This window comes from Lactuca sativa, chromosome 5 (genome assembly GCF_002870075.4).
Source record: "Lactuca sativa cultivar Salinas chromosome 5, Lsat_Salinas_v11, whole genome shotgun sequence".
NCBI classification, from domain to species: Eukaryota; Viridiplantae; Streptophyta; class Magnoliopsida; order Asterales; family Asteraceae; genus Lactuca; species Lactuca sativa.
The window spans coordinates 324,674,059-324,818,237 of NC_056627.2; the positions used below are offsets into that span (position 1 = coordinate 324,674,059).

The following is a 144,179-nucleotide window of genomic DNA, read 5'->3' on the forward strand; positions in this document are numbered from 1 at the left end:
CACTCGACTCCCCGAGCAACCATTACCCAAAATAACAATTAGTCAAAAACAATAATCCTCTTTAGGGTAAAATGGTCATTTTACCCCTAGTCTAACTTGGTCCATATCTAAGGCCCAAAACTATAATACAAAAAGGCCCAACACTAGGTAGGCTTCCCAAGCCCACTAATGGCCCAATTTGCTAAATTGGGCCCAATCCCTCTTATGAGCCTTACCCTAAGCCATACATATTCTTAGTCCGAATTATCTGACTTCTGATGGCCCACTAAGGCTCAAAGAACCAAAATCCAATTCATGGCCCAAAACACATCAAGCCCATGTCTGATGAGTATGCGTGGCGTACTCCTTTGTACACTAAGCGTACTAGCTGAATGGTGTGTACACTACGCATACCTACATGTACGCCCAACGTACTTCCCTGTTAAGCCACTTTTCCCATTAAGTGGTTAACACTCTAATTCGGAAGCTACAACCACAGATCTAAGTCCTTCTCAACGTCTTAATCCATAAAGTCGATTACTTGGTGGTTTTCAACCCACCAAATAAACCCACACTTGGAATATAGCAACAAACTTCCATGGAATTGGCTAGATCTCATGCATGAACTCATTAAGACACTCAAGGTGATAGCTTTCTGCATTAGGGACTCATTTAGCACTGAGAGTGGCAACTCCAAGCCTAGGAATCAGATTTGAACCATAAAGCTTCATCGTTTGGACCAAAATGGTCCAAAAACTCAACCTAAGAGATCTAAGGAAGTAACCACCAAGTTCAGATCTTTATACCTTGAAATGGTCAGAAATGAAGCAACAATCCCAAATCTACAACCTCTCCTTTGAACCACCACCTTGCTTGCTCTTCACTTGCTTGGAAAATGGGTCAACAACACCAAAATGATCTTTAATGGCCTTCTTAGCTCCAAGAATATTCAAAGAAGATTAGGGTTTCGTTAAAACTGTCTAAGGGTGAGAAGAGGCTGATCCTTGAGGGTATAATGTTCTTTATATAGTGACATATCCTAAAATTTAGGGTTAAGGGACTCTGGATGTACGCTAGGAGTACGCCTCTGTAACATCCCCCTCTAGCACGTATCACAATATTGTCTGCTTTGGGCCACTCGGCACGAGGACTTCCCAGGAGGTCACCCATGCTGGTACTACTCCCGCCCGAGCACGCTTAACTGCAGAGTTCTTATGGGATCTGCTGCCCTCACGGCTTTAAAACGCGTTGTGATAGGGAAGGTATCCACACCCCTTATAAGGAATGCTTAGTTCTCCTTCCCAGCCGATGTGGGATCAGATCTAACTCACTTTATAAAGTGGGTTAGATCTGATCCCACATCGGCTGGGAAGGAGAACTAAGCATTCCTTATAAGGGGTGTGGATACCTTCCCTATCACAACGCGTTTTAAAGACGTGAGGGCAGCAGATCCCATAAGAACTCTGCAGTTAAGCGTGCTCGGGCGGGAGTAGTACCAGCATGGGTGACCCCCTGGGAAGTCCTCGTGCCGAGTGGCCCAAAGCGAACAATATTGTGATACGTGCCAGAGGGGGATGTTACAGCCTCTCCGCACCCATGACCATATGCCCTTATATGTTGGGCGTAACCCAGCTTACGCTAGGCATACCCAGCTAGACAGACGCATGGATTTCATGCATGCATAGGACCACTTTGCCACAAATCTTCATTAAGGACTAAAATTGCCAATAACTTCCAAGTGCTATAACTTCTTCGTTCTTAGTCTGTTTCCGACAAACTTTATATCCACGAAAAGGTGGCGAGAAACCCTACGCTGCGAGCAACTCCTCATTACCTAAAACTTCCCGAACAAGAGCCCGGAATCTTCAAAAGACCGAGATGTCAATTTACGAGTATGCCCTCGGCCTCCGAAGCCACAATCAAATACTTAGATCTCGTATGCCCTAATACTCACATCCAAAATGGGTCAAAACCTTCCTTTCCCAAGGCCCTAACCTCATGACAACTGATGATTGGGCCACAGCCCTAGCAACGAAGCACTTTCAGAACCAGGCGCTACATAATCGTAGCGTTTGATAATTTCATGTTCATAAATAATGTTTTTTTTAATAAGAAGAGCTTCATAAATAATGTTACAATATATACATTACAAATGTTTGGCTGGCCAAATTAATTCCGATAATCAACATTATACATTTTAGAAATCTTGCAATATAACATTAATTAATAATTCAAATTCATTATATATATATATATATATATATATATATATATATATATATATATCCCTATTCTAATAAAAGAATAGGTTTAATGTCATATTGACAAGTGTCATGCAATTAGAACCCCTCACTAATATTATATATCATTTATCATGCCACTTGTCAACCTATTAATTATTCATTTTAAATTTCTCACGCTAATTTTATTAAATTAATAATTGATTCTTCATTTTAAATTTCAAAATTTAAAATTTCTTTCTTTAATTATATTAAATTAATAACATTAGATTAAAAAATAAAATAAAATTTATATAAATTATAAAATGATATAACTCCACGTATTTATTTAAATCAACGATTATAATTTTATATAACTAAAAAAAATATCTCTTAAGTAATAATTTATTTAAAATAATTGAATAATAATTTTGATTTTTTAATACGAAAGTTTAATTAATTTTATAACCGTGGTTATCACGGGTTATAAACTAGCATACCAATAAATATAAAGATAGATAGACTTATCTTAAAGGAAACATTTACCCTAAAGGCTCACATGCGTAGATATAACATGGATATATCCGTATATATGTCTACCCATTTTAAGAAAAAAATAATAAACATTATATGGCGTACGTATTCTTTTATGTAACAAGCTTTTTATAAGAATGTAAGTTCTTTTTTTTAAAACATGTAATTATACTAAACTATTTCAATCGTCATCTTATTTTGTATCATCTTACGTTCATTGTTTTTTCTTTAATATCATTCTACTGTTATCATACTGCATGATAAGTCTAAACAGAAGATAAAATTAAATAATTTATATCCGGATAATAGAAAAAACATTAATTTGTCTACAACATCGATTAATCAAAGTCCATCGACTACAAATGTTACTAACCTAATTTCTAAATATTTGAATAGTCATACACGATAGATTATGATTTAAAAACAACTATGCTTTTAAATTTCTTATTACTGATCAATCATTACCTTATGATTTATTTATAATTTTTTTTTCTTTTTCACCCGTGGTATCAACGGGTTATAACCTAGTATATCTAATAAAAGAATAGTTTTATTCTCCTTCTAACACGTGTCATCTTATTAGGCCTTCTAATTAATGCATATTTTATTCTCCTTTCGTCATGTGTCACCATAATATATCTCCTAATTAATGCATGTCATTTGTAAACCTATTGATTCTCCATTTTAAATTTCAAAATTTAAATTTCTCACTTTAATTACATTAAATTAATAACATTAGAATAAAAATTAAAATAAACTTAATACAAATTATAAAGTGATATAACTTTCACATATTTATTTAATTAAATTGATGATTAAAATTTATATAACTAAAAAAATCTCTTAATTAATAATTTATTTAAAATAATTGATTAATAATTTTTATTTTTTATTTTAAAGTTTTAATTAATTGTATAACCGTGGTTCCACGGGTTATAAACTAGTGTATATATATATATATATATATATATATATATATATATATATATATATATATATATATATATATATATATATTAAATTATGTTGGTATTATAAAAGGCATTAAGGTGAAATGTTTTCTAGTCTGGTCCAGGTTAACTACCATATTCCGGGTACAGTCCGGTCCAAATCCGAAACCCAATTATTGGTAAAAATAAAACCCAAAAACAAGGCTGCTAATATGATTATCCGGTCCAGTTCGGGTCTAGTCTCGGTTTTTTTTTTCCGATCCGGTACGGTCCAACCGGTCGTGTGCTCATCCCTATTTTTGATACTGTTTATTTTATTATGAAAATGATTTTTAAATCGTTTACTTCAAATTTTAAAATGAAAAACTTAGTTTGAAATTTGGGACGCTACACACTGACCCGCACCCCTAAGGGCGGCCTCTATTGACTCTTTAGACTCCGTTAAGGGAGCTACCCCTAGACCCTGCTAGAGACTATTCCCCTTGGAATCCCACGAAGGGCGCTGCCCTCAGATCCATCATGTTCTTGAGTCCTTATTAATTATCCAAGCGTGGACTCTGATACTACAACTTCGTAAAAATTGCTACAAGAAACTCATTTTGTTTCATTTATTCTGACTACGCTAAAACGTATTGATAACATTAAAATCACCAACAAACACCGTTCCACCATATGATTTTTTAATAATAGTTTTATTACTAATAAATTTAATAAAAACATTTTCATATGATTTTTTTTACAAAAATGTGATTTATATCTAAATCAAAATTTATTTTATTAAACATCTACCAATAAAAAAATTATTTAAAATTTTGATAACGGATTGTAATTTATTTTAGATTTTAGATTAATTTTCTTAACTTTTAAATTTATCTTTCTTTCTTTTTTCTTTATGGATGTTAACCGGATTGATTTATATTTTAATTACACAACTTTTTTATTATTAATTATTTTAATTAATTTTTCTTTATATATATATATATATATATATATATATATATATATATATATATATATATATATATATATATATATATATATATATATATATATATATATCATGAAAAAGATCCATAACCATACATTTCAAAGTTGTCAAATTCGCGATCTTAATAGAAAGATCGTACAATCCTATGATAATTAGATATGAAAAACGGGCCGTATCGTATACGAGTCGTACTTGGGGTAGGATCGTAGAATTGGAATCCGATCTGATCCTACCTTCCTTTGTTTTTTTTTTAAAGAAAAAAAATGAATTCACTTTATGTGGTTTACCCTTTACAAATTACCGTTTTTTTCATTTTTTGTTGTGAGTTGTGCCTAATGTTTTGAAGTTTTTATAGTTTTGAACGAAAAACTGAATGTTTAAGATATTTTTCATATTTTACAATTATAATTAAAATTATATTTTATTTTATGGGATCTAAGGTTCCCGATCTTATAAATTAAAAAACGATTATAATAGGATTCTAATATTGACAACCTTGATATAATTGTTAGAGGTAAATTTTATATAATTGTTAATATGTTTTATTTTTTTAATTTTTAATTTTACGATCATTTTTGTAAATAGGTTTGATTATGTACTCTTTATATATAATCGTAAAAAATATGAATAAGTTATTCTATTCTAATTTTGGATAACCAAATATTTTTGGTATACAATATTTATCGTGATGACACATATTTAGATTAGGTATAGTATTTTTAAGTTCATATCTAATACAATTTTACTTATGCATAACATGAACATACACATGGTGATCTCAATCACATGTTTGGATTTACACACAATATTATAAATTGTGGTTTTAAAATTATTTTATAAATTTATGTAAAATCCTCCCTAATAAATAAAAAAACTCTTTTTCACATGTCACACTCTCATTGATTTGACTACATGTCATTTTGTGGTTATTTTCAATTAATTTTTTCCACATAACATTTTATGATTTTTTTCATTTTATTAATTTCCACATAATATTTAAATTTAATAATTACAATAAATATAATAATAAATGCATATCAATTTCATTAATTGACTACTTTCTAATTTCAAATTTTCTAAATTAAAGTTTCATTAGTTTCCTTTGTTAATTTATCTAAATTATTTGTTTAATTTAAAAGAAAAAAATAATTTAATTTTAATAATTCAATATTTTCTATTTTTTTTCTTATAAATTCAAACATATCAAATATTTAGAATTTCATATTTTTTTTTATTTAAAATGACCCATGTAATACATGATCTTACGCCTAGTAATATTTAATATTTCATTATCTAACTTTCTAATAATTCTATTTGTTTGAATTTGGTATTCATATGGATTCATAATAGGACGGTCGTAGGGACATGTGCGGTGCCAAACTTATACTAAATTTGGGGACCTAAAAGGAGCAATACACTTAACACAAAACATGCTCGTAGTCATGTGAATATTGAATAAATAGCTATTTCTATGTAGTCATTATTACAACATTAGCGATTATAACAACTTTAAAAAAAAAAACAATTAATCATGGCATTGGGTTGGTCATTTATCCATCACACGAGTGTGCTGTTTCCGAGTTTTAATAAAGAAATTAAAAGAATGGGAAATACGATAAGGAGATATTGAATGGGAAAGAAAAAAAAATGTATTGCAAGTGGATAATCATTTTTTTTTTCTATCCAAATTGGAAGGAAAATTCGAAAGTAATGCTATCTTTCCACTTTCTTCCGATTATTTTCATTTTGGTTCCATCTATTTTTCTTCCCTTATTAAATCGAATTCGGAAACAAGGTATCAGTGTGAGATATCAAACTATGTATTATTGCTAACAATTTTTTTTTTTTTTTATTTACAGTTACACACTTCATAGTTCTTTATTTAATTACTTTCATAATACATGTAATGCCCGTAGATTCGGACTAGTTAATTTAAAGATAATAAACGTTAAAAATGATTTTTTAATAGATATTATTTAGGATAAATAATGTTAACCAAAGTTATAGTATATGTGACAAGGATTCCGTACATATAAAGAACGATGAAATCCGACTTCGTATGAAAAAGAATGTTTCTTCAAAGTTTCACGATTAAACTGACACCAATCTACGTATCGCAAGAAATAGTTTTTGATAAATCACTTTTTAGCCTTAGTGATCTAAACGAAATTTGTAGTAGTCATTAAACCGAGAGCGTGCATATAGAGAACGTCCAAATCAGACTTCATAAGAACAAATTATGATTTTTCGAAGTTTCAGCGCAACAATGCGGACACAAAAATCAAATTATGGAACGATAGGTTATTAGGCATAATAATCTAAACGATAATCGAAGATCCGGTCAATAGGATTCCGTCGATATAGAGAACATCAAAAACAGAGTCCGTATGTAGTAGTTATACTTTCTGTAACGATCTCTAACAGCCTAAGGCTATCAAAAATACAATTTTTTGATATAGTGAGAACTAGTTGTTGAGGTATAAACGGAAGTTGTATATCTTATCGAGAGCTTTCCGATGATATAAAGAACGTCAAAAACGGAGCTCGTATAAAGAAGTTACGTCATTTTGAAAATCTTGAAAATCGCAGGCGCAACGCGGGCGATGACGTGACACCACGAAAGGGCGCCACGTAGCATGGTCGGGAGCCGGCTTCCTCTGAGAGATATGTCGAAATGGCTCCATGAGATTTTGACACGTGGCACCATGGGAACATGACACATGGCACCTTCTAAAAATGTGTATATGGACCATCAATACCGCGATACGTGGCACGAGCCGGAGGAGCGACATCGCAGAAGCACATGAAGCACATCCCAGATGCATGACGCGCACTTGGAAAATGACCTATAAACAGTCCTAGGTGTATAAGCTCCTCACCCACTACCCTAGAGTCTCTCTCTCTGTCTATTGTTCTTCGATTTTAGCCATTTTCCTTTGTTTTTGGCCTGTGGCAAAGCCCTGCGACACCCCTGAGTGCTCAACTAGTTGTAATCTTCGAGTAGGAGTTCCTGAGTTAGTTGTAACATCCTGATGATAAGGTACTTCTAATTTTGACCCTATAATTTTATTATATTGCAATTTGGAACCTAAGTAAAAGAAAGTGTGCAATGAAGGCCTAGTGGTATTTTCGTAATATTGGGTGTTGAGGGAGTATGTCATGCGTACGTGTGTACGCTGAGCGTACTAGGGTGCGACCTAGTACGCTGGGCATACATATGTATGCATGGCGTACGTTCCAGGCATGCAAAACCTAATTTTTAGGGTTTAACTCATATTTAAACCCCATTATAGCCTCATTTCCCCTCACCTCCTCAGCCTCCATGCTCTTGATATGTTTTTGCAACCCTAATCCATCTTGTGAAGCATTTCTAAGCTTGAGAGTGTGTGTTTTATGCTTTTGAAGAAGAAGGAAGGAGGGAGAGACCACCTTGGAGGAGTGAAGCTCTTTAGATCCAGGATCATACCACCTTTTGGCACCATTTTATGGTATCAAGTTTTGAACTTGGTGAAGTTTCATTTAGGTCTTGTGTTGGAATGATTTTTGGTCCTTTTTGTCCCAAATATGGAGATTCATGAACATAGCATGTTCTTGACCCATTAAGGTGTCCTTTCAGACCTTTAGATGGGTCTTCAGTTATAAAAATGGGTTCAAAATGGTTGGTTTTGCTCCATGCATCATTTAGAAGGTCTTAATGGAATAAGAAGTTGAGTTAAGAATTTAATGGACATGCAAAGTCATAAAGTTGGAAACTTTATGACTCTTGAGGGTATTTTCACCATGGATCTGAAAGATGGACGTGAGAGCTTAAGGCATTAAGCTCTTATTGAGATTTTGGGCTTCTGGGAGTACGCCCCGCATACCTAGAGTACGCGTCGCATACGAGGTCAACCACCCTGATGGTGGTTAAAGCTCAAGTACGCCCAACGTACGTTTGGAGTACGCCCCGCGTACTCACTATGTGTTGACTCGGCTGGGTTAACTCAGTTGACTCAGTTGATTTGACTAGTTTGACTTTGACTTTGACCAAGTTTAACTTAAGGTTATTTTGGATTCTGATTAAGATTGGTCATTTGGTTGAATAAGTGACGGTTAGAGCTGAGATTCGGAGTCGGGACCTCATCAATTATTGTTCAGTCTATGAGGTGAGTTTTCCCTCACTGTACTTACAGGTCGTAGGTACCAATATTGGCCCATTAGATTAGATATCATGTTATATAATAATATGTTATCATGTCGTTGTGATCTGTTAGATCGGTATCCTAGTAGATAGGATGATGATATGCTTAGTGATCTGTAGATTTGTCTGATTGTCTGTTGACTGATTATATGTTTATATGTTATATGTGCATATATTTGGTTGGTGGTTGAGGCTTTTTACTTTGTGTATGAGCGAACAGACCGAGGGCATTCCAACCCGATGGTTGATTGGGCCCGAGGGTATTCCATCCCGATGATGACTGGACCCGTTGTATATTGGCATTCCAACCTAGGGTATTCCATCCTGAGGATGACTGGACTCAGAGGTTGATTGGGCCTGGGGTATTCCAACCATATGGTTGACTGGACCCATAGTATATTGGTATGCCAACCCGATGGTTGATTGGGCATGGGGTATTCCAACCCGATGGTTGATTAGACCCGACATGTTGTTGTATATGTTATTTGTTTATGTGTTGGTACTTTGGGGGAACTCACTAACCTTTGGCTTACGGTTTTTAGTTATGGTTTCAGGTACTTTGGATGTTCGCGGGAAGGTGAATGTGTTACTGTACACATCCTCTGTTTTATGTACTTTTGATCTATGTGATACTCTAATATGGAACAATACTTTAAAAACAGTGATTTTGTAAACATTCTATGATTCGGGTTGTTTTAAAAAGTTTAAATTTATCGTGATTTTTATGGATGTTACATCAGTACTTTTCCCGTTTAGATCTCGGTTTTCATCAAGAGTACTCGGTAAGTGAGCTACACTTACTCTTCTTCCGTATAATTTATGATTATAGTTATAAGTCGTTAGTATGAACTTATAATTAAGATTTATAAATGATTCCAAGTCGTTATACTGATTGATCTACTTACGAGAGAGGTGACTAGAATGGTCATGCCAACTTGGTTGTTGGATTTCAGAAAGGCTATATGCCGAAATGATCTTGCCTCCCGACCATCCTACATGGTTGGTCCTTACTTGATAGATCTTGATGTAGACTTTGGGATTGTTGAGGAATCTAGGTCCTTAGGATAATAAGTTCCATGTAATATGAAATTAGAATAAGACTTAGAGTTATGTATATCTAGGTATTTTGGAAATGGTGTAAGGCGAAGCTCTGCCCGATTCACCAATCACCAGACATTTTGTCAAGTGAGTGCATAGTTACTTTCATCTTACATATAGATAGCAAAGTATTTAGATAACTGAATGTTATATGTGCTTGTTGTTGGGTTTTGAGCAATCTAACACTCCTATGGTGTACATGCAACCCTAAATACCTTGGATCTATGTTTTCTCTATTATACATGCAAATATCAATTTTCCAAGGTATTGTTCTAACTAGCATAATATAAAGTACACATAATATAAATTCTAGTAGAATTACATACCTCTTGTTTGGTGCTTGATTCCATGGAGCTCAAGAGCCTAGTGCCCCAAATGTGACACCTCAAATGGTTCACACAACACCATGAACATTTGGAATAACTTGAGAGAAAGTAGAACACTTCTAAAATCGGTTTGCCCTCACTTGTTTTTCTAGTGGCCAATTTTTGCACAAAATAAGATGCTTATATAGTTGTTACAATTAGGGTAAACTCTAATTGTCATGGATTTCCATTTCCTTGGATCCATGGGTTCAAATACACCATGGAACATCCATGGAGCATCCTATAGGTTTTGGCCCAACTTGATAATCCATGGAGCAATCACCCACTATATAAGTATGGATGATTTACACAATCAACCCATATATTTAATTAGTCTTCTTTTGATCACTTAATTAATTCTAGATTAATTCTTGATCAATACTAATTAAATAATCTTATTAATATATTAGAACTTATAATATATTAATAAACCTTAAGTGTTATTTCTCTCATTTTAGACTATCCAAATGCATGATGCCATGCAACCCAAATGGACCATGTCGGGTCGGGTCAAGTATATACCAATTATAGTTATGGACTTAGACACTAATCCAACACTTATGTGCAAAGATATTATGTATTAGATGAAATATTACAAAGATAAATTAACGACTTATCAACTATTGTTCAGTATGTGAGGTGAGTTTTCCCTCACCGTACTTACAGGTCGAAGGTACAAAGGTTGGCCCATTAGATTAGATATCATGTTACGTAATATGTTATCATGCCATTGTGATCTGTTAGATCGGTATCCTGGTAGATAGGATGATGTTATGCTTAGTGATTTGTAGATCTGTCCGATTATCTGTTGACTAATTATATGTTTATATGTTATATGTGCATATATTTGGTTGGTGGTTGAGGCTTTATTACTTTGTGTATGAGTGAATAGACCGGGGGCATTCCAACTCGATGGTTGATTGGGCCCTAGGGTATTCCATCCCGAGGATAACTGGACCCATTCTATATTGGCATCCAACCTGGGGTATTCCATCATGAGGATGACTGGACCCGGAGGTTGATTGGGCCTGGGGTATTCCAACCAGATGGTTGACTGGACCCATAGTATATTGGTATTCAAACCCGATGGTTGATTGGACCCGACATGTTGTTGTATATGTTATTTGTGTATGTGTTGGTAATTTGGAGGAACTTACTAACCTTTGGCTTACGGTTTTTAGTTGTGGTTTCAGGTACTTTGGATGATCGCGGGAAGGCGAGTGCGTTACTGTACACATCCTCTGTTTTATGTACTTTTGATCTATGTGATACTCTAATATGGAACAATACTTTGAAAACAATGATTTTGTAAACATTCTATGATTCGGGGTTGTTTTAAAAAGTTTAAATTTATCGTGATTTTTATGGATGTTACATCAGTACTTTTCCCGTTTAGATCTCGGTTTTCATCAAGAGTACTCGGTAAGTGAGCTACACTTACTCTTCTTCCGTATAACTTATGATTATAGTTATAAGTCGTTAGTATGAACTTATAATTAAGTTTTATATATGATTCCAATTCGTTATACTGATTGATCTACTTACGGGAGAGGTGACTAGAATGGTCATGCCAGCTTGGTTGTTGGATTTCAGAAAGGCTATACGCCAAAATGATCTTGCCTCCCGACCGTCCTACATGGCTGGTCCTTACTTGATAGATCTTGATATAGACTTTGGGATTGTTGAGGAATCTAAGTCCTTAGGATAATAAGTTCCATGTAATATGAAATTAGAATACGACTTAGAGTTATGTATATCTAGGTATTTTGGAAAAGGTGTAAGGCGAAGCTCTGCCCGATTCACCAAACATTTTGTCAAGTGAGTGCATAGTTACTTTCATCTTACACATAGATAGCAAAGTATTTAGATAACTGAATGTTATATGTGCTTATGTGCAAAGATATTATATATTGGATGAAATATTACAAAGATAAATTATACGATTTATACTGTATATGTATTTTATAAATTTAATACATTAGGTAACGAAGGGTAGTAATAGATGTCATAGTATAACGTAAGATAAGATGCCTAGTACGATGATTAATGTAGAAATGGTATGAGAATACCAATGATGTAGGAAATGATATTAGCATACCAACGATGTAGAAATGGTATTAGAATACCAACGATGTAGAAATGGTATTAGAATACCAACGATGTAGAAATGGTACTAGCATACCAATGATGTAGGAAATGGTATTAGCATACCAACAATGTAGGAAATGGTACTAGCGTACCAACGATGTAGGAAATGGTACTAGCATGCCAACGGTGTAGTTACTTCGTAAAGTACAGGTGACAACCACCGAACTATTCATGAATGTCCCGTGGAACACAGTCAGGTTTATAACCTGTAGGTGATGGACTTCGTGCCCATTTGATGCACTCTACCCTACTGACACGTACTGCGGAGAAATCCATGTAACAGTATCGTCAGTAATAATGATTAAGATAATCCTTTAGGAATATGAAACCTACTGACACATATTGTGAAGAAATCCCCATAACAGTATCGTCAACAACGATGATTACGACAACCCTTAGGATAAATCCTTAGCGAAGAATAAATAAGAAAATTAGGGTGGGTAATCGGGTTAATTGTTTGATAATTAAACATATTAACTATATTATTGTAGGTTGAAAACCATATGTACTCACCAGGTTTTCCAACCCGACCCACTCAACTTCTTGTATCACAGATAGTGGTACAGAGTTACATGTATGATGAGAGATTCAAGGAGATGTAGACCGTTAGTATATTGAGACACTATAAGTCTCCGTTTATGCTTATGTTTCTATATTGACGATGACATCCAATGTTTTATAAATAAAACACATTTCTTCGGAAATAATTTGATAATACTATTATCATGTTTTTGGGACAAATTCCACATAATTAACCTTTTAAAAGATTACTCTGATTTAAATAAGCATAAATATCCGTAAATTTGGGGATGTTACAATACACTACTTCAAACAGAAGTTCACCATAACCAACATACTACATCCTTATAAAATTTTGGTTATATTTAACAAATTGATGACACTTAATCAATATATACCAAAAAGTCGCGGCAAGGGTGAGTCGGGCATTTCACCGCACCAAGAACACCACACCCTGAGTGTGAATCACTGCTCGATGATGAAGAACTACGATCTCTCTCATTTCTTTCTCCTCCCTTTTCTACTTCCAATGACTATTTTGTTTAACTTTTTTCTTTTAACCTTCAAACTCACACGTGTAACGCCCCGATTTTCAGGTATTGATAGTATGACTTTAAATTTCAAGTTTCAAGGTCTACTCGACAAGTGGATGTCCTGAGTCGTCAAGTAGGAGCAGGATTAGGCCCTGTATTTAAGCGACCAACTCGTCGAGTCGAAAGAGTGACTCGACGAGTTGGAGCTGGAGGGTGAAACCCTAAACATCGGGGTTTTGCACCCTATTTAAAGGATCCTTTGCCCCCTTATCCTTCCTTTGCAGCCCATGTGAGTCCAGAAACCCTAAATCTCCATTTTTCTCTCCATACTTGTATGTTTAAGCTTGAAAGGTGGATCTTGGTGAGGAAAGGCTTGAAGATCAAGAATCTTTGAGCGAGGAACAGTTGGGGATCTGAAGTCTACCTCAGTTTATCATCATTTGGAGGTATCAAGTCATCACCTTGAGCTTCTTCTAGCTAGATCCCTTTTATATTTGAGTTTTGGGGCCATTTTGGGCATTTGGTGTTGAATTTCGAGTGATGAACCAAGATCTGAAGTTGCAACTTCAGATCTAGGCTCATCTTGGCTCTTATCGTCATAAAGTCTCAGTCTTTAGCATGTTGGTGAAGCTCTTTTGCCTAGAACCTCTTCTTTAGCTTGATTTACGTGATTAACACCTTGCATGCACGTAAAGTTTGCAACTTTACGTGATAAACATGCCTTGGGGGACTGGATCTGCAATACAGAGCCTTAACATGGCTTAAAAAGCCTCTGTATGGATGAAGGACTGAATGGACTTGGCGAGTGTCAGGACAACTTGGCGAGTCCGACGAAGATTGCCATGGGCTCGGCGAGTCAGTTGAATGACTCGGTGAGTCGCCTAGGGTTTTCCCAACCTTTGGACACGTATGAACCCGACGAGTTGTAAAAGGAAACTCGATGAGTTAGCTAAGGAGTTTTCGGCCACTAACACTAGGAACTCGACGAGTCGCTTAAGTGACTCGGCGAGTTGGCGAGTCATGCCAGGAACTCGGCGACTAGCTGGGGGTACTCGACGAGTTGAGGTCAACATGCACTGTTGACCTTGATAGTTGACTTTGACTTTGACCAAGGGTTAACCAGTTGACTTCTGAGGGTATTTTGGTAAATTGAATCTTGATAGCAAAGGACATTGATGAATATAGGTGTTGGATTTGGAGTTACATCTGGAAGAGTTTACTCTACCTTCCGAGCTACTTGTGAGGTGAGTTATCCTCACTATATCTACAGGGTCTAAGGCACCAAGGCCGGCCCTTTATGATTTACATCTAGGGTTAGGATGGTTGCTATGTTATTGATATGTTAGATTTTATCCTGGTTTAGGATGGTTGCTATGCTAGTAATCTGTTAGCTCAGTATCCTGGTTATAGGATGGTTTTCATGAGTAGTGATCTGTTAGATTGATATGATTATCTCATATTGCATGCTAGCGTATGATGTTTATGTGCACATGTTTATTGGTTTGGGGAAAAGGGTTGAGGCAGGTCCTGCTGTGTGCAGCAGGCCAAGACACCCTGGGCGGACCGGGTAGACTGCAGGCCCGGGTCGGGCAAATCTAATCAGGCCGAAGGCCCAACGAGCGGTCCGGATAGGCTGAAGTCCCCGAGGAGGGCAGTCCAGACATGCCGAGGGCTCGGAGAGCAGTCCAGATAGACTAAGGACCGGGATTTGGTCTAGTCATACTGATGGCTCATTATGCATGTTGTTTTCTTATATGTTTATATGATATGGTTATAACTGTGTGGCGTTGGTATTTTGGGGGTAACTCACTAAGGCTTCGAGCTTACGTTTATCATTTATTGTTTCTAGTACTTCTAATGGTCGCGGAAAGGCGAAGGCATGATCGTACCGCTCCTCACATGTTATGATTTTGTGTTTTGATTCTGGGATACTCTGACTATATACTATTTGAAAACAAGTTTTGTAATAATCATGGGTTTTGAAATGTTTTAAAAGGCTAAAACTGGCATGATTTTTATGGATGTTACAACATGATCTTCCCTCTTTCATTCATTTTACAACAAAATAGATTCCAACAACCTCACCTCGAAGTTCAGTCGAAGAAAATATTGTGTTTTGAATTTAAGCACGCCAACTAGAAATACTTTCTTTTTTGATCCTTCAGTTTTGGTTTATTGTCCCCAAATTGATGCACATATTCATTTCCACCTACAATTTCAATATCAAAATGTTCAACAATTCTATCTCATGGCTGTGCTAAAAATAACATTATCAACAACTTCATGACTTTCCCCAACTCCATCTTGCGCCACCCCCCCCCATCCCCCAAATACACAAACCCAAACCCTCAATGAGTCGGATGACAACTTCATACACTCAAACCCCTCACCCGAAGTGGAAAGATTTCCTTTAAAAAATAGGCATAACTAGAAGCAAGGAAAAAAAACAAAAACGTCGTCGGTCAGTTACACAACTTCTTTAAATGCTTGTGTCAGATTGGATTTGAACAAAGATAACAAGCTTGAGTTAGAAGAAATTCTATGTCCGATGGGTAGGGACAAAACAAAAGGTAGGGAAGGGTTCTTCTTCATGCATTAGGATTTAGTGAACAAGAGACAATGTAGAAAATGGCAATGAACTTTTAACAATATAAATTGAATTTCACCAAACCTTTGGCATTTGAAAAACGAGGAAAAACTACACATGAAAGATATGAAATTTTTCTTGCGAACACCGACCATCTTTCGGGAGACGGGTTCCAAATGGTTTTGATGATGAAGGAGGAGATTAAGAAAAAATATTTTGGTTGGACTTGATCTGTTAGTTTGTTTTCTTTTAGTTTCGTTTATTTAATTCATGTTTGTTTCAATTATGTACTTTTTTATTTTCAGGTGATGAAATATTCTCCTTTTTATTATTTTTGTGCTTGTGAACATTTTTAATTTTTTTTAATTATTTATTAAATTATAGTTTTTCAAAACATATTATTTTTTATTTTTTAAAATGAGATGAAGTAAAATGTGATAATTTTTTGGATTTTGAAGTGTTTGGAAAATAAGATGACACATACAAAATAAGAAAAGAAATATGACCACATCATCCACTGTATATCGTTACATTATCTGTACATTATTTATCCTTTTGCATCATCAATATTAACTATTCATATCTTATTATTTAGTTAATCATTATCTATACATTATTTATCCTTTTGCATCATCAATCTTAACTATTCATCTCTTATTATTTAGTTAAGGAAATACATATCTTAAGTAGTTAAGTTGATGTATTTTTTTAAACCTTGGATTATCTGCAAACATAACAATTTATTATGTAAATAGATCAAAAAACACTAAACGGAAACAATGTTTAAAAATTGGTTCGAACTGGTAGATCGAACCGTGACCCAAGTAAATGAACGGTTCACCTATCACCGGTGTGATAGAACTGGTAAAAAAACTCTTTGAACAAGTTTATTGGACTTAGTTGGATTTCAATTAGCCCTTTAAAAACAACTGATTTCCAAAGTAAATTGAATGGCTTGATCGATATAAAACTTATGGTCATGTGTTTTTTTTAAGGTACTTGAATTGATCTACAACCTGTTGTGTATATTTTTATTGTTGAAATTTATCGATGTCAAATTCTTGATTATATATATATATATATATATATATATATATATATATATATATATATGCAAGAAAATAATCAATACATAAAAATTCTAGAAATGAGTTGAATCGAAAACTGATCACCAAACCGATTCAACAAAACCGGTTTTTAAAACATTCATTGAAAGTTTATCACTATGGTATTTATCAGTAAGTGACCTATAAGGTATTTTTGCCAAAAACATTAAAATGAAATATATCCATTTTTCTTGTTAAAATTAAATATGCGTCTCCATGAATTGGTAAGAGATTTAGAAGCAATATGGATTAACCATAACATATAGCGAAATTTCAAGTAATCTAACTCATATAAATGTCTTTTTTTGATAAAAATAATAACTTATATATTTTTTACTTTAAAAATGAGTACTTTTCGCAATTCGCTTGCGAAATGAGATGGCATAGGTCCTCAAAGACTTCCTAGCGAGCAATATCTCAAGGAACCAACATCAGAACACTCCACAATCCTCTTTACCGTCAGACTATTGTGGTGCATCTCTTCCTTTTACAAGGGTAATTTTGAAAGTCTCAAGGGGATTACATTAGTGGTTTGGTACCATAATAGTTCTTACCCTCTAGGAGTTTGTGGATATGGGTTCGCATAGCTATAAACCAAGATTTATCTTCTAAAAAATAGCCTTCCACTTAGTGACTATCGTATATAGTTATTGTGAATGTTTTGAAATCCAAAACTCCCAAAAACCAGTGGGCATGCAGTATATTTATAGGGATGTAAAGTTGCACAAAAGGTTTGAATTAAGTAATCATCCGCTAACATTTTCTTATAAGTAACTATTTGTAACATCTTGATTTTAGAATTTTTTTTTTCATTTTCAATATAGAATAAAAACCATTTCATAAATATATATTAAGGCAAAATCATTTATTCAAAAACCATAATTCAAAATCAGAGTTATAAAGAAAAACAACGCGGAATCTCAAATCATAAATTCGTTGATGTGTGTATAGTCATGCCTTCACCTTCCCACAAACCGATAAGCACCTGAAAAAAATTTAATCCAAACTATAAATACAAATCTTAGTTAGTTCCCCAAAATACACACACACATATGAAGAATTGAGAAGAAATTCAGTAAACCTAGACTAGAATAGTCCAAGTGTTGAAAATACTGAAACAGAGTTTCAGAATCGTCAAGTTGCAAATAGTGCGGAAAATAAAGAGTTGTGAATCACCAAGTTAATGATAAAAACATTTTTTAATGTTTAATATCAATGATTCAAATGTTTCTCATATTCATGAAGATTTAATAACAAGTGTTTGAATGTAAAATACACTAAAACTCTCAAATGACTCTCTGAAGATTAGTCTAAGCAACAATTGTGCATAATGAGCAGGAATGATCAGAAAAGAGCAACTTTATAACAGATCCTAAGGGGCCTATTTATAGGCTTTGGAAAAGCCCATGACATGGCTTGTCCAATCAGGTGTTGACACGTCATCATGACTTAGTCATCAGTTGACACCTTTGCCCTACTTAACGGAGAATGGATGAAATACTCCAATTCCGTTATGGTTCCATCCAAGTTATGAGTCTTCATAATTCTTGAACCTTCTTGATCAACATTGAAAATGTGATGAGCAAAATGACCATCATGTTGCTCAATTGTATTCTTAGATGTCATCAACTTCCAAAAGTGTTGTTGATCATGTTGAGTAGTTTCTTGAATGTTGGATTGTGTCTTGAACTTGAAGATGTACCACCACATGTTCATGATGGACCATGGACGAAATTCATGTTCCTTTGAGAATTTGGATGTGCCTGATGGGTTTTATACAAACAATCATATGTGTACATGCAACCCTAGCATTGGATCTATGTTTTCACTATTAGATACACAACATTATGAACACATAATAAAACCCTAATTCTAGCATATAAGTAATCATATTAACATAAGAATAGGTTTATAATCTTACCTTGATTGTTATGTAGCAATAACAATCCCAAATCTCCTTGTATTGACTTTGGAAGGCTTAGAGTCACAAGTGTCACTCCTCTAATGGTTCACAAACACCAAGAGCAAATGGAGATGGTATAAAGAGAGAGGAGAGGTATAAGAATTCGTCCCTAAGATGCCTTGGGAAGGTCTGGATGAATTATGAGCCAAAGGGGTGTTTATATATAGGTGTAGAGATAGGGTTTCAGTCCTTATCCTTATCTAGTTGCTTGCCCACCAAGCAACCCATAAGATAAGCCTTGAATCCTTATCATGGTCGAATTCTAAGGCCTTATCACCTCAAATTCGTCCAACCTATCCTTAGGATAATCCTTACCCTATTTTGTAACTATCACATAATTACAATTCAGCCCCTCTAGTTTAATTAATTACATTTGATCACAAAATTAATTCTTAATTAATTATTGACCAATATTAATTAAACAAATATGATTTCTCCTTTAATATATTATTCTTATAACATATTAATAAATCATAATAACCTCTCTCTCTCTCTATTTATTTCTCCAATCAAGTTGCTTTGGTGAAGGCAACCCAAAAGGACCATGCACCATCGGGTCAAGTACATACCAAAATAGTTATGGACTTAGACACTAATCCAACAGTCTCCCACTTGGATAAGTCTAACAACTATTCTGCGTATGACTTCAGATCCTGATCTGCAATCGTAGCTTTCCAAAGCCGCTGTCAACTCTGATCCTATCAGATACGCGTGTCCTTAGATAAGGGATCATATATTCCTCCATTCTAGATATCATATGAGATATGATTTCAAATCATTCTCTTTGTACTATATCTCGATTTCCGATTTATGACGACTGACTAATTGAACAAATCAAATTAGCCCTAGCCCGGCCGAGCATTTACGTTTGTCATCACTAAATCATCGAGGGGCCCAAAGATATCGTTTTTATCCTACTTTGAATAAAAGGAACGGATAAACTTTGATACAATGCTTGCTTTCACTCACTCACCGAATCACACACAATAATATGTTTTATAACACCAAGTTACTAGTGCGTTTACATATTATCAATGTGCAATAGATTCGCAAGATACAACTCACACATCTCGGTTTCAAGAATATAAGATGTTATCGTCTCACTAATCACTCGTGATACAATCCATGGAGTGATCCAAGTGAGCGTGGGTTTAATCCAATGCTCAAATCATATTCATAAGCACTCATGAACGTTACAGCAAACATTTGCTTATGTCTAATACTCTTTCAGACAATCCACACACCAATTCATGACAGTCTTCATTCATATCTACTTCCAACATATGAACGACTGTGGCCCGTTCGAATAATTCGATTATTCTTAATAAACTCAATTATTCTGGAAGTCAAAACATGCAAATGTGAAACACAAGAATAATACTAATCCCATATGGCGTCAATCCTTTGAGCATAAATAAAACACCTTTTATTTATCACCATATTGATTACTCATTATTTGTCGTTTCGGTTAATCAACTTCTTACTTGAATTACAACACTTGTCCCATGCTCCTGGCATGCACACAATGTTTACCTATGGTTCTTATTTTGTGAAATAGAACACATTTCCAATCATTCTCATTTCACAACTCCAAATCCTTTTTCCATAAGTTAAAGAATATCAAATTCTTGCTACTTATAGAATATGCTAGATTCTAACATTCTATGCAATTATCCTTTCGTAATGTCACTGCACCAAAGTCACAAAGACTATTGCCAATGATATTACAAAGTCCTCTATCGGAGATTGTTACAAGACAATTCATTAGATATTATGTCTCTCACTCAAAGTACATTCCTTTGAACATCCTTTTGCATAAAAAAAATTCTAATCTAGTCATAGATTTTTTTAATATTCAATTCTCAATATGGACACACTTCCATATGTTCCATATGACAACTTATTCTTAATAGAATCTTTTCTATTCATAATAGAGTCGATATGGTCCATCCAATGAAAACATTTCCATATTATCCATATGACCACTTATTCTAAATAGAATTTTTTCTATTCATAATAATGTCGATATGGTCCATTCAATACTATACTTCCAACTACTCACAAGCAACCAATCCTCGTCGAACTTTGGATTGTCCTTTGATAGTTGTTTAATTATTTTCGTCAAAACCGATTCTAGTCCTTTTTCCCTCTAAATGCGCTAGACATTTGGAAAATTTTAGAATGGTCAAACATTAAAGCATTTGCAATCGATCCTATACCCGAAGCGTATGGGACACGACACATAATGTTTTATTTGCTATGTTCTCAAAATTCAAATTGTGAAGAGGAATGTCGTAATCTTAATCGAAATTTTAAGAACACACTATGTACCCTTGACTAAATTTATTAACATTTCTCAACCTAATCCTTTAGATTTGAAATGAAACATAATATTCTCTCCCTTAATTATAGCAAAACAACTTTACAAACCTTACGACTTTGCAAGGTATAACTCTTGTTTTCTATAATTAATATTGCCAACTTGCAATACGTGCCTTAATAATCATACAATCATAACTTTTATGCTCCCACTATTATGATGATTACTATAAAACATAACACTTATGCTCCCACTAGCTTTGACATGTATTCAGAAACAGCTTAACTTTCAGAAAAACAATACCTATTGAATTTATTAAGTCCATGTTTCTAATACTTAATGCTTTGATAATCTTTTATCAAGGCTTCTTGAACTTATACACCTTTGCCTTAGATAGTTAATATGCATGTCTAAACAATTAAGACTAATTGCCAAACCTCACAATTCAAATTATGGAAAGGGATACCGTAACCATAATCGAATTCGAGAATGCAATTTTACAATCACTATTTTCCTAAAATCTTTCTTAGTGAAAGCATTTCCTCACAAACATTTTCATGAAGGAGGAAATCTTATGACACTTAGATTTAAATGGTGTATTTGTTCCTATCCATGTGAATTTATCAAAACCAAAGTTTACGACAATTTCAAACTCATATGGATCGAACTTTCTTAATCTCGATTTCTTGCCTCATGGTAGCACAACTGCCCACCATGTCTTCCAAGTAGTTAAGCAGCTCACCTTTTCCTATCAATGTACTTTCCATTGATCAAGGTCCTTGCCTTTTATGCATTCAAATGAGAACTCATAGAACTCACATGCATAATGAACTCGATTGGAACGGCATAGAAATAAAAAATGTCAACACGATAGGTTGTAAACCACAACTCGTGTGCTAGTGATGATTGGTAAGGTTTATTTGATTTGTTCTTGAAACTTTTCAAGACCATTAAGACTCCCACTGACTCCTTGACATATAAGATTCTCTTGTCAATAACCATTTCTTGACAAACAAATATTCAAGAGTTAGTGTAGCTTTTATCAAAACACTTCATAAATTGGTCCTAGTTGGTCTTTGTCTTATTCAAGACATCACAACTTTCCGCATTTAATGAATGTTATAAACCTTCTTTATACTTATCACTTAATGTCACAATCTTAACTTTTAAGACTTGTTTTGGAACGAAGTATGATTGACTTTTTGATTTAACCATTTCTTCAATTCTTGATTCCTCTTCTTAGACATACAATTGCACTAAGACTCACTTAGGGGATCAATTGAGATATGGTTCTTAATCATTAAGACCTATCATAAGGCATAAAAGCTACTCTCCCTTCTTCTTAGAATGGAGAAACTTTTATCTTTCTGCCTACTTTATTCTTCTTATTCGTTTTGCTATTGATTTAAACTTTTTTAATCAATTCATAATTACACTTAATCTTGTAAGTATAATCATATTTACTTAACCTTTAGTGAATCATGACGAATATCATTGTTACTCTTATGGTGGACTTGATCAACACGCAACTTTGTGTGCTCGATCTCCTAGTCCTTCACTTGACACTTTGTCAATGAATTAGTCTAATTTCCAAATATGAAATTTCTCATTCATTGTGCAACAAAGTTGCATGATTCCAAGTTTCTGTCCAATTGAAACTTGGGCGATGAGAAACTCTCCTTATTTGGTAAACTCTCGACTTTCCATAAATAACATAATAAGAACCAAATCCATTATTGTTAATAATAGAAACATTTTAACATCAATTTTTCATACACGCCATTGCAAGGATAAATAAATAAAATTTAAAATCAAAATTTATTTTATTGCGGAAAAAATTTGTCCTTACAATGCAATTCATTGAAAAACTATGCTAATACATCTTTCTTAGCAATCTAATTCTAACTCTAAGTAGTAGCTCAAGAATCTAATCTTCGAGAAATGCGATCGAAATCCATTCCTTCACGGTTAGACTCTGCTCACTTCTTCCCTTAAGCTTCCTTTCTTTTCTTCGATCCTACAAAACACCAATTGTAATCTTATCACATTATGTATTAAGGATCTAGAATAGAAGCTTAAAAGAGTTGGTTAATGGATTTTACCTATATTAGAGCCATACGTTTCGACTCTCCCATCTCTTAGATCTCTTAGGTAAATGGGGCAGCTTTGTCTCCAATGCCCTTTCTCTTGGCAATAAAAGCAGATTGACTCTCTTAGAACAGGACATGGAACTACTTCAGACATTGCCTTTCTCTTATGATCAAACTTTTCAATCATAGCATGTCCTTCGTTGCCATTGTCTATATCCATAGAGGTCTTGAAGACAGATTCACCAATCAACTTTGCTTTTCTATTGCGCCAAACCATTGTTGATTCAGCAGCAATAAGCATATAGGTGAGATCTATAAGGGTCATGTCGCGGTTCATCATATAGTACTCTCTTACGAACTCACTATATGAGTTAGGAAGTGACTGAAGAACCCAATCAACAGCCATTTCCTCACAGACAACGGATCCCAACATTCTTAACCTATCAATGTGTGACTTCATCCCTAGGATGTGTGCACACACCGACTTTCCTTCTTTATGTTTACTTGCCAAAAGGTCTTGAGTGATCTTGAACTTTTCAAGCCTTTGAACTTGTGGGTTAGGGAGAATAATTGGAGGAGGAGGAGGAAGTGAAGTATGATCTCTTGTTCCTCGATCGAATCGTGGAATATCATCTTCGTGTGGAATGGTTGTTCCACGGGATTTGGGAAGACCATAGTTGTCGAACTTTGACATCTACAAAACGGGAGAAAACAAATTCAAGTTAGTTGATTGATTGAATCCTTAGTAAATCACCCAAATGAGATACTAAGGCTAGGACCCAACACAATATTCTACAAATCGGGAGAGGGATGCCGTAACCCAAATTGCAGAACATTTGAAGGTAAGTAAATGACGATTCACTAATTTCCACCATGAAAAACGAAAAAGATATTTAAGTTTTAAATCTATGAAAACTCCTAGATCCTTTGAGATTCATTGAACATTTCAATGGCATGTTTAAATCTCGATATGCCCCTCTTATTTGTGACTGGGATGCCGAGGATCACAAAGCGGGTGTGAATAACCATGCAAACTTACATGGTGCCCCCACATGTTACAGTCATCTATTCGATGTGCCGGTAAACCACACACGCTCCACCAAACTATGACAAACATTGAGTCACCCTTTGCTACCTTCGCTTAGAACCATTTAGTATGCCGGTAAACCACACACGCTCCACTAACGTCTTCGCAAGGGTACAAAGTGTAATTTCATGGAATTGCATCAATTCACTTTTGCCTAAGTAACTAAGATTGGGAATTTGTGAAAACATTTAGTTACTTCTATACTTTATTATACTTATAATGGAAGGTTTCGTCCTATCCTATCCGTTCGGCTAACGACCCTCCACTGGTCAAGAGTGCGGTGGGTAAGAGTGGATACCCATTCAATCACCATTTTATAGGCAATTTCCTTAAACACCCCTTATAGACCAGCTTCGTGAATGAGGCCTACTAACGGTAAGACTGACTTTTACTTATACATATATATATATATATATATATATATATATATATATATATATATATATATATATAATGTTAGACTTTTAATGTTATATATAGTATAGGGTGTGTTTTACACTTTAAAATACTAGGTGGTCAAATATAACAATTATATTTTTAATTGTAAACCAAAACTTTTATGGATTTATTAAACTTCTTTTAATTATACACCTTAATTAATTAATAAAACCATAAGGGTGTAATTTGAACTTTTTCAAAACAATACTAGGGTTTTAGAATTTAACATCCTAATTAAACTTTTAATCAACTTTTAAATTCCAAAACTTGAGGGCAAGTTTTGAAACTTTTCAAAACAATTTAGTTTTAATTTCTCTTAAAATTTTCGAATTTATGACATTTAAATTAAAAAATTTTAAATATTAAAACTCTTGATTTAATAATTATCTTGAATTAGACTATTAATTTAATTATTAAATCATAAGGGATTATCTAAATCATGAGGATAATTACCATTTATACATTTAAGATATCCTAATCCCTTAATTATCTCTCTAGATTTCGAAATTATGGTTAGGATAATGCAAAACCTATAATTACCATATATAACAACTAGAGGATAATTACAAGATATGGGATAATCCAAATCCCTAAAATTTAGGATCTTATCTTGGGGAGGAGGCAAATTTCAAAAATCAAGGGATTAAAACAAACCCTAGATTTCGAAATTTAAGGGTTTAAGGAAAGGATTTGAAGATCTTATTCAAACTCTTGCAAATTAGGGTTTGCAAACCCTAATCTCGAAAAACCCTAGCCTCCTAGGGTTTATTGGTAATAAACCCTAATGTGTCAAGTTCATACAATTGAATAAACTACTTGAAAACAAGTTAACCAAAGGCTCTGATACAACTGATGGGTTTTATACAAACAATCCTATGTGTACATGCAACCCTAGCATTGGATCTATGTTTTCACTATTAGATACACAACATTATGAACACATAATAAAACCCTAATTCTAGCATATAAGTAATCGTATTAACATAAGAATAGGTTTATAATCTTACCTTGATTGTTATGTAGCAATAACAATCCCAAATCTCCTTGTATTGACTTTGGAAGGCTTAGAGTCACAAGTGTCACTCCTCTAATGGTTCACAAACACCAAGAGCAAATGGAGAAGGTATAAAGAGAGAGGAGAGGTATAAGAATTCGTCCCTAAGATGCCTTGGGAAGGTCTGGACGAATTATGAGCCAAAGGGGTGTTTATATATAGGTGTAGAGATAGGATTTCAGTCCTTATCCTTATCTAGTTGCTTGCCCACCAAGCAACCCATAAGATAAGCCTTGAATCCTTATCATGGTCGAATTCTAAGGCCTTATCACCTCAAATTCGTCCAACCTATCCTTAGGATAATCCTTACCCTATTTTGTAACTATCACATAATTACAATTCAGCCCCTCTAGTTTAATTAATTACATTTGATCACAAAATTAATTCTTAATTAATTATTGACCAATATTAATTAAACAAATATGATTTATCCTTTAATATATTATTCTTATAACATATTAATAAATCATAATAACCTCTCTCTCTCTCTATTTATTTCTCCAATCAAGTTGCTTTGGTGAAGGCAACCCAAAAGGACCATGCACCATCGGGTCAAGTACATACCAAAATAGTTATCGACTTAGACACTAATCCAACAGTGCCTTCATTGTACATGATGTGTCATGTGCAGTCTTGTTGAGCCATTAACTTGAGTTGAGCCACTAAGTATTCCTATTGAGCCATCAATATTCCAGATGATCCATCAATATCTTGATGCTCCACATATGATCTAGATGTGCCATCTGAGATCATGATGATCCAACTTGTTTTCTTCAAGTGCTCCATGTCAACAGCAAGTGCTCTATGCGTACTTCAAGTGCTCCAACATCTGATTCTTCAAATACTTGTTGAATCTTCATGATCTTTCCAACCTGAAACATTCTGATAATATTTGTTAGAGAGATATATAAAAGGACTCAACTTATTTCAAGTGACAATCACATACAAATATTTTCCAACAACATACACCAAAAAGATACAAAGGCTATCCAATACCACATGCAACTATCTATCTAGTCTACTTGCCTAACACATACTACAACATAAACACATCATATCCTACAGAGGATACATATTACAATATAGAGTACAGTAGAAAACTCACCTGGCCAAGGAGCTGAAATCCATTACTTGAAGCCTAATGAATCAGCTACACGAACTGCCGAACCAAACAGAGACTAAACCTTAGTCTATAACAAAAACCCCTCAATTCGACTGGAGTTCAAATTGGTCAAAAAGTCAACCCCAAGTCAACAGGCACGCCACCCCTCCTCTTAGACGCTCCGCGCCCATAACAGGACAAAACAATCAGACTTTTGGTTAAAAACAAACACGAATCATATTTTTACGAAAACACGTCACGCCCAAGCCAAACTTAGAATTCCAAAACGACTTAATCCATTAAGTCCAAGCTTCCAAGTCTCAGATCTAGACCTAAATGATGTCCTAATAGATAAAGTTACCAACTATATCCATTCAAACACTCCAAACTTACTAGATCTAAAGTCATAAGTCAAGAAATGTCCAATAATGAATCTTTATTCATGCATGGAGCAAAAGAGAGCATGCAAGCACTCAAAGCTCAACCCAGAAGATCATATCTATATCAAACATGACTCTAAGCTCATGGAGTTATCCAAAATCTATAGATCAAGCTATAAAGGGACCACAACTTCATCAAAATGGACAAAAACACCAAATATACAAAGATCTAAAGATGAAAACCAATAAAACTTGAATCTTTATGACTTACAAGAGTCAAAAAAATGGTAAGAAGGTTGAATAATTTAGATGCAAAGCTCCTTTGGTCAATCTTTCTTGTTTAGTTCACTCTAGAGCACTAAAGATAACCAAATGAGCACCAGAATTTAATTTTATGAGAGAAAATGAGCTAAAATCCTACAATGGAAGCTAGGGTTTCATAAGAATCATTCAAGAGGTTATGGATGCTGAGAAATAACAAACTATTGGAGTTAATGCACCTTCATAGCCTTAAAACCCTAAAAACATGTTCAACCAATTAGGCCGGAGGTGCTCCGCGCTCTCGGCGTAATTCAACAAAATTTCAGTTTTTTAATAAATGTGATTAATGGCTTCCTTCTTAGCCATATCCTTCCATTTTCTTTGTATTATAAAACCACCAATCAAAATATGAGAAAAAGCATAATCGAGAATCAATCATTCAAATTAAAAACCTCCCAAAACGTGTGAAATCTTCCAATAAACAATTTGGTAAGCGCACTTGCCAAATACTCAATTCAGGAACCGGGTGTTACACTATTTTACAATACTAATCCTATAATTAAACATCTAAAAGCGTATGAATGAAAAACTAACCTATAAAACTACTAAATCATCATAATAATATGTCATATCTTCTTTGTTTCTTTACTCCGAAATGTGTAGATCTCCAAAATGTGTAGATATTTCAAAACAAAATCTGCAATAAATGATAGGTACATTTTCCTCAGGAATATGTCAGAATGGGCCTTCTAGAATGAGTTGATTGGGTCGGGCTTGATCAATATAGCATGAAGTGGACTATGAAATAGCTCATTCCGAAAAAAAGATTATTTTGTAAAACGTATGTAATACTTGTTAATTTTAGAAAAATAGCAAAAAAATGGTTAGACTACATAATTTCCCAAACATATATCCAATTTTCAAGTTTAAATTAGTAACTTTCATTGTAATCGTTAATTTGCTTATAATAATGCATTTTATACATTTTATTTGTAAGTTGATACTTCTATTAGATTTTAGAAATATATTATCTTATAGAAAAAGTTTCGTTTAATGGTGAGAACTTTTAGATTTTAGGTAAAACAAAAAGCTTCAAATCTAAAAGCTATTACAAATAACATTTAATAAAAACTATTTTATAGTTTTGCAAATCAAGTTATATACCAATTTTAAAATTAATGATTTGTCTGAGGTAAGTGATTTTTTGTAATTTTACATGTTTTGCGGAACAACCATAATGTATTTAAATTATATAAATTAATTAATAATGAGAAATAGTTAAATAAATTAGTAAACTATAAAACATTAGTACATAAATTATTAAAAAAGAAAATATTATTTATAAATAAAAATTTAACCGGTGTCACGTTATTATATAACCTCATATTATGATTTTAAAATGTTCATTATATATATATCTTTAATTAGAAAAAGTGAAAAACTAGTTTAATTATATAACTTATAGAAAAATGACAAAATTAGCCAAATGCATTAATTATTTTATAAATTTAGCCAAAAAAAATAGAACTTAAAAATTTGGCCACGAAAATCGGAGATGGAAATGGTCCATCTGCGATTTTGACACCCCATCTGCGAATGTACAAGTAGCTAAAGCACAACTATGCTTTAGCCACTTAAACATTCGCAGGTGGTTTTTTTTTTTTTTTTTTTTTTTTTTTTTTTGTGTATATATAGGGTTTTACCAGGCTTAAATCGCAGATGGACACTATCCATCTACGATTTCATCTGCGAATTTGTTGTTGTTCTTTTTTTTTTTTTTATTTCGACTATGAAATCAATTGGTTTAACTACGAAATAACCTTACTATATATAAACTTTTGTAGAAAATTATCAGTTTAGTTGTTATTTTTTTAGGAAATTTCTTTAAAATCTCTCTAAAAAATGATTGAATATCTTGTTTGTTTTGTAACCGGTGGGAGATGACAACTTATTGAAACAAATCTGAAATATGTATGTCCACAGGGAGGTATTTCTGAATTCACGTTGATATTTTCTGAGTATATTAGTTATAGTGAATTTGTATTTTTGGTAAGAAGTACAATTGGTTTGTTAGACAAATATAGAATTAGTCTTCGTTTCCATCATCCTTGAAATATTATATAACTATAGTTGAGGATATGGATGTTAGAATGTTGATAAATGTAATTAAATGTAGCGGAGGAAGGGTTATGAAAGTGTTTGTTGTGGTTGATGAAGGAGATTCGGTTAATGAGGCTGGTGATAGTGGGAATCAGCCGGTTGGTAATGTATGCATCTATAAAAGGAGCAACAATCCGATATGTACTTTTAATACTCCCAGTGTACCTCAATTTCATAGTGTTGCTGAAAATGTTAATGTTAGTTATTCACATATTAACTATGTGGATCCTGAGAATTACATATATGTTGGTGATGATGATGTTGGTACATATCTTAATGACGTGGGTGGTCGTTGTGTTGATGTTCCCGAACAAGAAGTTAAAGTTATGAATAAGCGTGTAGTAGATAAAAGTAAAAAGAAAAAATGTATGCGTCAAAAAGATGAAAAAAAACATGTTTTCGGGGATTATGTTGATGTTGATGATGTATGTTTTGATATAACCGACTTAAAAAACAATTCAGATGGAGATGAGTTGGGTGATGAGGTCAAAGCTAAGTTTCCCGATAACCTTTTTACGGTATGCCCCCTCTACCAGAATGTCCAGTTGATATTAATGAAAAAATCCCAACACAGATGGTAGACATCAATCTTCAAAAGATTGAATGTGAGAGTATATTTAAGAACAAAGAACTTTTAAAGCGGTGTATTGGTAAAAAATATCTCTGAGAAGGTTTTCAGACGAGGACAAGTAGATCCACCAAATCAAGGTATGAGGATGTGTGTGTTTCGAAAAATTGTTCTTGGTTACTAAGAGCAAAAGTTATTAAAAATTTTGATGGACTTTTCCAAGTGAATAAATTTGTTGATGTACAAACTTGTTCTTCAACAATTTTGCATCCTAATCATCGACAAGCAAACAAATATGTTTTGGGTGGATATCTTGCTGATGTTTTGGCTGAAGATTATAGTAGAGTTTATAGGGGAAAAGATATTGTTAATGATATGAATGCTCAATTGAATATCAATATTTCATACCATCAGGCATGGCGTGCGAAGCAATATACATTGTTGTCGTTAAGGGGTACGAAAGAGGATTCTTTTACCAAACTTCCGGCTTATTTCCACAACTTGGTCAAACATAATCTGGGTACGGTGACACATATTAAAATATATAGTCATGATCGCTGTGAGTTTTTGTACGTCACACTTGGTTGTTCGGTTAGTATTTTAATATTTTATTATTTTTCCCATTTTTTATTGTATTTGAATAGATATACAATGTATTGTAGGTACGCGCTTTTTTCAATTTCTGTAAACCGACCCTTGTAGTAGATGGAGCCCACCTAAAGGGTGAGTTCAAAGGAACCATGTTACTTGCAGTTACTAAGGACAGACAAAACCAAATATTACCGGTTGCATATGGTATCTGCAAAAATGAGTGTACAGATTCTTGGACATGGTTTTTTCAAAAACTACGTGATTGCATAGGCAATATGCAGGAGCTTACAATTATATCTGATAGGTCTCCATCTATAGCAACATCCGTTTCCAACATTTTTCCTCACGCTCATCACGGAGTATGTGGTGTCCATTTGTATTTCAACATAGTATCTAGATTCGGGAAGAGTAACAAAGTTAAAGGAATTTTTTGGGAGGCTTGTAGGAGGTACACAGTTGATGCTTTTGACGCTGCCATGGAAGTTATGAGAAAGACAAAAAACTAGTATGGGTGTACTTAAGAAGTATAAATCCAGAAAGTTGGTCTAGGGCATATTTTAAAGGGAACCGATACAATCTTATGTCGTCCAACAGTGCAGAGTCTATAAATGCATTATCTAGACACGCACGTAAGGTGCCGATACTTATGTTGATCGATTTTTTTCGTGCAACAATGCAACAGTGGTGGTTTCAAAGACGTAACTTTGCAGGTATTAAGTTAATTTTTAATTTTTAATATTAATGTTTTAATAAATATTATTGATCATAACCTCTTTATTTTGTGTCTTTTTTTAAGCGGAAGCAACAATAACACTTACCCCTTGGGCCGATGAAACTGTTAAAGAAAACAAAAAAACATTTAGATGATCTCAAATACAAAATGCGAGGTCAAAAAGGGGGCACAAAACGTGATAGTTGATTTCCAACAAATGACATGTACATTTAGGCATTGTCAACTTGATGGGATACCTTGTAGTCATGTCATAAGATGTTTAAGGTGTATCATCTGCTCGTCCTTCTCAGCAAACCATTTTTCGGTCGTTTTGATTGTCTTCTTAGTTTTTTTTATCCATTCTTCATGCTCTTTGATTTCGTTTTTTAGGTCTATCCATTCTTGAGCTTGTTTGCATTCCCATGCAATTTCATTACCACGTTGAGTGAGAATTCGGGATGACTCTTTGTCCTATTCTTGTTGTTCTTCAGCCTTTTTCAATTCTTCAAAATTTTCATCAGACATATATGGGCCTGCTGAAGAGGGTGTAAAAAAAGGGTCGACTGAATCATAGTAGTAACAATCTACTTCGTTGCATGAGCAAATTTCAAAATTTTTTGAGGAACGCATAATAAAGTCGCGATTATAATAAACTGGTGCTATAAGTGGTATTTGTACATACTACTCCATCTGCAAAATCATAGTCTAAATTCAACCATTTCGTAGTCAGATTTCTAATTCATACTCAAACTTTGAAATGACTACACATTAATGACAAGTCAATGTAGTAACCTGCAAATCGTAGTCAAACACTTAAGTGACAAGACATAAATGACTGTTTGACATGATAAGTCACTGTAGTAACCTGCAAATCATAGTCCTGTATTTATTATTGTAAATAGATGTTTAAGCTCTACTAACCAAACACCCATATCATCTAAGTGAAATCAACTCCCATATTTAGAAATGTCGTCGAATGCAACAACTTCTTCGAATGAAGTACCTGGTTCCAACTCTGAACGACCATGGATGACAAATGAGGTGTTGGTTCTAACACGATGCTGGCTAAGTGTTAAGGAGGGTGTACCATTACTTGCTCCACCGCATTGCCTAGTAGGTGATGAATGGACCCGCATAACAACTTTGTTCAACCATGAGATAGGAGAAGGACAACAACGACTACAATCAGATGTTGTTAGTAAATGGATGGATGTAAAGGAAGAAGTCACATGGTTTAATCGAGCGTGTAATTATGCGAAAAGTACCAAAGTTCGTTGTCGAGACGAGGAAGAGTTCTTGGAAGTTGTCAATGATTTTTACATATTGGAGTGTGAAGGCAGAGACTTTGAATATGAAGACGTTTGGAAGGTTGTTAAAAATAATCAGTATTTCATGTAGTCCGCTCTATTTTCCGTTCTAAATAACCCATGGACCTGTTTTTTATTTAAATGCTTTGTTTGTAGTAATGTTTTAAGTTTAATGTTTCATCTAATGGTTGTTAGTTTAATGTTTTAAGTTTAAGGCGCAGAGTTGGAATATTTGTAATGTTGTAAGTTTAATGGTTCATGGAAATGTTGTTTGTAACATCCCAAATTTCGAGGCCAAAAATTTCATTTTTAGAATTTAGCATGTAATAAAGTGTGTTACTAAAACATTGTCAAAGTTACATTAATTATAAACCATAAGGTTATGTCTCAAAACAATATCATCGGAAACAAGAAAATCAGAGTACGATCCCAGGAAATCTAGTGCGGAAATCATGTGTGTGATGCGTCGTTACGCCGCCGGCTCTTTCTCCTTTGACGAAGAGGTACCTAAAACCACAACTAAAACTGTAAGCACGAAGCTTAGTGAGTCCCCCCATCATACCACATACCATACAATACCATCGGTATCTTTCAACCGGTAATCATCATCGGTATCTTTCAACCGGTATTCATCATCGGTATCTTTCAACTGGTAATCATCATCGGTATCTTTCAACCGATAACTGGGGTCTATTCCACCCCTACTACTAGCAAACAACAACAAGGTATAAGCATACAATCAGACATATCCGAGTGCTGACCTACCCTTCGGTCCTAAAGACCACTGTCAGGGAAAAACTATCCCTATCATACACGTAACATATCATACAGATATATCTCATAACCAAACACGTATCCATACCAAGATAATTATCACAAAGACAATCATCTTCTAAAATACTCCTACTTGATGGGCCGGCATTGTGGCCTTAGACCCACCCTTACTGGAAGGTAACTCACCTCAAAAGGCTGACTGCTGAAAAGCTGATCTGCAAATGTCTGACAGTTGCTCTGGTGATCCCTCGGCTATATTCTCATAAAACACTTAATTAGACATTGATACTATTCCCAGGGTAAAATGACTATTTTACCCTCGACCGATTCCAAACCAAAGTCAAGTCAAAGTCAACTTCCAGTTGACCCGACTCGACGAGTTGGCTTGCCAACTCGTCGAGTCCATATCCACTCGATTGTCCTTACTCCCGTCTCTACTCATCGAGTTAGGCATTGACTCGACGAGTTCACTTCCTAACTGAATACCCAATGGTCCTTCATCCAACTCGCTGAGTTAATCTTCATCCGATGAACACGTTCTGTCCTCGACTCGCCGAGTTGATGAACAACTCGCGGAGTTCTATGAAGATTGCCTTGGACCCGCCGAGTCAGGGCATTGACTCGCCGAGTCCCTCCATTGTTTGAGTCTGGCTTCCGACTCACTGAGTCCACCTATGACTCACTGCTCTACTCGCCTACTCGAAAAGGGGAAAAATTGGGGACTCGCGACTCGACTCGCCGAGTCCGAAGAACAACTCGTCGAGTCACATACATGCAATCTCTCTACACTCAATTATGCTTGAATCCAGTGCATTCCATTCATAGATCTGGGTTCCTAGGACTCGGTTAACATGTAAAGTTTCCAACTTTACGTGTATATAATCATCAATGGGGATTCTAAGGCTCAAAACACACTAAAAGGGGTAGATCTAGGGCTTTCATACAATATGGCCCTATAAAGGTATTAGATCTAGGCTTCTGGAACTCGAACATGACCAGATCTAGCAGCTATTCAACCCGTTATGATCCTTATACTACTAAAAAGCTTGGAAATGGTTCAAAGATAGCTTTATGGTGTTCTAATGGGGATTTGAGCATAAAACAAAATAGATCTGAATTGTACCTCAAAGAATTCTAGATTAAGTCCTAGATCCTTGCTCTTCACCTTCTCTTTTGGTCTTTCCTTCCTTCTCTTCTTCAATCTTCAAGGAACAAGCACAAGAACACTTCAAATCACAAGGAGAGGGTTAGGGTTCAGTATATGATGCTCTGAGGGTGAAGGAGGCTAACTTGGGGCGCATAAGGGGGGGGGGGTGTTTAAATAGGGTGCAAACCCCTGAAATTAGGGTTTCTTCCAGACTGGTGGACTCGCCGAGTCCAGAATATGGACTCGCCGAGTCGCCAACATAAACGTGCTCCAAATCCCGTCCCTACTCAGCGAGTCTAACCTATGACTCGCCGAGTCCAAGGCTAAAAATGTAAAATACTCAGATAAATCATACATACCAGGAACCAGGTGCTACATTGTTAGTAATGTATTGTATAGTGTCGTTAACACTAATGCAACCAACATTTATTTATTCAAATTAAACAGAGGAGGTGCATGCAATACAGACGTAATACACGAAAATAACCTAGTACCCACCTATTAAATAGAAATAGATATTAAATAAACGGGACATATTTAAAAATATTCCAAGGGGCTTCAAACTGAAATTCATATCCGTCACTTAATGACTTGTACTCCTCCTTAGCAGCTTCCAAGATGACGTCCTCAGTAGCATTTAAACAGGCATCGTCAATTTTGGTATAAAGATCGTTGAATAATAGAACTTCAATTTTCATTTCATACCATCTTGCTAAGATGTCCAGTTCGTCACGATCGTTTGCTGTAGTCATTCGGTTTTCAACATTGAAGCTATTGGTTAAACGAGTCCAAAACATTGGATCGTTCAACTTGCTGGTCTCGTACACATGAATATATGCATGTGTAAGAACCAAGAACTCCTCATTGCTCCATGGTAATGAACTCATATTTAGTGAAATGTTTTTTTTAAATGTTTTTTTTAACTAAAATTCTATTTATAGTAGTTTATACACAATATCATAGTCCAATCTTCTAATTATGTCTGCAATTCATAGTCCAACTTAACTGAAGAACGCAGTGTACTAACTAATAACACAAGAGATCACTGTTCAAGTTGACAAGCCATTGCACCAGGATGACAACACAATACATTGCTACTTGAGTTGACAAGCCATTGCACTGAGAAAATAACGAGTCACTATAAATAGTTGTTCATACCCTTTTTAATTGTATCGCATTAATTTTTCCCCTTGCAACTATGGACTCACCTTTACCATTTAGATGGAGCAACGAAGAGGAGGTCACTTTGGTTCAAGCTTGGATTGTAACTGTAGAGGACGATTTTCCACCAGGTCCGCCAGAAGTTCGCGCTGGATCATTTTGGTCTCGTGTCTGTCATTTGTTTCACCATCAAATGGGGCGTACTCAATATCAAAGAAGAAGAGATGTCAAAGCAAAGTTTATGGATTTGAAAAAAAAGGTCAAGCATTTTCAACGTATTTATAACGAGTTGGATAATGAACATGCAGATATGGATGAAGACATTCTCATACAGGTGGCTTTGGAACTATACCGTTTCGAATCCGATGGTAGAGCGTTTACCCATGGAGATGAATGGAATCTTTTAAAGAATATCCCTCACTTTTAATATGCATGTTGGTTAAGTTGTGTGTTTTTCGTTAGTTTCGTTGCTTGTTTTTGTATGTGTGTTTTGTCAGTACTTAATAAATCTCCCTTACTTTTAATGTATGTTGTTTCCTCAATGACAATTAAAAATGAATTAAGATAACACGTCTATAATCAATTCATTAAAACCTTAACCCATAACTAGTACATAACATAACATAAAATGCAACGTTGTACATAAATAACTAATACATAATATAACATAAAATGCAAACGAGGTACATGAATAACTACTTCTTTTAGGGAGGTAACAGGACCACCCTTTCATTTGGAATTTCCCAGTGCACATGTGATGGTACAAAATTCACCGACTCAGATCCAAATGCAACACGGTACATGGCAGCAGAAAACTTATAATTCAGGTAACAGGACCACCCTTTCATTTGAACCATTTCCTGAATGGCTTCAGACGTACAAGTTCTTAGAGATGCTATAGCGTGGCCACATGGTATACCGCTTTTTTGCCATTTCCCACAACTACATACCCTACGTTCAAATTGTACTTTGTTGGTGGCAAAATTGTTATCGACTTCAAATGTATCCGCATACAAACGTTTTGCCACCCAATTATAAGACTTGTTTACACGCTTTTCAACCTTAATCTCAACATAAGGGGTCACCCCACCAGACAACCTCCCTGCAATATTTGTTAATTTTAAAATAATAATACAAGAAAAAACCAAATATAAGTATAAAGTTACCTGCCACTTCAGCCCGTTCACCATACGTTGTTTGTATCGACGTATTGATTAACTCAATTATCGTTGTTATAGGAAACTCACGTGTGGACGTGGATATAATTTTCAACATTTCAGGGACATCAATCGATTTAACATTGTAACGTACTTTTGGGAAAAATGCTCGTGTCCATTTTAGAAATTGCTATATCGTCAAGCCAGAAAATTGGACTCCTAAGCAAGGTGCAGAAAGTTGGTTTCCTACATGCATTTTGCAACCTTTCCAGACACAAATAAAATCATGAACACTATATGCATTGCATGACTTCCAAAACAACGTTTCGACTTCCGTATCATTATGTCTGACAAAATCTCGTATTTTTCTGGCTATATCTTTAGGACAATATTCATGATACGAATCTGGGTAGACACTCTGAACAGCAAAGTCTATTTTATCACATAGATTGCTTATGAAACCAACCTCTGTATCCTCACCTAAACACTCTTTTAACTTCATCATGAACCATCTCCATGATTCTTCACACTCTAAGGTTCCCAAACCAATTGCTAAGAGTAGGGGTTCATGGTTTCCATCCAAAGCCACTACGAGGTACATTGTTGTCAGATAGTTGCCAATTAAGGGTAAATAACCCACATATATTAACGGTATCATGCACCTAAGGAAGGTACGAATCTGTATAAAAAAACAAACATATATTAGTGATAAGTAAAGATAAACGAGATACATTACCAAGAAATATTATATAACTCAATAAAACAATTATGTTATACCACGCAACCTAAAGCCACAAAACAGAATTGAATGCGGTTGGTATCCGTTTTCTTAATGGATGTGAAGGTATTAGGATTTGTTCTTTGAAGATTATGCAAGAATATTGGTAGCTCAAAAAAGCTTCTTTCGGTGTAAGTACTCATTTTCACACCTAATGAAAGTGTTTTACAATCATCACACAAATCCAATTATAATTATATTGAAATTAGTGTTTCTCTACAGTTCATACTTCATAGTTCAACTTTTTAAATTCATAGTCAAACCAGTTTATTTCATAGTCAAAAATCACTGACCGACAAGACAAGACAAGCCAATGTACTTGTCTGCAGTTCATAGTTCAACTTTTTGAATTCATAGTCAAACAAATTCATTTCATAGTCAAACATCATTGATCGACAAGACAAGACAATGTACTTGTCTGCAGTTCATAGTTCAACTTTTTGAATTCATAGTCAAACCAATTCATTTCATAGTCAAACATCATTGATCGACAAGACAAGACAAGAAGAGACAATGTACTTGTCTGCAGTTCATAGTTCAACTTTTTGAATTCATAGTCAAACAAGTTCATTTCATAGTCAAACATAATTGTTTGTAATAAAATTTCTTCTATAAATGGGTGTAAAGTCATTCCATGAAATTTATCTGAGAAAGTAACTCCTATTTAATAGAAAAAATAAGGCGAATGGCATACTGTAATTGCGGAGGTGAACGTATCGTTAGGATTTCGGGTACATCTAAAAACCCAGGAAGATTGTTTTACGCTTGCCCATATTTAGTATTATGTTCTTAACGCCATTCATATTTACACCCTCATGTTTACATGCCAACAATTCTTATTGTCAATGTTTAAATTTACAGGGACCAAAATGCGGGTTTATCAGTTGGGTTGATGAAGAGAAGGATCAATCATCTATGGTGATAGCTAAAGTAGCTAACTCTAATAAGCTCTTTCAATAAGAAAATAAGAAGTTAAAGATAGCGTTGGTTTGTAGTTGGGTGTTGTTTATGGCAGTTCTTGTTTACAAGTTGTAAGCTTTTTAATATTGTTTTGATAGTTTTGGAGTTGTGAGGTCAATAAATTGTTGTATTTGTTGTTATGTTTAGAACATTGTACTTATAACGTTAAAACAAATGTTGGTGTCAATATAATGTTGTAAGTATTGAGAAGTTATTAGTAGGTCATTAAATTGTTGTAATTGTTGTTATGTTTAAACTTTTGTATTTGTAACGTTAAAACTAAAAATAGACTAATGGTGTACTCGTTTGTAGTTGTAATGTTAAAGCTAAAAATAACCTAATAATCAAATCCAACATTAATTTACATATACAAAAATATAATCCAACTACATAGGACCAAGACTCGACCCCCAATAAATTTTTGTCATCCGTTGGCGAAACTTTAAAGCTGCGTTCCTTGGGTCAATAAGTTCACGTATTGGTTGACCTGAAACTAATTGTTCCATAAACATACAAACAAAAACACCACAATCTCCCAAATGACTACTTTGTTGCGGAACATTTTTTTCATAAATGAATTGCATATTCAATGGAATCTTTGGGATGTTCCTCCGGGCCTAATAGTTAATCTTGTCTAAATAATTTGCCACCCGAGATTCAAATTTGGTAAAGGTTCCATCAGATTTGAATTTTTCATAAGCCACTCTACCGAGACTGTCATAAATATGGACGTCCATTGACGTTAATCGTAGTTCCCCAAATAACGAGTGATTAGGGGATGAATGAATCGGCAATATGACCTGTATAATGATCAGAAAATAAAATTATGTTTTTTATATCACAATCAAAAACATAACGACAATAACGATAATATTTTTTAATATAAACAATTCAGTTTACCATATCGATATCCCACCAAGCAACCATGAAGTTGGGGTACGTAGCAATACTAGCCATAAACGCCCTCCAATCATGCCCTTCTTCCAAAGCATGGCAAACAAAAAAATTTGAAGGCATTATTGTATGTCGGTCGTCATCAAAACATCTCTCCATCAATAGTCTATACCAAATGGTTATATGCTGCACAAAATTATGATACTTTTGTTATTGGCTAAAAAACAAATTACTTTTAAAATAATAAGTTAACAATTATTTTACCGATGACTCCAACCATCCGTCGTGTGTATGCCCAAACAAGGCGCTCCAAAAATCTCTAACTAACACGAAATGAAACAAACGATACTGGACATCATATGAATGAAATAAATAATTGTGGATGAGAACCTCACCGCCTGCTACACAAGGTTGCAGGCGCAACACGAAGAAGTCGTGAACAACAGCAAAAGCTGGAGGAGGAACGGGGCTTGTTGATTTGATATCAACCTTCTTTTTTGCTCTTCTTTTTTGCTTCGATGTCGTGTGCAACTAAAAACAATATTCAGATGTTTAAATATCTATCTTTCAAATAATTCACATAAACATAAAATTCTATTATTACGATATAAGTTTATAAATTAAACGAATACCTCGGTGTAAGGAGGGCACAAATACTGTGATGGTTTTCGAGTCCTCGGTTTATCGGGTGTAACTTCTTTACCATCAAAACCATAAGCATCATAATAATCTACATTTCTCGTAATTATTACTTCATCTTCCTATGACACCTAATTTAATAAACAATAATCTCTAATTAAAAAAATGTTTCAATCTACTAAAAACAAAATTAAAGTAAATGTAAGTATAAGAACCTCTTTAGCTTCATTATAATCATTTACATCAAACACATCATCATCAAATTTGTTCCCCGCATTGTCATTCCTCTCCTCCAACTCTTACATTAAAAATAACACATTATACTTATTAACGAAAGACACATAAAAAATTAATTATTAAAATCGTAAATATAATATCTATAACAACATTATCATCTTCAATATCACCAAAAATATTTTCAGTTGTATTATTTTTATTCATCACTTCATCTTGTACAACATACATTTTCAAATATAAAATATGAACACAAATATTCATATATGTTAATAAAATAAAAAAATAATGTAGCGTGTAACTAACCCGTTCATCAAATTTTGTTTGGAATACTGCAGGCTCCTAAAAACTGATGTTATTCCATAAATCTTCATTATTCACTTCTTCAACAAAAACCTCTCTAGGTTTTCGGTTCGTAAACACATACTAGACGAAGATTCGTCTTGTCTCCTAAAATGGTCCCGTACTGAGGATGGAACTGATTTCTGTTCACCATATACATACTCTTGAAATGACATATAATAACAAGATGTCATCTCACCATCACTCGGTAACATGTTTTATCTTGGTGGTTGTCTCTCCTAAAAAATTGAACATATTAAAAATGCGTATAAAAGTATAATAATGAAGTTTATTAATAATAAAAAAATATTTATAAACCTGTATCTTTGAGAAAATCTTGTTCACATCAACCCATTTCAATTTTTTTGTCCCACTCCATCATTTCATCCGAGGCATGTCTCTAATTTTTCTCAATACAAATTCACATGCACGAAGAGCCAGGAGCATCTCATATATCCATATCTATAATTTTTACAATTATATTAATAAAAGTTAAAATTAAAATAACAAACATAACAATAAAACCATTTAAATATAAGTAAATTTTTATACCCTAATTGGAGCCGTAAATCCTGAGACGGTGTATTTTAAAGTTTGACGACGCTCAGGAAGTGATAAATATTTATTTATCTTGTTCCATGTATCATCAAGGTCATCATACGTAAAATCTCATAGATAGCTACCCCAAGCGAAACTAACAAAACAAAAAAAATTTAGTTATAATATAAATTAACATTAATAATATAAAACTTTCAAAGTAAACAAAAAATACCTGTCCAGACATCCAAATTCTCAGCAAAAAAAAAAAAAACCAATCTTATGGCATCCGATCATTTATTTCTTTTCCCAAAAAACATTCACACAAAATGTATATCAAACACTCTAACTGCATCGGCGTCGTCAACTTCTAATAATGGTTGATTTAAAATAAAACTTTTCAGGTCGCCGATTTTCACCGAATTATTTGTATAGTTCGGAAATAGCCGCTCACGCAATAAACATCTTTTTTTACTACTAACTATTTTTTCTGACACTTTTTCCCGATGTTTTTTGGATACTCCCCAAAATTGAAGCCGGTTATCAAACAAAACTTTTCTGACCCATATACCATTTTCGTATCGCCTACTCTAAAATATAACTGTTTTATTCCATCTGGAGATAAAACAGCGTCCGACCGTATCTGATAAAGGAACATTTTGTGGAACAACAATCCGTCCCCTTGTAAACGAGGGACGTCCAACAAATAACTAAATATGGTATCTCTAAATATATCACGTCTGACACCATCTAACACTTCAAATACTTCTCATATATTAGACCATGATCCTTTTAAGTTTACAATTGCTTTCACATTGAAATTAGTATAATCATGCTGCACAAAACACAATGACATATTAGAAAACTAAACAAATATTTCATTTTAAAATATATGATTATTAAATGCAATAATAACATAAACAATAATAATAATGCAAATACAAATATTTAATAAATAATTTATATATTTACGCTAAAAAACAGTAACATACTATAACAATTTTTCAACTTAAACGACAACTATATAAACAATTTTCCAAGTTATACGACAAATATACAAACAATTTTTATCTTTCTAATTTTATAAAATAACATTTTCTAACCATATAAACAAACAAATTTTCAACTAAAACGACAACTAAATTAACAATTTTCTAAGTTATACGACAAATATACAAATAATTTTTAACTTTCAAATTATATAAAACAACATGTTCTAACCATACTATAAATTTTTTCTACTAAAACAACAAATATATACAAATTTTCAAGTTATATGACAAATATACAAACGACTATTTTACACATATTATAAAATTTTCTAACCATACTATAAATTTTTTTATACTTCACCAACAAATATATACAAATTTTCAACTTATTCGACAAATATACAAACGACTATTCTACATATATTGTAAACATTATTTTAACAATTTTTTCAATTTATAAAAACAATTATACGATAAGAATATATAATTTTTCAAGTTATACAACAGCTGTACAAACGACAAAATAACATATTCTAACCATGCTATATCAACTTATCAACTTAAACCACTAACCAAAACATATTTTAAACATTATTCTAACAACTTATTTAACTAATAACTTAAAAAAATTAGTATATTCTAACCGTTTTACTAAATGTACAACTACCCGATGCACACTCTACGCAGTCTCTACTTATACATTCATACAACCACTAACAAAATAACATTTAAACTTCAAGTTTACTAATAACAAATATTAAAACTATCAAATACAACAAAATTACCTTATCACAAACAATATAATTTCATTTTTTTATACTAACTAATACAATAAATAATAAAATAATAAAGATATATACTAAATAAATGTTAATTAAAACATAAAAAGAGTTCAAATCTAACCATAGTTGCGGGATTGTTGAAATAATCCTCTATTTTTTTCAAAAAACCGTCAAAAGGAATCCCAGAGAGAGAGAGAGAGAGAGAGAGAGAGAGAGAGAGAGAGAGAGAGAGAGAGAGAGAGAGTTTTTTCTATATTGAAGAGTGAAAAATGAAGAAAAAAAAACGCTTTTATAGACTTTTCCCCTGAAAATCCCATATGAACAGTACAAATCGCAGATGGAAAGCAAAAATCGCAGATGGGGTTTTTCCATCTGTGAATTTAATGGTTATTTTTTCAATTTTTATTTTTTTTGGTTAGATTTATAAGGTAATTAGTGTATTTGGCTAATTTTGTCATTTTCTCTATAACTTATGGATCACTTAAGAGCTTTTATTATGATCTATGAAACATATATTATCAATTTTTTTATTATAAATATTTTATTAAGAGATTTTTAAAATAATATTTATATATTGGGATAAAATCATACGACTAATCTAATCATATTTAATAATTAACTAGAGGGGAAGCCTTTGCTCCGCAAAGGGTGTAGGTTATTTTTAGGTGTTGTTTGTTTTTTTGAAGAAAAAATTCTTGAATTTTGTGGACCACCTTTATAAACTGTGACAGAAAAGATGGACCAAACGACTGCAGACTGTAATAAAAACGTGTTTACTTTTTAACAATCTGTATGCTGCTGCAGATATTAAAAAAATTTAAACTGACTTTATATAACAAAAATAGTTTTTTAATACCGAAAATTTAATAATATATGACATTTTAGCAAAAGTTTATGATATTTCAGCAAAAAAAAATAATGATATTTCAGCAAGAAAATACCATTATTCAATATAAAAAACGAAAACAAATCATTTTGCAAGAATAAACCAAAAAAAAAAAACGAAAAAAGGTAAAACAAGAATTCAACAAGATTTCAATAATGTATAATCAAGATTCATTAAGATTTCAACAATAAAAAAATATTAGAAAAAGTTAGAAGATGCAATACAAATGTTGTGCTAAACAGAATACGTGTAGATGTTTTTTTTATTCCGAAAACTTCTAAAAAAATAAACAACTACGAGATGAAAAATGTTGCGCGTGTGCTATGTCGCGCATCAATAAGAGGCCTGAAAATGTTTTTTTTATAAAAAAAAACAGCATCTTAGTGTTTGTTTTTAAGATGTCTATTTTGGCTATTTTATAGATATTATCAAATATTCTCTTCCACATCATGATCTCCATTTGTCAGCCTACATCACGAAAAGAATAAATGTATAAATTTTTAACAAACTTTTTGTATAACTTTTTTTTATAAAATTCAAACCTTATCAGAAGGATGTTTTATTGCCGCTTTCCGACATGACCTCTAGACTTCTGATGCATCAGCAATGGAGTCAAGTCCCTTGATGTTTTTTCATGGATGGTCCAGATAAAAGGTAAAGATTTAAAGGGTTAATGCAAAAGGTTGTATAATTAAATTTATTATGTTTATAACAAAATCTAGGTATCATAAAAAAATATAATAATACTAATGTAAAGTTTTCCAAACTTTTTGCCTCAAATTACATTAGAAATAAAAAAGTTCTAAGGATTCTGATAGAATTGACACTCCAATGAATAGAATCTCAATTCAAAATTCCATAGGAATCAACAAAACTAAATGCAACAAAGTAGGAACATATTTTCACTATTTGTTTTTCATGACATTTTACTTTTGAAAATAACTAAAAGTATTTTGCTATTTGTTGAATTTAACTCCGCAAACCTCATTTGAAAACTGAAAAAAATCATTTATAGTTCATACCAATGTTCAAGTTGCAAGTTCCAAGTCTTTGACTAGCATGGCGTGTGAGTTTATTTACCAAATCAAGAAAAAACAAGAGAAATATAAAAAACTTACCTGGTTATGTCTTTGTAACGAACATCAAGGAACAATTTAGCTTGATGGCTGAACCGCTCCGGCCATTAGAAGTTTATAACATTAGACGAAATATCGATGTAGAGAATGACAAATTCTGGTGTTATCGGAAGATTTTTAATTAGAAGAACTACATTCATTAAATAAATTAAAAAAAATATCATTGTATAAATAAAGCTAAAACTTCATATTATTCCAAAAGGGAGATGCAATTGAGATAAAATCCAAACATGTTAGAAACAACAGCATTTTTCTTATTTTTAACCTTACAAAAATGAAACATTCTATAAACTTTTCCATCTCAGTTTTTTATCCCTTGATATTTGGTACATCACTTAAGAACTTTTATTATGATCTATGAACCATATATTATTAATTTTTTATTTTTGTTATAAATATTTTATTCAGTGATTTTTAAAATAATATTTTATATTCGGATAAAATCACAAGACTAGTCTATTCATATTTAATAATTAATGGATCTCTTTGTTTTAGTGCGTGGAACGCTCTTTGTAAATGCGTAGAACCGAGTAACGTCATTCAAACGGAAACTTTTAATGCCTAACAAATCTCTCTCAAGACTCTAGAGTCTTCGTCTCCGACGAAAAACCCTAACAATGGCCGAAGAAGTGCAGGCCGTCGCCGATCCGTTAGCCTCTCTACCAATTCCCCCTCTCAGCTCCTCCATATTCTCCGATGACCTCACATTACCCGACGATTTTCTACCCTACGACGATGGAGACTTCGACATCACCTTTGACGATTTACACCTCCCTTCAGACACCGAAGACTTTTTCAACTCCGCCTTCAATCCTACTAATCCGATTGATCTATCATCTTCTGATCCTGAATTCAATGACTTCGTGTCTGACCCCGAAACCGTCGTTGCGGAGTCCGGTAATTTGTCGGAACATCAAGGATCGGATGTTTCTGGATTTCTTAACATTCCGTCACCGGATAATTCCGGTAAAGATTTTCTTGGGGAAACTGTCATGGTTTTGGATAGTCTGTCTCCGGAATCGAGAACTGAGAATCCGGTTTCGTCTCAGGGTTCCGGAAATTGCGGCTCCGCCGGATCGGATGCCGCTATGAATTGTCCGTCACCTGATTCTGGCAATTCCGTTGTTGATCAGAAGGTGAAACGGGAATCAGGTAGTAATTTCATGTTAAAGAGAAAGAAAGAGACGCCTGAGGGGAACTCGGAATCCAGGACAATCAAGTACCAAAGGTCAAATGGAACTTCGACAACGACTGAGAATTCGAATGAAATTGACGGAAAAGACGAGAAGAAGAAGGCGAGGCTGATAAGGAACCGGGAGAGCGCACAACTTTCACGACAGAGGAAGAAACATTATGTCGAGGAGTTAGAGGATAAGGTCAGGGCAATGCATTCAACTATCCAAGATTTGAATGCTAGAATAACTTACTTTGCAGCAGAGAACGCAACTTTAAGGCAACAAATGGTTGCAGGCGGTGGCGGTGTTGTATGCCCGCCTCCTGTAATGTACCCACCACACCCTGCAATGCCGCCTATGGGATATCCTTGGATGCCATGTCCACCTTATGTAGTCAAATCACAGGGTTCTCAGGTACCATTAGTTCCAATTCCCAGATTGAAACCCCAACAACCTACATCATCACAGAAATCCAAGAAGGTTGAAGTGAAGAAAACTGAAGCTACAACCAAAACAAAAACCAAAACCAAAAAGGTTGCTAGCATTAGCTTCCTCGGGTTATTGCTATTTATCGTCCTCTTCGGTGGGTTAGTTCCAATTATGAATGTGAAATTCAGTGGAGTAACAGATGGTGGCTTTTCTGGTGTATCTAAAGATTATATGTTCTACGAACAGCAGCAGCAACCAGGGAGGGTGTTGATGGGTGATGATCATGTTAATGGGACTAACCATAGAACAGGTATAACTAATGGAAGAGCACATGAACATAACGCCAGTGAGCCTCTCGTTGCATCTCTTTATGTCCCAAGAAACGATAAGCTTGTGAAAATCGATGGGAATTTGATAATCCATTCTGTTCTAGCAAGCGAGAAAGCCATGGCTTCAATGGAAGAACAAGGAATGACTAAAAAGGAGGATACTGGTTTGGCAGTTGCTCTAGATTTAGTCCCTGCTATCTCCATTCCAAAAGCGGGAAGAAACAGTGGAAGACAACCACATATTTACAGGTCTTCAAGCGATCATCAAAGGATTCTCTCATCAGACAAAGAGAAGTTGAAGTCAAAACATGCTGATGGAAAACTGCAACAATGGTTTCGTGAAGGTCTTGCTGGTAAATCTTTCTCAATTTTGTATCACTATAACACCTTCATCAAACACATATTCTTGCTTACTTCTGTTTCTTTGATCCATTGTTTTTAGTCATCCTCTGTTAGATCTTAATCATTGCTATAATTGGGTGGATGTTTCATAATTCAAATATATATTTTTTTGTTACACAGGGCCTATGTTAAGTTCTGGTATGTGCACTGAAGTATTTCAGTTCGATGTCTCGGTGGCTTCTGCTTCCGGAGCTTTAGTTTCGGCGACATCCACCGCCAATATCACCGCCGAAGACCGCCATAACTCCACCTACATTACCAACGTGAAAAACCGGCGGATCCTCCACAGCCTCCCGATTCCCCTTTCGGCAACCACCACCACCACCAACATCACAAAAGAACAAGTGGCGGGAAACAGCTCAAAGCATGAAGAACATCACAAGAACAATTCGGTTTCATCGATGGTGGTTTCGGTGTTGTTTGACCCTCGGGAGGGCGGCGATGGTGGTGGTGATGTGGAGGGGATGATGGGTGGGGCCAAGTCGTTTTCGAGGATATTTGTTGTTGTTTTATTAGACAGTGTTAAGTATGTGACCTACTCTTGCATGCTTCCACTTAAGGGAGCTAGTCATTTAGTAACAGCATAAGGGCTTTTTGTAGATAGAGTAAGAGTAGAAACAAGACTTGTGGTTTGTGAACTGAACTTATATCATGCCCAAGAAAGGCATCTAAATCTAATTAACAAAAATCTAATAATGTTTTATTTGCTTGTTTTTGTTGCAAACTGTTATTAGATTGAACAAGTAATTGATTTAAAATGGGATGTATGTATTTTCGTGAAGAATTGGATATTCTTGGTTTGGGTTGGTATCAGAATCAATTAGGTGAAGTTGTAACAAGAAGAAGGTAGCGATGGTGTTTAACACGTCTTTTTGTGGGGATATCTTGTTTTGTATTGATAAATATTTAGTGCAAGATTTTGTAAATTCGAATCTGTTTTATAAAGTAATGGGATTTTAAAGGAGTTAGTGAGTGGGGATGTATATAATAATTGCATATAGGGTAAGATAGAAGTTGGTGGGTATGCCACATGGATTGAATTGTTTGCTACTCAAATGGATCTTGATTCCATCCAACATAACATTTTGGAGAAAGTCAAAAGGATAAGTGTTTTGGAATAGGTTAGTTAAAGAATAAGTTAAAAGGCACACAAGAGGACGTGGCTATTGGTTTTCTGTTTTGGACTAAAAGGGTTAAAAATAAAAGGGAGTTTGGTCTAAAAGCTGAATTTACTGCTACTGTAAATCAAGCCTTAATTTGTTGATAATCAAGATCCAATTTCCATTTCTGATAATATCTTGTTTTCCACAGGAAAACAAAGCAATTCAATATCAAACTATTTTTCAGAGAAGTGCATGAGGAAGATTAGTCTTTCATTTTCTGGTTCTACAAACTCGTGAATGAAAGAAACATATTTATTTTACCAATATAAAGAAAGTGTCTTGCGTTGAACTCACTTTTTTTAGATGACGCAAGTTCACATTCCTTATTAACAGTAAGCCACGAACCCACAATCATTTACAAATAAATTAAAAGCGGGTTAATTAATTAATCTCAATTACGCATACAACTTCAATACAAAGCTGAAAGCTTATACATAAGAAGCACCATTGGTGTTAGTAAGTCCCATGAGATGAAGAAATGCAAGAGCTTCCTGTGGTGTTAGTTCCACCTGAACCTGACCCTCACTTGGGCCCTGCTGAGCCGTTGGTGCAGCCTGTTGAGGCTTCGGTGCACCCTGCCCCTGATCAGACTCTGTATCCGACCCATCATCCATCTGATACAGACCCATTTTTACCTCAGCTGTCGCACACAACGTATGAACACCATAGTTTGCACATACACCACATTCATACGACCAATGCTTACAATCCAACGACTTTCTACATATCTTGCACACTTGGTTTGTTGCATTTTGATCTTGGGTTCGATTGCTAACGTTAAGAAGTAGCTCATGTGGATGAGCCTTATGTGTTACCTGTATGTATACACACAACACAAACACACTTAATTAACAATTTGCTCTTTTTCCATTATAACGAAGGAACCTAATTGAATGAAAAGGCGATTGAAACTTGAAAGTACCTTTGGGGGGAGGAAAGCACAATTGACATGGAGATCGACTTCACATAACGCACAACAATATGAAAACCTTGTTCCCGTGGTTCCACAGGCGTTACATAAGAAGCAATTTGAAGGGTAAGTTGGGTATGGGCTAAGAATGAGAGGATGAGGTGTGTGAAAAGGGTGTCGTATGTATCGAGTAGCGTTTCCACAATGCTCGTGAAGAAAAAATTTGCAGTGCCAACAAGCGTAAATGGTTTTATCACAGAATTTGTCGCAGCCAGAGCAACGCAGCTGTTGCCCTGGCTGCACTTGGTACATCGAGAGGTTGTGCTCATGGTTGAAATGCTTGTATTCCATTGCTTTTAGATCTCTTTCTATTGTGAAAATTGAAAATTGAAATGTATATGGAGATGGTTTTCTAATTTGGTATAGACCAAGTCAAAGTCAACTATGGCAAGTGGAGATTATGTTAAAAAGTCAACTCTATGGGTTCTTTTTTTGACTTTTGAGGTAATCATGTTATCTGTATCAAATGTTAGGATTGCAAACGGGTCGGATCGAATACAAGTATTTGATTCGTGGGCTTGGGGTGTAAATGAGGTGTTGACCTTTAGAGGTGATAGGTGGATTTTGACTTGGGACGTTGACTTTAAAAGGGATCAATGAGTTGTGTAGTTTTTTTGTCTTTCTAACTATCTACAGAATTTTAGTTAGGCATATCATCTTCAAAGCCATTGATTTTAACAATTCAGATAAAATTAAAAATTCACGTCTATACGACTTGCAAGCCATGTCATCTTTTTGAAACAAGTTATACATCATCTAAAAGATTGAGGTCACATACACAATAGTAATCCATTAAATCGGTTAAATCTGTTTCGAGTTCCTTTTTCTTTTGAAATGAATGAAATTACAAAACAATTCAAGTATTTTATGAGTCTAAGCTTTTTTTATGAAGGAATTTTCTTCCGGAATAAATCGGTATTAGCCCTTGTTTTCTTGCATACAAAATCGAAAATAATATTTTAATATATTAAATATTTGTAAAACTCATAAGAAATGGACAAAAAATTGGTCAATATATTAAATATTTTTTAGCCATCCTAAATTTTTTCCATTTGTTATCCAGTACTGGGTCCATTTGCTGCATGTGAAAGTTTAGGTGGTGTGAAAAATGCAATTTATTAAACTAGAGGACCTAATTGTGTAATATATTAGAAAGAACATGGGCCAATCCGTACTATTCTTTCCTTCAATGAGTCAATCAGTGTTCAACTTTTCCTTGCCATTAAGATTAGAAATGCAAGTATACCCTTCTTCGTTAGCAAGAATCATTATATAAATCCAATATTATTCATATATATCATACACACAATTCAATTCAATTCTTTCAACTTAGTTAAACCTTTGCAAGAAGCCTAAAAACATGGGACAAACTTTTGGTATCTTTCTCTTTCCAAATTTAATTTTTCTGTCTGTTTGTATATGATTTCCCTTCATTGATTTCCTTCTGTCTTCACACACATACATATAATTAATCATGATTTTGTTATAGGAAAAGAGGAAAATAAAGATATTGGTCCTTTGGTGGGGAAATGCTATGACAAATATTTTGCAGATCCAACCAAGAAATGGAACTCAGCTGAGTTTTATCATGCAGTTTGTGAGACAGTCGAGTAATTTTCGCATTCTATGTTTATCAAATATTAATGTTGTTTTTTTTTTAAGGTTTAAAGTGCTTTTATGCAATACTTACATTATGCTGATTTGACAGAGAAATGAACAAGATGCTTGGGAGCACACAGTTTCATGTCCCAAAGAGTTCTACCCTTGAACAAGCCTACAACGTAAGTTTTGTATCTTTTTATTCGAATAAAAACATCTGATAATTACACGTTTATAATTTAATAATACAAATCATAATAAATTCATAACATAAATCATGAGTAACAATCGACACTATTAACATCTTCTCAGTCAAGTTGTTCATCTCCAATGTCTCTTTGTTCTAAAATTAATGAATTGAAGTTAAATCGTGAATGTGGCTCTTGTGAGTTAAATGTGATACAAGAATGCAATCCAGATGTGTTATTTTGGGGAAATAAATGTGATACAAATCTTGATGAGATCTTTGGAATGGAATCATGGGAATGAATTGCAGAAGCACCATAAAGGAAAAGAGAAGTCCTTGAGCAAGGACGAGTTTCAGAAGATCTTGCAGGATATAATCCTGGATTCCGGAGTTACCGGAATGGGAATCAAAGACATACTCCTCTTCATCTTCGGAATCCCAGTCATCACCACATTTATCAAACAGCGCGCAGCTCCAAATGCCGTTCCGAATGACGTATTCATTCCGGCCGTCACTTCCGCAAGTGTATTCCTCCTTGCAAAACTTAACAAGATATGATCACCGGAATCGGAATCACAACAACTGTGTCATTGTCATATTCATATCATGTTGTTATTTGGTTGATTCTTTTGAGGGGTTTTTAGTATTGTCACACATAATGAATGCAAAAAGACTTGTAATTTTTACATAAACTTTACATTAATGGAAACGATTTACGAGAGTTATCAAAAGCTAATGTTAGTTTCAATCATATGGAATCAGAAACGTCATTTTATTGACAAGAAACAAAACGAGAGAGAGAGAGAGAGACACGGTTCAAATGTAGGAAAAACAAGGTTCGGAATCACATATTGCAATGAATCCACCACCGGAATCAGTTATTCTGACTTTGCCACTGCGGATGCGTAGCTCACACTGCTGTCTCTCATGCTTTTGCAATGACTTGACTGCTCGTATCGAAGAAACTTTATCTTAATCTTTGTTGAGCAGTTCTTCGACATCTACTTGTCAACAAAGTGATTTATTTGTAAAAGGACTTTATATGCATAAAACTAAACAAGGGCAAATTAGTAAAATGTTAGGACTTACATGAAGAAATACACTGATGGGATGACGTCCACAAATTGTATTATCAGTCTCTAACAAGTAGTGTTTAAATTCATCAGGATCTCCGGTTTCTATAATTTCCATTCCCATCTTGTCCAATGCCTCAATAGATTTATGAATAGCCCCATGTTTCTTGTCATAGTGCATGTAATTGAACCTATATAAATGATAAAAATAATTTATATGAATTTTTATAGACATTTTATATAATTAAAGAAAAGGAAAATGATCTTAACATACCGAGAACCCCAGTGACAAAAATCTGATGAAACTGAAAAGAAATTTTTCGGGTCATCAATATATTTGGAGAGCAATCGTCCATACATTGCTTCATTTTCTGTGCTTACAGCCCCAACCATAATAGGAACAACTTTAACCGAATGGCTGGAATCATGCAAACCGGAATCGGAATGTTATAAGTCGGAATAAGAACTTTGATTTAAAAAAAAAAAAAAAAACCAAGACTTACCCACGAAATACTTTGGCAAGATACGGTAAGTGCATTTCCATGCTATGTTCAGCCTCATCAACTTCAATATCCATCATGTCAAATTTTCCAGTAGCTTTTAGCTCTTCAATGACTGTGATTTCAACAAAATTTAGGAGACATTTGTCAGGTTAATGTGGCTGATACGTACATAATGTATGTATCAGCCACATTTGTATACATACTGTGTATGTATCATCAGGTACAATGTGTCTACACATTGTACCTGATACATTACTTATATTGTATCTGGCACATAAATGTGTCAGATACAATAGGATACCTTCAAGATCTATAGGGAGGTCGCCTATTGGTGTCTTGTAAATTGTTGCTCTTGAAAGAGCACATTTAGGGGTGTAATGGTGATGAGAAGGACCAAGAAGAAATATACGAGTACTGAAAAATGTAAACATCTACATAATTAGAGACAAATATAACAAAAAAAAAATGGATGTGTGTATGAATGTATAATTTGGGGGAATGAGGTTTACATGTTAGTTGGATCAATGTTTCCAAATGCAAAAGCAGCTGCACGTCCAGAATAAGAATAACCTGCATGTCTAGTGGATAAAATGACAAATGTATTAGAAAATTCAATGGAAAATATGAGAAAGATTGAAAATGGAGATTTTACTTACGGAGCAATTACACCTCTGACATCTGGAGATTTGGGCAAACCACATTCCCTAAGCCATCCATCAAGCTCTGCTTCTAATGTTTGAGCTGATGAACATAAAATCATCAGAATTTCTCAATTTATTGTATTTGGTGCAAACTCAGAATCATCTAATTGCTCCTTAATCACAGACAGTATAGTGTAAAACTTTGATTATTCATATATTTTTCAACAACCGTATCGTTAATACTTCAAAAAGCAGCAATCTTAATCACTCATGAGTCATGACACGAAAAGGGATAATCGGGAACAAAAATCGCACACTTCCTACCAACTGAAACCTTCAATCAGTCAAGATAAACTCTGTATCTCGATCAAACCCACAAAATTTAGCAAGATATGAAACTGATGATCAAATTGGTTTTCAATTAATGGGAATGCATATGAAACTTGAGGATTATACGGGACTTACAATTACTGGAGTACCATGAACCTGCGTGCGATGCTCTCCTGATGTTCTCCATAAATTAGAAACCCTAGTACAAAGATTCTCTCAGTGCCGAGTTCCGTATATCAAAATTCTAGAACAGGTTTGATTGATAAAGTAAATAGCACAAGATTCCAACTTATATAGCACAACCGATCGAACACGGAACACTTCGCTTGATTATATTCTTACATATCAGTTTCCCTGAACAAATTAAATTGCAGAATACCCCTTGGCTAATTGGCTTTTGGTAAGTCGAGCACAATAGTTTGGTTTTTCTTTTTCTTTGTTTTTTTCCTTGTAGTTTTTTTAGGTTAATGATCTAGAATGGTAACGAAGTTTGACTTTTGTCTATTTTTAAGTAATCATATTTTTTCGTACACATTTGATCAATAAATTTATTTGATGTGTTCATAATAGGGTAATATTATCCGTAATTACCTGTGATATTACCCTATTATAAACAAGTTTACTAATCAAACGTGTATAAAAAACATGATTATTAAATGTAAACAAAAACCAATGTGTTACCTAAAAAACTATTTTAGATTGTGTGCGTTTTAGAGGTTTGTGTATTTTATTTTTTGTATTTACGTTTGTTAGGCTACACCTAAGAATCTGATGATTATAAAACTCTTTTTAACTTGTATCATGTTGCAGCGTGACATCACACTGCCAAATCTTTTAGTATCAACGTGAAGTGTTTTTTATGCTTCTAGGATCTGATATGTAATCTTAGTGATTAGGATTGTATCTTTGTATATTTATATATATCCTTGATTTACGGGATTTCCATTATTATCGTTTTTACCTAGTATATATGTTATGCTAGGGTTAACCTTATTGTAAGCCGCTTTGTGTATTATCTCTTTGTGAGAGTTATTGAAAACCCTTAATCAGAATAAGTTTATAATTAAGCTTTATGAATTCTTGTCGCTATTGTTTGTTTTTTTGTCTTACAGTCCAACCACGTTGTTAGTATGTTTCTGTGAGTGATAATGTTAGGTTTATTGATATAACCTAAACAACATGAAAACAATGTTTGTCAACACAGCATGGCAACATCACATGATAACTTTATATGGTAGCACAACCTACCCCTGACTAACTGGTCCTGAATCGGGCTAGTCTAAGGTTGTACTACTATGCAATATTATATAAATCTAATTGTTGTATTTTGAATATGCAAATAACTTTTCATAGGAATGTAGAAATGTTGTATTTATAGGCAACGGGGAGGATTCTATACCAAATCCTACGTTGATCATGATGTTGTGAGATGCTTGTAAAATAGGAGATGGATACTAAAAAATGGCACAAACTGTGAATGCACATAATAAGTGTAAAAAGCTCCATATTTGCCCTCTACGTCTGCACCTTGTTTAGCAAACATGATATGGGCAGCGAGAGGTCCGGAAATTGTTATGAAATTATGATGTAATTATTCATTGCTTCTTAATTGTTGTAAGCAGAAACATAATAGAGAATGAAACACAAGTAGAAATTTATGATTTTTTTAATACCTGATTATTGTTAAATGCAAAGAACAATTCACCGCGTGTAACTTTTCTTTTATTATATACAATAACAATTCATTGTGTATGCATGATCTAGTTTTTTAATATAATTTTTTTTGGGTGAAGAAATGTATCACTAAAAGCATGAAAATAGTATTTGTACTAGCAACTATATTAGTGGCACAAAAAATGCCACTAAAACACAATAGTGTTTTAGTGGAATATTAAAAAAAGTGACACTAAAACTCCATAAGTCTGCAACGACACAACCAAAAAGTGCTACTAAAGGCCTTTAGTGGCAGCGCTTCTAGTGGCACCTTTTTTGTGCTGCCGATTCCTAAAGTTGCTTTTAGTGACACTTTTTTGGTTTTTAGTGGCACTTTTTCTATGACATTAAATGTCATTTTATTCGTAAATGATTCTACCATAAGACCACAACCAAACAAGGAACATGAAATAAGACTAAATCAATCATTCTAAGTCTATATAGTCTTAACCGTGTACAATTCTAAAACATACACTTATAAATTAACGTTGTTAATCTAGACTCCAAGTAGCACATAACAAACAATTCCCTGGGCTATAAGGTATCACGGCTATCAGACAATTCCATCATGTAATTCCTGAAGGGATCCTTAGCCCTATTCTGATGGGTTTTATAGATAGCAACTATATACAATGCGAAAAACAATTAACAATTAATAGGGTACATTTATCCTATAAAAGATCTATGACATACGGCTAGATAACAACATACAATGAACAACTAAACTATCATAACCATAGTGTAAATCAAAAATTACAAAGTTTAGGTTACATACCTTTTGATTTTTTATAGCAAACAAATCAAACTAGTTAATCCTTGTAGTTATGAAGCTTGGAAAGACTAGCACCAAAGAGGTGATGCCTGTAATGGTTTGTACCCAAACCTTAGCAACAAGAACACAAGAGGAGAGAGGATGGTATAGCAAAATTTCAGCACTGGAAGGCTTGAGAGCATGGACGAAACTAATGACCCTTAAGGTCCTATTTATAGGCGACGAAGAATCATTGGATAACACTCAATTGAATATAATAGTAATATTTCAAAATAGGCAATTATCCAAATCATTTACTGTTGGATTAGTGTCTAAGTCCATAACTATTTTGGTATGTACTTGACCCGATGATGCATGGTCCTTTTGGGTTGCCTTCACCAAAGCAACTTGATAGGATGAATTATGGAGAGAAAGGATTAAATAGGATTTATTAATATATTATGAGAATAATATATTAAAGGAGAAATCATATTGTTTAATTAATATTAGTCAATAATTAATTGGTAATTAGTTTTGTGACTAAAAGAGATTAATTAAACTTAAGGGACTGGAATTGTAATTATAAGATAATTGCAATTTGGGTCATGGATTGCCTTTTATTATAAGGTGGACGAATTCTATGGGGGAAGCCCATATAAAATCGTCCAAGGCTTTAAGAAAGGGCTCCATGGGTTGCTTAGGGCTTAAGCATCCAAATTAGGGTTTCCTTGTTAGATAGCCCTAATTGCCTCACTATATATAGATCCTTTAAGGACCAAAAACGTGGACAAGCATCTTGCTAGGGTTTTCACACGGTTTTGGTAGCCTCTATCCTCTCTTTCCTCTTCATCCTCTTGCTTATGGTGTTTGTGAGCCATTAGAGGAGTGACACTTGTGACTCTAAGCCTTCCAAAGTCAATTCAAGGAGGAATTGGGATTGTTATTACTACATAGCAATCAAGGTAATATCTTAAACCTAATTATATGTTAATATCAATTTCCATATGCTAGAATTAGGGTTTATAGCCTTGGATAACTTGCATGTACAATAGAGAAACCTAGATCCAAGCATTAGGGTTTGTATGAGCACATAGGATGTTCTTAGGACCATAACCCATCAGTGGTATCAGAGCCTAGACTGGTTTCAATTGTATTGATGCATTACATGTTCAAAAAATTCGATTTTTGATCTTCTGGAGGCTGGACTCGCCGAGTCCATAGCTGAACTCGCCGAGTCCATGCAGACTCGACGAGTCCAAGCTTGACTCGTCAACTCGACGAGTCAACTCGTCAGATGGGGATATCTTCGTGATTTCTTGCTGTTTTTGCTTATGGATAGTTACCTTATCATATTAGATCAATATAAATCCGATTTTATGATATATTTGACTATATTCTTGATCTAATTGAAGATATTTATCATTTAATAAGATAATTATTTCCTTATGTGATAATTGATTAATTATTTTGACTAAATTGATAAATTGTTTTGCAAGAAATCATTAAATAAATCAAATATGGATAATTATGTGATTAATTGTTAATTTAGATTATTTGTTATTTGATCCTTGTTGTTATGAAAAGTTTCATATTTTCCCCTTAGGTTTTATAGTTTAAATTTGAACCCAAAAGTTTTGTTGCTTTGAAATTTAAATAGTTAAAACCCTAATGTTTTGAAAAAGGTTTCAAAACTTGCCCTCAAGTTTTGAATTTAAATTTTGATTAAATGGTTTAATTTTGATGTATATTTAAATTCTAAACCCTAATGTGTTGAAATGTTTCAAAACTTGCCCTCAAGTTTTGGAATTTAAAAGTTGATTAAAAGTTTAATTAGGAATGTTAAATTCTAAAACTCTAGTATAGTTTTGAAAAAGTTCAAATCACACCCTTATGGTTTTATTAATTAATTAAGGTGTATAATTAAAAGAAGTTTAATAAATCCATAAAAGTTTTGGTTTACAATTTAATTGAATTAAAAGTATAATTGTTAAATTTAACCACCTAATATTTTAAAAGTGTAAAATACACCCTATACTATATATAACATTAAAAGTCTAACATTATATATATATGTATGACTAAAAGTCAGTCTTACCGTTAGTAGGCCTCATTCACGAAGCTGGTCTATAAGGGGTGTTTAAGGAAATTGCCTATAAAATGGCAATTGAATGGGTATCCACTCTCACTCACCGCACTCTTGACTAGTGGAGGGTCGTTAGCCGAACGGGTAGGATAGGAAGAAACCATCCATTATAAGTATAATGAATTATTAAAGTAACTAAATGTTTTCATAAAATTCCCAATCTTAGTTACTTAGGCAAAAGTGAATTGATGCAATTCCATGAAATTACACTTTGTGCCCTTGCGAAGACGTTAGTGGAGCGTGTGTGGTTTACCGGCACACTAAATGGTTCTAAGCAAAGGTAGCAAAGGGTGACTCAATGTTTGTCATGGTTCGGTGGAGCGTGTGTGGTTTACCGGCACATCGAATAGGTGACTGTAACATGTGAGGGCACCATGTAAGTTTGCATGGTTATTCACACCCGCTTTGTGATCCTCGGCATCCCAGTCACAAACTAGAGGGGCATATCGAGATTTAAACATGCCATTAAAATGTTCAATGAATCTCAAAGGATCTAGGAGTTTTCATAGATTTAAAACTTAAATTTCCTTTTCGTTTTTTGTGGTGGAAATTAGTGAATCGTCATTCACTTACCTTCAAATATTCTGCAATTAGGGTTACGACATCCCTCTCCCGAGTTGTAGAATATTGTGTTGGGTCCTAGCCTTAGTATCTCATTTGGGTGATTTGCTAAGGACTCAATCAATCAACTAACTTGAATTCGTTTTCTCCCGTATTGTAGATGTCAAAGTTCGACAACTATGGTTTTCCCAAATCCCGTGGAACAAGCATTCCACATGAAGATGATATTCCACGATTCGATCGAGGAACAAGAGATCATACTTCACTTCCTCCTCCTCCTCCTCAAAATATTCTCCCTAACCCACAAGTTCAAAGGCTTGAAAAGTTCAAGATCACTCAAGCCCTTTTGGCAAGTAAACATAAAGAAGGAAAGTCAGTGTGTGCACACGTCCTAGGGATGAAGTCACACATTAATAGGTTAAGAATGTTGGGATCCGTTGTCTGTGACGAAATGGCTGTTGATTGGGTTCTTCACTCACTTCCTAACTCATATAGTGAGTTCGTAAGAGAGTACTATATGATGAACCGCGACGTGACCCTTATAGATCTCACATATATGCTTATTGATGTTGAATCAGCAATGGTTTGGCGCAATGGAAAAGCAAAGTTGATTGGTGAATCTGCCTTCAAGACCTCTATGGATATAGACAATGGCAACGAAAGACATGCTATGGTCGAAAATTTTGATCATAAGAGAAAGGCAATGTCTAAAGTAGTTCCATGTCATGTTCCAAAAGAGTCAATTTGCTTTTATTGACAAGAGAAAGGGCATTGGAGACGAAGCTGCCCCATTTACCTAAGAGATCTAAGAGATGGGAGAGTCGAAACGTATGGCTCTAATATAGGTAAAATCCATTAACTAACTCTTTTAAGCTTCTATTCTAGATTCTTAATACATAATGTGATAAGATTACAATTGATGTTTTGTAAGATCGAAGAAAAGAAAGGAAGCTTAAGGGAAGAAGTGAGCAAAATATAACCGTGAAGGAATGGATTTCGAGCGCATTTCTCGAAGATTAGATTATTGAGCTACTACTTAGAGTTAGAATTAGATTGCTAAGAAAAATGTATTAGCATAGTTTTTCAATGAATTGCATTGTAAGGACAAGTTTTTCCGCAATAAAATAAATTTTGATTTTTATTTATATTATCCTTACAATGGCGTATATGAAAAATTGATGTTAAAATGTTTCTATTATTAACAATAATGGATTTGGTTCTTATTATGTTATTTATGGAAAGTCGAGAATTTACCAAATAGGGAGAGTTTCTCATCGCCCAAGTTTCAATTGGACATAAACTTGGAATCATGCAACTTAGTCACACGATGAATGAGAAATTTTATATTTGGAAATTAGACTAATTCATTGACAAAGTGTCAAGTGAAGGACTAGGAGATCGAATACACAAAGTTGCGTGTTGATCAAGTCCATCATAAGAGTAACAAAGATATTCGTCATGTTTTACTAAAAGTTTAGTAAATGTGATTATACTTACAAGATTAAGTGTAATTATGAATTGATTGAAAAGGTTTAAATCAATAGCAAAACGAATAAGAAGAATCAAGTAGGTAGAAAGATAAAAGTTTCTCCATTCTAAGAAGAAGGGAGAGTAGCTTTTATGCTTTATGATAGGTCTTAATGATTAAGAACCATATCTCAATTGATCCTGTAAGTAAATCTTAGCACAATTGTATGTTTAAGAAGAGGAATCAAGGATTGAAGAAATGGTTAAATCAAGAAGTCTATCATACTTCGTTCCAATGACAAGTCTTAAAGTTAAGATTGTGACAATGAGTGAAAAGTATTAAAGGTTTATAACATTCATCAAATATGGAAAGTTGTGATGTCTTGGATAAGACAAAGACCAACTAGAACCAAGAGTCTTGATAAAAGCTACACTAACTCTTGAATATTTGTTTGTCAAGAAATGTTCATTGACAAGAGAATCTTATATGTCAAGGAGTCAGTGGGAGTCTTATTGGTCTTGAAAGGTTTCAAGAACAAATAAAATAAACCTTATCAATCATCACTAGCACACGAGTTGAGGTTTACAACCTATCGTGTTGACATTATTTTGTTTCTGTGCCGTTCCAATTGATTTAATTATGCATGAGAGTCCTATGAGTTCTCATTTGAATGCATAAAAGGCAAGGACCTTGATCAATGGAAAGTACATTGATAAGAAAAGGTGAGCTGCTTAACTACTTGGAAGACATGGTGGGCAGCTGTGCTACCATAAGGCAAGAAATCAAGATTAAGAAAGTTCGGTCCATATGAGTTTGAATTTGTCGTAAACTTTGGTTTTAACAAATTCACATGGATAGGAACACATACACCGCTCAAATCTAAGTGTCATAAGATTTCCTCCTTCATGAAAATGATTGTGAGGAAATGCTTTCACTAAGAAAGATTTTAGGAAAATAGTGATTGTAAAATTGCATTCTCGAATTCGATTATGGTTACGGTATCCCTTTCCATAATTTGAATTGTGAGGTTTGGCAATTAGTCTTAATTGTTTAGACACGCATATGAATTATCTAAGGAAAAGGTGTATAAGTTCAAGAAGCCTTGATAAAAGATTATCAAAGCATTAAGTATTAGAAACATGGACTTAAGAAATTCAATAGGTATTGTTTTTCTGAAAGTTAAGCTGTTTCTGAATACATGTCAAAGCTAGTGGGAGCATAAGTGTTATGTTTTATAGTAATCATCATAATAGTGGGAGCATAAAAGTTATGATTGTATGATTATTAAGGCACGTATTGCAAGTTGGCAATATTAATTATAGAAAACAAGAGTTATACCTTGCAAAGTCGTAAGGTTTGTAAAGTTGTTTTGCTATAATTAAGGGAGAGAATATTATGCTTCATTTCAAATCTAAAGGATTAGGTTGAGAAATGTTAATAAATTTAGTCAAGGGTACATAGTGTGTTCTTAAAATTTCGATTACGATTACGGCATTCCTCTTCACAATTCGAATTTTGAGAACATAGCAAATAAAACATTATGTGTCGTGTCCCATACGCTTCGGGTATAGGATCGATTGCAAATGCTTTAATGTTTGACCATTCTAAAATTTTCCAAATGTCTAGCGCATTTAGAGGGAAAAAGGACTAGAATCAGTTTTGACGAAAATAATTAAACAACTATCAAAGGACAATCCAAAGTTCGACGAGGATTGGTTGCTTGTGAGTAGTTGGAAGTATAGTATTAGAAAATATGGAAATGTTTCCATATTGGATGGACCATATCGACTCTATTATGAATAGAAAAGATTCTATTAAGAATGAGTTGTCATATGGAACATATGGAAGTGTGTCCATATGGGGAATTGAATATTGAAAATCTATGTCTAGATTAGAAACTTTTATGTAAAAGGATGTTCAAAGGAATGTACTTTGAGTGAGAGACATCATATCTAAGGAATTGTCTTGTAACAATCTCCGATAGAGAACTTTGTAATATCATTGGCAATAGTCTTTGTGACTTTGGTGCAGTGAAATCACAAAAGGATCATTGCATAAAATGTTAGAATCTAGCATATTTTATAAGTAGCAAGAATTTGATATTCTCACACTTATGAAAAAGGATTTGGAGTTGTGAAATGAGAATGATTGGAAATGTGTTCAATTTGATCTATTTCACAAAAGTAAGAACCATAGGTAAACATTGTGTGCATGCTAAGAGCATGGGACAAGTGTAATAATTCAAGTAAGAAGTTGATTACCCGAAACGACAAATAATGAGTAATCGATATGGTGATAAATAAAAGGAGATTTTTTTTATACTCAAAGGTTTGAGGCCATATGGGATTAGTATTATTCTTGTGTTTCACATTTGCATGTTTTGACTTCCTGAATAATTTAATTGGTTAAGAACAGTCAAATTATTCGAACGGGCCACAGTCGTTTATATGTTGGAATTAGGTATGAATGAAGACTGTCGTGAATTGGTGTGTGGATTGTCTAAAAGAGTATTAGACATAAGCAAATGTTTGTTGCAACGTTCATGAGTGCTTATGAATATGATTTGAGCATTGGATTAAACCCACGCTCACTTGGATCACTCCATGAATTGTATCACGAGTGATTGGTGAGACGATAACATCTTATATTCTTGAAACCGAGATGTGTAAGTTGTATCTTGCAAATCGGTTGCACATTGATGATATATAAATGCACTAGTAACTTGGTGTTATAAAACATATTGTTGTGTGTGATTCGGTGAGTAAGTGCAAGCGAGCATTGAGTCAAAGTTTATCCGTTCCTTTTATCCAAAGTAGGATAAAAGTGATATCTTTGGGCCCCTCGATGATTTAGTGATGACAAACGTAAATGCTCAGCCAGGCTAGGGCTAATCTGATTTGTTCAATTAGTCAGTCGATAAATCGGGAATCGAGATATAATACAAAGAGAATGATTTGAAATCATACCTCATATGATATCTAGAATGGAGGAATATATGATCCCTTATCTAAGGACACGCGTATCTGATAGGATCAGAGTTGACAGCGGCTTTGGAAAGCTACGATTGCAGATCAGGATCTGAAGTCATACGCATAATAGTTATTAGACTTATCCAAGTGGGAGACTGTTGGATTAGTGTCTAAGTCCATAACTATTTTGGTACGTACTTGACCCGATGGTGCATGGTCCTTTTGGGTTGCCTTCACCCAAGCAACTTGATAGGATGAATTATGGAGAGAAAGGATTAAATAGGATTTATTAATATATTATGAGAATAATATATTAAAGGAGAATTCATATTGTTTAATTAATATTAGTCAATAATTAATTGGTAATTAGTTTTGTGACTAAAAGAGATTAATTGAACTTAAGGGACTGGAATTGTAATTATAAGATAAATGCAATTTGGGCCATGGATTGCCTTTTATTATAAGGTGGACGAATTCTATGGGGGAAGCCCATATGAAATCGTCCAAGGCTTTAAGAAAGGGCTCCATGGGTTGCTTAGGGCTTAAGCATCCAAATTAGGGTTTCCTTGTTAGATAACCCTAATTGCCTCACTATATATAGATCCCTTAAGGACCAAAAACGTGGACAAGCATCTTGCTAGGGTTTTCACACGGTTTTGGCAGCCTCTATCCTCTCTCTCCTCTTCATCCTCTTGGTTATGTGCTACTTGGAGTCTAGATTAACAACGTTAATTTATAAGTGTATGTTTTAGAATTGTACACGGTTTTAGAATAAGTGACTCTAAGCCTTCCAAAGTCAATTCAATGAGGAATTGGGATTGTTATTACTACATAACAATCAAGGTAATATCTTAAACCTAATTATATGTTAATATCGATTTCCATATGCTAGAATTAGGGTTTATAGCCTTGGATAACTTGCATGTACAATAGAGAAACCTAGATCCAAGCATTAGGGTTTGTATGAGCACATAGGATGTTCTTAGGACCATAACCCATCATTTACGTATCCTCCAAGGCTTCGTAGAAGCCTTAGTAAGCTCTACTAAAACCATCCCTATGAGACAGGTTCTAGAACTCTTCATTGCTCAACTTTTGAACAATATCACATTTAGTCCCAACACTTCCAATTAATTTAATTAATCACATAATTAATTCCAATTAATTTCTGATTAATTCTAAATTAATAATTACTATTTTTAATTAATATATTAATCATATAATATATAAATAAATTATCCTCTTTCTCCAAATGTAATTCTTTTCAGTTGCTAGTTTTGAGGGAAACCCAAAAATGACTTTGCTTTTATTTCAAGAATATAGCAATTTAGCTATTGACTTAGACACCTAAATCAACAGTCTCCTACTTGGATAAGCATGTAACTACAATTGTAAGTATAGACATTGAAGTAAAAAGTAAAGTGTGTTTTCCAAAGCCACTGTCTAACTCTGATTCAAACCAATTATCGACCCTAAGAAAACTGATCAGTTATTCATTCGTTCTTCAACATATCGTATGGACACGAGACATGGATAAAAATCAATCTCATTGTCCACGATTATGTTTCTCGATCTCCCGATTTGTAAAGACTATATTAGACTTCAATTGAACATATCAATTAGTCCTGGCTAGGACCAACACTATATATGCTCAGCATCAAATCATCGAGGGGCCCAAAGATATCGAGGGGCCCGATTTGTAAAGACTATATTATTTGGTCTACCCTAAAACAAAATTTTGGCTATGCCACTAGCGAGATGTTTGTTTCAATCCATAAATGGATTTCTCAAGATTACACAATCTATCAGAATACTAGGTATGTACAAAACCCTCTAGTTAACCCATGTAGACGTCCTCAGATAGCTTCTCATTAAGGAAGACGGTTTTAACATCCATCTGCTAAATTTCATAATCATATAATGCAGATATAGCAAGCATAATCCTGATAGATTTTATCTTAGCTACTAGTGAAAATGTCTCATCATAGTCAACCCATTGGGTTTGAGTAAAGCCCTTTGCAACCATCCTAGCTTTGAAAGTGGGTAATTTCCCATCCATGTCAGTCTTCTTATTGAAGATCCATTTGCACCTGACTGTCTTAGGACCAGGTACATGATCAACCAAGTTCCACACTTGGTTATAATACATGGACTGAATCTCACTCTCCATTACCTCATTCCATCTAGCAGCCTCAGGGCCTGCCATTTCATCCTTGTAATTAGCACAAGTTTTCTCTCAAAAATAACTCACAAGCTCACACAAGGTATTAGGGTTTCGAGATTTAGGGTTTGGGACTTAAAGGTTGTAAATGAGGCCAGCCTTTGGATGTTAAGGTGTTTAAATAGGGAGCTAAACCTTGAAAATTAGGGTTTCACTATGTCAGTCCTACTCGTCGAATTGAGGCTCTCAACTCGTCGAGTAGACTTTACATCCCGCGTCCAAATTCCATTCCTACTTGGCGAGTTTGGGGCCTCCAACTCGCCGAGTTTCCATACAAAAGTGAATAAAGATTGATTTAAAATACATATCAGGAACCGGACGTTAGATATTTATTATAACTTTCTTGCACCTCTACATGAGAACGTTTGTACATTCATTAAGTATCTATCATGGGTCCCTTTGGTTGGTAGTGGTTCAATCAACCATTAGGAAATGGGTTGATATCGAAACAAATATAACAATCTTTATTTTCATAATGTCAAAAACCATATTCAGATGAACTCATTTTATAGTGAATAAGATATTGTTTGTATTTAAATAAGTTGGTAGGTGGAAAATAAATATTGTTAGATGAATTTATAAATAAAGTGGTATGTGGAAAGTAACTATTTTGTAATTATACTAAAAATGTCACCTTAACTGATCATTTGCATATGAAAGTTGTCGGTTTATAGATGTCATATGTGTAATGGTGAGAAAATGAGATTTTCGTATATTGTAGGTATTATTTCCGAAATTTCATCTTTGAATCGGTCACAAATTTTTTAAACAAATTAAAATGTTAACTTCTCGGATGACTTCACCAATTTCATAAATGGCATCTACGAAATTGATGACTATTTTGAAAATTAGAATTTGTTTGAATTTTGAAAAGTGATAAATAAGATTAGTCTCATTGATTGATGACTATTTTTGAAAATTAGAATTTGTTTGAATTTTGAATTTCGTAAATGTATCTATGAAATTGATGATTATTTTGGGAAATTAGAATTTGTTTGAATTTTGAAAAGCAAAGAATAAGATTGGTCTCATTTATCCTTTTTCACTTTATTTTTATGGTAGATAAGTGATATTTTCATTAGTTTTACAACATGGTGCACATTGGGGATCATTGCAAATTAAAATGACATTTGGTATTTCTGTAGCTGTCTTTAAATATGAATAACTGGCAAAATTTCAGTCTTTGTCTTCTGCCCATATCTCCACATGTCATGCCAATAGATCTATCATTTCTTGCATGAATAAGTCAATTTCCCTTCATGCAGGTTTTCCATCTTATAATATGCTATATTAGTAATTAAAATTAAAATATTGTTCAATTAATTTGCTTTTCACATCTTAATGTACACGGATGCAATCCAGCTGTGACAGAAAAACAGGAGCTTAATACCCTTAGCATTGGCTGTCCTTTGATTTGATTACCAGAAACATAGGGAAAATAAACCAGAGAGAGAGAGAAAGAGAAAGATAGAGAGAACAGAAAGAAAAATAGAGAGAGAAAGAGAGGCCATTACCAATCTTGCATGCTGTTTCGAGGGTTTGATTCTTGTTTTCATCGTAACATCTATGTTTATGATTATTGTCAGGGAAATAGATCATGTTCTATTTCATGGAATTCATGATATTTTGTTTCAATAAACGAGATCCATCCTGATAATTAAGCATCATAATTAGGATTGGATGCTTAAATATTCAGAACAAAAAATTCATGATCAAATTGATATCGACACGTCATGAAGGCATGGGAGGCAACAATCCGGAAAACACAACAAGCGAAGAAACAAGCCACCAACATCTTTGGGTCAGCCCATGTGGCCCACGTAGACGATGAAGACACCGATCAACTTGAGAATCATGCTGCTGGGGAGATCTACCACGCTGAAAGATTCCTATCAAACGGAGACTACTACACCGGAAACTGGTCGGAAAACTTCCCTCATGGTTTCGGTAAGTATTGGTGGACCGATGGCTGCATGTATGTAGGCGACTGGTGTCGTGGAAAAACCATGGGAAGAGGCACATTCAGTTGGCCTTCAGGAGCCTCTTATGATGGCGAATTCAAGAGTGGGTATATGGATGGAGAAGGCACCTACACAGGCCCCAACGGAGACACATACAGAGGGCATTGGGTCATGAACTTGAAACATGGACATGGGGTGAAGGAATACACCAATGGAGATACGTATGAAGGCGAGTGGTGTAGAGGATTACAAGAAGCTAATGGAAAGTACAATTGGAAAGGTGGAAGTCATTACGATGGCGAATGGAAAAACGGAACCATGTCTGGGAAGGGTAAATTGATCTGGCCTGATGGAAGCATGTACGAAGGGGAATGGGAAGAATGTTTACCAAAAGGAAATGGAACGTTTCAATGGGCAGATGGGAGTTCTTATGTCGGAAATTGGAGTACAGATTCAGGAGAGCAGGACTTGACATTTAATCCTTCATCTGACGATGTTAAACATGATCCACAAGAAGTTTTTGATGTTTATCTCAAGGATTGCTTTATTTCCCCTCAAGATAAAGTTCCGATCTTGCCATCACAAAAGAAACTAGCAATTTGGAGATCTTCTAAAGGAACTGAACCTTCAGTTAGACCAAGAAGGATGTCTGTTGATGGGAGATTGGATGCAAGTATGGACAAAGACCTTGCTAGAATGCGGATGTTGGATGACACAGAAAGGACCATGAAAGCTAGGGATGATGCATCGTTAATATCTGGTAATGCGTTATCTGAAGGAAGTCCAATTCGGCTTCCAAAAGTTGTAAAGAAACAAGGCGAGACCATATCTAAAGGGCATAAGAATTATGAACTTATGCTTAATTTGCAACTAGGGATCAGGTTATATAGTTCCAATCTTTTTGTTTCGTTATCTTGTTTAAAACTTTTTCTGCTTTGAATTATTCTAATGAAATCCAGTTGTGTGTAGGCATTCTGTAGGAAGACCAGGTCCAGTTCCCTCCTTAGACTTGAAATCTTCTGCTTTTAATCCAAAAGAGAAAGTTTGGACAAGATTCCCACCAGAGGGATCTAAATACACCCCTCCTCATCAATCTTGTGAATTCAGATGGAAGGATTATTGCCCCTTAGTTTTCAGGTAATTAAACACTTTATAACATTTTCCCACCTTTTTTATTAAAAAATAGATGTAATTAATTAGACGATGAATATATGATGCATGATTTCATGAACATGTGTATAGGACATTAAGGATGTTGTTCAAGGTGGATGCAGCTGATTACATGTTATCAATATGTGGGAACGATGCCCTTCGAGAGCTGTCTTCCCCTGGAAAGAGTGGAAGCTTCTTTTACCTCACGCATGATGATCGCTACATGATCAAAACCATCAAAAAAGCTGAAGTCAAAGTAAGATTTTGAATCTTAATTAATCAAATGAACGTTCCGATTCTTTACGTAGTTGAGTTTCATGGGGTTAATTTGTTTTATTTGAATCATTATTTAGGCTATACTAAGGATGCTATCGGCATACTACAACCATTTTCGCTCATTTGAGCATACCCTACTCACCAAGTTCTACGGATTACACTGTGTGAAGTTAACTGGTCCAGCACAAAAGAAGGTTTGATTAAATACATCATATATAGCATCCATCCATTCTTTAGATGTATCACAAAAGAACATTTTGATCAATTTGTTAGTGCATGATTTAGGTACGTTTTATCATCATGGGAAACCTTTTCTGCACCGATCACGTCATTCACAGACGATTCGACTTAAAAGGGTCTTCCCTTGGTCGGATCACGGATAAACCCGAGTCAGAAATCCAGACCACCACTATACTTAAAGACCTTGATCTCAACTTCATGTTTCGATTGGAGAAAACTTGGATCGAAGAATTTAGAAGGTAAAGATTCAGTTTGCTCTTTCTTTCAAAAGGGTGGTTAAGAATTTGTGTAAATCATGTTCAGGCAAATCGATAGGGATTGTGATTTTCTCGAGCAGGAGAGAATCATGGATTACAGCCTCTTGGTTGGTCTTCACTTCAAAGACACAAATAGCGACTTAGGTACCTCAGTTGCTAATCTATCCTTGTAATTTCCTTAATTTATATATATGTACACATGAACGCTAGTGTCAAATATCGATTGAAAGCTCTAATATATTTTAATCTTAATGGTGGCACAGATGATTCGGCATACCATGTTTCAGACCCTGGAGGGTAATATATATACCACCATTCTTATAACGAAATATTATGGTGACAACTTCGATAATAATTAACTGTATGTTTCGGGGTGAGATTTAAGAAATTGTTTTCTTTTTTTGTTGCTACGATATGATTGCAGGTCGAAGTTAGGAATCAGCATGCACACACGAGTTGAAAAGATGGAGAGAAAGAACGAAATGGAGCTAATAGGTGAACCAACGGGGGTGTGTTATGATGTTGTAATGTTTTTTGGTATCATAGACATACTTCAAGACTATGACATCACCAAGAAACTCGAGCATGCTTACAAGTCCTTCCAATACGACCCAACATCCATATCAGCCGTTGATCCTCGAAATTATTCTAGACGTTTTCGTGATTTCATACTCAAAATTTTTATAGAGGACGAGTAGAGATACATCGATTACATTTGATAAGAATGTGCTATTTCACTAGTCTTCTTCTGTATATAGGAACTCTAATCCCAATTGTTGGGAGGCTCAAGGGATCGTCGAGAGTCTTGGCGTTTCTGAAAAGCCATTATTGTTTCATTATTGTATAAAAATTTTCTTGATTTGCGTTCTTGTATTAGCTACTTCTTATCATCCGAAAATGATGATAGAAAAACCAACCAAAACATTTCCGATAAAAAATGAGATAAGGATTGACATAGACCTGGAAAACATGTTGTGTAGCATCAGGTTCGTGTGAAGTCGAAACATTAAAAGGGTTGGGATACTTTGACCCTAATTCGTCCTATCTAACTACCGTGTCATTTCAACTTGTTTATTTCTATTTCCGTGTCAGGTTGCGGGTTAGGGTTTTGATCTTGTAAATGTGTCGGTTCGAAACACTAAACAAGTTAAAAGAGTTAGAGTTGGGAGGTGAAATGAGTAAATACATAGTAAGTTTAGAGGGCAAAATGGAAAGAGTACGAGTATGGGATATGGATAGGTAAGGTTATGAGGAGGGAGTGATCAAGGGGACTGTGAAGTACAGGAGAGAACGGAAAAACTAAAAATGAAGTCTTGACCTAGGCGGCTAAGGGGTAGTTTGATGTCTCTTAACATGACTCAATCAAATCTAATTCAATCAGCAACTATCAAACAACTCATAAGTTGTTTAATTTTTGTGTCGTGTTGTGTCAATTTGTTTAATTAAACGATTTTAAATCTTTTACCTATATATATTTATTTTGTGTCAAGATCGTATAAGGTTACCATGTCGTGTTAGTTTATGTCACCTCTAGGTTAACATTTACTTGTAGCTAGTGCAATTCTCCAAAAAAGGATTTTATGTCCATGTTTCCTTAAGACCAAAATGTCTTTTGGCAACTAGAATATGGTTTATGGTGGAGTTTTGGTATATTTCAGTTCAACATTATACAATGTTTCTTAATGATTAGAGAACCTTGGCATTGTGGGCTATTGTTCTTCTAGAGTCGTATTGTTGGAAATATGGAAGGAAAATGATGCATTAATAATCAATATTGTTGGATATTTTGAGGATCGTGTAGGTCAATTTCCTCAATAAAAATTGTGGCCTTATGCATAGGTTCCTAAAATATGGTGGAGTTTTGGTATATTTCAGTTCAACATTATACACTGTTTCTTAATGACTAAAGAACCTTGCCCTTGTGGGCTATTGTTCTTCTAGAGCCGTATTGTTGGAAATATGGGAGGAAAATGATGCATTAATAATCAATATTGTTGGATATTGTGAGGATCGTGTAGGTTAATTTCCTCAATCGATATTGTGGCCTTATGCATAGGTTCCTAAAATATGGTGGAGCTTTGGTATATTTCAACTCAACATTATACAATGTTGCTTAATGACTAAAGAACCTTGGCCTTGTGGACTATTGTTCTTCTAGAGTCGTATTGTTGGAAATATGGGAGGAAAGTGATGCATTAATAATCAAATATTGTTGGATATTCTGAGGATCGTGTAGGTCAATTTCCTCAATCGATATTGTGGCCTTATGTATAGGATTCCTAAAAATTGGTGCAAATAATGCATAAGATGGAACTTCACGTTTTTAGGCACCATATAGAAGTACTAAACTCATGTATAAGCGTTCAAATTCATGGAAGTGCAACAAAAATGTGGTACATTATATATATATATATATATATATATATATATATATATATATATATATATATATATATATATATATATATATATATATATATACACACACACACACATCTACCTTCGGGCTTCGGTAACTATAAAATTGATAATTATGAGGAAATGTTAATTTTTCAGAAGTTACGAACAGTTAGAGACTAAGAATTCCATGAGAAGGGGCATCACCTTCTCATATGCTCACACGTTCATAATTTAACATCTCATTTAATGAATTGGCGGCGGTAAACCATGGTGTAGTTATCCTGTAAGAGTTAGTTGTAAGATAATAACTTTTGGATATGTTGGTAAAATAATCCAATGAAAAGTCGTGGTGTTTCGAAAAGATTTGTTGATTTTGTATTAATAAGTTGTTAGTTGATATCTGATGTTTGAGACCATGAAATCATGACTTAATGAAATCAAATGATTAATTCTTGATCATAAAATGGATCCACGACAAAATAGAACATCTAAGCGAAAGAATTGGCTAAAACAAAGTCTGCAAGAGAAAGATATGCACATTTGAAGTTGGAGGCTTAAGTTAATAGAAATACCACTCTAAATGTGCATTTGCACGATCGTGTAATGAGTTACACGACCATCTAACTAATTCAAAGTCCAAAAATGAGTATAATACTTATGCTTCTCATTTCACTCGTACACTTCTGGAGAGATAAGGAAGGATGATCTTAAGACTTAAGAGTCTTGCACCTACGATTGAAGCAAAATCCAAGGGAGTTTCAAGGAAATCAAACATCAAACACTACTACTTAGATAAAGAGGTATCATCTTCTTCTTGTAAGCTTAACTAAGCTTTAATGGCAAAATTGAAAAGGGTGACGAAACCCTAGTTTAATGATTATGTTTTCAAGCATTATATGTCTAACTATGGTTGTTTACCTGAAATTGAAAATGATAATCATGAACCTTAGATTGCATGATTTGTATAAATGAAATTGAACTTATGTCTTGATCGATTAAGACATAGACAAGTTATTCATGAAGTTCAACAAGTTATATCTACTAAATAGATTTATGGAATGGGATTAAGCTCTATGAATATGGTGAGCGTTGGCTTAAGTTTATGGAAGATCAGGTTGTACTTGTGTTTATTAAACCAACACTAAATTTGATGTTTGTAAAATGTTCCATTAGGTTGCTTCTTGATGTTACATTCCATGCAGACCAGACACTAGGTAGTGTGCCACAAGATCTTGAAGTATATAGCAAACAGGATGAAAAAAGAAAAGTTGCAAACATAATAATAATAATAATAATAATAATAATAATAATAATACCAACACATCAACTTCAATCATCACGACCCACAATACAAGCGTTCCATAGTCGCTTATAGCAAATCTTTATAACAAAAACAAAAACACAAGAAAACGAAGTTTAAAAAAAAAAAAAAAAGACTTGGATCCACAGTGTTACTGTTGTTGATTTCTTCTAAGATATCCCCTTCCATTAGACAGACACATAATAATAATAATAATACCTTATATGATTGATAAGCAGGAGGATAAAAGCTTCAATCAATCCTCCCATTGTTTGTGATACTCATACATACATCTCCAAAAACACTGATTTCATCATATCATATCATACCCACAAAAGTTTTCAGATTCTTCCCACAGACTCTTATCATTCATTCATTCATCCAATCTGGAAAACTCGGCACCTGCATAAATAAATTAATATGACATGACATGAATCAGAAACAAAAGAAGTAAATGCAAAAATATGAACAAGAGAAACCTATTAACCAGCAGATGCCTGCAGTAATCCAAACCAAACCAATACCATCCAATCCATGCTTCCTCCAATAAAAGCTTTTTTAAAAATCACATTCACATTGATTGCATATCTGATGGCTGAACTGGTCGTACCAGGACACTCCACTTCACTCCACATCCACCTTAGTAGATTGTTCAACACCTACATAACCTTTTATTAGAAACACCTTTAACCAAAAAATAAAAAAAACATCACATCCATACATACATACCATCTATGCTCCATAACATCATCACACAAAGAAACGACCTTCCCACAACGATTGTCCCTGGTATTGCTGAGGCAGTGCAATAAACTCTTCATTCCCTTTTTTAACTTGATGCTGCTGCTGCATTGCTTCTTGTAGATTCCCATTCCCACGTTCTGTTGGAATCTGATAACCACCAACCCATCCACCATTACCATTCTGTTGTTTCTGTATTCCATTCTCAGCCTCAGCCACAGAGGAAACTTGTTTACCAGGGAATGGAAAGCTTTCCATTCCCAACGGCATCTTCCTTGTGTTCAAAAGCTTGTTTGGTTGCGGCAAACACCTCCAGGAATTACCGATTCCAATTCCATTGTTGTATCCAGAATAAGGTAACTGGTACCCATCTAACCAGCTATAATCATCCACAGGTTGATTTTCATTTCCAATTCCATTCCTTAGGTTAACACCATACAGTGGCTGAGGCTGAGTACCAACAGTGTTGTTGAATCCAGGTGGTGGCCCATAATGTCGTATGGGCCGGCTCACTGGACTCTTAATGGGCTTTGCCTTTGAAGGAACGCTGCCAAAACTAGGTGCTGCTGATGTCATCACCGAATCAAACTTGGATGGTATGATAATACTTTCAGAATCCTGGAAACCAACAGACGACATTCCTCCTGAATGTTTTTCAAATTCTTTTCCTCCCAACAAGTTGAGATTTGAAAACAAACCATTTTCAATAAATTCTTCTGGTTGTTCAAGTTGCGAATCCTGCACCATGTTTTCATTGACAGAAGATGCACATGCTTCATGTGGTGGCATTGAGACAGCCACAGGGGCAGGATTGTCAATAAGTTTTGAAGGAAACACCAAACCATCTGTATCTGTATGTGTATGTGTATGTGTATGTTTCTCAGGTACAGAGGGTTTGAAGACAATAACCTCATCATCTTCCTCCTCTTCACATTCTAATTTTTCTCCAATGTTTTCAGTGGAAACTTGGTTGTTATTTTGTGGCTCAACACCAAAGAGAAACTGTTTGGATTTAGAATCAAAATAGAATCCTTGCTGTTGCTTCCCAACACCAACATTCTTACTATTATTGGTAAGAGCCTTTCCAGCAGCTACAATCCGTTGTACGCGTGCCTTCTTTTCCTTATTTTCATCCAAATAATTTGTTCTTGTAAAGTCAAGAACGAGTTGACCAGAAACAAGTGGAAGGAAGCCCCTCAATTCCATGTCTTCAGGCAATGCAAGACGAGTTTCATCTCCACTTTCATTAACCACTTGAGACACAATCAAAAGCTTGTTGAGAAAAGAAACAAATTGGTTCCAAAATAAGGATCTAGCAGCAACCTGTTTCTCCTCCATTTCATTTGTGGATGCTAAATCCTCTTTACAAGAAACAAGCCATTCAACAAAAATCATGATTCCAGGGAGTAAAAAGCTTGCACATGGGTCGTTTAACTGGATGCATCTTTCAAGTATGAGTGCCATGAAATCGAATATTGCAGCAAATGCGTTTTGAAGGACAACAGAACGTTGAAGAATCTCTGCGTATGATTGGTGTTCTGTTTCCTTTTTGTTTACATTGTAGACAGTGAATATCATGATTGCTATGAATCTGGTTATGAAGAGTTTACACTGCTCATAATCTGAACCAAAATTGAACACCTCATCTTGTCCGGATGATAGTAGCTGAAGAAAATCACTCCTCGCCACTGAGAAAACTTCCAAAAAAGTCTCCAAACTGTAGGAAGATGGTAATATGGAAATAAGCTTTATTGAAAATAAAAACTAAAACTGAAATTAATGTATATACCTTGTGCGAGTAAAAAGGATGCCATTTAGTCTGACAAATCGAATACTGAAGGCTTTAAGAGTTTCAGGCATTGTAGTAGATTCTCTTTCAACAACAAGATTTGGTTCTGTTTTCCTATCTTTTGATGAAACCCATGTTTCACCTTTGTTTCTTCCTTTCCCGGGCACCCGGGCTGGTGCTTTCTTGTTAGGGGCAGCTTTTGAATCTCCAAGAAGCTGGCAGTAGCTTTGACGATTCTGCCAAAAATTCCATACAACTTTCTTTGATTACTAAGATTGTAAACATAACATATTTGTCAATGTTCCAAGTTGTAAGAAAGTAACATACCTTCTCAAATGCAATAATTAAATTGTCTCTTGCAGTAGTAAAAGGGGTATCAACTGCTAAACTTCGAAAATAACGGTAAACAGCCAAAAGTTCATCTCCAGAATAGGATGCAAGAATAGCAAGCTGAGAATACATTACAACAAACAGATTATTATTATTATTCTATAAAAAAAATGATTGAAAGTAAACAGACCTGATGATGAGGATTGCCACTTGAAGGCCAAAGAGTAGCAGCTTGCTTATAGTAACTTGAAGCTGCAGCAAAATCACGTGTTTTTGAATCACCTTCACCATATAACCCTTTATAGCGAGCAAGGTCTCCAAGGTAAATAAAGCATCTATGGCATGATATCAAGCCTTTCTTCATGTCAACATCATTTTGTGGATCATCTGAAATATGACCTAAAGACAACCCGTATTTTGCCCTAATTTTCACCATCAAATCATGGTAAAATCCAGTAGCTTCAGAAAGAAAGGTCTTGAATTGGGAACGGATTTTAGTGATTCGGGCAGGCCCTGGTCGGGCAGGGGCAGGGGCGGGACCTTTTGTGTTTTGTGCTTGGGCAGCACTGTAGTGTGCCCGCAACTCCTCAATGCGTTTGTAATGCAACTGCCATAGAGCATATTCAATGTCATGTTGTTCAGAGAAGACATGGTCTTCAAGAAGGATAGATTCGTAATTTTCTCGCATTTGTTGCCATGCATTTGGATCTGATGGGATTTTTGCTTGTGCTGCTTTTCTACGCTTACTTTCCAACTCAACATTCTACAAGGAAACAACAAATGAGATCACCAATCAAGAAAATATCATAAGTGTGTTTGTTAACTTCATATTAGTAACATAATGCTAATGATCATGGATAGAATACCTTGTTGTAAAGAAGTTGAGCTCGATCCCTTGACAAATTACTCACAGTGTTATTCATTGGAATAGTCATTGTCCATCAAACAAGTGTGACAAGACTTGGCTCCAAAAGATCTGATCTGAACAGCTACATTCAACATTTACTCACCAATTAACTGCATCGCACATAATATCTTGATCAAGTCAATAATGCCAACTTCCCACAAATCTTGATATGTAAAATATGTATACAGTTACTCCCTAAATACTTTGTGGCCTTATAGAAATATTTGGCTTGCTTTACAGAAAATGTTTCAAAACAACGTGTGCAAAAGTACACATATTTTACTTTGAAAAAAATGATGATGAAAGCACTACTGCACCATTTGATTATGACTTCATATCCAAACTTTCAATGGGATGTAACATGCAACAAAAGAGGAAAAATCAATGAATAGTATATAATCTTTAGAATGACTTACAATAGCCTGAATCCTACACCTACTGTTTTGAAACAAAAATATTTGGTTGCCTAACAATCTGTAATGTTTTTTTAACAAATGCATATCTAAATGTTGCATACTATAAATTCTCAAGCCATTCAAAAGCCCCATTCAGTCAATCTGTCAAAAAATTCATCCACATACTTCTAGGATATGCTAATTGCAATCAAGAACTAAATGCAACTACTCTGGATATTAAAAGATTCAACAGAAGATATTCAATCTTTGTGGTTTCACCACCACCATCAAGATTCTTGAAACCTAAAAACTTTGCAGAATACTACACAACCTAGCCGCTTCTGATCGCCAGAAGTATGAAGGTTATCACCGAAGAGAATCTCACATTCGCGCTTGAAAATCAGATGACGTCATTCCTCAACATGCATAAACAACGATAGCCATTCCAAAAACTTATGAAACCCAATCAACCCTCAACACACACGTAACCAACAAGCGAAAACAGCAACGTAATCATCCGTCAAAACTCAAAATAAACAAGCGGAAAAAAGAAACCCTAATCGTAAACCACAAATGGAAAGATAACAAGATACCAATACAATCACACGACCACACATAAACCATCAAAACCTATATACGTGATTCAATGATTTACTACATATATCAATCCGATCATTAGAGGGTTAAAGGTTATACCTATTCAGAATCAGATCTGGATGAATCACGTAAATCTCGACAAAAGAAAATCACGATGCAATCTTCAACAATCGCCTTAATTCGGATGTGGGGGTTGATTTTTGAGAGCCTTATTAGAAAATCTGCAGCGCTTGTAATTTATTCAATGATGTTTGAATGTTAACGGCGGAGGCGGCGGAAGAGGAAAAGGCAAATAGGAGGAGGAAAATCATATCGGTGGTGGTTGATATGGTCGTTTCTTGGTTGGGTTTGGGTCTAGTCGGCCATGACTCGATTTTGTCTAAACTTTTATTTTATTATATATACACAAACACACATTGTTTTTATCTAATTTTTTTTTCAGTTTTTTAAAAATCAGAATTATTGAGTTTGTGTATTTTCTCACGATAAAAGAATTTTAAACACGTCAAATATTATAATATTTATAGTCCACAACAATATTAACGACTTGGTTGATGGCATTTTTGTTTTTTTATACTCGTGTTTAAACTTTTAAAAATGTATAGCCCCTCAAAAAGTCAATTCGTGTTCATGTGTTATAAAGTCACTCGACCATATAACGTTTTGTAGCATTCAAGAAAAATAAATAAAACATGAAAGAAATTGGCACCTTAACGTTAAATAATAACTCAAAAAACATTAAATAATAACTCAAAAAAATTGCAACTTGGACATTTGGTTCGTTACTAACCTATAAACTATTGATAGAAACACCACATTTTAGGTGAGGTTTATGGCCAAAGAAAAGGGGTACAAGTATCCAATCACACTATCTCTCTTGTTCCAAAGCCATTTTAGCTCTTCCCCTAAAAAAAATATTGGAAACAAAATAAAATGGTTAATTAGAATGTTTTTTTATGTATAACAAGTTTTTATGTATAACAAATAAAAATTGTAATATGTTTTATGTGAACAGACGATGTTACTTTCTATTGTTTAAGTCGTTTTGAGATAAGGTCATTCAGTATGTTCAATATGAAACATTTATTGTAATTAAATGGTAAATCAAGTAGGTGTCTTTCATACACCCTCTGGCGTACTCGAAGTTCTATGACTTCGGCTCGTGATTCAGTTAGTGCTTGCAGCAGGGTTTCATGGTTTCTCTCAGATCCCTCGCGAGCATCTTCTAGACGAATGGTGTGGAGGGTATGCATTCTCGCATCGGCGACAACTTCGGTGATCTGATCAAAGGTCGAACTCTCTGAACTCTTAAGAGCCCCATTCCACAATCCCTCTAATGATCAAAGTGAACTTTCAATCATTTAAGAGCCCCATTCCACAATCCATCTAATGATCAAAGTGAACTTTCAATCATTTCCTGATCAAACAGGTTAGGGATAACTTCCCATCAATGAAGATAGCAAAATCCATGGTTGTGAAGGATAAAGATATTCTTGATCCACCATTACATTAAACACCACCTATATTTAGTGTGGTGGTGTATAGTGTGGTGAAATGTGGTTATCACCATAATTGACCACATCTAATCAGATTTTCTCTATCTTTTTTTTATCTTTTAATAAATTAAAAAATATTTTTTTTATTTAAATAATCAAAAAGTAAGAAAAATATAGTGATGTGGAGTGATGATTATTTTATAATGGTATGATTTAAGTGTGGTGATAAGGTGATAGTAACCAAAAGGCTTCTAGTTCAGAGGTATTCGGTATTATCATCCCTTCTTGAGATTGAGAATTCAACTCCCATTATGAACATAGGTGGATTTAAAGAATAGGTTAAATTTATCGTTTAAAAAAATGACAGTGGCATGACATCCCACCATATTTGAATTAATGATAGATATACCGAATGACATAAACATTATTCGCCATTCAAGGATTTTGAACTAGTTAACTTTTTAAAATTTGTATGTATCTTATTATAGTAGCTTTTCTATGAAGATTGGTAGTTTATATCATGTTGTATGTTTTCACCTCTTAAAAAAGACCTCTAGCATAAAGGTGAAAAAAATTCCCCCCAAAAAAACACAAAGCTAAAACAAACTCGATAAAATTAATGTTAACAAAAACTCTAACATACAAATGAATTCATACATGGCAAAGAGTATTTTTCATATAATATTATAATTATTAATTTCTCATAAGTCATCACTAATTAACTCTTTTTTGGCAAAATACATATTTATTTATTTTTATAAAGCGTTAAAATACATTTTAATTCATCAACTCATTGTCAGAATAAAGCCATAAAATTTTATTAAAATATTTTATGTGACAAAATTTGAATCAACTGTACTTTTATGAACAATTCTTTTTATAGGTATACTACAAAATTTGAAACTAACCCATTCTTTTTTTAGAAATTTTACATCAATTCTTCTTACGATACGTTTATAAAAGTATGATTTTTTTAGGAGTACTTTGATGTGATGCAACAATTTTTCCCAAAAAAAATTCTATTAAAATAACTACTTTATATACAAGAAAGTGAGAAAGGAAATAAAAGAAAACTTATAAAAGTAAATAAAAGATATTATATATTATACAAGAAAAGTCATCCATAAAATTCCTTTTCATAGACTAAATTTTGTTTGGGTTAGAGGCATGGTTTATCTAATATCCAAATTAGGGTATTAGAAGGTACGAAATCTAACTACAATGTATCTAATTCTTTTGTGAAAAAAAATAATAATAAAAATAATAAAAAAAATCTAAACAACAACTTTGTAACATCACGGAATATCAAAAGTAAAGTTGAAGGGCTAAAAGAGTAAATTGGGAAGGGGAACTCGGCGAGTAGGGTCGCGACTTTGGTCGCGTGTTAAGTGGCCGACTCGGCGAGTCAGCGGATGGACTCGGCGAGTAGGCGCTGAGTGGAGAAAACCCTAAATCCGGAGGATGAGCCCTACATAAAGAACATCATATCTTCTCCCCAGCCTCCTTATCATTCCTTGAGTTCCAGAAGCCCTAAATTCGTGAGGAGACCCCATAGTTGAGTGAATTAGAGCTTGGAGAAGGATATTTGGTGCTTTAAGCTTGAAGATTGGAGGCTTGTATCAGGAAGCTTAAGGGGGATCAGGAATCTACAGTTGGTTGGGCTCATTCTAAGGGTAAGGAACCATTTCCTTAAGCTATTTCTTCATGGGTTCATGTGTAGTGGTTGATATGACATCTTAATTGAGATAGAAGCTTGGATCTGAGGATGCTACTTCAGATCTAAGCTTGGGATGGTCTTGTATGTCATAAAGTCCCTGTTGATGAGTGATTGGTGAAGCTACCTTGTCCCAAACCCTAGCCCTAGAGTGAAAATGCCTAGATCTCCTTGGATTCACGTAAAGTTTGCCACTTTACGTGATGGATGGCCTTAGGAAGGGTAGATCTATGGTTTGGATCATATGCATGGCTTGGAAAGCCTCGATATGGATTCAGACCCGGTGGTACTCGGCGGGTCACATGTGTGGACTCGGCGAGTTGCTTGAAGATAGACTGGAACTCGGCGAGTTGGATGAAGATGGCCTGGAACTCGACGAGTTGGAAGAACAACTCGGCGAGTAAGTTGAAGATAGCCTTAGACTCGACGAGTCTGTTCTTGGACTCGGCGAGTCATGTCGAAGAGTCCCAATCTTTTCTGGTTGAGCCGTGAATCGGTGAGTCAAGGGGTGACTCGATGAGTTGTGTGCGAGTGGACTCAGAGTTGTTGAACTCGGCGAGTCTCGGGGTGACTCGGCGAGTTGGGTCGCGGATTGAAGGAAATGCTGAGCATGGGGACTCGGCGAGTCATCGGGTTGACTCGGCGAGTAAAGTCAGTCAAGGGTTGACTTTGACTTTGACCAAGGGTTGACCAGTCGTCTTCCAGGGGTATTTTGGTAATTATTGAGTTCAGTGCTTTGGTGTTGTTCGGTAGAGGAGTTCGTGTCGGAGTTTGGAGCAGCGGGATCTTATCTTTTCAGTCGGCAGTTTCGAGGTGAGTTATCCTCACTATATCAACAAGGTCTAAGGCACCAAGGCCGGCCCTTTATCGGATTGAGATATGGGTATTTGTTGTATGTTATTGCTTGATATGTTGCATCCTGGTAGCTAGGATGGTATATGTTAGAGACCTGGTTGAGATCGGTATGTGGAGATGTAGGGTGATGCTATGCTAGTGACCGGTTAGGTCGGTATCCTGGTTAGGATGATGGTATGTTATGTGATCTGTTTGATCGGCTTGTTGACTATGAATGTTTATATGATTGTATGTTTATGTGCACATGGTTGTTTGGACTGGAGTTGGGTTGAGGCGGGTCTTGCTTTGTGCTGTAGGCCAAGATACCCAGGGCAGACCGGTTGTCCCGAAGGCCCAGCGAGCGGTCCGGATAGGTTGTAGGCCCCAAGAGGGCGGACCAGACGTGCCAAGGCTCGAAGAGTAGACTAGGCCGATTGAAGGCCCGGTGCGGGCGGACCAGTCATATTGTAGACTCAGAGAGTGGACCAGGTGGATTGAAGGCCCGGTGCGGGCGGACCAATCACACTGCAGACTCGATGTATGTGGCTAGATTCAGAGAGTGGACCAGGTGGATTGAAAGTCCGGTGCGGGCGGACCAATCACACTGCAAACTCGAGGTATATGGCTAAACTCAGAGGGTGGACCAGGTGGACTGTTGGCCGGTGCGGCAGACCAGTCACACAGTAGACCCGAAGTACATGGCTGTTCTGTGATCGGATATGATATGGCATGTTATGCGTGTATGGTATATGTGGTTGGTATTTTGGGGATATCTCACTAAGCTTTCAGGCTTACAGTTGTGGTTTAATGTTTTTCAGGTTCTTCAGTTGTGGTTTAATGTTTTACAGTTGTGGTATTTTGGGGATATCTCAAAGGCGTGATCGTATCGCTCCTCGTGTTTTTGTCGTGATGTGATTCTGGGAATACTTTAAATAAATTGTATTGAAAACCTTTTTGTAATAACTTTAATGGAATCGGGTTGTTTTTGAAAAATTTAAATTGGTAGGAATTTTTCGGTCGTTACAAACTTTATTATCACATGACATACAAGTAGCTTAATTATAACATATGAAATGGTATTTTCAAAACTCACTTGACTCAGCTGATTATTTATATTAAAAAAACTATAATAAGAATATTTATCAGTTTGACTATTTTTTTGGTTTGATATTTTTGAGGTCGGCTCGATTCTAGAAAAGGAGGGAAATACCACAAAGCCGTTAATTTTACACCTCATTAACAATCTAAGCCTAAAATAGATTTTTTTATACTCCAAATTTGTCCATTGCCATTTAGTCGGGTTGGGCTTCTATTCCCGGTTACCATGCCACATAAAATGATGTAAAGATGCATTTGTTTATAGAAATGTGCTTCTAGATTCTTGGAAAATCGGAAAAATGTGCAAAGTTTTCATTTTCAGTTTTTTATAGAAAGTTTAGAAAATACATTTGGTTAAAACTAATAAAGTTTTCATTTTTCATCTTAATAAATTAAAAACGTGTTTGTATATTTTCTATCGGTTTTCATTTTCCAATTTTAATGTGTATATATGTATGTATGTGTATGTGTGTAGCTATGTGTATGTATAATTGTATATGTGTATGTTTATGTGCATATGTACATGTGTTTATGTGTATGTTCTTATACATAGATAAATCTCATAAAAATAGTTTAATTATACTATAACGAATCAAGCAACACTTTCGAGCATTACTCGACTTAGTTATATTATCTCTATTATAAAATTATAATAATATTATTAATCAATTATAGTATTGTCTAACTCGATACATTTGAAGTCTGCTACACTATATATAATACAACAAATCATATGATTATATTGTACATACAAAAAATAGTAAACATGTACAATATTACAAGTGATTCAACTCAACTTAATTATTACTCGGTCATTGGCGGATCCAAGGGGTATCCCGGGATACCCCTCAAAAAAAATTTGGTAATGTAATTTTTTTAGAAACTTTTCGTTTTTTTAGTGTATATATATGCTTCCCTTCACTTTTAAACATAAACATATAGTTAGTCTACTGGTTAAGGTGTTGGGTTATTGAAACAAAGGTCTGAAGATCAATTCTTACTCCCTACAAATCCTTTGTTTATATTTCTTTTATTTTTCCAGCTATTCTATTCTCTTTTAATTTCCAAGCTATTCTATCCCGCATCGTAAAACACATGTAAACTCAGTTATTTTCATCTATTATAAAAACTTGTTAGGAAACCCATGTACAAGCTGAAAACCGCAACACCGAACTGATGGGTTTGAGTTTGGTTTGGTTTTAAAAGTTTCAAAACCGTGGCTGTCGGTTTTGGGTTCGATTTTAGGTTAAAACTGACCCGACCCGCCCCATGCTCAGTCGTTGCGGTGATATCCGGAAAAAAAAAAAATTGGATACCCCTTTGCTTTGAGTCTGGCTCCGCCACTGTACTCGGTGTTCTAAGATTGAGTTAGCTTAGTTTGTCTTTGGTTGGAAAAATTTGTGAATGTGTGCTTTAATAACATTTCATTTAGCCTACAAAATATGAATAATTCCCACACTAAAAGCTATATGAACTTTATATTGCAATAGTATTTTTAGCAAAACTAATGAAACTTCTATTGTTTCAATATAAAAATTTTGTATTCCAACAATACTTATCATATGATTTTATTTCCACAATATGTGGGCATATCCGCAGTTTACTATAAAGTTGAAGTAATTTATAGTGGAAAAGCTAATTTTAATTTTTTTCTATAGTCATTTATAACTAATATTTTATAATATAGTTACTTATACTAAAAATCGTTTTTAATGAAAAAACACTACTTATCATCATTTAAATAAAAAGATGTTTTTAGTCGTTGATAATAATAATAAAAAAATTACTTATATTTATACCTTCAAATATCTTTTGTAATTGTTAATAAGTGGTTAAGAACAACAATTACAAGCAACACATTAGCATTATGGTCCATTTAGTCCATATGAAAACACGAATGACCATGAGACATATGTAAACTTCCTATCAACTACATGAATTCCTACATATGTTCACAATAATATAATCATCACGAATCCTAACTATAGGACCTAAATCCTTCTTGTTCTAATAAAGTTAGTTAAGCTCCAACATGTTCAAAATTGATTTGAACCGAGTCATGGTTTTTTACCTCTTCAATCCATATTCTACGATTGTACAAGTATACATCATTGTGTGCATTACAATCAACACTAAACACACTTGTAGTACATGATATGAAGAAGAAGAATTTTAGCATATCGAAATTGAAAGCTTCATGTGAAAGTATAAAATTATGCAAATAGAAGTAAATGCTTATCGACATGGTGTTCTGTTCCCATATCCTTTCACAAAAAAGTAGATTTATTCAATATTGTACCTAGGAATTTACACTTTTTGCACCATCTGTATGGTCTATACATTTTCACCTTCAATTCAAATGGCATGTTTTTTTAACAAACCAGACCTCCATTTCCTTCCATTTTAATCTTCCACTAGTGAAGGTGAAGCCTGTATCACTCAGTTTCATCTACTCCAAGTCAAATCGATTTGAAAGAATCCTTTTTTTTTTGTGTCTAGTTTTGGGGCTCTTATCTTCTTATGCAGACTGGACACTTGTCACCTGGCCAGTGGCTGTTTGCTCATACTCAGCACAAGCCTCAGGTGTGTCTTCCTCACTTGGTGGCACCAACTGCCAAAACAGGGGCAAATATTTGTCCCATTCTTTCAAGATAGTAGCACCTTTAGTGCTCCCGGTTTTTTCCTACATGAAATAAATAAAACAACTCATCATAGTTTCTTTTTGACTTAATCAACTACTTAATAATGCAGAAAAAAAGGACTTAATAATACATAAAGTTGTATTTGATATTGTTTGTGTACTTACAACATGTGCTTCGATAAGGCTTTTGAGCTGCATCTGGCCCACAGGTGCAACCACTCTCTGAATCTTCACAATCTCTTTATTTATCTGTTATTGTAGTTATATAATAACAATTGATTTAATTATATTCCAAAATCTAAATGGAGAAAATGTGATGTCTGATAGAAAAGAAACCTTGGGAATGAGGGTATCATCGTCATCAAGAATATATGCCAAACCTCCAGTCATTCCAGCTGCCACGTTTCTTCCAACTCTACAAAACAAGAACCAAACAGGTAAGTCCTAACTATTTACGTATTTGCCCTTTTCTCAAAAAAAAAAAAAAGATGGTCTTACTTTCCAAGGACAACAACACAACCGCCTGTCATGTACTCACAACAATGATCACCGGTCCCTTCCACCACCGCCTGAGCAAGTGAGTTTCTGACTGCAAACCGCTCCCCGGTTTTGCCTCTGACAAAAAGTTGACCGCCTGTGGCTCCATATAAGCATGTGTTCCCTACAATTGCAGCTTCCTCAGGGACAAAACCGGTATTTTCAACAGGCTTCACAACCAGTTCACCTCCAGCCATACCCTAACACAACACAACCTCCCAATGTAAGAATTTTAATTTAAAAAAAAAAAAAAAAAAAAGTTAATGCATATATTATATATATTTGAGAATCAGACCTTTCCCACGTAGTCATTTGCTTCTCCTACTAGTAGTATGTTCATTCCTGGTGTAAGGAAACATCCAAATGATTGTCCTGCACTCCCTTCAAATCTAGAAAAATGGAAAAATATGATTAATTAAATAAGTTGTGAGATTAATGTTAGTTATAAATATAAATAGTTTATATTAAAATTAATGTCTTACGTTATGTTGAGCTGCCCAGCAAAACCGGTATCTCCATATTTTTTTGCAACAGCACCTGCTAGACGCCCACAAACAGCACGATCCACATTGTATATCTTGAAGGTTTTATTTACCACTTTTTCATTTTCAATTGCATCTGATATCTGCACACACAAAACCAAAAAAAAAATGTAAAATCTTGAAAAAAGGAATTGTACTAAAGAAAGAATTAGTGAATTACCTCAATGTCAGAAAGAATAATGTCATCAAGAACAGGGCCGTTACTATGCACCTCCTGCTTTCTGATGGTGGTGCTGCTCCATTTTGGGAACCCAACATTCTGAAAAATGAAAAATTAAATATTACCGTTTTTATTTTATTTTATTTTCAAACAAAAAGGAAAAGCAGTTTTGAGAGTGGAAAGAGACATACAGAAAGCATGTAGCTAAGATCAAGATGCTGAGTTTTGACTAAAGAGATATCTCGAGGTCTTAATAGCTCTGTGTGTCCGATAATGTCATCAAGCTTTTCGTATCCCAGTTGAGCCAATGTGCTTCTAACCTGCAAGTAAATACAAGATATAAATTTTAATATATATATTTTTTATAATAATAATAATATAAAAACAAACAGATTAGATTTGAAAGAAATAAATTACCTCCTCAGCAACATACAAAAAGTAGTTCACAAGATCACCGGGTACACCAGGAAAACGAGCACGTAGTTCTTCTCGCTGAGAGATATAAAGAAAGTATATAACAAGTGGAATTTTTAAGGGGAAATTGAAAAAAGTTAAAGTAGTTTGGCAACAATATATTGGTTAAAAGAGTAAAATATGTTTTTTTTGAAGGGAGGTGGGTCCCACCCAGTACCTGACTGGCAACGCCAACTGGACAGTTATTGGTGTGGCAAATGCGGGCCATGACACATCCGGTTGCAATCATTGCAACTGAACCAAATCCATACTCATCTGCACCCATTGCAGCAGCCATAAGAACATCTACTCCACTTTTAAACCCACCATCAACTCTAAGAATCACTCTTTCTCTTAGACCATTTGATATCAGAGTCTGCATTGCCAAAACATCACATCATTTTACTTAACAATTAACAAACAATAATCATTCAAATCATTCAAATTTTAAAATAAAACCTAAACCTGGTGTGTTTCTGTGAGTCCAAGTTCCCAAGGCCCACCAGCATGCTTGATTGAACTTATTGGACTGGCTCCAGTTCCACCATCATGTCCTGATATCTGCAAAGGGAAATCATGTATTTCAATATGTTAACATCTGATTAGATGTTAGTTAAAATTAGTTGAATTTCTGTTAAAATCAGTTAGAAGGGCATTTTAGTAATTTCTGTTAATAAACAAAAAGTACATTGCTATTTCTTGCTTCCATACCTGTATAACGTCGGCATTACCCTTTGCAACTCCAGAAGCCACCGTGCCAATTCCTGCTTCTGCCACGAGCTTGACCGAAACCTTCGCCTTTGGATTAATCTGGTCATGGTCACAACATAAAATCTCAAAACTCAGTTATTCTCAATTCATTCATATCAACAAAAGTTGTGTGAATAATATTTCACCTGATGAAGGTCAAAAATCAATTGAGCAAGATCTTCAATAGAGTAAATATCATGATGTGGAGGGGGAGAAATAAGCGGGACCCCCGGTTTCGAATTTCTCAATCTTGCAATATATGCACTGACTTTCTTCCCTGGTAATTGACCACCTTCACCTGGTTTTGCACCTTGAGCAATTTTAATTTCAATCTGATCAGCATTCACCAAAAAAGTTGGAGTCACACCAAATCGCCCTGACGCCACCTGTTTTATGGCACTTGTAGCCGTATCCCCGTTCTGAAGACCTTTAAGATGTGGCAGTGTGGGTGAGTATCCATCAACCACATCCGAAAGTGGGGTCCACCGAATCGGATCCTGAATCATTTACCAAATATATATCAAATGTTCTTCTTTTAGGAGATGAATTTTTATTGAATCGCCTACCTCACCACCTTCTCCGGAATTGGACTTTCCGCCTATTCGGTTCATTGCAATGGCGATTGCTTCATGGGTTTCACGGGATATAGCCCCGAGAGACATGCCACCTGTACAGAAACGCTCAACGATTGAAGCAGCGGATTCCACCTTTCCGACTGGAATCGGGGATCGCTCACTTTTAAATTCAAAAAGATCACGAATCACCTGTGGTAGGTCACAAATTGGAATCACAGCTGTCAGTTATATTATATGTTGTCCTTCATATTTACATTCTTACAAACAGATATATTATGTTATCATTTATTATTTAATATATTTATACTTACATTGACAGGTCTGTTTGCAAGATGCTGTTGGTAGACTGAATATGCACTCTCACGCTTCTCACGAACTGCTTTATGAAGTAGTTTTGACATCTCCGGATTGTTACCATGATATTCACCTTTTAAATTATTAGACAACAAAACAAAATTACAAAATTATTCTGCAAGTTTTATCTTTTATGTATGTGTTTATTGAAATAAACCAAACCATATGGAAATATCAGTGTCTTTAAGTAAGTAAGTACCTCCTGGTCTCATTTGTATAAATCCAAAATTTTCAAGTCTTTTAGCTGTGTCCTCTGAAAAAGCCTTTACCCAAAATGATAGACTCTCTCTTGCAAGCTGTGAGGACAAAAAAGATCAAACTTCAGTTTAAAACTTATTAAAAGTTGAAAAAGTGATGATCTTTTAATGTATGTATGTATGTATGTATGTATATATGTATGTATGTATGTATGTATGTATGTACCTCATCAAAAGTTAATCCACCGATCTTTGAGACACTCCCAGAAAACGCAAAATCAACGACATCTTGTCCCAATCCATAAATCTCAAATATCTGTGCACCACAATAACTTGACAACAAAGAAATTCCCATTTTGGATAAAATTTTCATTAAACCAGAATTAACAGCCTTGCGGAAGTTATTTTGAGCTTTTTCGATTGTAACCATTTGCATCTTTCCATTCCTCATAAGGTTCAAAGTTTTCTTGCTCAATCGCCACTGTCTACATGTCTCTAATGCCAAGTAAGGACACACAGCACTACAACAAAATTGATTCAATAATAAACAAATTAATCATCTGGGCTTGCAACTTGCAATGAAAATGTCAGAAAAAAATATAAATACCTTGCACCATATCCAATCAAACAAGCAAAGTGATGTGTACTGAAGCATTGAGCAGTGTCAGCAACAATAGATGCAGACATTCTCAGTCCATTCTGTATCAAATGTTGGTGGACTGCACCTACTGCAAGCAGTATTGGAATAGCAGGACGTGTAGCTTCCTGCCAAACACACACACACACACACATGTGTATTAGTATGAGACACATTCTGCATGATATATATATATATATATATATATATATATATATATATATATATATATATATACACACACACACACAGTGCTTACTAGTTCATCAGATCTGTCAGAGAGGACAAGTAGCTGGCAACCATTTCTAACAGCTTCATCAGCTGCTTCACAGAGCTTATTCAGTGTCTTTTCCAAGGACCCATCAAGACCCTTTCGTATGTCAAAAAATGTTGGTATAATTTGAGCTTTCAAATATGGATCTTTAAATAATAATTCAAGCTCCCCTTCATTGAGTACAGGATTGGACAAAGTCACCTGGGAAAAGATATCAAGTGTTTGCTTTAGTTAAAAGGACAACATGCATAGTATCTTTAGGAAAAAGAATAATAGAGGAAAATAAGTTGTAGAGAAGAAAATAATATAAGGAATGAGAAAGTAGTCCATTTACCTGAGAGGCATTTTCGGGTCCAACCTCTAATATGTTGCCACGCTTACCAAGATTGACTTCAAGAGACATAACTAATCCTTCTCTAAGTGGATCAATTGCAGGATTTGTAACCTGGATATGATAATGCATAATGAAGTTAATTTCATTTTAAAAGATGCTACAAAATAATAGGAAGAATCAAATGAGATAGATGAAAATGAAACCTGAGCAAACCGTTGCTTGAAATAATCATAAAGCATATGTGACTTCTGAGATAATACAGCTAAAGGAATATCATCTCCCATGCAAAAAGTAGGCTCCTTCCCTTCTGAAGCCATGGTTTCAATAACCATTTGCACATCCTCACTCGAGTAACCATACGCCCTGTTCATGTCAAAATGATTATCATTTGATTTCACAATAGGACAAAATATTGTCTGTGCAAAAAGACGTGAATGCCCTTCTTACTGTTGGCGGCGTAATGTTGTTTCATTCTCCATAGTTGGGGCAGAGAGGTAACTTGCAGACTCCAACTTTCGCATGTTTTCAGATATCCACTTTCCATAAGGATTCGATAAAGCAACTCTTTTTTTAACCTCTGTGTTCTCATAAACCTGTTTCAAACTTTCAATATCAGCAAATATTCAGTTCCTATATGCATTTTACAAAGATTAGAATTTTGTACATACCTGGCCATTGACTAGGTCAACGGTTATCATCATCCCTGGACCTAGACGCCCTTTCATTGTAACTTTTGAATCATCAATTGGTAGAACACCAACCTATATTAAGATAACAAGCTCTAATAATTGTAACACAAACATGGTGAAAAGAGAAGCTAACATGAAAAGAACACACACACACACACCTCAGATGCAACATAGACAACATTGTCTACAGTTCTCCAATATCTAGCAGGGCGAAGTCCATTACGATCAAGACAAGCTCCAACTGTTTTCCCATCACTGTTTTTCAATACAAGTTTTTAAAGTCATTCTTATATGTTTTATAAAGACAATGTGACCTAAAAGAGTTGATAGTAAACAGTAATTAGAGATTCTACCTAAATAGAAGTAATGCAGGTCCATCCCAAGCTTCCATTTGGCCCTTGTAGTAGTTGTAGAAATCAAGAACCTAAAAGAGACATACATAATAGTTAGTTATAACTTATAGTATCATCTCTAACTACAAGTTTAAGAAACATAAATAGTAATACCTCGGGATATTTGATTGACAAAGTTGGATGATTCTTGTATGCCTCAGGAACAAGAATCATCATAGCTTCTTCAGGGTTACGCCCACTTCGTATAAACAACTAATTATAAATGTTTTATCAGTTAATTAGCTAAAAAAACAACATAATCACAAGCATGTTGATGTATTATACAAAAAGAAATATGTTTTACTTCTGCTGCACTATCAAGATTTGCAGAGTCAGATGCCTTGGGATTTCCAAAAGGCCTAATTTCATTTTCACGACCTCTCCAAACAGGTGACTTCAATGAGTTCTCTCTAGATTGCATCCAGTTTAAGTTTCCCTGCATCATAAGTTTTTTGAGTATATTTTTCAAAGTAAAATGTTGTAAACTTGTAATATGAAGGAGATTTAAAGGCATTGTAATTTGTACCTGTATGGTATTGATCTCTCCATTATGACCCAAAAGCCTCATGGGTTGAGCAAGAGGCCACCTAGGACTTGTATTTGTGCTGTATCTTCGATGATAAATGGCAAAAGGGGATTTATAAATATCACTTTGGAGATCATAGTAAAATTTTCCAAGAACCTCTGAGCGAAGCATTCCTTTATAAACTATGGTTCGATTTGATAATGAACAGAAATAAAGTTCACTTCCCCATGTTTCTGAACTAACTGCCCTTTCAATCAACTTGCGACATATATAAAGTTCTCTTTCGATATCATCAATGTCATCTTCTTTGTTGATTTTAACAAAAACTTGTTGTATATTTGGCATGGTTTCTCTTGCATAGAAACCAACAATAGGGGCATTTATGGGAACAGACCTCCATGCAAGCACCTCAAGACCCTCTTGATTGAAGATATTTACAATAACTACACAAGCATTTCAAAACAGGAGATTTAGATAGTGTTTCTTTTTCACTTAATTGAGAAAGTCGGGCAAATGGTACTGAAAACTTACTGGATTTGGCTTGTTCCATAAGGGTTTCATCAGTTGGAAGGAAAACCATTCCAACTCCTGTATGCAATTGATCGAAGGGGGAAATCCCTTGTTTTTCAGCCCAATCATTAAAAAACTCCCATGGAATTGAGGTCATCAACCCCGAACCATCACCAGAATCATTATCTGCCCCACAACCTCCCCGATGTTCCATGCAGCCAAGAGCTGTGAGTGCATCTTCAACTATCTGATGCGAACCCTTGTTGTCCAAATTAGCTATAAACCCAACTCCACACTCCCCTTTTTCTGCTAATATTTCTTCCAAATTTGCAACCTACAAAAACAAATCACTCAACATTGTTCAGATGCTCAATTTAGTCAACTCTCGATTTTGAGGAGAAGTATAAGGTTCGGTTTCTGTCAGTATAATGGTGTATTGGTCGTCGACTCTACTCACCCTTTGTTTATTAGAAAAAATATCGATCTGCTATAGAACTTATTGAAACTAAAGGGAATAATGAACTGGATTACCGATTTAAACAATCAACGAAATTGAAAAAACGAAATCGCACCTTCCGTTTGGTATCAGAAGGTTGCTGGGCGTCCACATGATCAACACGATCAAAATCGAGAACCGATTTGATCGAACACGACCAGTTCCTTTTCTTCGGGAACCCTCCAACACTCTTGAGAGCACTCGCACCAGTTCCAAGTAATCTCCGATTACTTCGTTTAGCGCCCAAACCCACAAAATCTAGAAACAAAAAGTCTCTTTTGGTGGCGAAAACAGAAGTGGGTTTTAGATAGTAGCCATTAACGTGAGCTACAGACTGAAGAGACATGCTAATAACAGACGCAAAAGCTAGAAGAACAAGAGCATGTAGTTGTAAGTATGAAGTGTGACAAAAGAGAGAGAAAGATGGGGAGGGAAGATCGTGTGGAGAATGGGAGAGAATGAGGGATGTGAAGATAAAATGGAAGGAAAGTTGGAGCCACCCGCGGCTCTATCTCTCTTTTACAAAGCTTGTTCCTGGTTGATGTTTACTTCATGGATGTGAAATGGACGCAGGGTGGACACATGTAATCTGACCGTATGTTTACACCAAAGGACATCATCACTCCTTGATAGTTTTTGGATGTTACTATTCAGATTATACTCTTCTACCCACACAAAGTTAATCAAAAGGTCAACAATTTTGATTCTAGTTTATGACCTAAAGATTCTAACGATTAATGGAGCCACGACTACATAATCTAGAAGAGTGAACCCTAGGACTTGATACCTCACTTTAGACTTAGATTTTCATATACCAAACACAAAATTGCAAAAATGTCCAACTGCCGTCAAAAATTATGTGTCTTTGCTTCAAAAAAGTTTGATGGTGTATTAGTGTTTTAATTTTGAATACATTGTGGTTTTGATCCTTAGGCAGGTGGGTGTGGGCTCGGCAATCTCGGCACGAGCTCGGCTCGGTATCTCGATTAATATATGTTGAGTTTTGTTGACCAATGGGAAAGTGAGGTAGCTAGTAACGACTATTTCAATTTAATTTTCCTTTTTTTTTTAAAAAAAAAAGAAAAAACCTCCTATAAATACTACAACTTCAAACCATTTTAACTCATCAACATCAACTTACAACTCAAATATACTCTTTCAAAATGTCGTCTTCGTCATCTTCATCGGGCATGTTTGATGTCTAGCTTGAAACGTTATTCAGGAGACGGAGCAGATGATCAACCAACTACAAGAAAAAAATGTGGATAATGCACGTCGGAGGAAGAGAAGATACATACAAAGATTTCGTGACACGGCTAATGATCGACTCATGCAAGATTACTTTGTGGATGACGCTAGATTTATAGGATATTATTTTCGTCGTCGGTTCTGTATGCATAAATTTCTGTTTTTGCGTATAGTCAACGACGTCACGACATCGTGTCCATTTTTTCAACAACGTCGAGATGCTAGAGGTACAATTCGTTTTACTCTTATACAAAAATGCACCGCTGCACTTCATCAATTAACGTATACCACTTGCCCCGATGCACTAGAGGAGAACCTTAGGATGTCTGAACATGTACGAACTAGTCTTCACAAATTTTGCAAGTATATCATGAGATTATATGGTCCACGATATCAGCTCAAACCTACTTGTAGTGACATCCAACAATTGTATGTTCATCACTCAAATGTGCACGGCTTTCCTGGAATGTTAGGAAGCCTAGATTGCTTCCACTAGGCATGGGATTGTTGTCTAAATGCCCATAAAGGGCAATACACGTGACGCGATCATGGTTATCTAACCGTTATACTTGAAATGGTGGTGTCACAGGATATATGGATATGCCATGCATTATTTGGCTCAGTTGGCTACCTTAATGACATCAATGTTCTTAACATGTCTTCGTTACTTGACGACATGTACAACGGGACTGCACCAGATTCCTCTTTTCAAGTAGCTAGAACATCGATAGAAACGGGTATTATCTGGTGGATAGGATGTATACGGAGCGTGCTTTTTTTGTGAAGTCATTGTCTTGTCCAGATGATCGGAAAAGGTTGAAGTTTAAGAGAGCTCAAGAGCGGGCGAGAAAGTATGTTGAACGAGCATTTGGAGCTTTGAAAAAACGTTGACATATTCTTAAATATATCGCGCCGTATATGGAGGAAAGAAAATGAGCGAAGTGATGTATACTTTTATCATATTGCATAATATGATTCTCAAAGACGAAGGAAATGCAATATGAGACGCATCATGTTCTTCGTAGTGACTTGAAGGAACATATTTGGAACGTCAACCACATTGATCTTAACACAGAACTGGTCGACAATTTGGAAGGTCTCTGATGAAGATGTTCTTTAGGTCTATCTAGTTTTAGTATTTTGAGTTTGTATGTTTTTAATTTTAAATTCTGTTTTTTTTTTTTTGTGAATTATTTTGCATTTCTGTGTTTTTATTTTAGGTTTAATGAATTTTTAGTTTTTTAAAAATGTTATGTTTGAAATATTTATTTTGTATATCTAAAAAAAAAGTAGCATGGCAAGTGTGGCAACCACACCTACCAAATGACAACCTTTGGTAAGAATGTGTAAAGTGTGATGTGACACCTACGTGGACCGTGACAAGTGTGGCACCACACCCACTAGCCTTATATTTGATATTTTAATGTGGTTTTGATCCATACACCACCTAAAATGATGCATATACCCTTAAATAGTCTTTTTTTACTTTCTTTTAATTGTTTTCTTTATATTTTCATTAAAGATAAATACAAAAAAAAAAAAATCAAACCCACCCCACCCACCCCTCGTAAGTCACACACACTCCTTACATTGACTCTATTTTTCTCTCTCACTTCATTTTTTACTGACACCACCACTGCCGATAGACCACATTCTAATGCACCACCACCATCTTTATGTCATTGGACCACCACAACAATCATATATGTTTGTTTTTAGCTAGAAACCACCACTTTCATCATTAACTTTAACCTTTATCGTCGTTTTCTCTATATAAAACTACCACCATCGTCGGATCTACCCGTTTTTTGAAAGAAACCACCACCATCCCCGGTATTGCTTCCTTTCGTCTTCGTCTTCATACCAGTAGAAGAGGGAGAAAGAGAGGCAGAGAAACCCATATCGTTGTGGTCCAGATCTATAGATCGACTCTTCTTCTCCGGTGAAGGTGGTCTGACAATGGTTTTCAGATTCGACGACAGAGAGGAAGAGGATTTAGATGACGATGGAGATGGAGAGCCTTCTAAAAATTCAACCTCTGATGAGAAGGGAGGTAGCCGTGACGGTCCAGATATGTAACACCATCCGATGTTCAGACGGCTTTGGTGAAGGTGGTTTCTCTAGGGATGGATCATATGATTTTCCATCGGTGGTTCCTGACGATAATGACATCGTTTTTCAACCTGAGCATGTTTTTCTGACGAGGAAGATGCGTGGGGGATGGGGGTTTTCTGGTAGGTGGAGAGAGAGAGAGAGAGAGAGAGAAAGAGAGAAAAGGAGATAGAAAGAGATAGATAGAGTGAGAGAGAAATGAGGTAGGTGGGTGGGTGAGAGGCGAATATGGAGGTTAGCGATGGATGATGGTGGTTGGCAGTGGATGGTGGTGTACAGTGGTAGCAGTCAGTGGTGATGGTGACAGAAAGTGGTGGATGTCGGTGGTGATAGTGGTAGCTAGGGGTGGAATGTTCTTGAGTGTGTGTGTGTGTGTGTGTGCGTGTGTTTGTGAATATGTACGCTCATAAGTGTGTATGTGTGTTCTGAATAATAAGCCAGATGGAGATAGAGAGGGGGTGGGTCATTTTTTAATTCTTAATTAATTAAACATATTATCATAAATTAAAAAATTAAAAAACAAATTTAAGGGGTATAATGGTATTTTTTAAGTTGATAAGGACCAAAACTAATAAAAATATCTAGTTTTTTGACCATTGGTGCACCACCAAAACTTTTTGGACCAAAACCACAGAGACCAAATTTTGCAATTTTGTATATACGAAACCCATTTACTTTGGTCATTTCCGGTTCTAAAACTTTGAAACCGATTGGAATTCGTCGCTAATATTCATAAAAAAGAATTTAAATATCCTTTTATTTTTTGTTTCTACTCATCTTCCACTCATACGAAATAATTACATTTTGAATCCACTAAGTATTTCTCTTAATACCCTCTTTTGATTGTTTTATGGCAAATGTTCCACAACAGTTCGTCCCCTACCAAAGATAGTGGTTGGTACAACGAGCTAACAAACCCTTCAACTAACATTCGACTTGAGTTGCTTAAGCACCCTTTTAGCCTAATCTTCGGTGTTCCAACAACGAACAACTAACCACAACGAGATCTTTACCTAAAAGCTTCTGATACGAGGACAACACATACATCAATGAAGGCATTAACCTGACAAAAATTAACTCTACCCCAGTGGTCTGATTATTCCTTCATTACTTTGCAATCATGAAATATTTCGACAAATCCCGGATCCAAAAATCCAACATACTTGCACCGCAACCTCTTCGGACCCATTGCACTGCGACCATAAAAAAAACATTGTTGATCCTCCAATCAAAATGCCCAACTCTCCCATACTTAGGGTTCAAACTATCAGTGGATGATGTCTTCCACGTCGAAGCCTAAGACTAGGTCAACAAGATACACTCCCATCACGAACTTCAGTATGCATAATGACATATGACAATTTCCCAAATTATGACCAAACAATCATAACGAAACTTTGAACCTTAGGTGAAGACTTAAACACTTCGAATGTTACGTCTCACACACATAATCACATAATCATAAAAATAAATAATAAAATCATGAAAGAAAAAAATACGATACGTACCAGCAACAACATCTAACGGAACTCAGGTCTCCTCGGCAGTCAGATGAAATACTCGGCTCCTCACCATCGGAGCCTCCACACTGCCCTCGCAACCATCAGTAATCCTCATTTACTTGAGCAAGTCCCCTCGCTGCTCCACTCGTCAATATCAGGAATTCGATCTTCTTATGGCCCATCTAGATGCAGTGAAAACAAACTGAACTTGCTCCCATGGGCAGTCCCTGCTGCTATGACCAATCTCACCGCACTTGAAGCAGCCTATACCTCCTGACCGACATACACCATCATACGGTTTCCCGCACTTGCCGCAATGGCCCGGACCTTGATGGCCTCTATCTCGTGAATCAATAGTCTTGGGCTTCTTTGTCAAACCCTCTGTTGACTGAACTAAAACTGACTTCCGCTTCGATCGAAGCTCTATCTCAACCTCCTGCTCCCAGGATTTGGCTATCATATCCTTCAAGGTATTGCAACTCGACAGGATCACAAATGCCCCAAATATCATCCCTGATGTCAAAATATTGCTACACCTAATTTTGCCTACTATCTAACTAGCTATTCGACTAAAGGTCGTGCACCTTTTCGCAAATAGTATAGCACAAACAGTCGGGTATCGATCACAGGGAACGATTTTAATTAACTAATCTAACTACTAAATATTAATCTAGAATAAGTAAAAGTTAACTGGGTTTTTATCTAATTTTGCAAGTTCAGACAAACTTAAGCACTTAACTATCAAATTCGATCAATTACTAAAAACACTTTTGTTTAGTTCGAATCCACTTCTCCTCTATGGTTAGCTACTAACTATGAAATATTAACGTTGGTTACCAATTATTATATTATTAGTAATCTGAGTCCAAATTTACTAATGTTTCACTAATTCATGTAAAACTATACATGGTCACACATAAAATCAAACACATAATCATTTATGAAATATGAATGGAGCTATGTAAGATTTATTAAACAAACACAATTATGGTCATAATTTATGTTCTTCAGCACAACTAAATTTAATTACTTCAATTACGTATCTAAGATTTTGTTGATACTAGCTCTAGCAATCTAATAGTTACTAAATCACTAGGTGTTAAGTTCATGTAATTTAATTGTGACTAAGCTACACAGAGCATGAATTCAAGCAATTAAAGTATCAAATATTAACATCGTAGGTATTAACAATCAAACACAAGCACATAACCAACTAGTAAAATCCATAATTAATAAACTAGTTCATGAAGTTGAAGCTTCATCTAGATAAACATAAGCAACTAGATTCAACTACTCATGGTTGAAATATCACACATAAATTCAATAAATAAGATCATAGTTGAATGTACCAAACTAAGTAAAGGTTATGATCTTCAATCACTTGTTCTTCAATCAATTCTTCTTCCTTGGATGCTTAACACTTGAATTCTATGGATTATTTTTCTCCAAAATTCTCTCTCTAAAACCTCAAAATCTCCAGAAGAACTCCTAAAATTGTAATATATATATATATATATATATATATATATATATATATATATATATATATAGTTTTCGATATTTACCCTGCTCACGTCGTGAAATATAGCAGCTCATGCCGTGAGCTTAGTTGTAACCCGTATCGAACACGAACTCTGGCTTCCGAATGTTTATCTTCTAGAATATTGATGATCACGTTGTGAGGTCGACTTTTAACTAAAAGCTTCATCTTTTAAGCTCCAATCCTCCAAAGTTCCGATCCTTTTCGCTTTTGGTCCTTTTTCTTCAAGAATGTTCATTTTGACTGCAAAATACAATTTAATCTTATAAGTGCCATATATCTTTGAAAATAACCAAAATATTAATCAAAATGTATTAAAATATTACCTAAAAATGTGTATAAATATGACAATATCAAATATCCCACACTTATTCTTTGCTTGTCCCCAAGCAAAACTAATTATTTTATATCAAACTTCCATCACCAACATCACATAGGACAATCCATTTTGAACTCAGCCATTATACCAAGACCTCAATGTGCATATTTGTGTCTAAGGTTCCTAAAAACTTCCCCAATTCCTAAATACTCATAATTCTTATGAACCTTCACATCTTAGTTTATACGACACTCATTTATGCAACCCTCTGAATCAATCCTTAGAAATCTTTCTTAACCTCAAAGTATTTTTAGTTAAGCTACCCTAGCATACATAATATAAAAAAATTACAACTTTAGATACCATAATTAGGCTCTATGGAATTCTTCACTTCTTTGATATTTGCTCTTTGATTTCTTTGAATTCACCACATTTTTGTTTGATTTTTGGTATCTTCACTTTTTTTGATTCTTCATAATTTTTGATCTTTTGATCTTCATACTTTGAGAGCTCCAAAATTCTTACAACTTTTTTTGTAATATTCTCTCTTTTTTTATATATCTCACTTTTTTCTTCACTCAAATCCTACATGCTTAAGCAAGGGAGCTTAACTTAAAACTTTATTGGTTAGATGTATTAGTTTAAGTGCAATGACTACATAAGCTCTCTTGGATAGATTTCAGGTTTATACTGCAAAACATATTATGGCATACAAACTACAACATTACCTTTCATATCTCATGACTTTTCACTAGGAATGGGAAGCCACAAATATACTATAACATATATTGGCTCAGTTAAACATTTGAGCTTGCATTGGATCATCCCACGCAACACTAGCAACTTAGGTTTTTAAATTATCACTGGATTTAATTTTTAGATTATTATCTCAAATCTATTTTAAAAACTTTTAAATATCAAATTTTAAAATTTTCTAGCAATTTTCTTTTCGACCCAATACCCCACACTTATTACATACAATGCCCTCATTGTATGCATAAAATAATTTAAAAGCAATAAAATGGAGAAAAATGAACAGACTCCCCTGGGGTAGTAGTGGCTAGATCGAATTCTGAAAGTGTGTGTGGAAAACTTCAAACATCTTGAATATGTGAACGGAACTTGGATATTTATAGATAAATGAATGTGAGGGTTAAATGCAAATCCGAGACTTGAATCTTCAACAAATCTGGTGCATATAGTCTTCTAGGCATAACATGCCAATGTGAGAAAGTATACGCCACATTGTATAGTAGAAAATAGAAGAAAAATGCTAATTTTACTGCTCACGACGTAAGATAGGGACTCACGACAAAAGGTTGTATAAAAATGATTTCAGAATAATGTTGGCAACGGGTTCAGGATGTGAGGAATGAGGACTCACGTCGTGAGAACTGGGTCGTTCAGATTGCAGTGTTGTAAAAAAACTTCTTCTGTTAAGTAACATGCAACTGACTGTCTTAATGCATTAAGACCCTTGTAATACTATATATTTCTTGAATTTTGACTCATCTTTAGTCTTGTTTCTCTCATAAAATTAACCCCACGCTTATTAAAAATTTGCGGGTCTCGACTCTCGAGTCTAAACGACACGGCTCTACTATTATAAGCTCTTATCTCTATATCTTTGTTTTCTCTCACGATTTTCTACAAACAAAAATATGGAAGGAAACTACATAACCATCACCAAGTAGTGGTACACAATCAAACCAAATAAAAATAATCAAAAACAAACACACCGAAAATAAGAAAAACTAAAAATGACAAAAACTAAAAAGAAAATGATAAATATCAATCATCGTCTTCATCTTCGTGTGTTCCACTAGTGTCGGCTCCATCTCATCGTCGCTTCCTATACTCACTCCATGTCAAACAAATGGGATAATGGTCTCCTAAATGTGGTGGTTGTGTAACGTTGAAGTGATGGATCATATTTTCCATCATCCCACCAATCCAATTCATACTCAAGGTCAATTGGTCAAAATAATCAACCATGGTATCCTTGCTAAAAGTATCGGCTCCATGGGTGCACTCTGATGCACCGACTGTCCTCTCTCGCCACTCCTCGTATATTCCTTCTTCCCCTCGGACGCAGTTGCTGCTCCGGATGATCATGTGGTGCCACATCATTGTCAGCAGGAATACTCTAGTGCGAGCCCATATTGACAACCACATACATCGACTCCAAGTATCCCATGGAAAGATCACCCCCCACCTTGCATGTTAAAGTCCTAGTTAACCGTAGTGCCATAAGACCATAAGATCTCGTTAGGTGAGTAACAAAATGCCCGCAATTGATAGGGCTTCCAACTCGAGAGCTGGCTGCTTTGCTGCCCAAATAGCTAGCAAGATGATATGGGATGTTGCAAAATATCGTCGGTGTAATAATTGTCCACAAGAAGAATAAATTTAAACTTGTCACTTTATTGCCATGTTTCTTATGGTTAATAGAAAAAGTAATCAACCGGTGGAGGACTCTATGAATCGGGGACCGAATATGGCTTTCTTGCGAGACACCCGAATGGAATGCCCCGTTTGCGATGGTTACCCAAAAGTCATAGCCATTAACTCCCAGTAAATGCTCCCAAATAGATGCCCTTAAGAAAATGCCAAAAGTTAGGGAGCGCGTCTCATTTTCCTCATATATGCCCATGTTGTAACATCCCAAATTTCAAGACCAAAAATTTCATTTTTGATATAGCGATTTATAAAACAATTTATAAGAATACATCATCAATTTAATTCATTTCATAAAAACCATAGATCACATGTCTCAAAACCATATCATAAAATAGTAACAATGTCAGAGTACAAATCCCAAGAATCCCATGTGCGGAAAATCATGTGTGTGATGCGTTGCTACCGTGCCGGCTCCTTTCCCTTCGAAGAAGAAGGACCTTAAACAAAAACTGAAATTTATAAGCACAAATCTTAGTGAGTTCCCCCATCATACCACATACCATATAACATGCATATTGTCTAACATATTTGGGTACTGGACTACCCCTTCAGCCTCTTTCATTCGGTAACTGCCTAGTATATCAGGGTGTTGGCCTACCCCTTCAGTCCTATCGACCGATACCTAGCCTAGCCTATCAGGGTGATGACATACCCCTTCGGTACTTTCGACAGGTACCTTGCCGAGCATATCAGGGTACTGCCTACCCCTTAAGTCCTTTCGACCATTACCGGGGACTATTTCACCCCCTACTTTATCACATAGCATGTAACACCCATAAAATTCAAGCCAATTTAAAACTTTTTAGAACATTTAAAACCATTAAGCTATTACAGTTTGTTTTCAAAATAGTTTAATCATCAGAGTATCCCCAGAATTAAATCATAAAACCATGAACTATGAGGAGTTGTACGATCACGCCTTTGCCTTGCCACGATCCCCTGATGTACCTAAAACAATAAACTGAAACTGTAAGCCCAAAAGCTTAGTGAGTTCCCCCAAAATACCCATACCCACAACAATACACATATAATCATAAACAACATACTATGGGTCCAGTCAACCATCGGGTTGGAATACCCCAGGCCCTCAACCATCCGGTTGGAATGCCAACATACTATGGGTCCAATCATCTTCGGGGTGGAATACCCCAGGCCCACAACCAACAGGTTGGAATGCCCACATACTATGAGTCCAGTCATCCTTGGGATGGAATACTCAAAACCCATAACTAACAGGTTGGAATGCCAACATACTATGGTTCCAATCATCCTCGGGGATGGAATACCTCAGGCCCACAACCAACAGGTTGGAATGCCCACATACTATGAGTCCAGTCATCCACGGGATGGAATACTCACAGCCCATAACCAACAGGTTGGAATGCCCATGCCTATTGGCTTTCGCACAAAGCAGATAAGCCTCAACCGCCAAACAAACATGTGCACATATAGCAGATAATCACATAACATTCTATAGACAACAAGTGATCTAACGGATCATACCACATACCTCATAATATTATCCTATCCTATAGAATACCGAACTAACAGGTAATACCACATATCACACAGTATCATCCTACCCTCTAGGATACCGATCTAACAGATCATACTAGCATAACATAACCAAATAACAATTCAAAGGGCCGAACTCGGTGCCTTAGACCCTTGGGTATAGTAAGGATAACTCACCTTGCAATGTCGGACTAAACCATAAAATCACGCTCCCGAATCACTGCCCCAAACTCCAACACTTAAAATGAAGATAGTTGAGATAAACTTCATACCCACAAATGTTATTGCCTCCAACTTCTTGATCTTCAAGCTTCTTGCATCAAGGTCTTCTTTCCAATCTTGAAATTTACACTAATATGGAGCACACACACGAATTAGGGTTTCTGGACTCTCGAAAGTCTGCAAAGGGACTAAGGGAGGCTAATGATCCATTAAATAGGGTACCAAACCCCGGAAAATTAGGGTTTCACCCTCCAGCTCCAACTCGTCGACTCACTCTTCCGACTCGGCGAGTAGGTCACTTAAACACGTGGCCCAAACCCGCTGATACTCGACGAGTCAGGAAACCAACTCATCAAGTAGATCTTGAATTCATGAGAATTTATAACCATAAATTGGTATTCGAGAATCGGGGCGTTACAAAATTCATATGTATGGCACTCGAGTTCGATCAGGTGACATAGCTGAGGCGTAAATCCAGGTACGCTGGGCGTACTAAGCCTTACGTTGGGCGTACGAGACGTCACTACATGTGTATGGCACTCGAGTTCGATCAGGTGACATAGCTGAGGCGGTTCCGGGTATGCTGGGCATAGTTCGGTTCAGATCGATGACTCCCCCCCTCCTTCGGATAATATCCGAATTAATATTAAAATTAATATATTTTAATTATTTATAAAACTTCCAAAATTCATATCTTCCTCATACGAACTTCATTTTCGACGTTCTTTACATCCACGCTTAGGTGAGACTACGTTCTACAACTTTCGTTTACACTCTGTCGACTAATTTTGACTTTATTTTTATTATTTATTTTTAGTAGGCCGGGACAGGAAAAATTCGTTATAAATTCATAACTTATTCATCTAACGTCCGTTTTCATCTATCTTTTCACCATTGCACTACTATCAACGAGATCTTCAATTCTCGTTTAGATTGTTTCGACCAGCAATCACTCGATCTCGAATTCGAGTTTCGGGTTGCATACTACTAAGCTGAAACTTAGAAAAATCATAACTTCTTCATACGAAGTCAGATTTGGGCATTCTTTTTATGTCTGCTCTCGGTTTAACGAACTCTACGACTTTCTTTTAGATCACTAAGTCTAAATATCACTCTATCTTAATTTTGTATTTTACGTCATTCAACGTCGTGCCGGTTCAGTCGCGAAACTTCGACAGGTCATAACTTCTTCGTTATAACTCGGATTTCGGCGTTCTTTATATGCACGAAAACCTTGTGACATATACTACAACTTGGTTATGATTATTCATTCTAAAAACTCTTCTATCAAAAAGTCATTTTTGACGATTATCGTCTCTAAATTGACTAGTCCGGATCTACGTGTATTACATCAATCAAAAAACCCTCAAAGTTAAGCACACCCTCAAGCAAATACTCGAACTTAACTCAAATCATGACCAAAATTCCAACCTGATTCCCCAAATTCTATTATCAACTTCCGAGAAGACGTGATACATATGCCGGGGAGTTTTACCGAACCCCAACTCACACAACCCTCAAACCAAGCAGCCATTAGGGCCTCTATTCTCCCTATCGGGTTATGAAACTTATCCCCGTTTCCAAAGCTCTCCCACTTCCACATCTCGGGGTAACACTCCCCCACTTAGATTCGACTAATCCTTCATAATACATGAAAATTGGAGGATTCTCAATCCTTCTCACTTCCAAACGATCGATCTGATGATAACCAACTCTTTCTCGCTAGTGCTCCATTACTAGGTGATCCCAATTGATCACACACTTCTAAGAACCAGATGAACACATCTTGAATCCCAGTCAAACCAACAGATACTAATGCTTGAATGACCCCATACTCACGCCCTAAAGACCACAAGATAGATGCCCCAACTAACACCTCGACAACGAGTTACTTCTCTTGGCGCTTTAGTCTGTCAATCACTAACGATTGCTAACCACTGAATCCTGACAATGTTGAATAACCCTTCTGTGGGACCCTATCCGCAGGCCTCCCACATAATACCCCTTTTTCCAAAGGTGTTCCAAACAAGCGTTCTGCTCTCGGACTCTAGAAATCATTCTCTTCAGGATTCGCGCCCTGACTCACTTACCAACTCAAACGCCCACAACTAACCTACAGCAGCTGAAACAACATTTTCCCTAAACCGCGCTACAAACTACTCCCCAAACATAGTCTACAATCCCAAAAGGTGCAATAGAACACACAATCAATCCTTTCCGTCCGATACAAGAGATGCAAGGCAAACCGGACCTCACAAATATTTATGCCATGTCGACCTTCCTGCACTCGCTGGCGCTGAAATAATATTGCCTATTCCTGCAACTAACTGACCCCGAGCTGGAATACAACCTGCTCCTAGGGTCACAAATATGCTCACTCCTTCGAGCTCGAAAAAAATGAGAGGGCACAATCCTTGCTCTACAAAACGATAATCCAATCCCTCAACAAACCATTCCCCTTCTAGCTGCAAACCCCAAATGAACATAATCATCACTCCCTTCCGGAGCTCCCGCGACTCATGTTCCGGCCTCGAGCAAACCCCCAAGCCTCAAATCTAGAAACTCATGTGCTAGCCTCTCCCGCTCAACCCACGGAAATATAACGAGTAAAGATCATCTTCCCGATCCCAAATAAATGTAGCCCTCTGCTCATCAGAATATGTACCAACAACAAGTTACTATACTGGAAAGATCGACCAGCTCCTCCCCTACCGTCGTTACAACTGTTGAAGTTGTTACGGCAGCTGTCTCAGCAATGGCAGCATGGCGCTCAACAAATACTCAACCATGACGGTCTTGAAAGACCTAATCATTTCCGGAATTTGTCCCCGAACGATCTTGGTCACCTCCTCCCAGATTATCTCCCTGACACGATCCTCTGACAATACTAGCCTATCCTGGCTGCCAACACCCGATCCTAACCCGGATCCGATCTTAAGACGTCTCGTAACCACCATTCTGATAATACACCAGAAAGATCTCTGATAACCCATAATGACAAATAACCAATTCCCAACCCAACCCTAGGGGTTGTGACTTCCTTGCTACGCATATGGGTCTTGTGCTTTCAGTAGTACGTGCCTATGCTACCTTCCACACCTACCCATATTTGTCTCAAGTATCATCACAAGGCCCTAACAATATACATAATCATGGTGGTCGCTCAAACTCACTCCTAAAGGAATGCTAACTGTCTCACAACCGACCTACCGGTCTCACACACCCAACCACCTGTAAAACTTCCACCAACCCTGCAACACTCGTGTATGCTAGCCTTACATAACGATGGACCCTATAGACTTTCGAATACCTGATCCTACCCAAAGCCCTTCATCAAACAAGAATAGGAAATAAGGCCAAACCAAACATTCTCAGGCTATAAGATCTTAATCATGTATAGCCGTGATGTATACACTAAGGAACTACAGTAATGATGTTAACTTCATATAAAGGAACCCTAGGCTAGTAAGCATCATATAATCAGGCAATTCTATCATGCAATTCCTGAAGATCCCTAGCCTAGCATTAACATGTTGTTCTAACATATCACATAATCAAATAAGGGTATCGTATTTTGGGGTCTACTTACTGGCTCCGGCTGATCGTACGCTTCGCATCCTCTTTTACTTATTTTGAAAACCATTTGAAAATCATTTTGAAAATCTTTCCTTGATTTGAGACTGGATTCACACGAGTGTTCCTCTAATTCACTCAAACCAAGGATCTGATGCGAACTTGTAACACCCATAAAATTCAAGCCAATTTAAAACTTTTTAAACCATTTAAAACCATTAAGTTATTACAATTTGTTTTCAAAATAGTTTAATCATCAGAGTATCCCCAGAATCAAATCATAAAATCATGAACAATGAGGAGTTGTACGATCACGCCTTTTCCTTGCCATGATCCCCAGATGCACCTGAAACAATAAACTGAAACTGTAAGCCCGAAAGCTTAGTGAGTTCCCCCAGAATACCCATTCCCACAACAATACACATATAAGCATAAGAAACATTCAGGATGGAATACTCACGGCCCACAACCATTCGGTTGGAATGCCAACATACTATGGGTCGAATCATCCTCGGGATGGAATACCCCATGCCCACAACCAACAGGTTAAAATGCCCACATACTATGAGTCCAGTCATCCTCGGGATGGAATACTCACAACCCACAACCAACCGGTTGGAATGCCAACATACTATGGGTCCAATCATCCTCGGGATGGAATATGCCAGGCCCACAACCAACAGGTTGGAATGCCCACATACTATGAGTCCAATCATCCTCGGGATGGAATACTCACGACCCATAACCAACAGGTTGGAATGCCCATGCCTATTGGCTTTCGCACAAAACAGATAAGCCTCAACCACCAAACAAACATGTGCACATATAGCAGATAATCACATAACATTCTATAGACAACAACTGATCTAACGGATCATACCACATACCTCATAATATTATCCTATCCTATAGAATACCGAACTAACAGGTAATACCACATATCACATAGTATCATCCTACCCTCTAGGATACCGATCTAACAGATCATACTAGCATAACATAACCAAATAACAATTCAAAGGGCCGAACTCGGTGCCTTAGACCCTTGGGTATAGTAAGGATAACTCACTTTGCAATGTCGGACTAAACCATAACATCACGCTCCCGAATCACTGCCCCAAACTCCAACACTTCAAATGAAGATAGTTGAGATAAACTTCATACCCACAAATGTTATTGCCTCCAACTTCTTGATCTTCAAGCTTCTTGCATCAAGGTCTTCTTTCCAATCTTGAAATTTACACTAATATGGAGCACACACGCGAATTAGGGTTTCTGGACTCTTGAAAGTTTGCAAAGGGACTAAAGGAGGCTAATGATCCATTAAATAGGGTACCAAACCCCGGAAAATTAGGGTTTCACCATCCAGCTCCAACTCGTCGAGTCACTCTTCCGAATCGGCGAGTTGGTCACTTAAACACGTGGCCCAAACCCGCTGCTACTCGACGAGTCAGGCAACCAACTCGTCAAGTAGATATTGAATTCATGAGAATTTATAACCATAAATTGGTATTCGAGAATCGGGGCGTTGCATAGCATCCTAATGCATAAACATATAATCATATACTGCCTAGCTTATTTGGGTGATGACATACCCCTTCGGCCCTATCGACCGGTACTGTGGTCTATCCGACCCCTCTTATCACATATCATATAACATAAAAGCATACTAGCACATATACATAACAGATGGCGACATACCAGATAATTATCACAAAGACAATCATATATACTATAACTCTTACTAGTGGGTCGACCTTGGTGCCTTAGAGTCACTTCTACTGGAAGGTAACTTACCTCAATTGCGTGTAGTAGCTGAAGTGTCCTCGACTCTGGAACCAACTTTCCTCAAACTCCTACACATAACATATCTTTTAATTACTCTTTCATACTCATAACCCTTTTAAGGGTCAACTACGGTCAATGGTAAAGGTCAAAGGTCAACTCTCTGGTCAAAGTCAACCTTCTGGTCCAAGTCAACTTTCTGGTTGACTCAACTCGCCGAGTTGGTCCATCAAATCATCGAGTTCCCTGGGTCTAGAAAACTCTGAGGTCTTAATCCTACTCGTCGAGTTCTTCCTTGAACTCATCGAGTTCCCCTTCATACAAGTCGGGACATTTCACTCACAACTCGCTGAGTTCATCCTTGAACTCGTCGAGTTCCGCTTCATTTCAGTCGGGTAATTTTGCTATCAACTCGTCGAGTTTATCCTTGGACTCATCGATTTCTTTGATCTTCAAGTCCATAAACATGTCCAACTTGTTGAGTCGTCTTCTAAACTCAACAAGTTTGCTCAGTAATAGAAAAGGTTAGGGAACCACGACCCAACTCGTCGAGTCCCCCAAAGTCTAATTCCATACAACCAATTTTAGTCGGGCTTAATGCATCCAAAACATAGATTTTGCCTTCTAGGGTCGATATAACACGTAAAGTTACAAACTTTACGTTCATGCATGGGTTATTTAGCTTAAGAGGCTCTAAAAGTGGTTCTTATGATGCATGGGACTCCCATGGCCATAAAGTTGGCACCTTTATGCCATGGAGTCTCTCAAAGACTCTGGATCTGAAGTCTTGACCCCAAACATGCTTGCATCCATGAATGGTTTCAAGAGTGGTTCCTTAAAGCCCTAAACTACTCCATGAAGGGATCTAGTAGATGAATAGACAAGGTATAGACTTTATACCTCAAATGAGTCAAAAATGCAACACAAACTCTGGATCTACTTGCCTTATCTTGAATCCCCAAGCTTCCTCTTCCTTCTCAAGCAGGAACCGGGCGTTACACATGCGCCATGAAAACTATGCCAAACTACACTCCCTATATTTGCCCCCGAGATGGAAGACCAAAGCCCGTGAAAAGTATGGATCAATAGTGGCATCCTCAAACGAGACTGAAGCAAAAAATTCCACACATAGTTCTTGAAAAACTAACTCGCTTATTTCAAATAAATTCTTCCAACTATTACAAGTGAAAGAAAAACCATCCATGGTGAACGTCTTTGTCAAGTAAGGAGCCATTCTTTCCATAAGCCCAACTTACCACAGTCTCATCCAATAAACTCTTGGTGAGATAGTGAATTCCCTGTTATGATGCCGACCCAACCTGTTTGTGAAATTTGTAACCACACTTAGAGGCACATTAACAGGAATTTGATACAACGGGCGGCGATATGAAACATTTCCTTATAACTGCTCCTTTTCCTTTCTTGAAGCCATTTCCTGCAAAATAATAGACAATAAACAAACCAACAAGAAATACCAATCAAATAAACAGATCAGTAAACAAAAAATATGGGAACCCAGACCTCACATTGTGAGCTCGATCGACCAACAGTTTTATATCGGGGATATTAGGAACAACATCGAATTCAAAGTAAGTTTGGGGTTTTCTTAAAACTCGATTCTAAGTAAGTCTAAGTAATATGCAACAATTAAATCACATTATTTAGGAATCAGTTTTGATATTTTGACTTAACACAAACCCTAACTATAAAATTGAAGAAATTAAGAAGAACAAGGGATTGATAACTTACCAACATTGGAGATGAAACACAAAATCAAGAGATTATGGAAGAAATTTTATGCATAAAGACCGAAGTGGGGGCTTATTCTTTTGTTCGTCTGTGCGTAAGTAAGTGGTTATGTTTTGGGTCAAATACTGAAGTCATATGAACTGGTCCCCCCGGTGACATTTTAAAGCTCATGTGGGAGCTATGGAGTTCACGTCGTGAGCTATGGAGCTCACGCCGTGAGTGTGTTAACTGGGCTATTTGTTCGGGCCAAATTAAATGGAACACGAGGTGGGCTTTAAATCCACGACGTGTTATCGAGTTTATTTGTCAAAAAGTCCATTCTTTTCGTAAAACTTATATTTCTTCCTAAAGAAAAACTAACCACTCAATATTTATGAACCCACACTTGATTTTTACCGTTTTCTAAATGTTTAGATGACTTTGATGATTATTACCCTAAAAATTCATTGCAAAATTTTTTGAAAAATTGCAAAAAACGAAAAGAAAAATCGCAAACCAAGTTCGGGTTGCCTACCGATGGGTGCTTCTTTTTGTTGGAGTCATGAGCCGGACTCCGTGCCGCATCACGTTGAATCTTTAGGAGTTTCCATCACCAACTGCACCTTTGAATCTTCCATTGTTTCTTGTAGGCTTTCACCCTCCTAAGATAAGCCTTTTTAGAGTTCTCCTTTTTAACCTTAGTATCACCCTTTTCAAGCTTTCTTTTTAACCCCTTATTCACCACAAGTTTAGGTTCCGCTTTTTCCTCACTTTTTAGCACCATATGTTCAACCTTCTTTTCCATAATTAGCTATTTTATTTATGAAGTAACCTATTCTTCATCACTTGACACAAAATCTTATTCATTATCCTTACTCACCAAAGATGTTGGAGTTTTGTAAGAAAAAACTTGAAAAAGTGTTGGAATGGATGCCCTTGGCTTTGTACGTTTGACTTGTTGAATTCACTGAATTTCCTCTTCCATTAATTTTTTCTAATTCTTCAAATTCATTTTTTTCATCTATATTAAATACTTCACCTTGAGCATCATTATTCTGAAATCCGTCTTCCACTCCAAAGGTAACTTCTTCATCTCCAACTCTCAACGTAAGTTTAGACTCATGAATGTCTACCAAGACTCGCGCAGTATTGAGTAAATGGAAACCAAGAATTATTGGGACATTGGTACCTTCTTTCATATAAAAACAACAAAATCAATTGGAAAAACATATTTTCCAATTTTGACCAATATATCCTTAACTATGCCTCGAGGATGGGTCATTGAACGATTAGCCATGTGAATCGTCATTCTAGTAGCCTTTAAATCTGGAAGATCTAGCTTTTGATAGAACGAGTAAACCATTAAATTTATGCTTGCTCCAGAATCGGCTAAAGCATAAGTCTTCATGTTATTTCCAAATTCACACGGGAGAGTGAGGCGTCCAGGATCTCCCATTTTCTTTTGTAATTCACCCAATATCATTTTATAACTCCGCTAACTAAGGATCACCTTGGAATTCTTCTCTAATTGTTGGTGAGTATCAAGTAAGTCTTGCAAAAACTTAGCATATTCAGGAACTTGGGACAACGATTCAATAAAAGGCGTGCTTATAGGAGTATCCTTCACTTGCTTCAAAAATTTTAAATACTCCTGCTCTAATGGGTGAAGTTTAGCTTGAGAAGGAAATGGTAACAGAGGATGATAAGTTTCAACATCAACAAAATTTTGTTGATTAGACCCACCCCACGTCGTGAGACTGGAATGCTCACGTCGTGAGATCTTAGATTAAACACAAATTTTTTCTTCGATCTTCGACTTCTTCGGCTGTGGTCCATGCAGACGTGGCTCTAATTGTAAAGCTTTTAGGAACTCAGAGATAGTATCTTCTTCAGTATCGATGACCAAGGTTGTAAAAATCATTCGGCGGTAGCTTGGCGGTCGACTGGCGATAAGCGATTAGTAGGACTAGGCGGGGATTAATCAAAGATTAATCGGGGACCCTTAATTGTTAATAAAATTATTTAAAGAACTTATATTCTCTAAAAAACTAAGTATTTGAAAATTTAAAATTTTGAAATTTTGAAAATTTTAGTTTAATTTTTTAAAATTTGAAAGCTTAAAATTTTGAAAATTTAAAATTTTGGTGTAATATTTGAAAAATATTTTTTTTTGAAGTTTTTAAAAAATTCCCACCTATGACCGCCGAGACCGCCAAGGACCGCCAAGGCCGACTTTGACCGATTTTGACCAATTTCCGCCAAGAACCTTAATCGTAATCGGTTTAAGGCCGCCAAACGATTAATCGCCGATTAATCGGCCGCCAAGGCCGATTTCTGCAACACCGTCGATGACCGTGACATGTGGTTGTGTCTTTTTATCGGGAATTTGTGGAGAGAGTCTTTCATTAACCAACATAGTTAATTGTCCAAGTTGAGCTCTAATGTTTTGGATTGATGCTTGATGATTCCTTATCAAAGCTTGTTGGTCCCTCATGAGAATTTTTTGGTCTCTTATCACCACATCGGTCTCATCATGTCGTTTCTATGAAGCCTCCATAAATCTAGTTAGCATGGACTCTAAATCGACCTTCTTTTCATATGGTGGTTGCTCTTTTTGATAAAATCCTTGGCCAGTTTGCCTAAAATTTTCTTCTTTTTGCTTTTTATATTCATTATATGGCAACCACTCTTTCTTTAGCTTCCTCCAATCTTCATCGTATTTGTCTCCACTAGAGTAGCATACTTAAGGCTTCTTATTCCCATTCTCGTCCAAGTGGCAATCTTTAGTCAAATGTGGACCATTGCATCTTTCACAACCTACACGAATAGCATGTATGGACTGGTCCATCTTGGTCATTATTTGGTCTATAGTGTTAAGCATAGCTAAAACAACTGCCATATCTTCAGAAGTCCCACTCCCAATGTCGTTCGCTCCATCATGTCTAGGATTGTGGTATTCACGCGAATGCTTAGAAAACTCTTAAATCAATTCCTTAATATCACCGGGATTTTTCTTTGTTAAATGTACTTGAGAATCAAGGAGTTGCCTTATCATCACGTTTACCCCATCATAGAAGATCGATACTTATTGTTGCTCATTCAAATCGTTTTGGGGACAATTTCTTATTAATCTCGTGTATCTCTCTCATGCCTCGTAGAGTGACTCACTCGGTTGTTGCTCGAAGTTTTCTATGGCCTTCTTGAGTTTAGCAACTTTAGAAGGTGAGCAAAAATGCTCTAAAACCTGTTCACGCATCTATGCCCAAGTAATAATTGCACCGGGTGGAAGTGCTTTTAACAAATCCCTAGCAGCTCCCTTACAGGTAACTGGAAGCACTCGCAATAACACCGTCTCTCTTGGGACATTTGGGATATTGAAGTAATCAGTTATATCATTGACTTCATCTAGGTGTTTGTAAGCATCCTCATGATCTTTCCCAGAAAATGCGACTTCCTTAAGCGCAGAAAGAATATGTCCCTTCAGCTCGACTGTTGCGGTAGCGGGAATTGCAGGTTGCACTAAACCGGGACCAGTGTCCTCTCGGATTCTTTTCTTGTATGCCTCCATGGACATGTTGGCAATATTTGTCATCTCCTTTTCTGGCTCATCTTTGATTTCGCACCTTCTAATTCGAATTCGGGTTCGGACTCGTATTCGGATTCTTGAGGATTAGGATTTTTCTCAAAGCTTTCAAACTTGCTTTCATTCTTTGAGGAATTGCTCGATTGACCAACGTTCTTCGCTTTCTTCTTTTCAAAAACTAATTTAAGATCTTTGAAATGTGACTTCTTTGGTGGGTTGGTTTCTCCTACTTATCCGTGTAACACCCATAAAAATCATGCCAAATTTAAACTTTTAAAAACGTTTCAAAACCCTTAATCATTACAAACCTTGTTTTCAAAATAGTATAATATCAGAGTATCCTAGAAACAAAGTCATAAACATGAGGAGCTATAGTAATACTTTGCCTTCCCGCGATCATGTAATGTACCTGAAACAAAAACTGAAACTGTAAGCCCGTAGCTTAGTGAGTTCCCCCAAAATACTGATACACAACAAACAATACACATAATAACAACATGTTATGGCCCCCCTAATTACTTGGCCATAAAAGACCAATTTAATTTATGCTTTTTAAAATAAAATCAGAGAAATCTTTTTAAAAGATGTTGCGGAATTGGTCCCCAAACAACATATGATAAAAGTTTATCAAAACCCTTCATTAAGAAGGTATATATTTTCCATATATATATATATATATATATATATATATATATATATATATATATATATATATATATATATATATATATATATATATATATATATATATATATATATATATATATCAAAACCTCGGGATGTCATGTTCCGATACAGATCAAAAGCATAAACAAGACATTATAAGCCTTTCAACAGTTATTTACAACTACTGGCCTATAATCCAAAAATCTCTCGTCGTCCTCCGACTATGCTCGGGGTCCACTACCTGTAACATAAAAAGTTGAGTGGGTCAGGCTTGGGAGCCTGATGAGCATATAGGGTTTTCAACCCACAGTAATAATAAACTTATTAAGTTCACCAATCAACAATAACCCTGATTACCCATTCCCGTTATCCTCACTTTACGTCCATAAACACTTTTCACAAGGGACCTAGCCTAAAGAATATCATCGGGATGGACACTACTGCTAAGGGGTTTCCTCAGCCATACATGTCCTAAAGGCAACTATGAGGGGGATGGAGTAAAACGAATGAACACTCTTAGTTCATTAATACCTACAGGTTGCGGACCTGCTAATGTTTCCCACTGGACTGTCTAAAAAGTCTGTGGTCATCATCCAAACTCCGCTAGATGACTGGATCTCAAAACACATCGAGGCCTCTCATCAATTTTATTTTATCACACATCACTATCTACCCATGTTCTACCCAACATATTTGTAGATAAAAATATTTATACAGTTTAAAACTTGTATAAAACATCAACTCAACAGTCACCTCAAATAAACAACTAATATATTTACACATAGCACGTATTATAAGGTAAATACTTCATATCTATGTGTAGAAAGAAGCCACGTGTCGCAAATCCGAAGCTCGCAGGGGGATGGCTCGCAAGTGGGCTGCGCGTGCGAAGGCTTGCTGTCCTCTCCTGATTGGACCGAAGACTACTGGTCCGAAGTCGGCTTGGTGGTGGGGCCCACAGGCGAGGGTGCGCAGGTGCCAGCATGTGCGAAGGCCTCAGTGGCAGTTGCTGATTGGACCGCGGAGAAGTGACCCATGTGCGAGGCTCGGACATGAGGAATGGAACACGCGTCGGATCCTCACTGGACCACTTCGGATAAGGCCACGTGCTCGGATGACTCAGCATCTCGGAAGACTCAGCAGGACACGTGGCACATGTGAGGCAAGGGTGACATGGCACTTCCAGGTGAAGCTTATCTACGCGAAATTTCTCGAATTTTGTGCCAAATCTTCTAAAATTCATAACTTTCGCATACGAGCTCTGTTTTTGACGTTCTTTATATGCACGCATAGCTAAAATTACGCTCTACAACTTCCGTTTAGACTTAGTCGGCTAATTTTGAATTTAAGTTTTTTATTATTATTTTTAACAGACCGGGACAGAAAATCCGTTAAAAAATCATAACTTCTTCATCCGACGTCCGTTTTCGTCAGACTTTTTACCGTTGTGCTACTAATGACGAGACCTTCAATTCTCTTTTAGGTTGTGTCGGCTAAAAATCGTTTGATCTAAAATTTGAGTTTTTAGCTGTCTACTGCTAAGCTGAAACTACGAAAAATCATAACTTCTTTATACGAAGTCAGATTTGTGCGTTCTTTTTATCGAACTTGTCGGTTTAACAAATACTACGACTTTCGTTGAGATCACTAAGGCTAAAAATTAGTTTATCAAAAACTCAATTTTTACGACATTCAGCACCGTGCTGGTTTTGTCGCGAAACTTCGGCAGGTCATAACTTCTTCGTTATAACTCGGATTTTGGTATTCTTTATATCCCAAAATCCTTGTTTCGACCACTAAAACTTTATGTAAAGATATCGGGCTTATCTCACACTTTAATTTTGACGCTTATTTTTATTCTTAATTAATTAAGCCCTAATAATTAAGCATAAAACACATAATTCACATATTATTCACATAATTCCTTTTCATTTCTTCAAAATGAGTTACAAAGGTTAACCTAGACTATCACCTCAATATTAATGCCTAGGCTAGAAACACGAGTGTTACAATTACAAAGGAGGATTTGAGATTGTTATTGCTACATAACAATCAAGGTAAGATCTAAACCCCAATGTTATGTTAATAAGATTAATTGAATGCTAGATATAGGGTTTATAGCTTTGGATATTCAATTGCGTGCTCATTAGACAAACTAGATCCAAAAGCTATTAGGGTTTGCATGTACACCATAGGAATAATGTTTTGTTCATAACCCATCAGTGGTATCAGAGCCATGACTGTTTGTTTGATGTATTTGATGCTATTATGGATTATCCTTGCTTAAAATTCGAAATTTAGGGTTTATGGGGCTGAACTCGCCGAGTCCATAGATGAACTCGCTTAGTCCATGCCTGACTCGACGAGTCAGCTGGTCAGAAAGAGGGAAAATCAGGATTTTGTACTTCTTTGGCTGTGGGATAATTACCAAAACGTTTTTTATTGATATAAATAAGATTTTTATGATATTGGGTGATTATCTTTGCCAAAATTAAAGATAACTTCATATTAGTTAAATAATTATTTCCTTATATGATTAGATTTAATTATTTGAATTATTTGGTGAATTATCTTGCAAGATCTGGACTAGGTCAAATTAGATAACCACCAATTAATTGTTAATTGCTTTATTTGAATTTTGTGATCTAGAATATTCTTGATAAAGTTTGGAAAAGTTTAAAATTAATCCCTTTAGGTTTTATAGTTTAAATTTGAACTTAAAAGTTTTGTTTTTGAAATTTAAATAAGTTAAACTCTAATGTTTTGAAATGTTTCAAAACTTGCCCTCAAGTTTTGGAATTTAAAAGTTGATTAAAAGTTTAATTTAGAAATGTTAAATTCTAAAACCCTAGTATTGTTTTGAAAAGTTCAAATCACACCCTTATGTTTTTTTAATTAATTGAAGTGTATAATTAAAAGAGATTTAATAAACCCATAAAGTTTTGGTTTACATTTAATTAAATTAAAAGTATAATTTATTAAATTAGACCACCTAGTATTTTAAAAGTGTAAAATAAACCCTATACTATATATAACATTAAAAGTCTAGTATTATATATGTATGAGTAAACAGTCAGTCTTACCGTTAGTAGGCCTCATTCACGAAGTTGGTCTATAAGGGGTGTTTAAGGAAATTGCCTATAAAATGGTGATTGAATGGGTATCCACTCTTACCCACCGCACTCTTGACTAGTGGAGGGTCGTTAGCCGAACGGGTAGGATAAGACAGCAACCTTCCATTATAAGTATAATGAAGTACAAAAGTAACTAAATGCTTTTACGAAATTCCCAATCTTAGTTACTTTAGGCAAAAGTGAATTGATGAAATTCCATGAAATTAGACTTTGTGCCCTTGCGAAGACGTTAGTGGAGCGTGTGGGGTTAACCGGCACACTAAATGGTTCTAAGCAAAGGTAGCAAAGGGTGACTCATTGTTTTTCATAGTTCGGTGGTGCGTGTGTGGTTAACCGGTAAATCAAGGGGCATATCGAGATTTAAACATGCCCTTGAAAAGTTCAATGAATCTCAAAAGATCTAGGAATTTTCAATAGATTTAAAACTTTAATTTCTTTTTCGTTTTTCATGGTGGAAATTAGTAAATCGTCATTTACCTACCTTCAAATATTCTGCAACTGGATTACGGCATCACTCTTCTAGGTTGTAGAGTATTGTGTTGGATCCTAGCCTTGATGTTTCATTTGGGTGTCACATCGAGGATTCTAATCAACTTAACTTGAATTTCTCCCGTTTTGTAGATGTCAATGTATGACAACTATGGTCTTCCCAAATCCCATGGAACAAGCTTTCCAAATGAAGATGATGATCCACGATTTAATCGAGGAACAAGAGATAATGCTTCACTTCCTCCACCTCCTCCAATTATTCTCCCTAACCCACAAGTTCGAAGGCTTGAAAAGTTCAATCTCACTCAAGCCCTTTTGGCAAGTAAACAAGAAGAAAGAAAGTCAGAGTGTGCACATGTCCTAGAGATGAAGTCACGCATTGATAGGTTAAGAATGTTGGGATCCGTTATCTATGAGGAGCTGGCTGTTGACTGGGTTCTTCAGTCGCTTACTGACTCATATAGTAAGTTCCTAAGAGAGTACTATATGATGAACCGCGATGTGACCCTCATCGATCTCACCTATATGCTTATTGTTGCTGAATCAGCAATGGTTTGGCGCAGTGGAAAAGCAAAGTTGATTGGTGAATCTGCCTTGCAGACCTCTATGGATATAGGCAATGGCAACAAAAGGCATGCCATGATCAAAAAAGTTTGATCATAAGAGAAAGGCAAAGTCAGAAGTAGTTACGTGTGCTATTCCAAAAGAGTCAAATTGCTTTTATTGCCAAGAGAAGGGGCATTGGAGACGAAGCTGCCCTATTTACCTAAGAGATCTAAGAGATGGGAGAGTCCAAACATATGGCTCTACTTTTGGTAAAATCCATTAACTAACTCTTTTAAGTTCCTATTCTAGATTCTTGATACATGATGTGATAAGATTACATTTGGATGTTTTGTAGGATCGAAGAAAAGAAAGGAAGCTTAAGGGAAGAAGTGAGCTGAATCTAATCGTGAAGAAATGGATTTCGATCGCATTGCTTGAAGATTAGATTCATAAGCTACTACTTGGAGTTAGAATAGATTGCTTAGGAATATGTAACAACATAGTTTTTCAGTTGAATTGCGTTGTAAGGACAAATTTTTCCGCAATAAAATAAATTTTGATTTTATATTATTTATTTATCCTTGCAATGGCGTGTATGAAAATTTGATCTTTGTAAGTTTCTATTATTAGCAACAATGGATTTGATTCTTAATTATGTTATTTGTGGAAAGGTCAAGAATTTACCAAATAGGGAAAGTTTCTCATCGCCCAAGTTTTAATTGGACAGAAACTTAGAATCATACAACTTGGTTGCATGATGAATGAGAAATTTCATATTTGGAAATTAGACTAATTCGTTGACAAAGTGTCAAGTGAAGGACTAGGAGATCGAGTACACAAGGTTGTGTGTTGATCAAATCCACCAAAAGAGTAACAAAGATATTCGTCATGATTTACTAAGGTTAAGTAAATATGATTATACTTATGAGGTTAAGTGTAATTCTTAGTTGATTGAAATGGTTTAAATAAATAGCAGAACGAATAAAAAAGAATCAAGTAGGCAGAAAGATAAAAGTTTCTCTATTATAAGAAGAAGGGAGAGTACCTTTTATTCTGTTTTATGATAGGTCTTAATGATTAAGAACCATATCTCAGTTGATCCTCTAAGTGAGTCTTAGTAAAATTGTATGTCTAAGAAGAGGAATCAAAAAATTGAAGAAATGGTTAAATCAAGAAGTCAATCATACTTTGTTCCAAAAACAAGTCTCAGAGTTAAGATTGTGAATTGAGTGACAAGTCTCAAGAAGGTTTATAACATTCATCAAATGTGGAATTTGGAAAAGGTTTCTTATTCTTGCACATTTGAAATTGGAAATTTGTGATGTCTTGGATAAGACAAAGACCAACTAGGACCAATTTTGTAAAGTGTTTTGTCTTGATAAAAGCTACACTAACTCTTGAGTATTTGTTTCTCAAGAAATGTTTATTGACAAGAGAATCTTATATGTCAAGGAGTCAGTGGGAGTCTCAATGGTCTTGAAAGGTTTCAAGAACAAATGAAGAATAAACCTTATCAATCATCACTAGCACACGACTTGAGGTTTATGACCTATCTTGTTGACATTATTTTGTTTCTGTGTCATTCCAATTGAGTTAATTATGCATGTGAGTTCTATGAGTTCTCATTTGAACGCATAAAAGGCAAGCACCTTGATCAATGAAAAGTACATTGATATGAAACGGTGAGCTGCTTAACTACTTGGAAGACATGGTGGGCACTCGTGTTACCATAAGGCAAGAAATCAAGATTGAGAAAGTTCAGTCCATATGAGTTTGGATTTGTCGCAAACTTTGGTTTTGACAAATTCACATGGATAGGAACACATACACCATAAAATCTAAGTGTCATAAGATTCCCTCCTTCATGAAAATGACTATGAGGAAATGCTTTCACTAAGAGAGATTTTAAGAAGATAGTGATTGTGAAAATTGTATTCTCGAATTCGATTATGGTAACGGTATCCCCTTCCATAATTCGAATTGTGAGATTTGGTAATTAGTCTGAATTGTTTAGACACACATATGAGCTATCTAAGGCAAAGGTGTATAAGTTTAAGAATCTTAGATAAAGGATTATCAAAGCATTAGGTATTAGAAATATGAACTTCAGAAATTCAATAAGTATTTATTTCTGGAAGTTCAGTTGTTTTCTAAAACATGTCAAAGCTAGTGGGAGCATAAGTGTTATGCTTATGTGATAATAATCATCATGATAGTGGGAGCATAAATTTTGTGCTTGTCTCATTATTAAGGCAAGTATTGCAAGTTAGAAATATTAATTATAGAAAACAAGAGTTATACTTTGCAAAGTCGCAATGGTTGAAAAGTTGTTTTGCTATAATTAAAGGAGAGAATATTGTACTTCGTTTCAAAATCTAAAGCTTAGATTGAGAAATTTTAATAAATTTAGTCAAAGGATACATAGTGTGTTCTTAAATTTCGATTATGATTACGGTATCCCTATTCATAGTTCGAATTGTAAGAACGAGACACATAAAATATTATGGCAGAAGATTGATAAAGTATCATATCTTTATGTAAGACATTATACATCGTGTCCCATATGCTTCAGGTATAGGACTGATTGCCAGTGCTATTATATTTGACCATTCTAAAATTTTCCAAATGTCTAGCGCATTTAGAGGGAAAAAGGACTAGAATCGGTTTTGACTAAAATAATTAAACAATTATCAAAGGACGATCCAAAGCTCACTGAGGATTGGTCGCTTGTGAGTAGTTGGAAGTATGGTATTGCATGACATTATTACGAATAGATAAGATTCTATTAAGAATGAATTTTCATATGGCAAATATGGAAATGTTTCCATATTGGGAGTTGGATATTGATAATTTATGTCTAGATTAGAAACTTTTATGCAAGAAGGATGTTCAAAGGAATGTACTTTGAGTGAGAAACATCATATCTATAGAATTGTTTCTGATAGAGATTGGCCAAGTCTTGATGATTTTAAGCTATGACTTTACGAAAGAATCATTGCATAAAATGTTAGAATCTAGCATAAGTAACAAGAATTTGATATTCTTATACTTATGATAAGGATTGGGAGTTGCGAAATGAGTTTGATTAGAAATGTGTTCATTTGATCTATTTCACAAAGTAAGGACCGTATGTAAACATTGTGTGCATGCTGAGAGCATGGGACAAGTGTAGTAATAATTCAAGTAAGAAGTTGATTACCCGAAACAACAAATAATGAGTAATCAATATGGTGATTAAATAAAATGTTTTATTTATACCAATAGTTTGGGGCCATATGGGATTAGTATTATTCTTGTGTTTCACTTTGCATGTTATGACTTCCTGAATAATTAAATTGGTTGAGAACAATCAAATTATTCGAACGGACCACAGTCGTTCATATGTTGGAAGTAGGTATGAATGAAGACTGTCATGAATTGGTGTGTGGATTGTCTAAAGTGTATTAGACATAAGCAAATGTTTGTTGCAACGTTCATGAGTGCTTATGAATATGATTTGAGCATTGGATTAAACCCATGCTCACTTGGATCACTTCATGGATTTTATCACGAGTGATTGGTGAGACGATAATATCTTATATTCTTGAAACCGAGATGTGTGAGTTGTATCTTGCGAGTCAGTTACACATTGGTAATATGTAAACGCACCAGTAACTTGGTGTCATAAAACATATTGTTGTGTGTGATTCGGTGAGTGAGTGCAAGCAAGAATTGAATCAAAGTTCATCCGTTCCTTTTATCCAAAGTGGGATGAAAGCGATATCTATGGGCCCCTCGATGATTTAGTGATGACACATAAGCGCTTGGCCAAGCCGGGACTAATTTGATGTGTTCAATTGTAGTCTGTTGTCAGTCATCATAAATCGGGAATCCGGAAACAGTGTAGAGAGAATGGTTTAAATCCATGTCTCAGTCTATACGATATCTAGAATGGAGGAATATATGATCCCTTATCTAAAGGACACGCGTATCTGATAAGATCAGAGTTCACAGCGGTTTTTGAAAGCTACGATTATGGATCAGGATCTGAAGTCATACGCATAATAGTTATTAGAGTTATCCAAGTGGGAGACTATTGGATTAGTGTCTAAGTCCATAACTATTTTGGTATGTACTTGACCCGATTGTGCATGGTCCTTTTGGGTTGCCTTGGGTTGCCTTCACCAAAGCAACTTGATAGGATGAATTATGGAGAGAGATGATTAATTATGATTTATTAATATATTATGAGAATAATATATTAAAGGAGAAATAATATTAATATTAGTCAAGATTTAATTTTGTGGCTAAAAGATATTAATTAAATAAAGGGGACTGGAACTGTCAATTGTGTGATAGTTAAATATTGGGCTAATGGACTCCATAAAGGATGGAGTGGACGAATTCTATGGGGAAACCCTTTAGAAATCGTCCAAGGCCTCTAAGGAGGGAGTCCATGGGTTGCTTAGGGCCTAAGCAGTCAAATTAGGGTTTCCTTGTTAGATAACCCTAATAGGCTTACTATTTAAGGATCCCTAGGGCACCAAAAACGTGGCCAACTAATTCCTTAGGGTTTCTACATGTTTTTGAGTGCCTCCTCTCTTATCATTGTTCATCCTATTGCTCTTGGTGTTTGTGAGCCATTAGAGGAGTGACACTTGTGACTCTAAGCTTTCTAAAGCCATTACAAAGGAGGATTTGAGATTGTTATTGCTACATAATAATCAAGGTAAGATCTAAACCCCAATGTTATGTTAATATGATTAATTGTATGCTAGATCTAGGGTTTATAGATTTGGATATTCAATTGCATGTTCATTAGACAAACTAGATCCAAAAGCTATTAGGGTTTGCATGTACACCATAGGAATGATGTTTTGTTCATAACCCATCAAAATAATCAAACAGTAACACATGTAGTCCTACAGATCTACCTAACTGGCATGGAAACTAGTAGTATAACTATCTCATACTCAACAAATTATCAACTACTGGGATATCAAATCTAACGGGACGACCTTGGTGCCTTAGACCCCTTAGTATAGTGAGGAAAACTCACCTCTCAACTGTCGAATCGAAGTGATAAACTCAAACTCTCGAACCACGACCACCAACTCCACCACCTATATTTACCATAAGACCATTTCCATAAATTTCCAATTTACCAAAATACCCTAGAAGTTAACTAGTCAACCCTTGGTCAAAGTACAAGTCAATGACCAAGGTCAACAGTCCATGTTGACCCGACTCTTCGAGTGCAGTTCACCGACTCGTCGAGTCCTTCCTGAACTCGAGAAGTCGTGAAATCCCCCGTTGACTCATCGAGTTTCCCTGCAACTCGCCGAGTTCATGCATGTTCAAAAGTCGGGAAAACCCTAGTTGACTCGTCGAGTCTTCGTGCTGACTTGCCGAGTCCATGTAGAAATCCTTGCACGACAATCTTCACCGGACTCGCCGAGTTGGCCATGCAACTCGTCGAGTCCCTTCGGTCTTTTCTCTATCCATACAATTTTTAAGCCACTTTAAAGCTCCATAAGGCAGATCCAAGCTCCTAAGGCATACTTCTTATGTAAAGTTGCAAACTTTACGTACATGCAAGGTGATAATGGCCAAAGTCAAGCTAAGGAAAGCTTCTAAGGGATGAATAAGGTATTAACTCACTAAAGGCTGAAACTTTATGATCTTGAAGACCAAGATAAGCCTAGATCTGAAGTTACAACTTCAGATCACGCCTAATACCCAAAATAACATATCAACATGGAAAAAGTTTCCCTAATATCATACATGCATAGATATAGATAGAAGAAGGTCAATATAACAAATTGTTACCTCAAAAACGATGCTAAGATGAAGAAGAACTCGGATATACAGCCTTCCTCTTGTTCTAAGCTTGATTACTTTAAGATCTTCCTTCCAGAATCCACCACAAGGCTTAATATCACACAACAAGAGAGAAAAATGATGATTTAGGGTTTCTGGACTCACAAGGGCTGTGAGGGAGGCTAAGGGAGGCTAATGACCCTTTAAATAGGGTGCAAAACCTGGAAATTAGGGTTTCATGCTCCAGATCTAACTCGTCGAGTCACGCCTCCGACTCGGCGAGTTGGTCACTTAAACACGGGGCCAAAAACGTTCCTACTCGACGAGTCAGGGCATCAAACTCATCAAGTAGACCTTCCAATATGAAAATAAAGCTGTAAAATTAATACTTGAGAGTCGGGGCGTTATAATTCTCCCCCACTTGAACTAGACTTCGTCCTCGAAGTCCGCTGCGGTGAACATCTCCGGATAGTGTTCCCGCATTTCAGCCTCCAGCTCCCAAGTCCACTTAGACCCTCTACGGTGCTCCCACTGTACCTTTACCAAAGGTATCTCCTTGTTCCACAGAACCTTCACCTTCCTCTCCAAGATGGCCATGGGCCTCTCCACATAAGTCAGTGGCTCATCGACCTGAATGTCATTTAATGATACTACTACCTCCTCATTTGGAATGCATTTTCGCAATTGCGAAACGTGGAAAGTGTTGTGGATCTGACCTAGCTCCTCATGAATATCTAATCTGTAAGCTACCTTGCCGACCCTGGCAGTGAGCCCGAACGGATTGATGTATCGGGGACCCAATTTCCCCCGCTTCCTAAAGCGGATCACACCCTTCCAGGGCGAGACCTTCAGGAGTACCATGTCACCGACCTGGAATTCTAACTCTGATCGGCGTCGATCGGCGTAACTCTTTTGTCTACTCTGTACAGTTTGCAACCGCTGTCTAATTTGCCAAATCTTCTTAGTAGTTTGTAGAACTACCTCTGCCGCCTCATCCCTCTGTGGCCAACCTCACCCTAACAGACCGAGGTGCGACATCTTCTCCCGTACAATAACTCAAAAGGTGGGGCACCAATACTGGAATGATAGTTGTTGTTGTAGGCGAACTCTGCAAGGGGTAAGTGGGGGTCCCAACTCCCACCGAAGTCGATGACATAAGCCCTCAGCATGTCCTCAAGGGTCTGTATAGTCCACTCACTCTGGCCGTTGGTCTACGGATGATATGTTGTGCTAAAATGCAGCTGCATGCCCGGCTCCTCGTGGAATTTCTGCCAGAAGCGGGAGGTGAATCTAACATCTCAGTCGGAAACAATAGAGACCGGAACTCCATGGAGAGCAACGATCTCGCGGACATACACGTCGGCCAACTTCTCGGCCGGCGAACTCACCCGTATGGCCAGGAAATGGGCACTCTTGGTCAATCGATCCACGATGACCCATATATCATCATATACCTTCACCGTCCTCAACAACTTGGTAATGAAGTCCATCGTGATCTGCTCTTATTTCCACATGGGAATCTCTACAGGCTGCAGCTTGCCATGCAGCCTCTGATGCACGACCTTGACCATCCTGCAGGTCAAGCACCTCTCGACGTACTAAGCAATTTCTTGCTTCATGAACAGTCACCCGTAACTCAAACTCAAATCCCGGTACATCTTAGTGGCCCTCGGATGAATAGAGAAGTGAGACTTGTAAGCCTCCTCCATAACCGTCTTCCTGATCCCTCCAGTCATCGGAACCCATACCCGACCACATCGGGTCAACAATCCTCGGCTATCCTGTACAAATTGGGTACTTTCGCCCCTGATCCTCTCCAACTTCCAGTTCTCTAGTCGCATGTCCTCTGTCTGAGCCTTTCTAATTAAACTCACGAGTGGAGAATCCACCGATATCCTCATACATGTTGTTGGTGCTGAAGATCCAGCTGACTTGCGATTCAGAGCATCCGCCACCACGTTCGTTTTACCTGGATGGTGGATGGTAAAGGATCTCACAGTTGTAGTCCTTGACTACATCTAGCCATCTGCATTGCCTCATATTCAGGTCGACTGATCCATGATGTGTCTCAGGCTCTTGTGATCTGTGTATATGGTACAACGGACCCCATAGAGATAATGTCTCCAAATCTTGAGAGCAAATACCATCGCTCCCAACTCCAGATCATGAGTAGGGTATCTCGCCTCATATAGATTCAGCTGTCGCGATGCGTACGCTATCAACTATCCTCACTGCATGAGGACCGCCCCCAGTCCTGTGATGGTTGCATCACAGAACACCACAAAATCATCGACTCCTTCCGGAAGAGTCAATACTGGAGCCCCGCACAATCGCTGTCGGAGGGTCTCATATGTCCTATGTTGCTCAGGGACCCACCAAAAATCCACCCCTTCCTCGTTAGATGAGTGAGGGGTACTGCAATTTTGGAGAAATCCTGTATGAATCTCCGTTAGTACCCTGCCAATCCCATAAAAGTATTGATATCCGAGGCAGACTTCAGAACCTCCTACTGCATAACCGCCTCAATTTTGGCCGGATCGACTAAAATCCCCTCCTGGTTAACGAGGTGTCCAAGGAATTGAACCTCTCGTAACTAGAACTTGCACTTCGAGAACTTGGCATAAAGTCGTTCCCGCCTCAAATCTCGAACTATCCAAAATAACGAATACTAAGTCAACACATGGGATATCAATCTTGACTAAGGTTCCACATAGTCCATTTTACCTTTTCTCTAATTTGGGCCACGACCCAATATCAAATTCACTATCTGGCCAGTCAGGGTTTACATATATATATATATATATATATATATATATATATATATATATATATATATATTTATATTTATATAGTGAATATACCCTTAAGGCTATATAAGCTTAGGTACCCAAACAAACCATAAGACGTTGTTTTGTTTGATATATTCATTATACTATTCTTAAACTTCAACCCTAAGTTGATTTGCTTTCAAGATATTCGAAATTTCACTATTATAATTCTCTTACATCACATCTTTTTGCCAAACACCTAATTGGCTATATATATATATATATATATATATATATATATATATATATATATATATATATATATATATATATATATATATATTGTAGTTAAAAATGAAAATTATGTGAGAGGAAGATAAATATGTAAATTTCAAAAATCTTGGAAGTAAATTAAGTTAGAAGTTAAATTATAAGAACATTGGACAATTAGAATGTATTATATGATACAAAACGACGTAGTATGGTGAATTTTGGTACCTAAGCTCATATACCGTTAAGGGTATATTCAGTTTTCCTATATATATATATATATATATATATATATATATATATATATATATATATATATATATATATATATATATATATATATATATACACACACAACCTTATAAAAGAAATCTTACTATTACTATAAATAGAATCAATATAATAATAATATTTTTTAAGACGTTCAAGTCTTTAAGCTTAAAGTACAACCAACTATTAATATAATAATATTATAATATATATCTTACAAATGATAATGCCAGGGATACAAGTATTAAAAACACATTTAAATTAGTACTTCCTTATTTTTAGGGATTGAATTAGTATTTTCATCAATTTTGACCAAACTTGTACTCTTAAAATATCTCTTCTCTGGTATCTGGTGGATTCGAAATCTGAAACACTTCTTTTCGACAGATCATTTGAAATTTAAAAGCTCATTCAAATTGGAGTTCCCTAATTTTTTGCATAAAATATAGTTGACTGGAGACTAATTCAAATATTCATCTCCTTTTCCTCTATGGAATCCACCAATAGGGGTGCAAACGAGCCGAGCCGAGCTCGAGCCTAGTCAGGCTCGGCTCGGGCTCGTTTAAGTTATGCGAGGCTCGAGCTCGAGCTCGGCTCGATTCAAGCTTCTTGTACTGAGCTCGGATCGAGCTCGTAAATAATTATACAAGCTCGATTTAGGCTCGGGCTCGGCTCGTTTTTTGTCTGACGTGCTTAAATAAGCTTAAGATCGGCTCGAGCTCGTTAAGAAGCTCGTTTACTAATACTCTAAATCCCTAATCCCGAAATATGTTTTTATTTTAATATAAAAAAAATAATAATAAATTATTTTATATAAAGGCTCGTTTAGGCTCGCGAGCCTAATCGAGCTTAGTGACATAGGCTCGAGCTCGAGCTCGTTTAATAAACGAGCTTAATATTAAGCTCGAGCTCGGCTCGGGCTCGTTTAAAATCGGTTTCGAGTCGAGCTTTTATCGATCCGATCCCGAGTAGCTCACGAGTAGCTTGACTCGTTTGCACCCCTATCCACCACCATAATATTTTTTGGTTTTGGCATTGCACTTTTTATTTTTGTGAAACCGATCGATAATGGTGCAAGTGTTCTTAGAAATATAACATGTCTCTGAATGGAACTAATTGTTTGAAAGAAACTATTTGCCGCCGCCGCTTTGCGTGGACAAACGGCTAGTATATATATATATATATATATATATATATATATATATATATATATATATATATATATATATATATATATATATATATATATATAGAGAGAGAGAGAGAGAGAGAGAGAACTTTTAATCAATTCTAACTAAACAACTAATACAAACAAATTATATAAAAGAATAAATAAAATATAGATTTTTTTTAAAGTTTTTTTTCCTAAATATTTTATTTGTCATATTTAAATGTTGGTGCAATGATGATAAATGTTTAATCAATGAAAAAAATCGCCTATTTTTGATAAATTAGAAAGTATACTTATTTAATCCTTGCAAAAAAATTGGAAAATTTAAACCGATAAAAAAGCAAATATATATTACTATATATCTTTTCATACTTTATTATTTGAAGTATCATTTTGTTCCTATAAATGTATGCTATGTAGCTATATTTTTTAGGGTCAAACAGGAATAATTTCACAAGAAAACGTGATTCCAATGCTTGGTTATCATATACGAAGAAGGGTATGGAAATTCTTGGAATTTTGTCTTTTTTGACGAGTATGGTTTAAATTTTAAATGAGTTGTAACTTCTAAGTGCATCCACTATATTCTTTCAAGCTTTTATTGTTTATTTAAAAACTTGAAGACGCAACCCTTGATGTGATATTTAATTATCGTGTTATAGGCATTTCTATGCGATGAGTGATAACTTATAAGTTTGAATGATATATAAAAGTTTGTATATCAAAATATTATTATTAGTTGTTTTACCTTAGCCTAAACTAATTTTATAAGGCTACAAGAGTGGCCACCACCTTCATTACTCTACAAATATTGATTACTCTATAAATATTGTCATTTCATTTCATACACTTATGAAAATGTCATGTTAGAAACATGTATAAAAGGATCTCTTCCGCCTCAAGGGAGAGATCCATCTTCTCTCTCACGAATATTACCCTAAGATTATCTCTCTCAGAAAACTAACTTGATCGTCGGAGTAACGTTCCCGGAGAACACTCGGACGTCCTTTAACGATTCTTATATTTTGTGTTCTCAGGAAAGCTTCTAGGACAGATACATCATTCGGCATCCAAACCCCTGTAGAGCATGTCACACCATTTGGGGTCATCCAGGCGTATCCTCAGAGTGATACAGCCAATAGACGACGCTGGTTCTCTGCAAAAGGGGTATCTAAACCCAAGGGCATCTGGGACGAAAGTAGAAGATCTGTTCAGAATACCGGTGACGTCAAACAACGACCACCACCGCGAGTGTAGCACACAAGCCTCAATCCAGGTGCTAACGGCACATGTACTGTCGATTACGGTAGAAATAGCAGAGCCAGTACTCCAGAGTAGTTTCCGGCAACTGTCGTCTGATGTTTCACCATCTCAGACGGCGATATCACATCTCGATCTGTTGCAGACAAATTTGTATGATGGCACAGAGATACTCACCATCTCTAACTCTCGTAAGAGGAACACACCTCACTACGCAGAAGACGAGATAAAGGCACTCTCGAGAAACCTACTCAACATTAGTTTCTCGAGCAGCGATCCCAGTCCATCGAACTGGGATCCGCGAGACCCACTCCTTATATCCGGATTCATTCGTAACACGAAAGTCTGTCGAATATACATTGACAATGGTAGCTTCTCTGATATACTCTATGAGCATTATTTTCGGCAACTACTAGATGCGTGGAAGGAGGGGCTACAACCCCCAACCGGTGGACCATTGGTAGGATTCACTAGGCATAGCTTGTGGCCATTGGGCACTATTCGGATGCCCTTAACATTGGTCAGTCACAACGAGAGGAACTGAATCACAAGAACAATCGAATTCTCTGTGATCTGTTACCCAGCATAACACAATATTCTACTCGGACGATCGAAAATCTCCTCACAACACCTCGTACCATCAACGATCCATGGCATCGTTAAATTTAGCACATGCCAATGATCGGCGACGGTCCTCGCTACAAACACCAGGGCAGAACATTGCCACCACATCATAGCCGCCCCAGAGCTTGTGCACGCACCAAAGAAGTCCAAGGAAGGATGTTCCACCGAGCAACACCAGATAAACATGGAATATCCAGAACAACTTGTGCGAAACAGTGCTCACTTATCAGACGAGACCAGGGCACGACTGGTAGCACTCCTGAAGCAATACTCCATCATTTTCGCCTGGAAACCAACAGATCTTACAGGCGTTGATCGACATGTTATAGAACACAACCTTAATATCACACCTGGAAGCAATCCGGTTAAACAAAGAAAGAGGGGCCAGGCGGCAGAACGGAACAAGGCCATAAACGCAGAGGTGGCCGATCTGGTGAACACCGGTATCCTTCGGGAAGTAATGTTCCCAACATGGATCGCAAATCCCTTCATGATAAAGAAGCTAATGGGTCATGGCGAATGTGCATTGATTACTCGGACCTTAACAACGTCTGCCCAAGGATTGTTATCCTTTCCCGGAGATTGATCATAAGGTCCAATCGCTCGAAGGCTTTCAGCTCAAATGTTCCCTTGACGCGTACAAGGGCTACTACAATGACTCCCCGATTGATACCCTTTTAACTGCTATCTGACAACTCCCGGACTGCTACTCCAATGACTCCCCGGTCTACTAATACCAAATATAACACTTAGTCCCAAACTGCCCTTCAACAGTCAAACTAAGTCAACTCTGGTCAAAGTCAACCTTTCAGGTTGACCCTACTCGCCGAGTCAGCCTACTGACTCGCCGAGTTCATAAGCTCAAAAACCCTTTCCTTCTCGACTCACCGAGCCAGCCCATGACTCGCCGAGTCTACTGATTTTCGAGTCCAGTCCTGTCCAACTCACTAGATCTCCACTCAACTCACTGATTTGAGTCTTAACTCGAAGGGTTTGGGGTTTCGTGACTTGACTCGCCGAGTCCAAGAACAGACTCGCCGAGTCCCAGGCAATCTTCAACAGACTCCCCGAGTTGTTCATCCAACTCGTTGAGTTCATCTCCATCTTCATACTACTCGCCGAGTCCACTCGAAGGACTCGTCGAGTCTATTTAGTCTTTTATACATTCAGGGGCTTTTTGAGTCATGCAGGGACTCCAAACTATAGATCCACTCTTCCAAAGCCTATTCCTCACATAAAGTTGCAAACTTTACGTGTAGCTAAGGAGTTCTAGGCCCAAAACACTCCAAACTAGGGTTTAATGCAACCATGCTTCACTTACACCCCCAAGACTGATACTTTATGACTCTCTAGACCAAAATACACTTCGATTTGAAGTAGCAACTTCAGATCTGGGTTCTAACTCGAAATGGTTCTTAAACATGGCATAAAAACCCCAAATCTCACAACCAAGGGAAAACTATATTCAAAAGAGTGAAGGCAACGACTTATTATCTTCAAATGCTCTGGAAAGGCCCTTAAACTCTGGATCTACTGCAAATCCTTGAATCCCCAATGGTGTTCCTTCCTTCCTTCTTCTTCAAATCACCCAAAAATGGCAACAAACTTGAATGAGAAATAATGGAGGCTTAGGGTTTTGGGTTCTGGATGAGAGAGGCTATAAGGAACCCTAATGGAGAGAATAAGATGCATAAATAGTGCCTAAAGTCCCAGATTTAGGGTTTCCCTCTTCAGACCGGACTCGCCGAGTTGGTCACTTACCCGATCCCCTGGTTCCCGCTCCGACTCGTCGAGTTCCTCCTTAGACTCGACGAGTTGACCCATTTGACTTAGGGTTTTCTTTCCTTTCTTGGTCTTTCTGATTCTGGGCGTTACACTTTGTAGCATTTTTTATTTTTTATATTTTGTTTTGTATCAAATAAAATTCTTGTACTATTATGTTTATAAATTGATTAATAAAAATGAGATTTTTTATGAATTACTTACAAATATTATAGTATAAGAAATATGCATATATGCATTTGAAAAAATATGTATATATACACCTAAAGCGTCGATTTTTTTGGTTAAAAAATTAGAGTTTTTTTTTTTTTTTTTTTTTTTTTTTAAATATTGTATTTTTTTTTTTAAATTTACTGATTTTTAAAAAATTACTTTTAAAAAATGCAGGTTTTTTTTGAAAAAATTGCAATTTTCTTTTGGAAAAAAATTACAATTTTTTTTTAAAATGCAGCTTTTTAAAAAAAAATTGTAGTTTTTTTAAAAAAATATTGTTTTTATTTTTTTCAATTTCATTTTTTATGAAAAAAGTAAAAAGTCTCCATTTTTTTAAAAAAAATCAATTTTTTTTGGAAAAATCCGAAATTTGATTTATTATGTTAATTTTTAGAATATTTTAATAATATTTCCAATAACAAAAAATAAATAAACATTAAATGAGATCAATGAGATGACCATCATGTCCTTAATGAGTTAATTTTGATCTAACGTTCCTCCTTTAGTTCTCGAGTTGTCGGAAAACTATGAGTTTTCAACCGATCTCACCCTTTATATATATATATATATATATATATATATATATATATATATATATATATATATATATATATATATATATAGGCTTAGGTTATTCTATTCTAACTAAATATGGTGTGGATATCGTATGTTATGAGAATTACTAAGAGATTAAGTTGTTTAGTAATGCGAATACGTTTAATCTTACATGACTATTGTCATTAACACACATTATCAGTAATTAAACCGTCTATAAGGTTATTATACACTTATTATTATTATTATTATTATTATTATTATTATTATTATTATTATTTCTGTCAGAATGTTTGCCAGAATATTTATTGGCTCGTATTCTGTCAAAATGAAAATGAGTGAAAAACAAAGTTTGAGAACAAAAATAAATAATAATTAGCGAGAATGAATGAAAATGACGATATTTTTGTAAGGTTGAACGTATTCACATTGCTAAATAACTTATTCTCTTAGTAATTCTCATAGCATATGATATCCGCACAATAATTAGTTAGTTAGAATACTTGAACCTAGTTCTATATATATAGTTTTAGCTTTACTTATTATGCTGTATCATTTGACAAACTTTTATTCTTACTTCATTATAACCTAATCATTAAAGCTTTATTATTTAGTAATTATATTTTATGTTACTAATTTTAATAATAATAATACATATTTTTATTACATTTTTTTCATTTCTATAAACCTAATATCATTGATGGTTAAAAAAATATAATAATATTATAAGAAAAATAAATTCTAAACAAATTGTCATCATTTTTTTTAATTTTATATATTACATAACAAAAATCCGAGACAAAAATAAGTAACAACTAATCATCTATATTCAGAAAAGATTTTTTCGTAGGTTTGAACTGCTTATAAAATTTTAGACGCGACTTATACATAATTTGTCATACGGTTGCGGACGAGATTTTTTTAAATTTGTTTTTTAAAACGTTTATGTTTTTTAAATTTGTTTTTGTTAACATCATCATATCAATTCCATCGACATAAAACCTATCATTTTTTTGGAGTATTTTGTCTATATCTTTGTAAACATTCATAATTATGCACATATTTTTGTAAAACTTCAAATTACATTATATCCTTATAAAACATATATATATATATATATATATATATATATATATATATATATATATATATATATATATATATATATATATATATATATATATACTAGTTGTGAGACCCGTATATTATACGGGTAAAATATTAAATAGGAATGATTAAATGAAAAGTTTATTTGAATTTGAAATTTGAAATAAATAAAAATTATGAGAAAAGAACATGCAAAAAATAAATAAATTAAAATAATTGTTTAGTTATTAGATCAGTATACTAAACAGGTTAATTATAACAAAATGTTAAACACAAAGGTTTAAACTGTAGATTTACTTGAAGTTGAAATTAAATTTAAAATTTAAATTTTGAAATTAATATCATTATGGTAGGTTTAATTTATGGAAACTAAGTTAATAATATATTAGAAATGGAAAATGAAATAAATGACTAGTGGAAAATAAATATATCTCTAAATTATCACAAAATGACATGTGTCAAATTGAATGACAGAAGGACATGTGGCAAAATCATTCTTATTTCTTAGGGTATATATATATATATATATATATATATATATATATATATATATATATATATATATATAAACTTAATTGTAACTCCTCCAAATTTAGACCAAAATTTTCATTTTTATATTACCAAAAGCAGGGTTTCACAACCACGTTATCAATTACATAAGTATCCCAAAACAACCAATATTATAATTATCAGAGTTCATAAACATGTCCTAGTAGTAAATCTTCCAGCGCGTGTGTACAGACAGACCTTCACCTTTCCGCTGTCATGTGAAGTACCTATCACATATAAATCAACTGTAAGCACGAAACTTAGTGAACTCTCCAAGATACCACGTACAACACAACATAAAACAAACAATTTTGGGTTATCAGCAACCTTGGGGATTATCAACAATCACAATGAGCTAACTACACGTCCGGTGGGTTATTAGCAACCCTAGTTGGCTATCAGCAGCCTCAGTCATATATAAATAGCATAACATAACCATAACAGCTACACCCAGATGGTCATCATAAATACAACTATTCTACCACACAGGTAAGAAAAAGTGAGAAGACTCATCTGATACTGACGAGACGAAAACCTAGCACCCGAACTACCAGATCTAGACAGCGCCTAGTCAGCAACATAATTAACCCTAATTAATAATTAAGGTCCAAAAACTCCTTCTTGAGTCCAAATCTGATGGCTAAACCTTCTAAGGGAAAACAGACTATTTTGCCCTTCTCATGGTCCATAAACCCTAAATCTTGAACAAGGGTCAATGTCAACAAAAGTCAACGCTCAGCGAGTACGCTGAGCGTACTAATCTTTAAGTGGGGCGTACAATGAGTCCATCTTCCATCGGGGAAGGATCAAGCTACGATGTGTGTAGCCAAGAGTATGTCCGACGTATTCCATCTGCCTCTATTTTCACCAAGTTAGTGTCTTAATCCTTTAAGACATCTAACCCAACCACAGATCTAACTAATCTAAGATTTCCTAATCCATAAAGTCGTTGGCTTTAATCCTTTGCATGGCTAGGAAGGACTCAATGCAACAATCTTTAGCTTTTAATGCACTCTAAGCTATTTTACTCATGGATGAACCAAAGAGAATGGTCAAGGAACCATTTTTTTTGAATCTATAGGTCCTAAAATACATGAAAGGATGGTTATAATTCCCCGGAGTGCTCCAAACTCATAAATGCCCAAACTTGGGGAAAAAGTGCATAAAACTTCAACCATGAAGATCTAAAGAAAGACTTTCCTAGGTATAAACTTTATACCTAAAAATGATGCACACAAAGGGAAGGTTTTTGGATCTACAATCTTGGTAGCACCCACTCATTCTTCTCAAGCTTCATTCTTCCACTACAAGCACTAAGAACACCAAAATACTTGCAAAAGCTCATACAAGCAACACAACTCGGGGTTAGGGTTTTAGATAGGGTTTGTAGGGTGATAAAGGTGCTCAAAATGAAGACATAATGTTCTTTAAATAGGGGCAATCGTTAACATTAGGGTTTGACATTTGGGCTAGTACGCCCGACATACCACACATACACCCATGTACTAGTTGTCCATCTGCGATCATGCACACTGCATGAGTACGTTGCACGTACTCATATGTACGCCCTGCGTATGACCACTTCCGCAAGTCTTTTTCTTCAAGGGACCAAATGTGCCATTTTTGATAAAGATTCAAGTGATAATAAATATACATGATTTTCGGGATGTTACATTAATCATAATTACTCTATTTAAAATTAAAAAAAATTATCTTCAAATCGAATATTTATTATTAGAAAACTTATTAACTTAAAACATTATAATATTACCTTCTCCCCAAAATTCCAAACAAATCGATAGAAATATGGATGTAGTTGATTAGTCAATATCTCCTTTATGAACTTGTCCGAAAATATCGACGAATTGAACAAAATTTGGACCCCAAATTCAAAATTTGGCAAGAAGTTGCCATTGATTTAAACATATCCATTAACCCAAATCTACTTTCAATATAGATATCTACTTCCAAGATGTTGATCGTTAACAAAGTTATGGTCGATTAAACTCATTTGTTTGGAGATGAAAATCCAAATTACATAACCATTCATTATATATTAATTTCATAACAAAACTTTTTAGAGGATAATAATTACAGGTCTCCTAAGTCGATTGTAGGAGATAATATATATTATTTTGTCAATTGATTATGTATAATATGAAGTGTCAAAGAATCATATCGTGAATAAGGAGATCGATTGTGAGAATGATTGCAAATGGGTATTTCTCTAATTTAGTTATAATAAAAATATTTTTTAAATTTTCAAATAGATTAATTATATGATTAAATTAAGTATTTGGATGTGTGTGTGAGTGTGTATATATATATATATATATATATATATATGTGTGTGTGTGTGTGACTGTGTGTATGTGTATGTGTGCATGTGAGAGAGAGATTATAAGTTATATATATATATATATATATATATATTATATATATATATATATATATATATATATATATATGTGGAAAAGTTCAACAGAGAACCATAATTATTGGTTCATCAAAGAACCGAATCTTTTTTTTCAAGAGTAAATTACACGAATGGTCCCTATGGTTTAGGATAATTTGCGCGTTTGGTCCCTAACGTATTTTTTTAACTCGGAAGGTCCGTAATGTTTGTTTTTGTTACGCGTTTGGTCTCTGTCTTACCTAAAAAGATTATTTTAACCTCAATTTTTTAATTTATGTAAATAAACACACCCCCAACCTCACCTCCCTCACGTTACTTTACCGACTCCATCAATTTTCCATATTTAAATAATAGTATTTTTAGGTAAAACAAGGACCAAGCATGTAACAAAAACAAACAGTAGGGACCAAGGGTGTAAGAAAAACAAACAATAGGGACTTTTCGAGTTAAAAAATATGTTAGGGACCAAACACGCAAATTACTCCAAATCATAAGGACCATTCGTGTAATTTACTCTTTTTTCAATTTCTAGAGCTTATTCTTTATCGAAAAAAAAAATCTAAAAATATCTAAATTCATATATTAATATTGTGAATGTGAAAAATATTTGTCGGATTCACGTTATGAATTTTTAAAGATTCACATTGTGCATTGTGAATTTGACGTAAAAAAAAATCGAATTTTATATCATTGGAAAAAGGATAAAAAGTTATGAATTTCTGTATTTTTAGTTTTTTTTTGATAAAAAATAAGTTCTAAAAATTGAAAAAAAGATTGGTTCTTTGGTTAATTATGGTTCTTTATTGAACTTCACCCTATATATATATATATATATATATATATATATATATATATATATATATATATATATATATATATATATATATATATATCCAACATGGCATATAACTTTATAAAAAATCTAACTGAGAAAAAGGTTAAATAGATACAATAACAAAAATACTATAAAGTAATATTCCTATTCTAGACAACATATTTGGCTATACAAAATTACCACATATGTTAATTTTCATACGGTTCGATTAACATAACTTTGTTATTTTATACAAAATAACAATGTAATCAAACCACTTAGAATATGTCAATAACCTGGTTTTGCAAAAACAGAAAGAATGTGTATATCTAAGTTGAAAAGAATTAAAGAAGTCTATAATATATTATTAAAGGATGATGCACATGAGTCTTTGACCATATCAATTATCATTAATTTATAGGCAGAAGTACATGCCCATCAATGTCTTGTTCTTTCTATATTTAGAATAATTCCACATCATTTACTATACGCAATTACGCATAGTAAACGCTTTGAAGCATCAAGTAGACATCCAAATTTAAGGAAGTGTCTTATCTTATTAAAAGCTTTTATAAACTAAGATGTGACAAACCTTATATTAGAGGTAAAGAATTTTGTTGTTCTTTTATCTCTCTCTCTCTCTCTCTCTCTCTCTCTATATATATATATATATATATATATATATATATATATATATATATATATATATATATATATATATATATATATATATATATATATATATATATGACATGTAAAAAAATATCGTCCGCATGCATTGCTAACATTGTAGGATAAATTTCAAAGATTTCAATATAAATAAGAAATATAAGGCCCATATTTAATTTGACCCTTAAACTTATACTTACTTTAAAAACACCGTGGAATACAATAAGGGCTAGAGGGGCCAAGCCACCTCCCCCTCCCCCCCCCCCCCCCCCCCCCCCCCCCCCCCCCCCCCCCAATCACCACCACCACCACAAAATAAATAAATAAATAAATAGCTAAAAGATGTTAGAAGTTGTTAAATATTTCGTACGGAACACTTCCTAAGACATATATCGTTTCTTGCTACTTATTAACATCAATAAATGCTATTTGTTAGGTCAACTCACAAAATTTTGCCATATTTTTAGGATAAGTTATAGTATTAGTAATATGACACACATATAGCTAATAATAAAATAATAAGACATTATTTGAGTTGTCTATGAAAGCTTGTTAGGTACTTATTGTGTCTAATATCACGTCCAACATGGTTTTGGACTTTTGTCCTATTTATTATTATGAGTTTCTGTTTTCTCTTTTGTATTCTTTAGGGAAAAAAAGTATCCCATTTGTTTTTTCGTTTTTGACAAGTTGAAGTCTTTTGCTTAAATATATATTGTTAGTGGCTAGTATTAATCTATTATACTGATGTTTCTCTTGTTGGATTTAAGGGGTAAGATAGATGTTACAATATTGAATGATACTTTTTTTATTTGATATTATATATAGTGTTTTCCTTTGTTGGATTAAAGGGGCAAGATACCGATTATAATATTGAATAAAAATTTATTGAGTTTTATTATTTTTAATAGATTATTGTATTATGGTATAGCCCCTTACGTTGGGTGGGGCAGACTAATTGTTCAACGAATCAAGATGACTTGATTTTTCAAAAAGAAACGAGTCGACACCTAAACATTATTATTATTGTTATTATTTTTTTATCTCACATAATATTTGAATATGATTACAAAAGTATTTTATTTTAATAAATAAATATCTTTTTTTGCCATATGTCATACTCTCATTCATTTACTGCATGTCATTTTTTGGTTATTTTAATTTTTTTTTCCATATGTCATTTTATGGTTTTTTCTATTTTATTAAATTCCACATAATATTTAAATATAATAATTGTAATGAATGTAATAATAAATACATATCAATTTCATTAACTGACTTTTGTAACGTCCCAAAAATTTCAACAAATTTTAAACTTTTCAAAACGATCATTTTATTAATAAAATACTTACAAAAATAGTGTTCTCAACATTAATTGAAAATCAGAGTTTTCCAAGATCCAGTCTATTGTAAAACCAAGGATGTGTACGGTCATGCCTTCGCATTGCCACTCTAATCATCTGAGGAACTTGAAACCATAAACAAAATTGTAAGCACGGAGCTTAGTGAGTTTCCCCCAAAATAACCCCACGCAAAACAAGCATAAACACAAATACTCATGCCTAGCCCAATCAACCTCGAGTTGGAATACCAGGCATGTCCATGATGGGTCCAGTCATCCTCGGGATTGAATACCCTCGTATCATAAGCATATTGGCTCAATCAACCTCGGGCTGGATTACCAATATGTCGGGTCTAATCAACCACCGGGTTGGAATACCCAGTGTTTGTTGGCCTACCGCCTCAACCCTACCGCTCCTCCCGAGCCTCCGTGCCTATGGCTTACAGCCGACCCGCATCGGATATCTTAGCCTATCGCACAAAGCAGGACCGCCTCAACCCAACCAAACACAATATGTCGACATATAAACAATCATGATCAAGTAGGCACATAATACAGGCAAACAACAATCATACAGCTCACTACTGCCTACTAATCCTCTTACAACATACAGTCTCGCTACCAGGTAACCCCCATAGAATGCATAACCATAAGTAACCGGAGGTGAGATAGCCATCCAAACAGATAGTGCTACTCTAGAGCCACAACCAAACGAGGAACATGCAAGAGATCATTGACCAAGAGTTCTCAGGCTATCCTACATAACCATTGACAGTCCATAAGGGCACTCCATAGATGATAACCAACAAGCACATATAACATACAGTTCTACAGGTTATTACCACAAAACAACAGACTCCATACCATGAGACAGATATAACTGATCACTACAACATATCAGCATTCAATACCAGAACACATATCTAATAGATCATTATAACATTACATCATACTAAATATCAACAATCCAAGGAATGCATAATTGTATCTACTCAGAGGTGAGATAGTTACCCGGACAGGTGATCCTACTCTAAAACCACAACCAAATAAGGAACATGTAAGAGAACTTAGATCAAGATTCCTCAGTCTATCCTACATGACTATATACAGTCCCTAAGGCATCCCTCTACTAGCAGATAATCAATACTAGTGGGACGACATTGGTGCATTCGACCCACGGGTACAGTGAGGCGAAACTCACCTTGATATGCGTGTAGAAACCACTGTAGCAATGAAGGACTCTACCAGCTTCAACTCACTTCCAATCACCTATAGGAAGATACTTGAGTCAATACCTGATCATAGGTCATAGCTACATGCAACAGTGACCACTTCACATGAAATGACAATTAAGGTTTCACATGAAATGACGATTAGGGTTTCACATGAAATGACGATTAGCGTTAAGTAAGAACACTTAACCCATTAAGGACTTAATCACTTAAGGGTATGATTGATTAAGGTTTGACTTAGTCGTTTTCGGTTGAAATAATAATCTAGTCAACAGCCCAAATACGCGCCCGATTATTGCCCAAAATAAAGCTCCTCGATTCTAGGGTTTCTACATAAAATGATAACTAGGGTTAGTGTTCCTCACTAACCCATTAAGGACTTAATCCATTAAGTTCAATATATCATCAAGTTAATTGTGAGGAATTATTAAGTTATTATTGTAGGTTTAATTAATAGTTTTAACGCGGGTCCCGACCAACTCCAAAATTAGGGCTTTCTTGATATTAGGGTTTTCTAAAGCCTAATTAGGGTTTCCAACTCATAAAGTTGAATGATTATCTAACTAAATAAATATATAATTAATAAATTAGGCATCACCCACTGCTACCTCGGGCAGTGGTGGTCGGGGTGGTCCATGGCGGCAACCACCCGCACACGACGATAGTTTGAGTAATAGTTCCAACAATCCCACACACATACAATTTCTTACAACACACACCCACACACTAGCACCAAAAATAATAAAAAGGCCCAACACAACAACCAAAAAACAGTGGCCGGCGATGGCAGGAGGTGGCAGCCACCACCTCACGGTGGTGGTGGTGGTTTTTCTTCAGTATCCGGTCAAGCAACACCCACAAATAACATCCAGCGGATATAAACACACACACACACACACACACATCCACCTCACACGGTGGCTGGTGGTGGCAGAAAGGCAGCACACGACGACAACCACCATGACTGGCTGTCATGGTGGCTCTAAACATTTTCCGGCCAACCCAAAAGCACACACACCACACGAACTTGAAGCAGTAACACACGCGCACTCACGTGAAACACGAACACGACAGCCC

The 144,179-nt window shown here is 35.4% G+C and overlaps 7 protein-coding genes across 10 annotated transcripts; 3 read left to right on the forward strand and 4 right to left on the reverse strand.

The window, feature by feature from the left end:
- The first annotated feature begins 46,157 nt into the window (after positions 1 to 46,157).
- LOC111891771 (bZIP transcription factor 17) lies at positions 46,158 to 48,702 on the forward strand. The gene is made up of 2 exons (XM_023887834.3): positions 46,158 to 47,944; positions 48,114 to 48,702. The coding sequence occupies exons 1-2, from the start codon at positions 46,276 to 46,278 to the stop codon at positions 48,578 to 48,580; spliced, it is 2,136 nt and encodes a 711-aa protein (XP_023743602.1). The 5' UTR covers positions 46,158 to 46,275; the 3' UTR covers positions 48,581 to 48,702.
- A 643-nt stretch (positions 48,703 to 49,345) lies between these two features.
- On the reverse strand, positions 49,346 to 50,448 carry LOC111891713 (uncharacterized). The gene is made up of 2 exons (XM_023887782.2): positions 50,079 to 50,448; positions 49,346 to 49,971 (listed from the first exon to the last, which is right to left on the reverse strand). Exons 1-2 carry the CDS (start codon positions 50,415 to 50,417, stop codon positions 49,585 to 49,587), a joined length of 726 nt encoding a protein of 241 aa, XP_023743550.1. The 5' UTR covers positions 50,418 to 50,448; the 3' UTR covers positions 49,346 to 49,584.
- An 898-nt stretch (positions 50,449 to 51,346) lies between these two features.
- Positions 51,347 to 52,643, forward strand: LOC111891736 (uncharacterized). Of its 2 annotated transcripts, none has more exons than XM_023887805.3 (4): positions 51,347 to 51,502; positions 51,616 to 51,736; positions 51,835 to 51,907; positions 52,144 to 52,643. In XM_023887805.3, exons 1-4 carry the CDS (start codon positions 51,487 to 51,489, stop codon positions 52,468 to 52,470), a joined length of 537 nt encoding a protein of 178 aa, XP_023743573.1. In that variant the 5' UTR covers positions 51,347 to 51,486; the 3' UTR covers positions 52,471 to 52,643. The 2 variants fall into 2 exon arrangements, with proteins under 2 accessions (XP_023743573.1, XP_023743574.1); XM_023887806.3 differs by having other exon boundaries at positions 52,222 to 52,643.
- Positions 52,644 to 52,665: 22 nt separating this feature from the next.
- LOC111891735 (uncharacterized) lies at positions 52,666 to 54,837 on the reverse strand. The gene is made up of 8 exons (XM_023887804.3): positions 54,595 to 54,837; positions 54,145 to 54,229; positions 53,998 to 54,066; positions 53,790 to 53,902; positions 53,489 to 53,600; positions 53,260 to 53,403; positions 53,002 to 53,176; positions 52,666 to 52,913 (listed from the first exon to the last, which is right to left on the reverse strand). The coding sequence occupies exons 1-8, from the start codon at positions 54,644 to 54,646 to the stop codon at positions 52,791 to 52,793; spliced, it is 873 nt and encodes a 290-aa protein (XP_023743572.1). The 5' UTR covers positions 54,647 to 54,837; the 3' UTR covers positions 52,666 to 52,790.
- Positions 54,838 to 67,580: 12,743 nt separating this feature from the next.
- On the forward strand, positions 67,581 to 71,030 carry LOC111891747 (phosphatidylinositol 4-phosphate 5-kinase 4). The gene is made up of 8 exons (XM_052764076.1): positions 67,581 to 69,127; positions 69,216 to 69,383; positions 69,489 to 69,654; positions 69,752 to 69,868; positions 69,960 to 70,153; positions 70,218 to 70,315; positions 70,435 to 70,468; positions 70,596 to 71,030. Exons 1-8 carry the CDS (start codon positions 68,019 to 68,021, stop codon positions 70,867 to 70,869), a joined length of 2,160 nt encoding a protein of 719 aa, XP_052620036.1. The 5' UTR covers positions 67,581 to 68,018; the 3' UTR covers positions 70,870 to 71,030.
- Positions 71,031 to 73,848: 2,818 nt separating this feature from the next.
- LOC111891701 (nonsense-mediated mRNA decay factor SMG7) lies at positions 73,849 to 79,011 on the reverse strand. 3 transcript variants are annotated; one of them, XM_023887770.3, is made up of 8 exons: positions 78,730 to 79,011; positions 77,598 to 77,748; positions 76,922 to 77,494; positions 76,729 to 76,851; positions 76,402 to 76,637; positions 74,601 to 76,329; positions 74,396 to 74,530; positions 73,849 to 74,273 (listed from the first exon to the last, which is right to left on the reverse strand). In XM_023887770.3, the coding sequence occupies exons 2-6, from the start codon at positions 77,664 to 77,666 to the stop codon at positions 74,622 to 74,624; spliced, it is 2,709 nt and encodes a 902-aa protein (XP_023743538.1). In that variant the 5' UTR covers positions 77,667 to 77,748; positions 78,730 to 79,011; the 3' UTR covers positions 73,849 to 74,273; positions 74,396 to 74,530; positions 74,601 to 74,621. The 3 variants fall into 3 exon arrangements, with proteins under 3 accessions (XP_023743538.1, XP_042751372.1, XP_023743535.1); XM_042895438.2 differs by having other exon boundaries at positions 74,359 to 74,530; XM_023887767.3 differs by having other exon boundaries at positions 74,351 to 74,530.
- A 6,961-nt stretch (positions 79,012 to 85,972) lies between these two features.
- Positions 85,973 to 94,378, reverse strand: LOC111891706 (ferredoxin-dependent glutamate synthase 1, chloroplastic/mitochondrial). Its single transcript, XM_023887776.3, has 30 exons — positions 93,916 to 94,378; positions 93,365 to 93,677; positions 92,834 to 93,276; positions 92,612 to 92,743; positions 92,422 to 92,520; positions 92,269 to 92,339; positions 92,074 to 92,170; positions 91,895 to 91,987; positions 91,674 to 91,819; positions 91,430 to 91,589; positions 91,227 to 91,337; positions 90,878 to 91,093; positions 90,589 to 90,746; positions 90,208 to 90,502; positions 89,984 to 90,080; positions 89,742 to 89,857; positions 89,422 to 89,619; positions 89,002 to 89,352; positions 88,817 to 88,915; positions 88,571 to 88,666; positions 88,284 to 88,481; positions 88,070 to 88,144; positions 87,844 to 87,972; positions 87,653 to 87,751; positions 87,433 to 87,575; positions 87,246 to 87,339; positions 86,912 to 87,150; positions 86,750 to 86,828; positions 86,579 to 86,662; positions 85,973 to 86,455 (listed from the first exon to the last, which is right to left on the reverse strand). The coding sequence occupies exons 1-30, from the start codon at positions 94,183 to 94,185 to the stop codon at positions 86,291 to 86,293; spliced, it is 4,866 nt and encodes a 1,621-aa protein (XP_023743544.1). The 5' UTR covers positions 94,186 to 94,378; the 3' UTR covers positions 85,973 to 86,290.
- Positions 94,379 to 144,179: the final 49,801 nt, after the last annotated feature.

Bases quoted from the DNA above. Each gene is read 5' to 3' on its own strand.
- LOC111891706 (XM_023887776.3), bottom strand. From the start codon at position 94,185: ATGTCTCTTCAGTCTGTAGCTCACGTTAATGGCTACTATCTAAAACCC. The intron at 93,678-93,915 runs GTGCGATTTCGT...TTGTTTTTGTAG, and splicing joins CTTCTGATACCAAACGGAAG to GTTGCAAATTTGGAAGAAAT. The intron at 89,620-89,741 runs GTAAGTATAAAT...GACCTACCACAG, and splicing joins TTGCAAACAGACCTGTCAAT to GTGATTCGTGATCTTTTTGA.
- LOC111891713 (XM_023887782.2), bottom strand. From the start codon at position 50,417: ATGGAATACAAGCATTTCAACCATGAGCACAACCTCTCGATGTACCAA. The intron at 49,972-50,078 runs GTACTTTCAAGT...GTATACATACAG, and splicing joins GTGCTTTCCTCCCCCCAAAG to GTAACACATAAGGCTCATCC.
- LOC111891701 (XM_023887770.3), bottom strand. From the start codon at position 77,666: ATGACTATTCCAATGAATAACACTGTGAGTAATTTGTCAAGGGATCGA. The intron at 77,495-77,597 runs GTATTCTATCCA...GTTTCCTTGTAG, and splicing joins CTCAACTTCTTTACAACAAG to AATGTTGAGTTGGAAAGTAA. The intron at 76,330-76,401 runs GTATATACATTA...ATCTTCCTACAG, and splicing joins ATCCTTTTTACTCGCACAAG to TTTGGAGACTTTTTTGGAAG.
- LOC111891771 (XM_023887834.3), top strand. From the start codon at position 46,276: ATGGCCGAAGAAGTGCAGGCCGTCGCCGATCCGTTAGCCTCTCTACCA. The intron at 47,945-48,113 runs GTAAATCTTTCT...TTTGTTACACAG, and splicing joins GTTTCGTGAAGGTCTTGCTG to GGCCTATGTTAAGTTCTGGT.
- LOC111891736 (XM_023887805.3), top strand. The intron at 51,737-51,834 runs GTAATTTTCGCA...CTGATTTGACAG, and splicing joins GCAGTTTGTGAGACAGTCGA to AGAAATGAACAAGATGCTTG. The intron at 51,908-52,143 runs GTAAGTTTTGTA...AATGCAATCCAG, and splicing joins CCCTTGAACAAGCCTACAAC to ATGTGTTATTTTGGGGAAAT.
- LOC111891747 (XM_052764076.1), top strand. From the start codon at position 68,019: ATGAAGGCATGGGAGGCAACAATCCGGAAAACACAACAAGCGAAGAAA. The intron at 69,869-69,959 runs GTTTGATTAAAT...TGCATGATTTAG, and splicing joins CTGGTCCAGCACAAAAGAAG to GTACGTTTTATCATCATGGG. The intron at 70,469-70,595 runs GTAATATATATA...ATATGATTGCAG, and splicing joins CATGTTTCAGACCCTGGAGG to GTCGAAGTTAGGAATCAGCA.
- LOC111891735 (XM_023887804.3), bottom strand. From the start codon at position 54,646: ATGGAGAACATCAGGAGAGCATCGCACGCAGGTTCATGGTACTCCAGT. The intron at 54,230-54,594 runs GTAAGTCCCGTA...TATGTTCATCAG, and splicing joins TTCATGGTACTCCAGTAATT to CTCAAACATTAGAAGCAGAG. The intron at 53,177-53,259 runs GTATGTTAAGAT...TCATTTATATAG, and splicing joins TTTTGTCACTGGGGTTCTCG to GTTCAATTACATGCACTATG.